We start from the raw sequence: 144179 nt of genomic DNA on the forward strand, positions 1-144179 counted from the left end.
ACACTTGCTGGCAGAGAAAAGCCAAACTCTACAAAAAGCTACAAAAGCTGTTTTGGAAGGCCACTCTGGAAAGCTACTGGGCTGGAGTTCTAAAAGCTTTTTATCCAAGACAAGCTCTCTAATGGTTTCTTAAATGTTTAAGGATAAAAATAGACTTCTGTAGATGGAGCACAAAAAGAACACAAACTTTGGAGGAGATGGAAGGTTAATTTATGGGTGATTTTATTTTCTTTTTCAAAATGACCAAGTTCTACCAATACATAGTTAAAATTGAAATGGATACACAAACTAGCATAACTTTTTTAAAACACACAGTATTGTGCTGGATTCTTGATATCAGCATTTTTTGTTCTGAAGTGGATAGGTCACAATATTAACAGACATCTTGGATGTACCACATTAAGTTGCAAATAATTCCATTGTAATAGGAGGTCACTTGTGTCATTTTCCCCTCCCTTTCATTCATCCATCCATGCCATTATTGGTATGTTTTCTGTACTGTACAGCACTTATATATTGTAGTTGACCATATGAAATTAAATCTTCATGTTCTCCATTTCGAATGAAGAATCACTGCCATGTTCAAAATAATAAAAAACACATGATTTGTCTAATTTCTTAATTTTCTTTTTAATTTAGGAAAAATCAAGTTGTCTCACCTCGAACCTTTCTTATGTTCTTATGAAGGACATTGACTGATATAAATAAAATGTCCTGATGTGAACCTATGGTTAACTTAAGAATCAAAACATTTAAATTGCCAGGACATCACACATACCTGTGTTTATTAGTGCCAAGCACATTCTCATGAAGGAATCAGTATTGTTTAAGATAGCAAAATTCCATTAATATATTTATGCCTAGGCATTTTGTTTTCTCTTGTTTGAACTACCTTATTTACATGAAAGTCAATACTGTCTGTTTTATTCTACAATTTGAAAGCTTGTCTGACATTGCAGCCCAAGTCCTTCCCTGTCCACATTGTCACCTGGAAGGATCGCTCTGACGGCCAGGGGCTGCGGGCTTTTTCTGGAACGTATCCCAGTATGAGTGATCCTCCTCAGTTAAAGGAATCGCTCCAGACACGAGCTCACTGAAGGTCAACACGGTCAACTTTGGGGGCACTGGAGTGGAAAATGCCGAGGAACAATCCTGAGAAAAAGACAACCAGTTTTGTTTGAACTCGGAACGCAGCGCAGCATGAACCATCACAAATACAGCACTACTGAATTTTCATATTTTTTCTATTCACATCATGAATGAGTGCATGCGGACAACGAGTACAATTAGTAATAGAAATGAGCAGGAACAGTAAGACATCCCTAAATGGAGTCGGATCTCCACAGGAAAAGTCACCATTGCAAATGGGTCTTTTGCTCAAGATTGGGTCTTCCTTGGATTAAAACTATGCTGAACCAAGATGATTCCTTTTAAATTAAAAAAATATATATATTGAATCTTAATTATATTGAACATAATTAGGTAAATGTAAAGGTATCTTACAACATTCGGTGTAGTCCCTGTTGTATCCGGTTTCCCCAGTGCAACTGCCACATGATGTTCAGTGTCTAACAAGCTCTCCTATTAAGAAAACATGTTCTTATTTTCCAGTTAAGGCCTGGCTCATTCAAGAGAAGAAAAAAACCCACAAACCACAAATCTGCCTCAGGCTAACTTTCCCTTGAGCTAAAAGCAGACAATGCATGAATCCCCTAAATTTCCTTTGTCCTTAATAGGGTGTTAACACACCAATGACCTCATGCTCGATTGCCTGTGCATTTTATTTTTCAATCATCCCCTATGTTTACTTCCTGTGTTGTGAAAAGGATTATGCTGGCCTATTTCCAAAGAACTTGTAGCTTCCTATTATCTATTTCTCTGTAATTTAAATCTGAAAGCACATTAAATGCACTTGGACTGTGAGACTTCCTTAGAAACAAGTTTTTATTTTATGCATACACTGCTTGATAAAACTACTGGATCTCACCAATTCCTTGGAGGAAACACTTTTTCAGAGGGTCGTGCTCATATATGATTATATGCTGATAAGTTAATTAAGATGAGTTAAGGGACTTAGTTCAGCTTAATAATTACAGACCATCACATTTAAAAAGGTGACATGTAACAGAAAAAAACTTATTTCTGAACTGAGCCCTTATCCTTGTTGATCCTGAATTTCATAATTAATGAAGATAATTTTCTTTGACGTATAACTGGTGTGAAAGCAATTCTTCGTACACAAAATAGTGCTGGCAGGTCATTTATCTACTGAAAATTAATGAAAGGAACTAATTTTAACTTATTTTAACACCATCCATTCCACATGATATATAAAACTTACAGTATGCTCCAGAAGGTTATCATGTTTGGAGAAGCTAACGTTAGAAAGACGTCATTTGTCAAATTTAAATGGACTTTTCCATTGCATAATTTTAACAAAATTCTTCAGACATTCAATTAGTAAACTGTGCTGTCTTAAATGCTACATGCAACAAACTGATTAAACACTATATTACAACACCAAAACCTTCTAATTGTGCAACATATTTCATTCTTTGAAAACAGTTCTGCTTAGAGAAATTCTTTCGGTTTGCGTATCTGTGTGGTCTACTGACATGCTCACGCCACGGGCCAAAGCTGCTATGAAATCTGAAGGACATGCTGTGGGTGCTGTCATTTATGAATGTGACTATAGGTTGCTCCTGTGTCCCCCCATTATTAATTCTGAACATTGTCAGCAAAATGACCATGTGATGTTGCGCAGTGTCATTGCAAATAATTTCCTCCAGGACTCAACCAGCAACCCCTGTGGCAATCCTTTCAAGAAGAGGTTTTACTTTACAGTATTGATACATATGCAACATTTGAGATCTATCATTCCTTTATTTATTCATTAATGTTTAATGGGCCTTCCGAATTCCTCAATTTGCTAGCATATAAGTTCTTAAATCTAAAGACAATTATTCAACTGCATAGCTACAGCTTAATTTGAAAAAGGTGAAAAAGAATTTCCTTTACGCAATCATAATAACTCTTAAAGATGCTCTTGGAGGGGAAAAAAAAAGACTTACAGCAGTATCAAATTCTTTGGAAATAGAAGATAAAACTGACGAATATATTGCAAGTATACAAAACAGAAGTTAAAATCTAGAATGGAAAGACTACAAAGAGAGAAATTCTTAACAACAGCAAATAAAACATCCCAATTGATAGTAGAACATGATAATCAGAGGGATATTGCAGTCAGTTCCTGACTTCATACAGTCTCTTTGAATAAAAAGAGTGCTTTCATTTAATCAGGGTGTCTGATATAACAACACCAGTGATGTTTAATTGAACAGACTTGACAGATAAATGTATTATTCTGATTTGTGTGTCACAAACAGGGGTGTGAGCTGAACGTCTCAGGGCAGCAGCATCTGTGGCCACTGCTGATTTTTGAACCAAGTATCAGATGTCATCTGGTGGGATTTTTCTTATTTCACTCTCACAACTGGGATAAGCATGTATAGTTCCTCTTCACCGGTCTCTGAGCCCTAGATGTCACACACTGCAACAGATCTGCCCACAGAAGTGGAGCAGGGCTCATGTCTGAAGAGTAGCGCATTTACACCTCAACAATAACAAGAGGTTGTTGAAATTTAGGGTAAGGAAGGTGTTTCATTGTGCCCGATTATCTTTGTTTCTGTAAACTACTGAAACATTCGGCTGTTGATAATGAGTTTGTGTTGAAAGTCTGGGGGAGTGGGGGGTGACAAAGGAAGATTTCAAACCATCAAACTGTGCCCATAAACACTCCCAACACCCTTCACTTAACACCTGCTTAATTTCACCCACTAATCTGATACTATTTCAATATCGCACTATTCAGTGCTGTTCCATATGATCCTTTCACTCACTGGAATGCATATGGTTCTTGAGTCTCCCCACCAATACTAACTAGACCTGACCAAATTCTGCAATTCCTCTCAGTATTCTTACCTGCTACACTTCAATGTGACTTTTCCAAAAACCTTGAATAAGTATCTCGAGGGTAATTAAAAATTAGCAGAGGTTTCTAACCTTTAAGTGTGCTGGATAAGAACATAAGGCAGAAGCCTGCAGATATTTTAATGTGCTTGCGTCTAGAGACTACCAGTCACACGCAGCACAATTTCACCTCCTCACCTCAAAAACCCAGGCGTCGTCTTCTTCTGAATCCAGGCACATTCTCGTCCCTTTATATACTTCACCCACCCTCAGCTGCAAAGGCGCCACGTGAAACTCCACTCTCTGCAGATTGAATCCCACTCCAGTCCCGATGGCTTTTATAAAACTCTCTTTTAAGGCCTGCAGAAAGGTGAACAGAAATCCTCAGCAGGTTTGTCCTGTTCTTTCCATTCCGCCCTACTTTGCATTTCAGACAGAGAAAAGACAGCATTTCATTACCCAACAGGTTGGGGGTGTATGGAACAAGCTACCCAGCTATGTTGGGGAAGCAGATACCCTGGCTTCTTTCAAGAAATGGATGGATCAGATCCTTGGAGAAAACAATAATCAGCTAATCAGACATCCTGCATCTGCTTCACTGACCCAGAATTGTCAACAAGTACATAAATGAACTGGGAAGAGCAATAGAATATGTGGAATAGGGAATTTGGCTGAGTAACTGTGAGCTTGCTGGGTATTTTTCTTTTTGTGTTCTCTTCACACCATTTTGACCTGAAACCTGAAACCACTTGTCCTAAACATGAATTGGGTCCCAATATCCAGCCCTGAGCTTAATTCTCTAATTAGACAGTGAATGCTAACACTAACCCTATCTGGGGTGTCAACCAAGCATTTCCACATTGTATATATGAACTTCTCTAGGCATCAGATTTTGACATGTTCCCCAAACCAAAAAGAATGATTGGGAAACAATCAAGGCCATTGATCAAAGCTCATGCAAGGGAATGAGATTCAGAAATGCTTGGTTACAACTGTAGATCCGACTGACTCAGTTTCGGGATACAAGTACTGCGTGGTGCACCTCGTCATCCAGGCCCCACAGAGTTTCAGAAAAAAAATTCAGATAAGAGCATGAAACCAAACCCGAATTGGGTCCCAATATCCAGAGCTGAGCTTAAACATTGTCTAGTTATAGTGTGAATACTAACCCTAACCCTACCTGGGATGTCAACTGAGCATTTCCGTATTCTAGATATGTACTTCTCTAGCACCTTAGTCAGGCAAAATAAGGAGCTTCTATCATGTCTACTTTCACATACAGTAAATGAATAGAGAAACTCTAATTTGTGCACTCAGTAATGAGTAAACTGTTTATAGGTTAATGAACATACCCAGTGTCTGTAAAACATATGAAGCTGATCCCACTCATTTCCTGCTGATTTAATCACCTTCCATTCATGTTCAGTGAACTGCCTGGTCATAATCCGGAAGAAATCAGCAATTGTACTGCTGCCTGCAACAGATGCAAAAAATGTAAAAATAAAAAATGTTCTGAACATAAGAGACGTAAAAATATTTAAAGTCAATTAAAATCATCTTTCTCAAGAAGTCGTTCCCCTTATTGAACTCATTAAAAAAGCAGGTTAATTTTTTTCAAATATTTACAGAACAATAGAGCAACAGCCCCACCTTGTGGTACTCTAGAGAACAATAGTTTTATTTCCTTGAATCACGTTTTGTTTTTAATTTGTTGAAACCGTTTCAAATACAGGCTTTCAGCTGTAGAGAACGTTATATAAAACAGAATTTGATAGCAGCTTCAAGCTTAAGAAAGAAACACATTTAGCATTTTCTAAAGGCTTTAAAACTTAACCAGGTTTTTCCACAGCTCCCTCCCTCATGTTGTACCACTTCAACAATCAATCAGATTGTCGACAGATTTAGAGATCGCTGTCTAGGGGTTACGTTGACTAAAAGCTAAATCAAAGCAAAGCAGCTTTGGCTAAATCTAAAAAGTTGACCCCAACTGCAACTTTGCAATGATCTGCTGGAGTTTTATATGAGTGGCGACAAACCTTATTATGCGCATGAGAAAATCCACATACCAGAAATCACGTGTACAAATTTCCAACGAAACAACGGTAAACACAAAATAAAGCATGACATCTGCATGGTCTGTTCTAAGCTCTCGTTTTGTCATTGGAACATAAAATTACAAATACTTACAGTAAAAGTACAGTATGGGTTTTTAGCATAGACATCTCAAAATCACACTTCAAAATAATACAAAGAACATACACAAAACAAACCAAGCCAGCACATATACAGTATAGTACTTCCACCACACACTATGAAAGACTATCGGGAAGCTTTTGAACAGCCTCTTAAAATTCTTGTAATGAACTGCAATTTTAATTCAGGACACTTTTAATCACAAAGTTGGTTTCTTGCATCAATGCCAGCAGCGCGTGACCGAATACAGGCTTCTAAACCCCTGTTATCTTCATAAGCATTATAGATGACATAGTTTCACCTGGCAGTGTGGTCTTCATGACATCAATGCCAACCTGAAGATCTGACTCAGCAGCAAGAACTGCATAATCTCCTTGATGCGAGATATTAAAGCTGTACTTCACACAGGAGCTGGGAGCTGGATTGGCCAAAAAAGGTTTTCCTTTGGCTGTTCTCTGTAGATTAATTTCATTCCACACAATCCCCATCTTCTCACTAATTAGTTTTCTAATCAGCAAGCGCCCAGCCTAGAAGAGATGTTCAGACAGCTACAGTCAGGTCTTGTGTAACTTCGTCTGCGTATCCAAGGGAAACAGGCATCTGACTTAATACATGATAAAAATATATTCTACAGTTCAGGTCATTCAGATCTTTGCCTTCACAATCCAACTCAAGAGCATTATTAAGCTGATTAACTGTACTTTAAGGGAGCAACACACACTGCCCAACTAATTTTTCCTGATTATTCAGTGTAGAAAACCTTAGACCACCCACCAGTGCTGCTCTGTCTAAACTGATTAAGCTCTGATTACCAAGTTAGCAGGTCTCATGGTGTGTGTGGAGCCCAAAGCATAAGAAACTCAGCTACTACCTGAGTAGCCAAGATTATTTGAGGTTAAATACTAATGCCATATCTTGATTGTGATCTCGCACCACAACAGGTGCATTAGGTAGAAGAGCATAACAAAATGTATCACGAGCACTGTGGGATAATTCTTGAGTAGCCCCCAACCAATTATTTGCATATAAATACTGTCAAGGGCTTGGACAAAGCTGCTTTTCACATTAATAGGAAATGACTGGAAAGACTTCTGGGTTCCAGTAAAATGAAAAAAAAAACAAAAAACAAAACTGAAATTTCCAACACTGCATGCAAGTGGAGGCCAAATCTTTTAGGTTCTAGATTTAAACCACTGAAATTCCCAGATGCCTACCACCCAAGAACAAAAGATACTAGCGACTAAAATTACACTCCAGGAGATACAGCAGCTTTAGGGGATATTAAATTGTACTAGTGGAATTGGCACAAAACCTCCTTTTGCATGAATCTTTCTGAGGTACTGTAGGTAAACATTACCAGCGCAGATTTGGCGTCTTTGGCAAAGACAAACTGCCCGATTCGCTCTTTCTCCTCCAGCTGCACACAGCGTGCAGCAAACAACCACTCGGAGCGGCTCGGGGACCACGAAGCGCACCGAAATGCCCACCGAACACTTTCCATAGCAGTTAAAGGGAATAAACGAGAGTGGAAATGAAAAGGTTTGACTGCGTTAAATGCTAACACGCCGATCTGGAGTACGCCACGACACACACATGCATTGTGCAAAGTAACAGCAATGGCTAACGATGAACGTCAGCCATCACTTCAATTCGTCTAAAAAGGGTAAATACACATTTCACACAAAATATTATATTCAATTACTACTTTGCACAAAGTACAACCGCAAACCTTACTACAGGTACAGTACGGTGTCAGCCACCTCTATTTCTGCGGCCTAATAATATCTTCCATTCCAAAGTGATATTTGTCTCTCGCAATCACAATATTATAACTACTGTATACAATTTAGGTTGAACCACGTAAAAACCAGCAGCAAACTACAACAAATCGCCATTTCTGTGTCCGGAAGCACTCCTTCACTGTACCGGTAAAGGCCGAACAGAAATGACGTTTAGTCGTCAAAGTACTGAGCGACATCCGCTGGGGCGAATGGCGAAGAAAGACAGACTGTTTACCTGCCTGCATGCAACCGGAGGTCCCTCCGCTGAAATCTTGACGGATGATGTGTGGATGAGGTTGTGTCTACATAACGTTCCGGTAAGTTATTAATTTGGCAAAGTAACGACAAGGGTTTATGCAGCCTATTTAATTTAGTTGTAGCATTGCAGTCCGCTGCATTTGGGCATTTCCCAGAGACGCAGTCAAAACAGAATTTGAAACTGGGATTACGGCACATGCCTATTCCATAAATTACCCTGCAATCAATTAGCAACCATATAAATTATTTCATATCACGTCGGTGCCCTTTTTTTTAAAAAAATGTGTTGGTTCACGTCAAATAACTGAACGATAAACGATACCAGTAATTATTATTGAAATCAAGGAACAATACAAACATCTTTTATCATATTAGAACTTCATTGTATGCCTCTGGACCTGCAAAATGACGAATTATCTATTTTTTCGTTTGAATACTGTTTCATTCCGTCGGTGCGAGCAGTTGCCCACTTAAAACACCATGTTCTACATTTTGATTGGGAAAAGTAATGTGCAATGCTGCAGGGATCAGTTGCAGCAATATTTCAGTGATTTCTTTATTGAATGAATGGTAGTCAAGGACACAACCTGAAAGCAAGCTCTCAGTGCTGCACAGTAAATTACAGAAAACTTTTTTTCCAAAACGACGATGAGCATGTCGTAGATTACTCCAAACTGTATCACCTGTAGGAGTCGAGAATCTCAGATCCTTAAGGTCGATCTTTCATTTTGTGATAGAGTAAAATAGTATTCTAAGGATATTCGTCATTGTTTATCAGATCTTTGCAGTACATATATCTACTTCTGATACAACCAAAATTATGAAAGACAAAGGGGTGGAATTACTGTTATATTTTCTTCTTGACTCATTAATTTAATGTTGAAGAAGTACGGGACAGTATTTATTTCACAGTGATAAAGAAAATAGGAAATGTAATCACCCTACCTTAAACTGCTGATAAATGCTTATTTTTCTTCACTTTGACCTGTTTAGCTGTCAGGGAAAGTGATTACTGAAATTGTAGGGATTATAAAAGGAGAGAAATTCTGTTATTGTTCTATTGCAAATGCTCTAGCTAGAGTCTAATCTGATCTTTAATCAGAAAGATGGACGTTCACTGTAATTACAGCTTGTTTGAGTGGTTATACAGAACATGTATATTTGTATAACATCTCTGTCTGATTCAATTGTTATGTTTCTTTTTTATTTAAGACACCTGGACTATCAGAAGCCGCAAGTGGAAAATTTTCTCTCCACTCCACTCCCAATTCTGTCATCTTCTGAGTCAGGCCTGTGCTCGTCGCACCAGACAATACTGGCCAGATAGCGCTTCCAAACGCCAAGCTGGATTTCCTTCAGATGAAGCAGCTGAAACGCAAAAGGAAGAGCAACTACAGCGTGAAGGAAACGCAGACCTTAATCAGGGAAATCCGAAAGCGCAAGGACATACTCTTCTCCAAGCAGCAGAACACAGCCATTAACGAGCTGAAGAGGAGGGCATGGGATGAGGTGGCGGATTGCGTGAATGCTCTGGGAGAGGGCGAGCTGAGGACTGCCGTGGAGGTCAAGAGGAGGTACCTGGACTGGAGAGCGCTGATGAAAAGGAAGCAGATCAGAGCGGAGCTGGCTGACATAAAAAACGAGTTCAACCCTTCCTCCCCGGACGTCGAGAACTCTCTGAGCGGCGACCCGAGTGTGGATCTGGGTGGTTTTCCCAAGGATTCCAGTTGCGATTGGCAAGACCTCTCTGACCTGGGAGAGCCCAGCAGCCACCCTTCTTCAGGAATCAAAATGGAAGATGATGACCCCAGCAATTATAGGGTATAGTGTGTTTTTTTGGGTTAGAATCGACGGGTTACTTTGTGTTTGTCACGCTTGGGGAATTCAGGTTACAGACGGCTAGCGACATGACCCAGGCTTGAACCCAAGATACCTGGATCACTGAGCTACGCCTTGCACTCTACTGAGTGCCTTTACTGGTTGAACTACTTGGGAGCCTGGGGTATAGTGGTTTTTGTGTTGTTGTAAGTGCATGATGAGATTAGCCATTTGAAAGAGATTAGAGTAGAAGGTAATCAGGGACACTGTGCTGTAGAAGATGTCATTATTTGGTGATGTTAAATGAAGGTCCTGATGGGTGTACAGTATAATGTCACCCAAGTGGGTCCTGGGGCAGTTTAGTGGTGGATGATGTGGATCCTTTCTTGTGCTTTGAGATCCTTTTCAATAAAAAGCAGTGTACAAATGCTACCAATTTTCTCTCATAGCAGTTACATGCAAAGATCTAAATACAAACAATCCCTAAGTGGTGATTGGGTATCTTTGACTTAAAGTTTTTGCAGTTTTAGAAACTTTGTTTTCCTACCATTGTGTCTTTCAGTTGTCTCTCTGAGAGACGACGTTCGCGTCGTTCGCGTTGTCGTTTACAAAGCTGTCCACTTGGAGCATCTGTAAGCTGCGTATCTCAACGGTTTCACGAGGACGTTTTTTGTTTTCGCAGCTGGAAGGGGAAGGTGAAGAGGGAGAGGAGGAGGAGGAGGATGAAGATGGTTTCCCCTCCCTCCTGCCAGACGTGGACAGGGAAGGCAGGGTGCCCGAGGTTTTTGCACACATCGACGAGTTTGGGATGCTGAGCGCCACCAAGGGCGCGACCCGGGAACTGGGGGTAGGGGTCGGCGCGGCAGGAGCCGCCGATGGCACCAACCTGCTCATCGCCCTGGAGAAGCAGCGCCTCGAGCTGGAGAGGCACCGCCTGAACGTGGAGTCCGAGCGGCTCCAGGTCGAGAAGGAGCGGCTGCAGATCGAGAAGGACAAGCTGCGGCGGGTCGACATCGAGCACGAGCGCCTGCAGATGGAGAAGGAGCGGCTGCAGATCGAGAGGGAGAGGCTCAGGCTCCTCATGTTCCAGGCCGAGAGGCCCGCCAAGGACTGTGAGCTCCCACCGACGGACAGGAAGCCGTGGCAGCCCGTGGACCTGGAGTCCGAGAGACTGAAGCTGGAGAAGGAGCGCCTGCAGCTGGAAAAAGAGCGACTGCAGTTCTTCAAGTTCGAATCGGGGAGGCTGCAAATCGAAAAGGAGCGTTTTCAGGTGGAGAAGGAGAGGCTGCAGTTGCAGAAAGACGGACAGCAGCTGTCTCTTCACCAGGCCCACTAGACGGATGCGATCTTAACTACGAAAAAATAAAGGTCCTGGTTTTTTGTATGTGTTTCGTTCAAGAAAACATTTTCTGGATTTTTACAGGCATATTTTTTCAAGTTGCACTGTGCAATGAGGCTTTTGTTTCCTAACTGCTGTGTTAAATACAGTAACACCCCTCTATACATTGTTTATCTGTTCATTTGCAGATTTACTGCTGTTATTTTATACCAACGATTCCACTGCCCGATACTTCAAAATGCAGTACGTCGTACCGATGATTGAATCATATAACATAACCTTACTGAACTACATGTCGAATTGAAACGTAGCGTTTTATCTTAATTTTACTACTCTAATGCACGTGTATGTGTATTTACTCAATTCAGAAGACTATATTCAGTAGTCTTGTCCCAGGGGGACAATTGTCATACTGTATTTATGAATGTACAATGTACAGTGCATATGCAGAAGTGTCAACAGTTACAGAGTGTAATGTGTTAAATATTTTATGTGAAACAGCAATGGAAACTTTCAATATGGGAGAAAAAATAATTTTGTGCATTTTTACTGTATTAAGGAAAAGACTAGTTAAACCATGATGCTTTTTATGGGAGAGTGTATACTGTATTTCTTAGTCCCAGTACTGACCATATACTTTAATCCTTGTGGTGAAAATCCTTTCAAGAATGCATCCCCAATGTATACTGGGGTATGACTGTATGAAAGAATTACACAGTGTCTAGTCCTTTATGGAACACTGTTTTAGCAACACTGTAATGTCAGATTGGTTCCCAAATAAATGCAACAGCATACATACAAAAAATGTTTTAATAGCTTGCAGTTCCCAAAACAGTCAGCGGAAGATGCATTTATGATGTGTCCATCGTTTATATCTACAAATAAAGATACATTTTATAGCTATTTGTGTAAATGTCCTGTATGCATCTGGGGGGTTATCATTTCAGAAGTTTAGTACTGTATGTGATATGTAGAAGAAACTCCTTTAAGTTTTTAAGAAGCACAATGTGGCAGTGAAAAGAATGCTTGAGGCTCAAGAGCATTTCTAAGTCCTTTTGTGAATACAGTTGTACAGCCTAAAGATTCATATTTTTATTCACCTTGTGGTATCCTGGAGCTACCATTTCTTCCTTTGTAGAGTCACAAAAACATTTAATGTTATAAGAGTACTGTGTGTATGTTCATTTGCCACTTCTTTTATCAAAAAGAGAATAAAAAATATACTGAGAACAAGCCAACTTGAGTGAGTCAAATGTTATCTGAGTTAAATAACCGTCCTCAAAGCCAGTGTTGTAGCCTTGAACTTTTACCAAATTAGATTATAAAAAACCTGCATTGATTTTCTTTAAAACATGTTTTTTGTAACATGATTAAAAAAAACAAAACAAGGAGTGAACTGTTGTTGATCAATTCGGATGGTTTTGTATGCTACTGTTTCATAATTTACATAATCACAAGAAGTATCGCTTATGCCAGCAACAATGGAAAAAAAGTAGGAAAATGTCAAACTTTTAATTAGTCTATGCACTGATATTTTTTGAACAGACATGACATGCAGCAATTAAAATTTGCAATGCACATTAACATTAACATGAAATTCACTAGTAGGGTGTGTGGCTACTGTTGAAAGCAATACAAGCCGTACAATGCATCATGTGCACAAGGTTGTAGATACTGTACTTGTGGGATTCTGTTCCATTAGTGTTAAGTCTTGACAATCATGTGCCTTTTTTCTGGTCTGCATTCATTAGATACCATGCTGTATGTCAACACATCTCATTTAAGAAATGTTCAAAGGATCAAATCGGATAAGCAGGGCATCTATGGTAAAAGACGTTCCCATCCTGCTACAAAGAAAATGGATGGAGGTGTGTATTGTTGTATTGGAGTGTGTTCATGTCAGGGGGCAGCAGGTGAAGGCCCAGGGCCTGATCAATGTAGCACCAGGCAATCAGATTGTCACCCATCACTACAGGTGAAGTCTGGAGCAAATTGACACTCCTGCCCATGTCATCATCCCTGGCCCCCTGTCATGTACTCTTGGGAAATAAGTTTGTGTAATACTACAGTACAGTCAAAAAATGCCCATGCAACTATGCTATTATGAGTATATTAGTACTGATTATTTTGTTGCATAATTTTGATTTATTTATTCATGACTGACCATTGTACAGTAGAGTTACACTTTGTGGCGTAAGCACAGAATCACCTTTAAGTGATTATGTAGTGAGAGAGTTGTCACAAATAATTAGATGTTTTTAACCCGTTGAATGTGAACCTTGGTGATAAGAAAAAAAAAGAAAGGGAAGAAAATGTCTTCATGCCATCAGTATGCTTCAGGCTGGACGGAGTTAGGACACTGGGGAGTTCAAGCACAGCAATTTCTAGCCTGGCAAGATGTTACAACAAAACATAACCTGACAATGACACACAATCAAGGAGACCAGGAATCACAGCCCCATACCAAGATCCAGGAATATCTTGCGTGTGGACACTGACTGTTCAACATTGATCAAGTCCTGCTTCACGTTCTTGTGTTCTTATCGTGACAAAACAATATTCCAGCAGAACAACAAGTGCCTGTGTAACAATTTTTTTCTTGCAAGATGAGAATGTGATAGTTATGCCACTTATACCAGACCTGAGCCCCCCTATTTATGAGCTGAACCAGGGTCAAATCTTACATGTGTACATGACACATGTGTACCCAGCCTATGTGAGAAGAATAGGACAGAAACCCATTAGATAATATCTGCAATCTGGTGCAGAACACGTGTCCATTTGTACAGCTTACATTGTGACCAATAGTGGAGACACACGATACTAGCCTGTGACATTCACAGCAGACTCCCTTTTTAACGTGTTTAATGACAAATGTGGGTCAGCAAAATGCTATGCCTCTTTAATATGTCAGTGCACTTGCTACAAAAATAGTTTTATTTTTCTGATTAATTTACTACATTTGTTATTGTTGTGGTTACAAGATTCTTTTGATGCTCAATATATATTCAAGCTATGAATATGTTTTAAACATCTTATTAGGTTTTTTCCTACCTGGTCTTCAATAAATTAATGAATGAAAATAAGTGCACTTAGCTGGTGCAGGCCATTAAAAAAACTGGATGACTACAGCATCAGGCAGAGAGAAAATGTCCAAGTTGTTTTTATTTATTTTAAAATGACACAAAATAATTATGTGCATGACGTTTTGAAACATTAATAAAATCATTGTCAAAAATAACAATGTTTTTTTTAAACTATTTTTCTAAATGAAGTGATGGAAATATGAATCATAATTTATAGAAGAAGACTCTGAGACCAGCTCATGGTAACCCCTTATTAGCTAAATTTTGATTTGAGCTCATCTCCACATTTCATTGCCTGTAAGTTTTCATTGCAGATATTGTTGTGCATCATTTTCTGAATAGCTCTGTAAGCATGCCTCCATTATTCATTTTAAGTACAGCTGTAGAAACAATTATTAAAATGTCACTGAACAATAAAATGTTGAGGCTGCAAATCGGTTGGCTATTTATTTCTCTAAAAGAACTACAGTATCTATCATGCTGATATGAATGTGTTTTGGTTCAATATATTTCTTGGGTAATATTCTAAGTGGTAGTGTTATGTGATTAGCTTTCAAAGTATTCAGGAACACAATTGAATTGGGAAGTTTGTCCAAGGTGGAATGGATTGGAACAAAAGCCTTAACACCTTGTAATTCAAGTTTTAATGCAGAACACAAAAAAATATTTCATTTCAAATTATTTCATTTTGCTATTTTAAAAGGTTTAGGTGCATACTCACGTGTCTTCTTTCTCTCAAAAAAAGAAACATTCCTAAATTTTAATCCCACTATCCCTTCAGTCTTAAACAAATTGTAAACTACAAGAGAGTTTGACCAGATTGAAAAAGAAAAATGGAGCAAAATAATTATGTGCAAGCTTGTTCATAATTGAAGGATGTTTCCTGTAAAATCACATGAGCTATTTAAATTTGTATCAGAACAGACAGATGTTAAAAAACACTGCAAGCCTTACCTTTTCCTGATTCTTCTTTTTTGTCTGCTGCCAATGTGATTCACAATATTTGTACCTTTATTATGCAGTAAGCTGTAAAACAAAGGTGGAAGTGAAGGTTCAATACTAGTCTAAATTCAATAGTTTGAAATAATTTTGAACAAGAAATATACCACAGCTAAAATAAGTAATATGTCTAACAAAACAAGTTTCATACTATTTTTTTCAGAACATGAGTTGCTTTTGACATGGCTATATTTACATTCAACTTAAAGGTAATTTGACTATTTTCAGTACATTCTATACTCTTTAATCTTCCATTTTGATTTTAATCACTGATCCTCCATTTTGATAACTCCAAACAATGGAAAACCTGCTATAATGCACCCATTCTAGTCCCAATCTCTAAAGTAGTACATATAGATAGGCAAGAGGCTTTTAGGATTGTATTCTGAACATGGCAGGAACATGGTCATAGTTAAATTATAACTATACATTAAAAAGCATTCACATCATACTCATTAAATCCTGTGATTTTTCAATTTCTCCTAGAATAATCTATAATTCAACAACAAAGAAAACAATACCTTCCTTCATATACAGTATGGCTTTATAGGTGTCACAAAGTAAAATGGGGATGCATTGTTAAAAAGTAATTTAAATTTTTTTTGTACATAATACGGTACCTTCAAGATATTAATTTAATTCTTAACTAAATCAAAGATGCTGTGTAAAATGCAGGTATTAAATCACAAATGTGTATTTACATATTAGGAGAACTGCTTTAAAAATGGTCAAATTTTAAAATACGCAGCTATTATTAAGAAACATAAACAACTGTATTTATACATCACAATACTAACATCTCACAGATAACAAAATACTAATTGCGAAGTTCAGAAAAACTGTAATGTCCCTTCATCTTTGTAAATATTCAGAAACACATCAACACAACACCTAGTGTACCACACGCAATAATGCATAAAGTATTGTCAGAATATTGAGCAAACAAATTGATTCATTTTCTAAAGATTTTAAAGCATGGTCCTTTAGTGTAAAACTAAAGAAGATGTTGAAAGTTTCCATTCTAAGAACCATAGAACATTGATAAGATGAGAAGAGGCCATTTAATTTTTAATAGCTAACTGGTCCAAGGTTCGGAAACAGACATTAAATTGTACTGTGTTACCAATCCTAGAAGCCAAATTCATGTACATTTTTACAACCAAGGTTTTGCTTTCCCGTATTAAGTTTGTTTCATCTCTGCAGCGCACATAGAAACTAATGGGAAAATGAAACTTCCTCAGATCGGCATACTTAGAAGCATTCTGTTTCTGCCTGGTGAATCTATGAAGTTGTCAAGAGACTACACTCAACCACAGGGACCTTTAGACGCAGTGGAAGACAAAAGCAAACCAATCACGTTCCTGATTAAGTCCTGAGAGCACTGATTGCAGTGTAATATGTTTAGTGCTCCTCAGTCCAGCAAATCTGTGTAGTGGAGGCACACGTTGGCACATTCTTAAAAAAATCAATTACACAGTTAACAACAGTTTACAGAACTGCGATAGATCAGCTAGGGATTTAAACAGCAAATCCAGAAACAACAAAAGAAATAACAGACACATTAACTCAGTTGCGTGTATTCTTAGTTCTTCTTCCAAATGAAGCAGTCAAAGAGACACAAAGACCATACAATGAGATTTTATAGTTTACTGAAAAAAAAAATCCAGTCAAAGCCAAAGTAAGATGCCAAGCAGGTTAGTTTACACAGACGTGTGTCAAAGTCACAGAGCTTGGTCTGGGTAATCTCAGATCTGGCCTTAGCCTTCATAATTACTGACGAAACAAAACACTCCTCCTGTCTGAGGGTTAGGGTTAGGACAGAAAATAAAACATTGGAACTCATTTGACACCAACACGATTTAAAGTTCTTTCAAATTCCAGGTGAAAGAAAAGAGAATATGGGGAAAGATGAGTACAGAGAGTGGCAGCTGATAACCCATTCAGATACACTGAAATTCTTACTAGACCACAATATAAACAGGGGAGAGTAATGTTTTCTACAGTATTCTAGTTTTAGGACGTCCCTTGTGCAGGTGTTAAAAAAATTTAAAAGAAAAATAAAAAGAAATACACAGTGTTGAAAGTTGTGGGCTAAAGCAGCAAGCTTCACTTCAGCCATGGCTGCAAAAACTACAACAGTGCCTACTTTTATTAAAAATTATTTCAATCTTAAACTCTAATACAGTTGCTTTAATGAAAAAATAAAACTTTCTTTTTTTTTAAATCAGCTTAAATGTTAATAGGCTTTAAAATAGAAACGTACAATCAACATATACAGTAGTTAGCAGACTACAGACAGCAAGAACTGTGACTATTGTAAGAATGGTTTAGTTTTATTCTTAATTGGTGGGTACAAAAACCACAACTTAGTAATACACAGAACTAGATAATTAATATCTGTAACATGTCCAGCTTGCAACCTGTGCTTGGCTGTGTGGTGAAGATGTGTGTTGTTTGCATTAACATTCAGTGTGGAGTGAGACAGATGTAAGCTGTGGAACATTAAATGTAACAGAGGAAATGACACGGCAAACATGATGGTGTCCATGTTCTTTTATATATAGATATATATAAAAAAAGATTCTCTCATATTTTTAATTACAGTGACCTCATCTTATATCCATTATTGCAATGAATTATTTCCTAAGATGGTTATAAAAGAGAAATGTGTTCACTACTGAGTTATTTACATCAGTTAAAAAGCAAGCATGTTTTACAGTATCTTCGCTCTTTTTAAAAGACAATGTAAATAATTTCTTTAGTTTTTTTTTTCACAGAATGTACATATTTATTTTTCCTCACATCACAGTATAGTGATTATTTCTTTATTATTAATATTAATATTATTTTAATCCCAGCACAACCGGGCATCAGTACCCATGTCAAGTTATGGATATTCGGTGAGTTGTAGGCTAATATGTTCATTGAACCTCTGCGTTGTTTTGTCAAGACTAAAGCCAGGTGTTTTAACAAGCATGTTCATTTTTTTTTTCCCCACACAGTTAATGGCAAAATGCTTATTAGCACAGTTTGTGTTTCGAGTACAGTTTTCTGGTCGTTGTTTTTTTCTTCCTTCCGCCAGTTAATGGTTTTGTCCTGATATAAGGTCTGAATCTTGGCGTCCTGAGCGGAGCTCATGCATTGAGTTCCCGAGAGTGTCATCTGTGGTGAAGTGCTTCTCCTGGCTGTAATACAGCGGTGAACCCAACGTCCATTTTTCTGCTGTTGTCGGTCTGTGCTGTGTTCCCATTAGCCACCCACATTGCATCGTTTTTCTTGCTCCTAATTTATATTTATACGTTCATTTATTGTTTTTTTTTTGTTCTGTGATAAGGCACTAGATTATTTTTGGTTTTCATTGATACTCCGAGGAAACCACAGCCAGTCCTGAACTTTGTCTTTGGGAGGGTCCTGTGTGAACAGCCTTGGGGCAGTCCGGGGTCAGCACTCGGCCATTTTCTCCCACGCTCCCCGTGATAGATAGCCTGGCCTTATTTCGCATGGCTTCAGTGAAGGTTAGCTAGGGTGGAAGGGAAGCCAGGGGTGGAGGGGGACAGGAGAGGACAGGGATGGGTGGGGGTAGAAAGAGCAAAAAAAAAAAAATCAAATTAGTTTTCATACGATCTCCTGGAAAGAAACACTTAACATAAATAAGAGAAGGCAGGCAACAACAAACACCAAAAACAAACAAAAAAAACATATATTTTAGACATCTGCATTCCTAAAGTTCATGCCATTCTGTTAAAACAAAAATAACGACACAAAACATGACATTTATTTGACAGGTGTTTCCTCAAGAAAGGTTATAATTTACCTAACCAGACCTGAGGCTTTCAAACTGTATTTATCAATATGCCCTAGAACTGATACATGTTATTGCCTTTTTACTGTTTGTGGGATATATTACGCTTACCTGAAGAGGTTCTGTAACTACAATATTAGTGGAGCTCAAATTTTACTGAATGTTTATTATGACAGTAGACATAGCATGCAATTCAGGCTGAAGACAGAAATTCTAATTCTTACGACAACCTCAGACTTAAACTTTTTATTTTTTACTACATTATTACATGTATCTCTCTGGTATTTACGAAGAAATCTTAGTATAAATTGAAGGAGCTGTTTGAAACGGATGACATCAGATGTATCTATTGATTTGATTATTTTTTGCTCTTTTATTTCTTTTCTCCAGAAATCAGTGAGCCCCTTTTTTTTAATGGAAATATAAAAACTATGCAATGCAGGTGCCTATTAGTAATAGTAAAGAGCATACACATCATCTGCAGCCAGACAACGGAACCAAAGTTGCATTCTGCAAGTCTCCTCCAGAGAGCTCTGGAGGAAAGCAATTTAAAACAAAAAAAATCTAAAACTTAAAAATAAGAAGCTTTTACCACTACTCACAAGGTCACAACACTATGCATTACGATAAATGCATCACCCCACTTACTATAGGAGACCCTAAATCCTACCCCTATATTTTAACACTCTCGGTTCCGTATACGTTGTAACCTTCTCTATAAGTGGCTAAATTCTGGGTACTCTGCGAAGGACTGGGACTAAAATTCTGTGCATTCGGTTCCACCTTCATTCTCTTGGCTTCTGCTCTGGACTTGTAACAGAACTCTATCAGAGCCACCAGCATGGCCAAGCCCAGACCTCCAACCAGAATGTAGAAGACGCCAGCCACGTTACTGAGGCTTAGAGCACTTGTCTTGTCCTATAGAAACAGGGATGCAACCAATTAGTAGTGCCGGCAATAGCAGAGTGAGAGCATGATAAAAACAAAGACCATGATATACAGCCTGTGCTAGTTTACAGTAAAACTGAGAAAAAGCTTATCATTTAACAATTGGCCCTGTCTGCTACCACGACTATAATACTTCAAAAATTATTTACAACCCTGAATGATGTAACCATCATTATAACTTCTGCTTAGTACAATACCTGCACTTTCTGTATTAACACTGATTACAGAGAGAGTAATATGATTACAATGTTTGTGGGCTTTGTTAAGACTGTCAGACAGTGTACTAGCCCTCTGTGTTTAGACAGTGAAATAACCACTCTTTACATCATTTTAAAAATGAATCTACCTATTGAATCAATGCTATAGAAGTTTAGTCAAGTATAATAATTTTACATATGCCCATTTACCAATGTACATTTACCCTACATAATAAAACATAAAAGCATGATTTATTCTACAAATAGGACACATTTTATATAAAATATTATGAGAAATGTATGAGATATTACAAACAATATTACAAGAAATTAACAATGCTACTAGCACAGTATATACTCCATATGTACCGTAGATAACTATTTCGAAACACTGCACTTAAAAAATACTTTAACTGTGTAACGTGTCTGCTTGGTGAGTCTGGCTTTTAAAGTAATTGTGCTGCTAGATTATGGCCTGTTTTACATACCTGAGGTGAAAAAATTGTGATGATAACAATGTAAGAGGTCTCAAATGTTATTTTCATGAGTGTAAGGAATTACAGTAAGTGAATGCATTAATTGTACTTTATACCTACTCTGTACATACGATTTATGTGTAAATGGTGCATGCCTTGTGATATCCCTGCTGTATATCTTAATCTCTCAAAACTGCACCTATGTATTCTCTTAACTGATTTGTGCATTACAACAGTAGGTCCCAAACTGCAGCGACTGACCTTACTTCCAGAGTCCTTGGGTCCACATTCCCCTTTATCGTACCACCATTTGTTTTTCAGCTTGTCTAAGACTCCTGATTCACTGAGTTTCAAAACGGCAAGGTTTACGGGAGTTCTTCACGTGGAAAATAACATAAATAACATTATATATGTTATTTTATGTTATTCAATTAAAACTACATAGAATAGTACTGCAAAGTGACAGAGCAGAGGCCCCACGGAGTACATGTCTGTATGCAGATGGGCCTAGGTTATATTTACAGACATATGAATGGGACCTGCTCCATCGCTTTAGGTAACGGGCACATACTGCTGTGGCCTATTTTGGAAGAAATGTAGGCAATTACTGTGAACCCAAAATTATTCGCAAAGCATTGAATGACAAACACATACAGTAACTGAAAAGTTAAATAAAGGTTTTAATGCTTAACTCATTTGATGAATACCCTCAGGAGTAGGCTATTTGAAAGCAAAACTGATTACATTTCACCCCCTACCTAAAATAAAGGTATTTATTCATCTTTTAAAACTCCAAAGTGCCGAGGAAAGTGGCAACAATTACGGCGAATACTTTTGCTTTGACAGTAATTGCTCTACTTTATGGTCTGAAAGTCTTGGGGTCTAACACCGTGAGACTGGTTCTTGTGTGGCGCCACAGCAGATGCACCAATTACTCTAGATACTGTTTACCCGCACTTGGTGACATTGAGGCTAACCTTGGAGTCACCTCCTCCGCTGCCACATTCTCCTTTGTCGTACCACCATTTGTTTTTCAATTTGTCCAACAGGCCTTGTTCATTCAGTTTTAATACTGCGAGGTTAACAGCATTTCTTGAAACGATAAAACATATTTGTCAGAAAATGAACAGCCATTAAGGATATAGAAAGGACATGGGTGGAAAGCTCTGTTAGTCTGCCTCACTCGAAATAAACCCCTCTTTTGTGCTGAAGTCTTGACATTTGGTTAACAGTTTACTTTTGTTTCTGCTCTCTAAACAAGACATCCAAGGTTCATCTGCAGTTGTCCAGCCCTTGTTTCAAGATGAAAACAATCAAATAATTAAATAATAAAAGTTGCATTATCTGCTTTTTTTGATCTTGGAAGTGTGCTTTAAATTGAATAGAAATTCACAACATGATCTGTACAGCTCTAATACTATGGACTTCTTACAGATAATTCGAAAATGTTAAACCTGATGATATTCTGGAATGCATCCAAGAGAAATGCACAGGAAGAGGATTATTACTTGTAGAGAAGTCAATTGAGGCAGTTTATGAGAAAGATATTTATCTAGAAAAAAACAATATATCAGGACTGGCAAACTGAAGAATAGTCACAGTATGTCAGGATTGCAAAGATGATACAGTAAATTGCTGAATAGTTTTATAATTATGAAAATGAAAAATTAATTATAATAAATTAATAAAATATAATAAATAAATAAATAATATTAAACACTCTGATCTATTTTAAGCATTACCTTTGTTATAAAATAGTTAAACTTTTACTGAAACTGAATTACTAGAGAGCCTCAGAAGATATAGCTGACTCAAATCTTTACGTTTAAAGCACAGGTAAGACACTAAAGCCAATGGCTAGAATATACTGTATAGTATTACAGAAAGTTTAAGACAAAATCAAAATATCAAAATCTATTATGCATTTCTGCAAATCTTATTTGGTTACCTTTACGCACACAGCTGGGGGTAAGAGGAAAAACAGCATAAAGTACTGCAGCTGAAAACTAGCCTTAATGAAACCTCTTAATAAAACACATTACTGTATATCAAGAAAGACTGTAGTGAATCGTACAGCTCTTCTTAATAAATACTCTTACATGCAGCAAAGTAACAACGTCCAAATTATACAGTAAATGTTAACATCACCAATTCAATTATTGAATATTGTTTCTTTTTTAGAAACAATATGTATAGTGTAATATTTCCCTCTAAAAAATAAAGCTTGTTTTCCAATGCCTTATCTGCATGAAAGAAATAGTGAGCCTGTTTTAGTATAAACCAATGTTCTACTCTCTTTGGGTGTTAAGCAGGAGCTGTATAAAAGTCATCTCCAGAAACACCAGGAGACAGATATCCTTCTTTAATACAAGGCCTTCGCCAACCTGTGTCAAGAAAGTATAAACACAATCAGTTAGCTCTGTGACATCATGACATCACTGGTTCTGAACAGAAAAATCAAAGTTAGATCCTTTCCTTTTATGATTTTCAACTACACTTTTAAAATAAAATGTACCCAACAAAAAATGGCTACCAACAATGTTTGCTTGACACACAGCCATAATCTTATTGTCCCTGTTACTCTTATTTCTTCTCAGAAGACATGGTACTGTATGTCTGCTTTTCAGTGTATTTTTGTACCTCTCTGTTAATTTGCTATATAATAATATTTTACTCTTTAACAGTGTGCAGTGATATTGAACACACAGGCCTCAATAATTACGGGCAGATAACACGCAATTAGAATTACCGCTTAGTCGGTAAATTACACACTCTGACAGTCACAAGAAAACAAAACCTTTGGATCCATCGGCTCCAGCCACAAGCTGATCAATGTATAGATGGCTTAACTGGAGGAGACCACAGACAAAGAAGGCTACTTATAATCTGATGGAATGACAGAATTAGTAAAAAAGAATTCACTTTAAGCATAAGATTACATACAAATATCCTTAATGCCCTTAATCTGATGCACATAGAATTGAAAAACATTAAGCTATTGATCTAAATAATAATAGTAGGAATACTCCAGTAAAACAAAAGTGCAGAATGTAGTACTCACAAAAACGGCTTAGTGCAATTAGATAAGCGTTTCTGACAGTACTACAGGCCAACTGCTATTGTGTTTTTTCTAATTTAATGAAAATTGCATACTGTATATGTATGTAAATATATAAACAGGGACACGGCATAATGGAATAGATGCCCAAGCCCAGAAAGATTACCTTTTTTTCTGAAACCACAGAAAGTGTTTTACTGTGTTCCATTAAGCAAATGGCAGCACCATAAAGTATTAACCTCATTTATAATGAGTGCTAAGCCAATATTAACTGGTGTTCTTACTAAACTCAAACATGTGTTTATTCATATCTAGTCTCTGTATATTTACATGAAGATGAAAAAAGAAAAATTAAATTAATTGCAATTCACCCTAAAATATATAGTGGTTTTCAGATACTCTTTATACAAAAGGAAATCATTGAGAATAATAATCAGAAAACATTCCACTGCAACGAATAAAAGGCGAAAATCTGCTCTGAGACATACTGTCACTCTGCACTTTTGAAATACTTGAGAACTTATAAGGATTCATCCATTTTTGCTTGAGATTCCAGTAAAGGTATACACAAGAAAAAGAAACACAAACCACAAGAAGACTATCTGTTTTTAAAAAACCTTTCAAATTTTGGTCCAAATCACTGCTCAGTACTTTCATACACTGGGTTCAAGAGAGGGTTATTTAGAGTGAATTGCAAGCCATGTCAAAATTAATTTTGCAACAACATCAAAAACAGAAAAAAAGGAACACCACCCTAAAGCTGAAAAAAAAAAACAACTTTCCAAATCACTAAATTTCAGCAGTGATGCCTGGCTATGTAACATAACAGCCCAGTATAACACCTAAGACTTAAGTCCTCAAAAATGATTTTCCTGTGATTAAGAGAAGTGATTGACAGGAGACTATAATTCCAGAAATTGAAGGCTTCAGGAAACTATTGTCCACTGTCACTTTTCTTCTAAAAGTAAAAAACCTTTTCATGGTTAAATTTGCAAGGCAGACCTTCATTGAATTATAATGCTGCTTGTCCTTTCAAAGAGTGAAGAAGAAATGTATAAATAGGAGGCTTTTCATGACTCACTATGTTACAGCCGATTAAAGACACAGAAGACCAAATTGCTAGAAATGATACAGGAAATGTCTTTAATCTCTATGGGACCTGTCAATTTCAGATCAAGAACTGTTCTTTTTACAAAGTACTGTATATTGATATCCCACTGATATGACTAACAGAAACCATTTTAATGCACTGAAAGGCACCATTGCTCCGTATTGAATCCTATAATCTTGACTGCCATATTTTTACTTTAAAAAACCAAGAAGCCTTTATATCTTATATTTACATTATGTGACACATTATCATTACGTTTCTGTAACATTCTGTCTCTAATCAAATTATTTCCCTAATCAAGTCAGATTGTAGGGCACCATAATTTAAAAATTCAATGCCGTTTAAGAATGCAATATTGCTTTAAATATCCCTCCATATGATTTGGTTAGATGTCTAACAAGCCTTTTTGTTGACTTTATTATAACATCCCTCTATCCACTGCTTCTTCCGATACAGGGTCACAGAGTAGCCAGAGCCCATCCTGGCAAACAACAGACAAGGCAGGATGCACTCTGGACAGGATGCCAGTCCGTCACAGAACACACACAGATGTTTTAAATATGAGTTTTACAATTTAGAGTCATTTTAAGGAAAGGCATGTATAATCTCTATTTTCTAACTTGATTGGCAAGTTAAGAGACTACATTATTTGGTTGTAACATCATCACTGTGCTAAAAACTCCAGTAGAAAATGTAGGAAACTCTAAAAATGCTACTCATGGGAGGTAAAGGGAAGCTAAAATTTGCCAGACAGAAGCCGAAATGACCGCAAGAAACAGAATGTTAGCCTTCAAAGCACTATTGTCCCCACTTTTATTCCTTCTTTCATCTATTTTAGATGAGATTTACTGCTTTTATTTCGGATTTCTATCCTCAACGAAAAAAAAAAACCTTTAGATACCACTCCTTGATGTCTGTAAATTGCAGAGGAAATAAGACCTAATTTGTCAGAAAACACATCTTCCAGTGTTACACTATGCTGTTTTTTTACAAGGCCATGAGATACTCAATGCAGAACGCAATTTTTGATGTTTATAATTCATTTTAGTGAAAAGATGGTTACCTGCTTTCTGTGAGTCTAAAAGAAGTAATAAACAAGGCACATACCATGTTTTAAAACTCACAACACAAAAGAGCAGTAAAAGGCACATCAGGGAAGGTGGAACACTATAACAACATGTGATATATTGTTATACTATTCCACCTACCTTAATTGAGAACCCTTGGGTGTAGCCACTCCATAGCCTTTGGAATCCAGGTTGCCTCCCACTTTCATGGTGTCACAGGGTTTCCTCTGTTCGATATATTCATTCATGGTCGATTCCAATAGGAAAGCAAACTTTCCCTTGGACTTCCGCACACGCGCAACTCCCTCTGCTGTGGTTTTGGTAAAAACTGACGGTTCTGCTGATTTCATGTAAGTCCACATCTTTTCATATACTGCTATTTTTGATCTCTGCAGGAAAAAAAAAGCATATGATTTTATCTTTATCCATGCCACAAAACCCGTCTTTGTGCTCAGCCCCAGCAAAACCTCATTTTAACACTACTGACCGTGTTGCTCCTATCAACATTACTATTTATTATTTTCTTTTGGCTATTTTTTTTTACATCAGGATCACTTCGTCTATATATTACATTGAATGAAAATAGGAGCCAGTCGAAATCTCAGGTGATCCTGAGCTGAAAAACCACTGCACAAAAATAAAACCCAGTAACTCTCCAGAACTCATTGCGAAATGAATTCAAAATTGGACTAAAGAGGACTAGATTGGAAAAACAGGGTATAGTTATTTAATCCTTGCAAAGTCCTTCTGCTTCGTAGCTTAGAGATATCACACACACATTGAAATGTGATGGCTTTCATAAATATAACTGGAGTAATTGAATTTCTTGGATAAGAGGCCTTTGGAATGTACTTTTCAGTATGGAAAATACATGTGATATATATTATGTATATGCAGCTGATGACCTTTTTTTAATAACTTTGAATTTGAAATGTATTTTTTAATCCTACTCTACATTAAAACTAGACATTGTTGGACAAGAAAGCTGTTCTACCCTCATTGTTAAGATAATAGTTTCTTTTACCAGAACTACTCAGCAAACAACGATGGCAGGACCAGAAGACTAGTTCCTAAACATAAAATATTACTTTTATACCACTTTCAGGTTTTAAAACTCACTGGGTTTTAACAAACTCCTGGCAGAACTGTATTAATTTCAGTGGAAGAAGCAGAAACATTAAATGCATAATAGCAGACAGGAAACTACTCAGAGCCAAAGATACCCTCCGCTGGTGGACTTTGCTGATATTTTCTGACACCCACAGTGGTTTCTACTGGGCAATGTGGAAGAGGTACGTGTTTACCAGTGCACAGGAACTGTACTTACTCTAAAAAACTCTTTAGTCGATCCAGAATCCAGCGTTCCGTACGCAATCTCAGTCTGCTTGGCAAGGTCCTCCGCACTCTCAATTGGAGAGACCATTCTCTCAACGGTAAGGAAGGCCGCAAGGTTAGCCGTATAAGAGGAAATAATAATCAATGTGAAGAACCACCACACACCTCCAACGATGCGACCTGAGAGAGACCTAAAAGTTAGGGGGGGGGGAGGGGGGGAGGGGGGAGGAAAAAAAAGAAAAGACTGAGTTCTTGCATCTGCTATGTGGAACGAAAAAGACGGAAAAAAAAACAAAGGAAACAGAATGAAAACGCAAACAATGAACCCACTCTTAAAGAGATAAAGGAGTAAAAGACTTCAGACCACGGAGAAAGAAGTAAAAAGGCTTTTCCCCACTGTGGATGTCAAAACTGGGTGCTTGTTTGTTTCCTCAATATGCTCAATAGTCACAAGAATAATTGATCTGTAAAGGCTTTTCTATGAAAAATGTTCATAATGACAAAAGAATATTGGTATAATTTCAACAAAAGCAGAATTTAATTAAAATGTCTGTGAATGGTGCATTTCCCAGATTCACATTGTATGTTCCCCTTCCACATCTGTGTGCTCATTTCACAGACTGATTGATTGTTTATCTTGGACTACCTCATAAAGGTTTACCTTAGCCTAAAAAAAGTGCTAATTGGGACTGTTAAACATACGCGTGCATGCATTTATTTGAAGCTGGAATTGCTTATTTGTGCGCTACCTTTAAATCAATGTTCTATTATACGAGTCTCAGATGGATGGGAAGCAATAAAAACTCAAATACCACAAGCTCTTTCTTGGAAAAGATGTGAGTCACCACTGAGACCGCTGAGTATTATTCTCTAAGACCTTACGAAAAAAAAAAAAATTACCTGTTGAGCATTAATAAGGCTCACAGCTTTTGAACTTGGCTTAGGTGGTCAGTTCCTTTGTATAAGATGAATAAGCACAGGCCAGGAACAACAGGATGAGCCCCATTTGTTTGGTGTCTTTTAATTTGGTTTCAGCAAAACACCTTCAGTTCTGAACAGGAACCAGATAATGCTCGCCCCCAAGTGAACAAATAAGAAACACAAAATCTGTGGTGTATACCCTTTGTTTTTAAAGAAGTTAACAACTTAACATTCACAAAAAGTGATTGGCAACTTTACATTCATTCACAAAAAACAATGTCTGGCAATATCATTGCACACATTACCCATATTTGTTTGTGCAGTAGGTAAACCATTGTGTAACTTAACACCTTTGTTGGTGATGTTAAGAACAGACCCTTTAAGTCAGGGGAACATGAAGATCCAGAAACTCTGTGACTATTCTCTTCAGTGATGATACAAAGAAAACAATAAGTCCTTTGATTTGAATCCATGAATAGGGCGACATTAATTTTATTTTAAAATGCTTGATATCTCTGAAGAAAGAGATGAGTGTGGTTCAGATCATGTGGAACACGTGACATACTGTATTCTCGTTCAGTAAAGGAACGTCTCTGTGACACAGCCTGAGAGACTGGCAGGCACATTAATTTACTTCTTTGCCAAAATCATATTTTAATGTATAAGGAAATAGCAACAGAAAGTAACTTAATTGTCTGTTAATCATTGTTAACTGAAAACAATGATTGAATGACAACTAATGTGAAACTCCTAACAAATCCTGTCCCATCTCTTTCTTCTTGCAGTGTAATATTTCACCTAATCAGGTGAATTCTAACATGCTGTAGAGTTATTCTATTGTACTCCAATTCAAATTGCCACAGTACATCACATAAACATGAACTTGGGGGAACATTGTGTTTCTTCAGACACTTTGGAGTGTCTTTTTAAAGTGTAATACTGAAATCTACTTTAAAACATGTTGAAGCAACAGTCCAAAAGATGATACGAACTCGATAACTAATATTTGTTAACACTGAATATCACAAACTTTAACTTAAAGCCACACTTTAACTAATATAATATACTTAAACAGGAAGAAACAAAAATATCCATGGCATAATCAAATGAATATACATGTAAATCCATACAGGGAAGATGAAGCCACTTGTCACTTGACTAAAGAAGAATTATAATGATCCACATGATTATTAAGCTAAATACTCTACATATATAATATGTATAAATATGTTATACTCTGAAGAGCAAGACTTATATACATATATACAGTATGTATTCTCCTTAAATGGATCATAATGACAGTTCTCTATTTTAGCTATAAAACTACTATTTTGAAACAAATGAGGGAGAATAGCCAGTGTAGTGGAAAGTGTTTCATTTCTTGTGGGAGAGGCAAATCAAAGAGGCTGTTAAAACCGAACAAGGAGTATGCTCCAGCTCACTGGACTGTGTCTGCAGAATCCAGATGGTTTAGGTTACTTTGTGAACAGGTTCATGGCTCCTTACACAAATACATTAGATTCATCTGTCCTAGAAGAAACCTGTCCTTATTAAAAGACAAATTTAAAGAGATATACATAATAAATTCCCATTAATGGTCACGATAGAAAGACATAATCTGAGTAACATAAAATTATCATACCTGCAGCAGTAAGCACGATTCTCCAGATCTCAGCTCAAAGCCTTTACAAAAAGATTTTATGCAGTAAATGTGTCCACCAGGTTTACCATTATTTTGAGGGTTCCTCAGCCTTTTCCGATTATGAATAGATGAACTAACACATCTATCACTGAAATCTTTCATTTCTCTGTGAAAATAGTCAATCAGTATTGTATGGACAAGCTGACATAAACAAAAAACTTTGTTGAAATTATTCAATATTGTGTAGGGATTTATTATGTTCTTTAAGGTCAGAGATTTCCATGTCACATTGACACCAAATAGGTGGCAAGGCAGATCTTTACAGTTAAGCATAAAAAAGTATGCTCATATTCATGATACTTGGGTATCTCTGAATATTGGGACATACTGTAAACCTGCTATCTTGAGCAACAGTCTGTCTATTTTAATATGACCTTAATAGAATATGGTTTACGTACACTCCATGAAGAGAAACACATACAATTAATTAAATATTTGTAACAGTTGGAATTTATTCAATAAAAACAGTTGATATATTTGGTCTCAATAATATTTATTCTGCCTTTGGGGTTTTTAATTGGCTTGCCTGATGGCAGAGAGCATACTGCCAAGGCACGGTCTTCACTCTTCTTGCTCCAGTATGTAAAGACTGCTCTTCAACTTTTATCTGAGCCAGTAAAATGTTTATTTGGTAATTATCTGTATTTGAAGCCATGACTTTCATACTTACAGCTCTCTGTAACCTTGGGAAAAGTCTGTTGAGTTCTGTTTTTTTTTTTAGCTGTCACTGAAACACACATACAGTACACTCCTACTGTATTGTGATTCCAGCATTTCTCACTGTTATGGCAAAGAACGTACTGTAGAATTCATAATTCCCCTGACCCCAAGCTAACTGTCTATCACCCCATAAATAAAAAAAACCCTGGACATTTCTCAGGCCTCTATCGCCTAAATAAGACCAGAAGATGGCTGTTTGCTGGGGCATCTATGTACTGCACCAAAGGTTTGGACACTTGACAGCCGTCATATTACACCAGAAAACATCAGCCATCATGGGTATTCTGCACTGCCTTGGAAAGCAAATAACATTTTAACTTCTAAACTAGTCATAGAGACCATATTACCAAAGAACATGTCATAAGCTGTCAACAGAAGCATTCTCCTGAAGAGAATGCTGACGTTTTTGTTTTTTTCATTTCTCTCTTTCAGAAAATTGCCATTTCTGAGAACTAGCTGAGCCTGGAAAACTTTAAGGACCATGCGTAACCTATGTATCTGCCTCTGCCCCTGAGTGGTGTTGCAATCAGCAAAGTCAGGTTCTACAGTATATCTGTCAGTTAGGAACAGTACATTATGTTCAGAATTCGGTGGCTCATGTGCCCATCTAAAACTAAACTGCACGACTCCCATCCAATTCAAATTGCATTGTCTTCCTGTGAAAGCTCACATACAGTATAAGACAATGGCTTAGCTCCAGTTTATCCTAATGATTAATTCCATGAGTATAATTCAGCGCTTATCTGTGATCTGCTGATTCAGACAAAGACAAAATTCCACCTAATGGACAACAGAGCCTTCTCTTTGGAAGAACAATGTCTGTGGATCCCATAGCACTGATCCATTAGAAACTTTGTGATTGCTGATAATTTTTAATACCCTCTGAAAGGCCTATCCTTTCAGTTCAGCTTTCAATGTATAATTCATTTTTAAGCTTGTGTGTCTCTTCTTTTACAGTTGTATAAGTTTCTTGAAAACGTTAAACAAAATATTCTAACTAAATTTCAGAAGGAAGGCTATTATTATTAACAACAACAAATAACAATAATGTGTTAAATGGGGCTCAGGTTTTCCATTTGATCTTGAAGTAATGAAATATACAATTACAAATCGGGGATACAGCTCAGTTCAAGTCCTCAAGATAATAAAAGCATTTTTTCTCTTTGCAGAAACATTTTAAAACAGTGCACTCTAAACTGAAAGCATACTGATAAACCCAGAGTCAGCTTGTTCATGGTATTGGGAGTGGGAGTGCTATGGACTATTACTATGCAAATTAATATTCTTTATTTAATCAGTGTGCAACTTGGCTGGAAGGGGCACACAAATAGGCAATATCCAATGGTTTGTTCTTGTTATATAATTTTAATGAACAGAGTTTACGCACTTCAGAGAGCTGAATAACAATAGAGAGTTCTGCCCTAGCAATACAAAAGACCAAAAAGTAGCATTTTGTTTGTTTAGGAGATTTTTAGTTTAATAGACAAAGTCTGGAGGATTTTGGCAATATTATTAACAATTTTTCTTCAGTTTATATTTCTTTCGTGCCAAATCTTCAGGGAGATGTCCTGTTTATGTGAAACAAACCAACTTGAAATTGACACAGTGGATACTGATTGATCTAATTCTATTAGTTCTAATTTTCCCAGTTGGATTATTTTAATGGGAAGGATGATTTAGAAAGACGCTGTCTGAATGACACAAAACCCTACAGATGGGTGGCCTTGAAACAAACCTCCTCATTTTGAAGTTATCCCTTTCCTTTTCCCACACCTTATGGGGAGAATAAACCCTAATGCAGAGGCAGGATGAAAGGGTGCAATTTACTGCAAAACCACTATTATTTTGCCACAGAGACCTTCTGCAGCTGTTTCAAATGTCACTGCATTCTTTCAGGCCACGAGAAATGATGATGTTAGTAGATTACAGCTTCCACTGTGAAAGTGGCCCAATGGCGAATTTAATCATGGTCACGGAAATTTCGAATGCCACAATGATAACAGTCTAATATATTGCTGTCAGTGGAAGTAAAGGTCTCTCATTTAAAAAAAAGTGAACTGCCTTCTTAAATACCTGGTATCAAATTCCTATCATTTGAAGTGGAAAGAGGTTTCCTCATTATATCAAAGTCTTTAAAGTTTGGTTTGAAATACAGGAAGGTTGTTTAGACTTGCTACGTGATGGCACAGAGGGACTGTGCTCTCTGGATTTGACCTGTAAAAGTGTTTCATCTTTCAGAAAGTGAAAGAATAACAGCAGTCTTACTCATTTCTGGCCTTGAAACACAAATTAACAAGCAGGTCAGACTTGATATCAAGTGCAAAGCCACAGGGCTTTGTCACTGAAAGCATGTCTTCAAATTGCGCTGTTTAAGAATTTAATACCTGGAAATCAATTTTGCCATGCATGTGGGTAAAACCATATTCAAGCGCTGATTCATACTGGGGTAATTTTAAACTTTCATTTTCATGTGATTAGTGGCTAAGGAACAATATTATCATCAATGCTCTGCTAGGAAACCAAATAATAAAAAGTCCCTTTTCCAGATCTGAAACAAAAATATTATATGAAATAATCTTGTTTTTTTTTTTATTAAGTCTGGGTAGAATATTTTGGACACTGTCTCTTTTGGACATCAGGGATAACGATATGGAATTAATGTCTGAAAGGGGTCATGCATTTTAAAAATGAAATATGTTAGCCAACAGATTCATAAAATCTGATTAAGCATTACTGGAATTGTTCCTTCTCTGTCTTGCATAGCCATGAATAATACAACAATTAGAATTGATTTCAAATTTGCATCTAATAAAAGAGAGCTTGTACTCTAGGTCTGAAGGGAGTCGAGGCCATCATTGATATTGAGGGGAAAACCACAATAAGGGAGTCAATATTATTGTAATTCAAGGTCACTTTGGCAATAGAACACACACTTCCACACACAGCATTTCTTCTGCATACTACAGTGCCAAGAGTTTACATGGCACCTGCTTTAGTACCACAAATCAACAAAGGCTATGTATTGTATTACATCTGTCTTGAATTTGCAGTTAGTAATAACATCTTTTACCAGTTGTCACCACAATGTTGTTGTCATACAGTCCAGTTCAACCAAATCTATAGCATCTACTGTATTACATTTTAAAGTCTAAACCCTTGCATCACTAAAGTATTGAAAAGTAAAGCTTTTGCAGAATATTTTAATGGAGCTGAAAGCATGCATTTTGAACATGTATTTGAGATCCAATGTATAGTATAAGGCAAGCAAATCATGTTCACTCAAAACAGAGATCTACACTGATGTGCAATAAACGTACTGTAGTTTGCATTGTTCTGATCTTTTCATTGTATTTTTGTTTCCTCATACAGAAACCTAATTCTATGACAATTTCTACTAAAAACGTTGCTGTTTTATTTTAAGATAAAAGTTAACCCTGTTAGATCAGTATTTTGTGGTACAAAGAACAGCTCTAAAGTGCTTACGAGATGTGTAGAGAGGAACTAATGATGATCATGAGGAGTAATTTGATTTCAATGGTAAATGTGACAAATTAGTTCCTACAACACTTGATGTTGGATTCTTACAGTGTATGTATATTTTACCCCAATATGTTGTGATCCTGTTTGTGAAGATTTTTATCAGGACATTTACGATTGCTAAATGGCAACCTTGGCTTTTTCTAACACTAAATTATATTAATAAATCAAAGTTGTTTAATAGTGAAAAAACTAGAGTGGAGGCTTTGAATAAATAGGTGATTATGAATTGGTTCATAACATACTGTATACATACTGTATTGTACTTCCTTATGGTGTCTTAGATGTCTAAAGCAGTGCATCTTCTTAGAAATATATATATATAATACTTATAATATACATAAGCAGCATTTCAGAAACCACCTTATTCAGTAGAAGCTGGAATATTGTGTGTTTAAGAGATGTAATAAGTTCTTGCCTTTCAGCATCTGTAACTCAGGGACTTAAGAACAACACTTAAAACAAAGTGGTACTCAGCCCATTACTCACCACATGTTTAAACCACTCAGCCCCTTTTGAGATGCCATTCGATACCGCAAAATTTAAGATTTAGTGCAAATTTTCAGAAAACTAAAAACTCATTATATTCTGTAAAAGGTAGAGAAAACCTATGATCTAAATTTAAAACAGTAAATCCATATTTGTCCCCCAATATTTCTTTTAGTGAAGAGAACCACTTCACCCCAGTTGGACAAAAGGCTTGTCATCAGTTTAACTAACATCTCCATTTGTCATCCTCTTCCCAATTCCTGGTTACCAAGGAGACATAATGATGTACAGTACTGTAGCAGATCCTGTACGCCCTAATGCTATTAATTACTTTACAAAGTGGTATCATTGCTGGAAGGTATCCTATCCCGTCGAGGGGTGCAGTAGCAAACCCCAGAACTAGACTATAAAGTAATTAACCTGCAGTTAACCAAAATATTTTCATTTCGCATCACAATGAACTCCTGCATTGCTTTACTCTCTCTAGGCAATCTACAAACAACACCACTGATTATGAGGGCTAGATCTACTACAGTAAATTACCCCAGAAATAAAATGTATTTTGTTCTGCAGGAAGAACTTAAACACTAATAAAATACCTGCTGTAACAATTGATCTGAAATATTGCAACTGTATTCTATGTAACTAATTAATCACTTTACTTATGGTGTGTTGTGAGAAAAAAATAATTCTGAAAAGTAAAGTTAATTATTAGGAAAGAAAACAAAGTCAGGAACATGTTGCTCCTTGTCCTGGATAGCATGGGGCACTCATGCCCAGAGACGGAAACACAGTCGCCACAAAGCCAATAATCTCCTGCTAATTAACGATCCTCGACAGAATAGAAATGATTCACTGATTTGAGTTTACGTAATGCAAGAGTAAAACCAATGACTCCTCCGAATTTCAATTTGAAAAATTTTAATATAGCCTTTTAAAACAGGACAGGCCTCTACAGTATGTTCCCACTTTCAGCACGCTGCTATCTGAACAAATTTGAACTCTGTAATTCAACTTCAATTTGAACTCTATAATTTGGAAATCACTTTTCAGTCCTGTTCCTGTCATCTAAAGAATTAAGAGTTCACACAGAATTCTGTTCCTATAGTGCTAATTATAAAAGGCACCAATGAGGAAACCTAACACTAGTGCAAATTGGCTGTGACTCAGTGAAACATATAAAGGCACATACTATAATGCTAGCAGGGTATGAACAGAACTGTAAAAAGCAATTAATTTCCCAAAGACCTCTGAATCCCTTCTGAATGAAAGAAACAAAGCCTCCGCATTGGAACGGAAACTAGAAAAGAGGTAGCCCTTAGCATGAAAACTGTCTCCTGCATTTTCAAAGACACACCAAGCAAGAAACTTCTGTTTCTAATAAGAGCAATCTGGCGCCCGGCAGCTGTCAAAATATCTCAATACTCACAGTCACTCAAATAATGTGCTGTAATCTCCCTCCTGAAATGAGCTGTAGATAACAGTAACATTGCTCAATCACAATGGCATTTTCCCAGCCATATTATACAGTACCTTACCCCTAAATCTAGAAATACAGTCACCACAAACGTTTTCTCTAAAAGCGAGTTATTGAACTCAGCTTTTCAAATGGAAAGGATTTTAATGTTAGAGGGGAAAACACAAACCAGCCAATCCAACAAAGTGCTGAAGGGTACTCAGGTTGCATATCACAAATGGAAAATAACCTCTGGTATTTCCATTACAGAATTAAGGTCTGGGCAATGTGCAGTTCTGGGCTAAGAAAATCAAGCCGTCACATTTCAGTACTCTACAGCATGTTTAAAACTCCTGCCTTGGGAGACATCGGTTATAAGCTGCTGAAAGAGTTTTGTTCAGGCTATCACGCTGATTCAAGGCACTGTAATGCTTTTTACAGAGTTAGTCCATAAAATTCAATGCAATGTTCAAGGCAAACAATTACATTAACTATTCATTAAAATCTATTAATTTTGGCAAAAAAGTCCTAAAAATAAAAAAATCACATTTTTCTTCTTTTCCCATTTCTTAGTTGTGTCATCATTTTCCCTTGGTCATTCACCTTGCTTTGTCAGAGATGTATCCCGCTTTGAATAGACTAAGTTGAACTCACCTTAATTATTTCTTTTATATGACCCAGAAAAAAGCTCACATTACGTCAAAGCTAAATAAATTATTTAAAGAGGGACAGAAAAATGAAAGAGTTTAATCTTTTTGTAGAAGAGAGTTGATTTAATCTGAGTCTCAATAAAATTAAAGCCCAGGAACAAAAACTGTCACACCAATGATATGATAGTCACAATGTTGGTACACGTGCAACTCAGAATGTCTTTAAGACATTGCAATATTGAGGCACCTTAATATCTAAAAGTAATAGAAAACAGAAACAAATATTATGAATCTTGTAAAGACTCATGCATCAGTAAATAATGGTACCTTATATTAAAAGGAGAAGAGTTACTGACAGATGGGAACCTACAGTGTATACTGAATATTGACAAGACCATACATGTACATAAAGGAGATACAGTTAATTATAGCTGCAGTAAACCCATGCTGTAGATAATGCAAATTTCTGTCGTATATATACTGAGAAATCACCAATACAAATCAACACAAAATATGCAAGCTGCTATCATAAAGCATGTCTTATTAATACTGCAAAAAATGCAGGACAGAAAAAACATTGAAAGAGATCATTTGATAGTGGCCTAGATAATGTTACTGTAAGTAAAGGCATGTCAAAGACAATTATATTTTATTAACAGAACAACAAAGCAGGTCAGATGTCAGACATTTTAATTGGAAGATTAAGGGTTAAATATTTGAGATAATAGCCAATTTCTCAGTAAATAGGACAGGATTTACAGAACCTACTTACAAAACTGAATTTGACATTAAACTTTATTTTTTACAGGTATGATCTGTGCACATAGAAATCCTAAATTCAAACTTCTACTTGGATTAAATCAAAATTATAGCTCCTCTATAGCCTTTGTGATGCTATAGACGTGATGTAATGGCACTATTATTTTGATTGCATTCTTGGTACCTTTAAGTCCTGGGTGGCTGATTTTTGCTTCTGAGTGCTTCTCGTTCTTTCTCATGAATGCCCATTTTATCTGGGTGGCTGGAAAATATATTCTCCTTTTCAAAGAATTCAGAAGTTAGACCTCTAACAGGACATGCATGTTACCAAAATGGTGAAAGCATGTTACAGAACGACGTCTAACATCGATTTGGTAGTAAGCAATGAAACCTAGCCATAATGACTGAAGGGTATGGCAGATTCTCGCACAACAGAATGCATTATTTATGTACCTGAGAAGTAGGACAGGTGTAAATGTATACAACAAGCTACTGCCTGTGGGATGATTGGGTGGCTCCTTTACTTAAGTCTCAACCCAAGCCACCTCAGCCCCAGAGAAACATCAGTTCAGAGAAGCAACAGACAAGACTGCACACAGTTTTATAGAAGACATTACAGAATGATGACATGAATTGAACAGAGAGACAAGATTTAAAGATTTTACATTGAAGCATCACAGATTTACACAAAGAAGCATGAAGAAGCAGAACAACATTGCTACAATTTGGACGTTCAACAGTGAAGTTCACAGACAGGATATGGATATCTCCGTAGCGCAAAAGAAATGGTAGTTATTGACACAGTGCAGACATAGTAGTTTTTACCGTTCATTACAAAACTATTGTTTCTTTAGTTATGAATCGCAAGGCACTCAAAGTCTTTCACCACTACAATGGAAGAGCCTGTCCATTTGCATACAACTTAGTCCTTTTCTTCAGAAACATCTGATCAATTTTATTCCACACCCTACTGGATACCCTGTAATGCTTTTTTTTACTAAGCTGCATTCTGAAGTCATTAATTATGAAAGCTAACTTCTTACAAATGTTCTAAAAATAAAGCTTGATTTTTCCACTTGGTGCATTAAAAATTTATATACACCAAAACCATTGACCGTAAAATGCAATATGCAGCAAAAACACGGTAGTCCTCCAAGCAGGATAGAAAATACAGCTTTAACTCATGCATTTTACAGTCTGGGCATGGTGTATATAAGTTACTATACACACGGTGAGAGACTTTTTAATCAAATCAGCAACAATTTGTTTAATAAACCTTACCATGACTGTTAAAGATTTAACAAGAGGTATGCTTTGAAATAAGAGGATGACTTAGTATTGTATAAATACAGTTGAGAGATCTCCGTTTTTTTTCTTATGGTAAGCTATTAGCGATATGATAAATGTTTGTAATGTCACAAGGACTGGCAAATCAACATTTGTTTCCTTTATTTGAACTACGATTTCTCCCATCTATTACTTTTGTTTCAGAGATAGATATCTGTACAAGCCACTTATTTTAAAGCTCTACCAAGAAAAAGATTCTTTCCTAGCTTTTTAGAACGCAAAGAAAAATGGTCGTAACATATATGCACCATGGCATCCGTGTTTTGACCATAAAATGCCAAGAGATAAAAGCTGTGTGACCCACCTTGGTGAGATATCGCATCCTTGCTGCATAAAAGCACCCAGGGAAAACCAGAGGCTGTTAAAAATACCGAACTCATTGGGAGGCTGATCGCTTGGCGGCCCTTCATTCCCATCTTCTGGTTCTTCAGTGTGCCATTCGTACGGGCTAAACCGGCTGACAAGGAACAGCACCACACTGACCCCAATGTAGGCAAAGACTATACACATCCAGATTTCATAGGCCAAGGGGTCCAAGAAGGAAAAGACTCCAGGTTTTGATTTCTGAGGTTTCTTGATCATGATGGAAATCCCCAAGCTCATGAAAGGTTTGGAAAAGTCAATAACCTCTTCTCGTACCAAGGTGATGGTGAGGGGTGCAACGGCGATCTCTGCTTTCTGTGGATGAAACAACAAAACCTTATTTATGCTTTTCCCGTTTTAAAGATAAAACTGAACGATCTGGTATCGCAGCCAATATTAATCTTATTTAATTCCTTAACTTGTTGGCAAGAGCTCTGTCTTGAGACAAGGTTAGCTGCATATTACCACAGAATCATCTTTAAACTAATTTTTAAAGTACACTGTATAGGAAATTGTAGCTTATTAAAATATATACCATACATGGTCCTCTGACAAAGGCATACAATTTCAAAATGAACGTGGTTTTATTACAAATATCTCTGCCTTCAGATTCCTGTCATGGCATCTTATTATCTTTTCAAAGTCCTAGCATACTTGGCCTTTGCATTTATTCAGAAAATTTATGGCAAAAAAATCTTTAATGCAAAGTTTAATATATGGTACAAATACGGAACTGAAAAAGATAAATGCTTATAGCTCAAGAAGGAAATTGGATAGAGCTGAAGTCTAAAAACATGTCCTACAATTTGAAGTTCCATGGAACAGACTGTGTTAGTGATTTACAAGCAAAGTTTCCTGGAAATCCTATAAATTAATCCCAGAAAGGAATTAACATTTAATCATAAATGGTTGTGACTTTCAAAATAACAAGTATACAAGATGGTTATACTGTAGAAAGTAGGTTACTCCTTTGGGGTTTTGCAGGGACATTCCTAAAGAGGCCACAAGGAATACATTTAGTATGTACAGTATGTGCCTATTTTCTTTTCATTAAGGCGGTCAAATTCTAATTTATGTGACCAGATCAACAGAAATGGACTGCATACTTAATATTTTAGTGTATGGCATTATAGCTTTGGCTGTAAAATGAAGGGGACAAATCCCCTCACTTATTAGGAATGAACCAGGGAGGCTGATGTGAGGGTGAAGATGGGCTGAAAGGAGGGGTGCATGAAAAGACATGAATACCAAGAATTTCTCCTTACCCCATATACCAGTTCTCCAACCATCCCATTCCATATTTTGGTTTCTGGGTCTCTGGCTCCATATTTCCCATCAGGCACAATAGATATCTTGTACTTGATGCCAATGTGCTTGGCAATCTCTGATGCTAGGTCCACGCAGTAGCCTTCATACTGATCATTCCCTTCAAACATCTCCCAGTTTTTTTTCAGCATGACGTAAGGGCCTTCCTAAAACAACAAATGACAAGGAGATAAAACTGACCAATGAACACCTTCCCATTTACAGAAGACACGAAAATGTGAATCAGTGCTGAAAATACACAACATACAATAAACTTGTACAGACATATTGCAGGTTGAGTGTCCCCATATTGTATAGAAAAAATAGTTCTAATATAATCAAGAAGGTTATTATCCTGTCTCAAAAGCTTCACTAGGAAGTTATGGCCAGTAATAAATCAATGTTTCTATCGATAATAAATTTGAAAAAAGATATTGTTTGAGGTAACAAGCTAAAGAAACATAAATTAACAATTGTGGAGTGATTTCCATTCTGCATCTTTTTTTTTTCCAAAAAAGTCACTCAAATTCAAAAACTTACAACAAATCATTTCAGCCTAAATCTGAAAGTGTCTGGAGTTTTAAAGCTAGAGGATAAATCAATTTACTTTTACTTAAAGTATATGTTATAAAAATGTGCAGTATAACAAAATGACTCCTATTTATTGAGGCTACAGTTAAGGATATTTTCTATGTGGGATCATACAAACAACACAACGTTGTTAGCTATTAGTGATAAAATCATAGTTTCCCAATGGAAAACTGCCATCAAAGCTTGCCATCTTGCTAGCTTTCCAAATTCTTAGCACAGTGTTCTTTAATGATTTGTCTCGAAGGAGTTCCATTCTCAATGCAGAGACCCATTGCCATTGGGTGAGCAGCTTTCTCCTGCCCTTTCCCAGTGTCACATTAATTAGTTAAAATGATTTGGTGTGAGAAAAATTAAACTGAACACTCAGGTCTTGATTGAGTGCAGAATATCTGAACACCAGCATGAATGTTTTATTTGCTTCGAGGCTCTTCAATTAATGTTCAATAAGCAGAGCTAAAAAATACATCATATTTCACATTTTGAGCTGAATAAAACAAAATCAATTATGAGTTACTTTAAAGATGACAAAGGCATTTCTCTGCTTGAATCTGTTTTAACCTCCTTAGAATCTAGTATCTTCAATGCTTTCATGATCAAATTATTATTTTGTTAAATCTGACTGCACTTTAATTTTTCCGACATAGCATATGTTAGACTGCTCAAATATTGTTCAGTTGTACAGTCTGACATTTCCTGATTTTTCAGAATGATCAATCTGTGTAACAACCTTCTTAAATATAATAGAAATATTTTATAAAAACATTTAAAAGTGCTCTCTGGTAAAATAATAATAGAGAAAGAGGGCAGTGACATATTGCTAATATTGGTACTTCTTTACACGCAAGAAGTACTTCACTATTTTATGATAAAGGTTTGCACCAATGTCCAGGACATGATCACTGATCATATCATACTGCCTGTAACATTAGACAATGTGTCACATTTCCCTCTTTCCACACAAACATTTTACACATTGAATAAAGTTAAAGCTGGGACAGGAGGTGATCATTTGGACACGTTTGCAAAGAAAAGCATTAAAATATGAATGATGTAAGAAAATAGAAATGTCTAGAAATCTCCGTATGTAAAATTACTCCTGACCATTAAAAAAAAGATCTTGGCACTCCTTGGAAAAGATCTTTGCAGGTTCTACAAAGGTTCACTTGTAGTCTTACATTTTGTAAATAATTACAGATGCTAAATAAAATAAATTAACAATCATCTGAAATAAGGAATGTGGATCTTAATTAACCAACAACTGCAGGTTATTTATCTTGGATAAGAGAGCACCTTAAATTGTTTTTCTTCAGATGCTTCAGACATTTACCATGGTCGATATGTAGGACAATTTAGTGAACTACTGTACTTGGACTAGCTTAACTATTTCTAAGTTGTGGCTATGGAGTATGAAATTCTAATGGGTTTTTTTTTTTACCATGGCATACAGGTGTCAGTGCTACCAAGGATTTTAGGATTTTTTACCGGTTACAAAGCTTTTATATCCCAGAGAAAAAAAAAAGAAGCTATTTCACAAAAAAAATAGAAAGGTCATCAGAATACTTCAAATTAAAGAGTGAAGTATTAAGTTGGTAAACTGTAATGTCAAAGCTGTAATACTTCAACGAAAACCATATCGTATACTAAATACAGTAATTATGGCATACTAAATTTACATTATTATACATAAGAGCTTATTTTTTGGTCCTGCCAATTGAATTTGTGAAATTAGTCAAATATTGTACATTTACATTTCTTCAAATATCATATTGATGAATTTGTGCTTAATACTGGGCACAAGCACTCCATGGTAGAATTCTATCAACGTCTTTGAAAGAGTGACAGTTCCTCAGATGGAGGTTAAGTGCTGGACATACTGCAAAGCACAAAAGTAACAGGATTTGCTGAAACAAATGGTTTACATTCGTAACATGAAACAAGGGTGCAAGCCAGAGATGTATGATCATAAATGGCACAGGATATTGTCTTATACATACAAAATTGTCCTTTTACATTCTGAAGTACGTTTCACCAGCACTTCTGATTGCCCCCTTCCTTTGCGTAAATGCAGCAGTCAAACATCACTGGACGCTATTACTTAACATTCAAAGAAGACTTTAAAATCATGTCATAAGCGCTTTTTAAAAAAACAATAAATTAAAATGAAATAAACACCACAACCGGTTCCATTTTCTGTACATATACAGATATGTTTTAATACAGTACATCTGCTTGTAAACACTGATTTTTAATATATAAGTGGCAAGAAAACCATAAAATGTTTGAGAAAACTGTGTGAGACAATTTCAATAGTTAAAGAATGGCAAAATGGAGACAGAATTCTAATCTGTAAATAGACACAATAGCAAGACAGGTATTGCAAGAGGTGTATATTTAGAGATTAAGGAAGTGTTCCGAGTAATATCAGGCTATATGTTTGTGAGCATATGTTTAGGTATGTATAATTATTCTTGATATTTGATTTATTGCTTATCTGTTGGTAAACAGAATGAAAAAAAGTTTCATTTTGCTGTACTGAATCTTCTGAAACAGCACTTTTTTGACTTTGCAGTTGAGATGATCAATGTTAATTACCAGGCATTGTTCCAGTTCCACCTAACACACAAATCCTGTACAGTAATTCTCGCTGAAGAATGTTATTTTGAGAATGTGTAAATAGTATGGCTCAACGTCCTCAGTATACAGAGTTATTGACCATAATAATTACTGCTGCATCCTAGGGCTTTGTCTTAATGATTAAAAAACCCAGAACAGACATTCCTCACAGCAATAAGGCAAGCTAATTACTCCAATTACACCATGAAATTTGAACAATCTATGCGTTAATACTTTATTTATAATTTAAAAATTATACTTTTTATTATTACTCGTGCATTTTCTAGACTTTAGCTATTCTACTTGTGACACAATTGCAAACATTTTGTCCTTTTCTGGAATTTTTATACATCTATCAGTGTCTTTTTTCCTGCAGATATGCATGTTAACAAAGCCTCTTGCAAAAGACTTGTGAAGCTTTCCTATATAAAAATAAATACTGTGGTATTTCCATGCAGAAAATCCAGAAATGGTGGACATGTGTAATCCTATGTACGTGCAAACTCCTTACTGTTTAACATACTGTATGTGTTCTGGCTCAAAGTTTTAAGCAACAAATTTAATTTAACGAAAAGAACAGACTTGGTGTTTCTGTATTATCAGTATAGGAATTGTTTCCCAAAAGGAACTGCATAAGATTTGAAAAACATATGGTATTTAGAGCAATTTGTTTAAGTTCATCTACATTCTCTTATGTAAGTTTTATTAAAAAATACAGCACAGAGGATACATGGCACAAAACAATTTTATTTCTTCACTGGCTTCATGACATGCTGAATATTTCTCAAGCATGAATGAAAAGGTATTTCATTTGTATGACATCTTGGCCGTCAATCAAATGCATTTTGCTATATTTGGATGAAGCTGCATTCACTAGCTTGTCCTTGGCAATGCAATACTATTGGTTGATATTTAACACAAGCTTACAGTATTTCAGGTATTTCTTCACAGTATGAACATGAAATAAAAGACAAGGTACAGAATAGCCTTACTTGGCTGTTCTACACAAAATAAACCTTCAAACTGAGGAGCTATAGCTGTAGAGCTAAAAGAATGACTTTGGGCAAAGTTGTACCGCATGTAACTGCTTTTGGATTGTATCTCATGGAGGACCACTATACTGTTAACCACCAATGAACTGTTCCCTGTACACAATTTATAGTACAGTCGGGTGATGTTATCTACATTACACCCATAACATTGCCAGAAAACAAACAAAATATTTTATGCTCACCAAAATAAGTGCTTAAAAAGGTCAACAACAAGTGATTCCACCTCATGAGAGTGGAAAGAGATGTAAGCACATACACATAACATCTTTAACTGACTTGAAATCATAAAGAGGCTTCAGCAATTACCTCATGCAGCATTGCATGGGCACTCAAAAATAGAACCAATGTCTGAATGTAAGTTCATGATAGCACTTCTAAGCTTACAAGTATAGTTTAGATAACCATACTGCTCTTTGTGATGGAAACACAATGGTGTAGCCTGTCTGGTAAACACGTGACTTCAAATGTAGAACCATTTCCATTCACCACAGGGCAGGGTACAAAGATTGAAAAATACGGCATGGTTCTGGGGAGACTGCATACTCAATGTCCAAGCAAATTATGTCTGAGGTTTTGTCCAGGAAACAACCAAACCAAAGGTGAATCCTGAAAAAATATTTTTGATTAAATTATAAGTGTGATGTGTCACCAGTCTTCATCACAGACATCAATCTTAGAAGGGCTTCTTGTAAAATGTCTCACTTTGTTTGTGGAAAAGAGATGGATTGTCCAGTTCGTCTTTAAAGCAGCAACAGTCCATACAAAATGAGGTGTATAATAACCATTATACTTGAAATACTTGAAAGCCTTTAGAAAGGAACTTTTCCAGCATCTTGGTTACTCTGTCCTTTTCTGGATCAATTTCTTAATATTGGATTCTTCATCAGAGGCTGAAAAGAGGAGGATGCTGCTGAAGTATAATTCTCGATTACCTTGTTATTTTTTTTTGTATAAAAAAGGAAATGGGACATTTTGAATTCCATGCACACATAAGAATCTCCATTAAGAAAAACTATTTTCAGTTAAAAAATAAAATGAAAAATACCATTTTAGAAATGCTTCACGATACAGAGTGAGCACAGCATTCTTCTTGTACCTTAGTAGCACAGATGTTCATATAAGGTAATATTGATAATCATATTTGCCAAGGTACATTTTTTGCAATGTTCAACAGATAACATGCTATGAACATTTGTGAACATTTGTGAGCATCTTGGAACGTCTACATGATAAGTTAAAACAGCCTTTGATTTATCCCATTTTAAGTATCCATCACCTAATTAAGATTCTCAGTTGCGAGTCTGGAAGCTACATTTTTACTGTAACAAGTCACAGATCAGAAACACCAATTGACCTTTTTCCTTCTGCATTGTTTTTTCTTTTGGGGCAAAAAAAATTAGGATGCCAAAATAAACTTAAACCCATTTATATACTAGGGTATACAAAGAAAACCAAATTCTAATTGTGTTTTAAAGATAGTAGAGACTGTGTAAGATCTTACCATTATTGTAGTCACAACAACGGTTCTGTTCTCCATGGCAGCAGTCTCATTGGGGAGCAAGATTTCATTCTGGATCAAAACCAGTTTGTCATTGTCATTCCAGTAACCAATCTGTAAATCACAACACAGTCACAGAGTTACTAAACTCTCAAGGCTGTTTTATTTTTATATTTTGGATATGAGAAGCAACTGTACCTTCCTTTTTATGTATGCTTCAGTGATAATACTGCGGAATGTCAATTCACTTTCAAACAGTATTCTACATAATATTCCCATGTACTTGGAAATAACCTTTTACATATACTGTACACAGCAATATCCCTTTTCTTACGTATACTGTAATACTGTACATACTGTACAACTAAAGTGCAGCTGAAGTTTTAAGGAAAAGAGCTAAACACATTTCTAGGAAACCATAAGAAAGTAGAAAAAAGTAACAGATAATACTAAACTAGTTCAGTCAATTTGATGCACAACAGATATACTTGGACTAGAAAAACATAATGTGTACAGTATACTACTTTGCCAACACAAAAGACAAAACTGAGGCAGTGATATCATCTTCTGAGGCATGATACACTAGAAAGGAAAGGATGCACAATAACTGAAAGCACATTTTTTTGTAGCAGCCAACAATTCATATGTTGGGGGAAAAAACCTCTGTCTTGAACTGGGTTCCTGCTAACAGCTCAGCATGAGAGCAAAACAGGCAGATTTTCCTAGCTGACTAATGTGGGCTTCCCTTCCTTGCCTGTACTACTCTACTTCCTGTGCAGCTTGTCCTTCCTATTTGGTTACTAGGGAGTGCACAGTACAGACTGACAACCAATATTAAACAGATGAAACTTACTGTATTAAATTTCATCTGTGCTTTAACAGTCATCAGCATTTTTACTTCCTATCAGACAACACTGGTTTGCATTGTATTCTATCATCTTATTAATTATACCACACTATTTTATAACATACAATGTTGCCAACAGTATAAGAATTATCAATACTTTTCTTGAGACTCATATTTAAGTGGGAAGGGAAAATACTTTATACTTTTATCACTGACTTAAAAAAACAATGAGAAAAGTGGATTAATTTATTTTGTGATTCATTTCCAGTTTTGAAATTGAAAGGTTTGTTTTTACAATATTCAACAGAGAAAAAGACCATAATAACATTTGGCGTTTAACATCTGTTGAATTCCTCTCCATTTCCTCTATTTAGCCAGTATAAATACTATTAATTTAAATGTGCAGCTGCTATTGTTATTTAAAGCAATATCTAAGCACAGATTTGAAACCACACTCAAGATCTAAAACTGCAGAAGCTAAAGAAATGCTCTTGGTAACCATGGAAACAATTTTCTGGATCAAAGAAAATCTGCAGTCTGCAGAAATTATGATTCGCAGCTTTGCAATGGAAAATGATTTGGAGAAACTTATTAGCTTCTTGGAAAACATCATTAAAAATTCACATGAAAGTAACGTTACTCATCCACGCTCAGTGTAAGCTTTATATAAAAAGCATTAAAAACAAGTTAGAATTCCATTTGAAATTATGTATTAAAATCAGAGTTTTTGTTGATGACTAATTGGACAAGCCTTCCTCGTAAGCCTAAATGACATTTTTTATAAGCCCCATAAAATCTTCTGCTTCCAAAAATGTATTAATTCCACATCTGTAATACAAAATAAATACAGTATGATTGTCTAAACAGAAAAGTGCATTGGAGCCAAGCTTTCTCATTCTAAGGACAAAAGCTAGAAAGTACACATAAAAGAAAGAACACAATGGGTCAAAAAGTTTTGTCCAAAATAATTATAAAGTAGAAATGACTAAGTGAAAAACTGTAAAAAATTGTTATGATCATACCCTTCGAGGTCCATTACTTTTCAACTCAAATACATCCATAGTGTAGTTAACTCTCCGTCCATAGTGGTCAAACTGAACATTTCCCGTTAAACCTTGGATACGAACCTTAAAAACAAAATCAGTATAAAACATTAGGGACACTATTTGCTGTACTTTCAAAGTTAATATGAATGTGTTTCTTCATCCCCTTCAGTACCAAAACTGGAAGTAAGATGATAAAAAGAAAATGACAACAACCAACATTAATTAAGCAATATATTACAGACAGGGTGATCAGGACCGAATGATAGCAGAAGGACAATTTGTAAGACACGGGCTTCTGCTGTTAATGATTGGTCGTAAGACATACAGGAGCACAGAATTCTATTTTGATTTTAAACTAAAACTTTAAAATTTCTAAAATATATGCGAGTTTCGATGGATTTAACCAACTTAATTTTTGAAGGAGAGCAGTGTACCTTTCCCTTGTAATCATACAGAAGTTAACACACATTAATTTTAAATTCCTAGCAGGGTGGTTAGACCTGTGCCCCAGGATCTCGCCTGTCAAATTACCATCAACAAGGGACTCACGAGAGAAAGATGACCTTGCACATAATCTAAATTGTCTGGGTTTGTGAACATTTTCATTTCTGCTGTTTTATCAGGGCAAAGGAGAAAGAAACGGTGACATCCGGTATTGCTACTTTATGTGTTCAAGTCTCAATGCAGACGGAAATAAAAAAAAAAAGAGAAAATACATACAACAAGTGTGAAACACGTTTTGCATACTGCCCGGGACTGCAGATTCACATTTCTCAAAGTTGCACACTGAATAATGCTGTGAAGAGCTGGAAAATGTAGTGAATCGGGCACTCTTACTAGCGGCAATGTCATCCCTTCAGGTGTTGCACTGGCGGCAAACCCTTCTGTTAAGACTCGGACATGGACCACCTACAGTACATATTGTATTCATTGAAAGGGTCTCCAGCCTATGATACTGTACATCAAACCTGAAAATGCTGGGACCTCCTACCTGCTTCAGTGTTCTCTCCATGTCAATCCCCTGATTCCAGGGAGCTGCCGGGTTTGCAAGACAATCTCCTGCATTCCCTCTCCTGGAGATGTCAATCTTCTGTCTCCGAAGGTTGCGAAATGCTTCTGCCATCACAAGCACTCCATCGTATGTCAAAGCAGATGTGTACTGGCAATAGAAAATTAAAGTCCTGGCTTTATACAATCAATCTAATAATACAGTGTATTAAATTACAGGGAAGATAGACTATGTGACATGATAAAGAGCTCATTTAAATTGAAGACGTTTTAAAGAAGGTGCCCCCAATCTTAGTCCCAGAAGGACAGTGTTTCTATAGGTCATCATCATGACCTGGCAGTTAATAAGCAATATCTGTCACAGAAGCCGAATCCCACTTCCGTGGAGTGTGTTGTTGAAGACCCTATGCGTGCCGGTATAATCCAGAAGTGTCTGGAGAAGCACATCAGGGAAGACACAGCAAGGTTAGATCGAGTCGACAGACAGGGGGTGGTGAAAGTGGTGATCCCACGCACAGAGAAAGGCCAAGGCGACAAATCCAATAAAGTCCAAAGGGGTTGTTAGAGCACAGTCCAATGTCCAATGCTGGGAGGTCCATCCGAGACGAAAACAATAAAAAACAGGAAACGGGGAACTAGGAAAACGGAAGGTTAAAACCATGATGGGGCAAGGTGCTCCGAGCCCCGGACTCAGAGGTCAGGACGCCACGATAAAGCCTATGCCCTCGGGCTACTCCTAAGTCCTAAAGGGATAGGTGGGCTTTTGGGTGTCTGTCTTCCAAAGCTGAGCCCAGAACTGCGGAGACGCCGGGCTTAAATAAGACAAAGGGGATGAGAGACAGGTGAAACTACTAGACTATGAACAATACAGTAAAAGGTAGGGGCGCCCTTTAGAGGAGGGATGACGACCATGACAATATCAGCTAATCTATGGCATAACTGGATCAATTTAACAGTTTTCCCCAGGGCTTTAGGTGCTACAACTTTACGGAAGCCTGGAAAGCTGGCACACAAATTTCCTCAAGGACCAGGAATGTTGACCCAAGCTTTACAGTCACAGAATTAACGGGGTTTTGGTACCAACTGCAGCATATACTGCATATGCTGCTTAGGGCTTAATGTTTATTTTGGGTTCATTATTTGTTGTCGAAATCAGTCCATAATGATCTGATTTGATTGTGTAATTGACATTTTAAAATTCAAGCAAGTTTCATCTCAGCAATAAGAAGAATGGAGTGCAGTAGTTTTAAAGGGAATTGTATAATAAGCAATCTGACATAAGAGAGAAAACTGATGAAGAGCCATTATTGAAATATAGGGTCACATTTACTTTGTTAAATGTTGTTTAATAAGCTATTGCTAATTCATCAAAGAAATCATTCAGAAGTTTATAGAAGGCTCATTCATCCCTTACTTTAGGTTTCTCAATGCATTGAGTTCTGACAAGTGTAGTAGGTCTACTTTTTGTGAAAAGCATAGGCTTTCTCTTTTAGTTCTGGCATATCTCTCCTATAACACAATCCCATAAAAGCACTGAAGGATCACAGAAGGACCACTTCAAGGAGATTAATGAGAAGAAAATCCTGATACCGATTTAGGGCCAAGGCATCTCATGTATTATTCCACTACATAAATTTAACAAATTACACGTGACATTTAAAATATCTCTGTATTAAATAATGACCACCCTGTGTGAACAGGCTAATCCTTGAGCATATTGCTACTGTATTTTAACACAAGGGTCCTGTCAGCCATTTCCCACCACTATCACACACAGAGCAATACTCAGGTAACATTTGTTGTGGGCTAATGAGACTTGTCTCACATTCCTGAGCACACGCATACAAAACACAGTAAGTGAATCTCTTGGGTATTGCCATTTTGAAATTTGATAAAGGTTGCTTGGGGTTTGTACATTCTCCTCATATGTATGTGCGTTTCCTTCGAATGCTCCGGTGTCCTCCCACAGTGTAAACACACGGCAGGTTAATTGGCTTGAGTGTGTACGTGTTTGTGTCTGTCTGTGCCTGTTTGTCTACGGCTTCCCCCGTGACCCTGTATTGTATTGGATAATGCGGTTAGAAAATGGATGGTAGGATGCTATTATCATCTCTTCCTCATTGAGTTCAGCAAAGGATAGACACATCAACAGGGTATCCGCAGCAAAGAAGAAAAACAAAATATAAAATAAGGTTGGTACATCATCTTAAGGCAAATTCAGAAAGAGTAATGCATTTACGTCTATAAAGAATGCATTCATGTAAAAAAACAATCATCGATAAAAATACAAATCCTACTATTTTACAAGATCCATGCAAGGTAAGGCTAGAAAAATTATATTTAAGACAACAACAACGGAGACAAACACCTAGATCCATAGTTCTAGGAAACCATTTGTTTTGTTACCCAGAGAAATTCGTATTGTTATCAATGTTTTGCTTAACTCTCTTTGATTCCTTGTAAGTTAAACAGACCCTGATGGTGACTTTCTGTCCTGATGCCATTCTGAAAGGCCTCCAACTAGCACCGAACAGATAACATGCATGCCAAACATTGTCTTCTGATTAAACTAATCAGTGGGATAAATATTTCCAAAGGATACTGTTTAATAACCCTTTGAAAAAAACACAATAACACTTGGCCTGCTGTCTGGCCATTTACTAAAAAAAGTTGGAAATGACAAAATAAGGCATGACTCATTTCCACTGTGTCTCTGAGATGTCTCTCTGACAAAGAAAATATTATGCGGTTAAAAATAAGCACCAGTATTCTATTTCAAATGGACCAACGTGGTATACTACATACTAAATATTTTCTCAAAAAAAAATATTAAAAAATAAAATTAGTAACCCACAGCAAGTATTGCTTAATATAACATCCATTAACAAAGACTGCTCATGACAGTTTTTGATTAAGAGTTTATTTTTAAAAATGTGTCTCCATTCCATAAGCTTTCTTGGTATTGCCATGAGTATTCTCATACTTGGAAGTAGCTCTCTCACCATTATTAATTTACATTTAGCTTCCTCTCTCGTATCCAATGACATGAAAAGTATATTAATTGAAAATAAACCTCTCTGCAATCCTTCAAGTTTCTTGTACGTACATGAGTACCAGATGGCAAACCTCTCTATGTTTGAAGAAGTTTCTGTGCCCAGAGGAGAAAAAATACAGTCTAATAATATATACTGTATATTTGCATGCAACAGTGCCATTTTATATGTGTGTGACACTTTTGTGCATGACTAAGCCATTAGTTTCATTTTCTTACAGAAATGTCAGGAATCCATGACAGGAGCCTCTCTGCTCAGTTTATGGTGAGTACAAGAAGCCAGTCTAGATGGTATGTGCACACCTGTTGATCCGTGCAAACTCATCAACACTAATAAAGCTTATAATTTCAAAGCTCTTTTCTCCTTCCTTAATGGCCTCCTCTCTGCACAAATTAGTCTGCTGGGATCTTTTAACCTTGGCTCGCCCTTCTGCAGTCAGAATTTGCAGAAGGGGCTACTATACAGCAAATTGTCATTCACTCTTAACGCCTGAAGCTGTTTTAGCACAGACTTGGTTAATCCCTGGGTTCTTCAGGTGCATCACAGTCCAAAAGGTTACCAACACATTATTCTGCACATGGCCAGGCTCTTATGAAAGTCTACCACAGGGGATGTTAGAGGTAATAACGTATTCTCTGACTCTGGAATATCAGTGACTTTGAACAGGAATGCAGAGTTTCTCAAAAGTGAAAACCAAAAAAGGGGGAAAAACAGTATGCTTAGTGGGCTGGTACGTCATCTAAAGGCAAATTTAGAAAGAGTAATACATTTACAGTACAGGAATAAAGAATACATTAATTGTAATAAAAAAACATCAATGAAAATACAAATCCTACTTTGAATTATGTTGTTTACATTAATTATATTTTATATATTTTTTAAAACTGATATATAAAACAATCAAAAATATGAACACATAATCTATATGAATGTTTGCATATGCACTGTACACATTTATATGATTGACAAGTATTAAGGCCTTTAAATAAATTTGTTATTTTCTGGTGACAGTTTTAATAAGCATCTCTGAAAATAAATTGGGTCACCCTGTCAGAATGATTACTGTAATGAGTGAAGGACACTGCGTTAAACTGGAACACAAACAAGGATGTCTGATTTCCTTTCCCATGGTGTGGGTACAGCAAGAACTGAATTCATTGCACTGAATAAAAGAAAGCAGTGATTCATGATCCTAATCTTTTGAGGGCACAAGAGGTTCTTAACCCACTGAACTCTCGAGCATCGTTGTACGATCAGCTTTAAGACATTTGACTAACCATAGAGAAGCCCTCCACACAATACCTCAGAAGAAAAAAAAAACAACTCTCATAATGAAAGCAAACAAATGGGAAAGAGGTGCTGTGCAAACATTTCCAATTTGGATTTTTCGGTGGTTGTCTCTCTTTGGATCTATACATTGTGTGAACCGGTATAACAAAAAAAAGCTGTCTGCAAGGAGGTTTGACAAGGGTCATTGACAGCAGTATAACTACCTCCTAACCTAATCCCATGAAAACAATATCTAAGCTAGATGGGGCCTGGCTAGTACCGAGATGGGAGACCTCTTAGGAAATCCATATTGTTGCTATATAGATGAAAGTCAGGCTTCTCAAGTGGTGTTCAAAACCCTGGCAGTCAGTGTGAATACCAACAAGACAGTAGTGGTTACTGAGGTATTTAGAAGCTTATTGCTTTCACCCTACCTTTGGGGGGCTCTCTGACCCTGGGTACTCTCTCTGGTCCAGCTTGTTCCAGCGCTGCATGAGTTTAATCACCATGGGGGTGTTAAAATCCACAAGCTGGAACCCTGTTACATTTGCCCCACCGTGCATGAACCTCTCCAGGGAGATATCCTTAAACCCCTGCAAGACAGAGTAGCCGCACTTCAACAAGCGAAGATATTGAGCTCCTGGGTCTCTACACCTCAGAACAGTCTGCCACGGCCAAGCCCTTATGAAAGTCAACCAGTCTTTTATCAACTTATGCAGACTTAATTTACTCTGCTGCACTACACTTTACTGTGCTTATAGCTTAGTACACCACAGTAATCCTTAACTGCAACATGACATAGTTATTAGATAGGCATAAATATGGGTTATGTTGCATGTTATTTAAATAGTTCATAATTTAGTTTAGTCTTTGAGCCAATGTTGTATTTCACACAGAACCTTTTCACAGCAAACACCTTGTCAAAATGCTTTATCATGTGGCACAAAGTGACATAGACAGGCATTGTAGTGGTTTTTAATAGAGAGACTAACACAACCGTAAATGGTCCACATTTTTTAATTCCTTTATAAACAATACTTAAACCCAATCCTAGCCACTTGATTAAACAATACATATAACAGTATTACAAAATCTGAAATGGTATTAACCAAAATAAAGACATGGAATATAAATATAAGCAGCGTGGTATGGCAATAATCTATTAAATTCACTGAATATATGGCAGACACAATGTCCAGATGTTGCTTTACACAGATAAGCTCATTATGACATGAAACGTGTTGTTGTTTCAATCACAGATCAACAATGTACAATCAACAGTGTCTCTTTAAACAATCAACAATCAACAATGTGTCTCTTTCAATTGCCTTACTAATATGAAGGAGTCTAATAATCATAGTTTGTTTCTCCAATAGTGTACGTGCGTTTTGAAAAGGAGTTTCATGCCATAATTCAATGAAATTAATCGGGCAAAACAAATTCTCTTTCCCTTAAGGGCCTGTGCCAGACTTTGTCAACAAAAGTAATGTAGCCCATCAAACTCTTATTTACTCACCTGGTCTTTAAACACCTGTGCTTGCAATCCAATCACATTGAGCACTAATTTCATTTCTACCACAGTAAGCCTTTCATTAAAAGAAGAGGTAAAATAAAACTTCCCTTACCAGGTTTGCCATGATGTAGTGGTAGCCTTTGACATGTTTTCCAACACTAACAATCTGAAAAAAGGGGAGAATTACTACCATGCTTTATCGCTTCTCACAGCTGTCAGTAAATAAATTAGAATAATACTTGCGAACAGGGGGGATGTGACTCTGTCAAGTTTTCTTACATCAAATTAATTGGAAGCTGTGCCTTACAATGAATTAATATACAGTAATCAAGTGCAAACAGGCAAACTTACCCATCCATTGCCTGAAAAAAATGACAGAAGCAAAACTTTTGACAGAGATTACTTTATGACCACTAGAGATAATAATTACTGTCATTAAAGGTACAAAACTGCAGAAGGAGATATTTTCTGCCTTGGTTCTCGTTGTTTTCTCATGCTTTCTGTGATCCTCATTTGATTTTTTTAACCAAATTGGTAATTATACAGTCTGATTGCCAAAGAACAAAAAATAAGTTCCACAAATGACTTACTTTCTGGCTCAACGTATGTGACTGGGGACAAAAAACACAACTATGTCATAGGGTTTTCACTGCCCAAAAGATCCGAAAGATTTCTTTTCATCTTTTTCATTTTATTTTTAGATGTGACAATTAGGTTTTCTTCTGATATCCTCCAATTAGAAACTGTCTGCTGGTAATGATATAGCCTGATGCTACAGCCCCTTTATTTGTCTGGTAGGGCTGAAGGCACAGACTTGAACTTGGAAACTTTTGCTCTCAAATCCAAAACATCAATGACAGATGGAAGACAGACAGAGCTTTCACGCCATGTCACAAGTGTCCGGCCAACAAACTGGTTGTTGCTGATGATGATACCCTGGCCAGCCAATTCTCCCCCAGCTGGCTAAGGGACACCACTTGGTGAGTTCCCACTGCAGAATCATAAGGCCAGATTATGAACCACAATTGCCGGCACAATAAGGTCCAAGCAAGGCTGTGAACCTTTACTGTCGGAATATTCTCTGGCATCCCCATTACTTAACACTGTGAAACACCAGCATACCAAACAAATGAAAATAAATGAAAGCAGTGAGGCAGGTGAATGAAAGATCCTTTTTTTCTGGACCTCTGCTGTTACCATTCTGACTGGAAATGTTTGATGCCTTGACCTGGTTGATTGGTTTCTTCCTTGGTGACACTCCACAGCTATGGTACAATAAATCCAGACAAAAAGGCAGATAACTTTAGACAGCGGGCACAAGTTTAGTCTGCTCTGATCTATTTTCTAATAAGGAGTTTAGTCAGAGCCATGCTGCTTAAACATGAAGGACTCCCCACTGCATGGGCTGTAGATATTAAGCATTTCTAGTTTAAGATGCTCCAGGCAGTGAAGTAGAGAGAGACTTGAGTCTGGCATTCAGCACACATCAGTGGATAAGGGAAAAAACCTTCAAAGTTAAAAAAGACCTTTGCGTTATTTTTTTTTGACTCCTGTTCGTTTCTGACAATGCAATGTGAGGACTTTAAGCTTAAGGATGAAATGATCTGAAATGCGTGCAGTCACATCATGGCACTTGACTCAAGATGTGTTTAAAAAGCTGAACTGGGATTTAGTAGAAGTGAAAACTCTTAAAGCATGGTTCTGAAGGTTTTTCAATGATCTCTCCCAGATGACTCAGACGTCAGCCCCAAAGTGCAATTTATTTTGAAGAAGCATCAAGATTTTTAGATTGAGTTCTTTTATCAAGTAGGTTGATGAAAGAATTAAACCTTCATTATACAGTATACAGTATATATCTCAGCAAAGACTATTTTTTTGTGTAGAATATGATAGTACAAGCTTTTTTGACCTCTACCAAAAAAAATTAAGTAATTGAAAAATAATTAGGTTACCTGTTCTAAAATGTTCTGAAGTCTCTCGGCTTCACAGTCGATCACAAATTTCTTTTCTTGCCTGCGATCAAGATCTTCTAAAAGCCGCCGGTAACTGGCATCATTAAAATTCTCCACACAGATGGCACTGACTTGCCAGCCATTTTGACCTGCCTTTTCCATAATTGCTTGAAGTATGGAGTATCCTGACAAAAAATAAATAAATAACACAAATTATGAGTACCCTTGTTATACCAAAATGTTGACATTATGTCTGTGTAGGGATACCAAATCATGCCCTTTTGTTAATTTCATAGTTTTCCCCATAACATGCTCTCATCTATCCATCTTTGTCATTGAGATCCTCCATTTATAATGACATTCAGATGAACAGTAAGTGAACCCTGTTTATTTCCTGACCTACTGAATAATAAAATATTAATTATTATTGTATACTATTGCTGTGATGGAGTATATGATAAAACCCAAAAGCTAATGTTGAGACAGCATAACCTTTCAGCTTTAATAAAAATAAATGTAAAGCCAAGTGTCCATTTATGTTAAGTTTGTTGCAGACAGGTGCTTTTTGCCCATGAGTGTTTCAGCTGAGCTCTTTAATATCTAGTTGCCTGAGGGGTGCTTGGAGCATGCATATTTTCACAATCCAGCCAGGAACTAAGCCACAGGACATAAAAGAGAATCACTCAAAAATCCAACATAGACAGGGCTGCAGAAAAGAAGTATAATCTTTTGTAAACTGCTATACATTCAAACACGTTGCCACTCTTAATCAAAAAGGAACTTTTTTGTGTGTCAGGTGAAAACAAAGGACTTAACTATAACTTGGATGATCTTATCAAAGTACACTGAAACCACTTTGTCAAAACTGACTTTATTTTATATCTACAGTCCACAACATATGCAAATAAAAGCACGAAGCCAGTGTTGCATTTTCTTTAAAATGCTTTTCTATGTTGTTTGGAAGGCTGATGTAACGGGCATCACAGAAGAGAACCACAATGCAGCACTTTGAAGCAAGATCAGCATTAATAAAGCTGTCAATGTTTATATCAAATATGTTTTTGTGTTTTTGAGATGAGAAAAACTTTTGATCCTAAACAATTTAAAGGTTCAAAATATATTTATAAATTATTGGCAATAAAGGTAAAGGTATGGAAAATAAAATATTATTTCTCAAAAGCTGTTTAGATTTGATTTAAACTTTAAAACAATATTAGAACCATGTTTTACTGTACATACCAGGCTAGTAGATGAAGCACCCTCCCAATGCAATATGCTTCCTGCTGTTGTTGGTTCTAGCAATCTAAAACTGACAGATGTTGAGAGTATTTCATACTTCTGTTCACACAGATTGTTCTGCCACTGCTGTAATTTATCATCACCTGTCTTTTGGTTCTTGCAAATCTGTCTCTCTTTCCATTACTATCTTACTGTATCTCTATCCATCTATAGATCAGCCTACATCATTCTATGTATATACCCTGTACACAAATACCCTCATGCTGTGCACACACTTGGTATGCTCCCAGTTGGTTGCAACAGAGAGCTGTCTCCAGCAGTCGACATGATTTGTCTGGTTCAAACTGTGGTTATGTACTTAATATTCTTGTTATAGATGCATTCACATTGATGTATCTCTAAAGTGATTGAGGGGAATTGAATTTATGTTTATCTTTTTGAGAGTCAAATAGAGGTGGAGGGAAAGGGCAGTCTAGAGAGATTTAATGAGTCTGAGCTTGCAGACTTTAAATGAACTGCTTTGTCAAGAATGCTTTCCGTTTTGGGTAAACCTAGATTGCCTTAACATCATTAAGACATTAACTATGTCTAGGTATATCTAATAGAAATATAGTCATCACTCATCAATATAGTCTGTATATACTGTAGGCCAATTGAGAATGATGATCAGTTTTCTCTTACTAATGTGATTAATTCAGCTGTTGATATTAAGTTATAATATCTAACTGATTAATGTTTAAGGTATTATGCCCAACAATGGAATGTCAAATATACAGCACATTTGAAAATTTCATATAGTACATCAGCTGCTACAGTATGCTCTTATCTTCCAGCATGAAATCCCCTACAGCACAAGAATGTTTCTTTTTTCTCAAATGGTGACAATCAGCAAGAAATTGTGTCCTTGTCCATTATTACGGTTGACCTCAAAGTATATTAGTGCATTCTTCTAATGACGACTCATGATGTTATATTAATAAAATACAAAATGTCTTTTGGAAGAAAATTAGATTAGGTGTTCTTATTATCACAGTCTCATTATTGTGCAAGACCTGTAGACGCACTTCATTTCTGGGTGAATGCCGCTCAAGGACTAACACAGCAAGCACAAATAGACTTTTCCCAAGATAAACACTTTTAACTGAAAAACAGACATGCTGATCATCATTTCTAGAACAATGTGCAACGTTTTAGTTGCTGACATTAACACCATTTATAAAATTAGAACCTCTGGCCATTAGCCATGCCAGTTCTTTCTCCACCTCATTTTCAAAGAATTATTTTATCCTCATTCAAATTCATTTGTTTTAGGGGGTGACAAACATTTCTTAATCCCATAGTCTTTACTCAGTGCTTGTGGTGTATTTCAGTGATTGTTGTCAAATATATTTAGGCATTTTAAACCATTTACATTTCTAGCCAAATATAACAGATGGCCCTCTAAACTGCACTTTATGATTGCCACGTACATTTGGCGAATGCTGTCCTCCATTCACATGGACTTGCATACGGGGATTTGTCTAATTTAAGAACACAAACGAATAATAAATGAAAAGTCGAAAAATATCAAATACTATCCTCCAGATCAAGTGTTCTTTTGATGATTAAAAAGCTAGGAATTCTAAAAACTGCAAAGGCATAGGAAATGTTAGTATTCTGGTCCATATTTCTCTCCTTTTTTGCCTTGGGAAGCATTGTGTTGGCACTGTCATTTTCTCTACAAAAAGAGGAATTTACAGTAGTTTTAGAATTTTAGTTTCTTTGCCCTACAGTACTTTGTTTTGGAAGCAATGAGAAACTTACCAAATATGACACTGAACTGTTCAGGAAGACAGACGTGTAGTTGTGACTTATTTACGCAGATTATTCCTCAGAATATCTTGTATTTCCCGCAACATCAAGAATTCTGACATGTAAAAAAGGTTTTGGTTGCAAACACAGTACTGTAAATAAAATAATTCTTCCTTCTTTTCCCTCTGAGTAAACTGCCCACTCCAGAATCAATTATTTAGAGTGGCAATCTGCCCAAAGTTTAAGGAAAATCAGGCAAAACAAATTATTCAGCTTTGGAAGCCACCTGGAATACAATGAAAAACTACAAGTTTATGTCAGTTCATGAGATTGTACACCACTGCTCCAATGTCTTTCTACAGTACATACCTATCTTGTACTTGTACTCATCTATAATCCGAATTGCCCTCCATATAATGCTTATTTCTGTAGGAATAAATTGTGTGTTTTTCTCACTTTCACAATGATCTGGATTTATCCAATGTTGCACATTAGATTTATGATAAACGTGCAAGGCAAATACTGTATGTTTTTTAAAAGTGATCTTCATAATATGACTTGAGGTTATCCAACAGGTCCTTCTGTATCCAGCCTGCAGCATTCCTGCCTCCAGGTAAATAAGGCTTTGTGTGGACTGTTCATTCAGGCTGACATCACAGACCTCCTGCAGCACTGCAATGACAGCCCAAAAGCTAAGAGGAGAAGTCATATGGCTGGAAAGGACTTCACACAGGATTAAATAAAGTGGGGAAATCACATTCTCTTTGGTTTTCTCTCTGAATGATGCTGATCACACTGTTGCTTTGCATTCTATACCTCAACTGAGAGACTAATCCCTCCCACCATATTATGATCTCTCCTAACGTCTTCCTGTACCCACAATGACTGTACTCCTACACCACTACACACACATGTAAGCCGAAATTGTACTGTCCCCTCGATAGCCCAGTAAAACTGTACTGGTCGTAATAATATTTAATATTAATTAACCATACTATTTTTAACCATACTATTTTTGCAGTGTTCCAAGAATTACCTTGCACTGTTCTTGTCCTGTTATATTTTCTCTGTTGCGGAATTTTGCACAGTTTTGATTACTTGATTACATGTTATTTATGTTATGTTATTACATGTTACTGTTATTGCTATTGTGTTACTGTCTATTGTCTTATCTTCTGTCCTATTTATATACTGCACCTGAGTGACTAATGAGAAACACTTTTCATTATACTATGCACCATTATACTATGTAAGTTTAATGACAATAAAGTTGAATGGAATTGAATTGAATTGAATGAGAAACACTTTTCATGATACTGTGTAAGTATAATGACAAATAAAGTTGAATTGAATTGAGACCGGCACTGTTTCGGCTTCTGTTTGAAGCCTGTCTCACTGCTCAGTATCAAAAACACGCTTAGCACTTCTTTATTTTTTTCTTATTCTCATATACTGTGTACTGTATATATTTTTCCCTAACTTCCATTCACTCTAAATGTTATGAAGTAATACTTCCTCCTTCTTCTACCGTATCCTCTTACTCTCCTCATAGTCTAGGGCTCAACAGAGAGACAGCTTGTGTTAGTGTGCATCACCTGTGGGCACCTTCTGCTACACAGGGTACACAGACATGAAAAAACCCTCTTCTCCTGCTGACTGTTTGGTGTATTGCTTACACAAGGGTGACTCTAGATCATGCCTGTTGTCTCCCAATCCACAGGCACATCTTCTCACAGCTCTGCTGCTCAAAAGGTCAAAAAAGGCAACCTGTCAGTGGATCTTAAAGCTTACCGAACACTAATGTTGCATGAATATACAGAGCCCTGCCTGGTGTGGCTCGATCAAGATCAAGGTTATTCTGGGCCATACTTTTCATGAACAGACACTCACGATTCTAACTGCAAAAAATACCAATTGCATTTTTGCTGAGAAATTAACAAATTACTCCACTAAATGCTAAGCAACTCTGATTAGTATGAATTTAATAGAAGATATTTAAAATCTTGTATTTAGCTAATGCTGTGCTTAATGCTCAGAGATATATATGTTGTCATCTTATATTCTTAGAATGCTGTTTTTATATATACAGTATATAGTACATTAATACAATGTGGTTTCCAGAACCAAAAAGCTTAATGAAAGTAAAGGTATTAAGTGCAAGTATTTAGGAACACATACGAAGAAGGCTCCATCACCAAAACATTGTTGTGTTTTCTTTCTTCTCTTTTCAGCATGGAATAAACCTATGACCTGTATTTAGGAATATGCCTTATATTTCTTTTCTAGGCAATATAAACCATTATATATACAGTATATGTTAAATAAACGGTGTATTATTTTGGAAGTTCTTCCCACAAATGTGACATATATACAAACTTAGTTTAGACAGACTAATATTCAAGATACAAGTGCTAAACTGAATGTTTATCATTCAGTGCTTTGTGTTATGTTTTGGGTTATGGTGGAATTATGATGAAAGATCCTGTTATAAATGATTGAAAATGTTGATTTCTTTACTCAGACATAAAATATGTAGACTAACTAATGGAAACTGAAAATAAATTGAATTGCAGCAAATGATACTTGAAGGACTGGAGGCCATCCCAATATCATATAATTCTGTCATTTTATATCTGGATGTCCAATAGGTGGCAATAGTGTTCCACAGGGGTTTGCTTACAAGTGAATTACATGGAGAGGAGAGCCTCATAAACTCAGAATTTCCCATACAAAGAACACCTAGCCTGTAGAATATGGCCATCCATCATCAGAGCTTTCTTCTGTAGATGTTTCACATTTCAGTGACTTTTAACATCTCCACAGTTTTTTCAGCCCTTCAGTGAGAACAGTTTTGGGAGATTCTGATATAAATATGAACAGATCGAATTTTCAAATATATTGCAGTATTTAATAAGAAACTTGAACGTAGAGAACTGTGAAATTCATACACACATATACAGTACACAAACCACAGAATCTTCTATAAACTCTTTCCCATCAGATTTCCGAGGTTCACTCAGTTACTGTTTTGTTGACTATGGTGGGTTGAACTGGTCAAGATGATTATTTTTGTATTTTCATAGATTTATGGTATCTTTAAACGAAAACAGTTTATATATACTGTATATAGGCAAGAGGCACTTTGGTAAAGCTCTCACAAAGTTTAAAAGAAACATACACAAACCCATTTGAATATTTTACCCTGCACTTATGCAGTAAGCTATTTATACCCTGAAGTGATGTTTCTAACACACAAATCAGTATAAAGAAATGGCATATTTGTGAGTTGCTGAATTATTGTATGCATGGCTACATAAAGTATTATTTAATGCACTGCATATGAATCAAAGGAAACTGTTAAATATTACTATAAATATTATAATAAATGACTATATACTGCATCAATATTGTAACAGAACGTTTATAAAAACAAATATGATACTAGATTAAATCTAAATATAAAAAAATATAACATGTATGAGAAAAGATTATAGTATAGACTGGATGAATGTAAATATTTTCACATTACATTTTCATGTTCTTAGGTCTTTATACAGGAATTTTTTTTTTAAGTGCTGCTTGCTTCAGTAAATAGATTTTAAGTGCCAGTAAAAAATGAAAAGCAGACAGTTAGTGGAAAAAATTCTGCAAGAAAATAAAGATTATATAACATTAAGGTGGGGGGTCAGACGATTATTTTTGGAGTGCACTGCAACACAATCATAAATGTTTTCAAACCAGAGATGCTCATTAGTTTCAAAACATCCGAGTCCATTGAGAAAAGCTCACAAGCTATTTTATCAATAATAAGGTTCATAAAACACCTTTATCTAATGGAAACGTGCTCTGCTTTTAGCAATCTCCCAATCTCCCCTTCTTAATTGTATATAACTCTAACACATTAACTTGCAACTGGATTCACTCCAATACCATTTAATAAAACCTGACAAGGCTAAATCCCACCACCTTCCTTCTCTAATTAATTTGCAGATAAAATACTGTTTCTAGCTCCTTTGCTCTTTCAGGCCGTTGCAAAGGCCCAGCTGTCTAGTGGAGCTTGGCTGGTGCATTCAAGCATACCGTAGATATTTCTACGAAGAGATTTTGAAATCTCTTGCTCATTGATTCCTTTTCAACCATGACAGGAAGCAGCACTTCCATCACGACACCGCCACAGTGACAGAATGAACTGGGTTGTATACTCACCCCGGTCTGTGTCATAGAGAAAGACAAAGCGGTTCCAGTCATAGTGGTCTAAGAGGCTGAGAAGGGCCCCTCTTAAAGAGGGCCGCAGTTGTAGTACAAACTGGCTCTCGCCTTCCGTGGGGAAGCTGGGTGTGATGAGCGAGATGTGAAGGGCGCTGCAGAATGAGGTCAGGGTGTGCACCGAGCGCTTGTCGTACAGGCCGAAGATCGCAAAAACTCCCCGGGAATATTGCGAACAAACTGTGGAAAGAGAAACGGGGGATTAAAAGGGGGTCTCTAGCCTCTGTATCAGGTTTTGTCTATTTTCAACAAAAGTGCATGCATTCTAAATAACCAGATGCTGTCCAAGGTGGTACAGCAGACCACTGTACATAAAGTGTGCACGCTACAGTCACAACACATTTTGATTTTCATTATTTGGAATTTTATAACTTGTTAAAAGAAGAGGTCCTACTGAAGGTCCCACGTGATCACACTAATCTCTCCGTCTGTGTTCTCAAAGAAGGTTTTCCGAACTCCAACATCAGAAAGACTACAGAAACTAAAATTCTCCTGCAGCTAGGATCATAGCTTTCCCCTTCTCTCAACGACAGACTACTTTTCGTCTAATTCTCTCTATTCATTGTAGGTTTCATTTCACACCTCTCTTCACCCATCCTGACTTCACACTACCTGACTGGCCTCTCTTTCTGTCCCCTGCTCCCGCCCCTCGCTTCTCCTCTCTCCCAGCTTTTGTTCTCTGCTACATTACCTTTGCTTACTGCCTTGTCTTTCTCACACCTGAAGAAGGCTCCACTGCCGAAATGTTGTGTTTTCTTTCTTCTCTTTTCAGCATGGAATAAACCTATTACTTGTTCCTTTTCAGCCTACGCATGCTGACGCAGCTACCCACCTGAACTAGTGAAGGGTTTACTCCTTTCCAGTTGTAAACAATATTTGAACAGTTATATTATTTAGTTGTGTTGTTCTATAGAGCAGGATAGCAAGAACAAAGTACTACCGAGTGCTTTTAACTTCACAAGTGCTATCACTTACACATAATACCTATGCTACACACCACATGCTGTGACGAGGAGAGCAGGCCTAACAGTGATTAAGACTCATTACAGGGAGCAGGAATGCAGCTGTAGATAACATGAAAATTATGAACACCTCAGAGTTTGCTTTTCTTATAACTGTGCAGTAAATCCCTGGTTGGAAGTACTGTAGCAGTTCTAATCCTTTGGGTGTGTGTATATAAATGAGTTACACAGGACCAACTTTGCTATACTTGGGGTCTGCCTATGTTGCGTGCAATGTATCAGTGCATTTGTCCATCACATACAGGAGATTACATCAATGTTTCTTACTCGGCCAACACTGATACATTAAATATCCTGTGTCCATAAATATACAGCAGAGACAAATAATGCAACTTTAAATATACTGTATGCAGAAGACATACATTACAACACAAATAATCTCTCAAGGTAAAATACAATTCCACAACATGTTCTAGTACATCAGAGAGCAGTCTGAGATGAGCATTCCAGGGACTAGCTCTTTAAATATCTTGGTATCTTTTAATAGATAATTGTCTCCTTTTAGAATACATGTCAAAAATTTTAATGAGCAGTTGCACTATTTATTCACATCCAACCTTAAGTCAGGCTTCTGTATAATGAGAGCTGCAGTGCAGTTTAGATTATTTGTAGCCACACAAAAAACATGCTTTACTGGCAGAGATTTTGCCTGAGAATCTTGCAAGCCTTTCAGCTTTCAGTTTTAACAACCTGACCCTCAATTATGCATAATATAGTACAGAAATAATTAAAAATAATTTAAATATAAGTAGAATTAAATTATTCCTTCAGAAAATACACTTTTATTTCCTGGAGCACATAAACATACAGTAAATAAATTAAAGCATATAACTCAGATATATTTTTGCAAATTATTTTGTTATTTATACTGAACTGCCTTTGGCAGAACTGAAACATTAATTAAGATTTTGCCTAGTAAATATTGTTTTATTAACTGTTTTTTATAAATTGTTTCTGTTAAAGTTTGGTCTCTTTTACAATTAATACCAGTGTCACTAGCAAATCAGCTTCTGTAGCAAATGGGAATGGAAATTTCAATGGAATGGTGTAAAAAGAATCCAGAAAACAGAACATTAACAGAGGCATTTCATCTCACAAATGTTCCAAAACATATTTCTATATACAGTATAATACAGCACCAGGAGCCAAGTTTCTTCAGTAATCTTAGGGCGAGAGGTAAATTGTCCATAGAAGACATTCAACCATGTGAAAAATTCCCTTGAGTGTATTAAAAATCCCTGTAGTATCCTTCCATCTGTATATCCTTTGTCCCACTGAAATGACACAGTGTCATTGTTTGGACGTAAGTTGATGTCGGATCAAATTTTTGGGGGTCCATATCTTAACTATCTACCTTTGACCACAATCATGGAACACACAGGTATACAGGTACAGGTACTGTATATGCACAGAAATCCAGGAAGGTACAGTACCTGAAACCTGTACCTGAAACACCTAAAGTACTGTATGTTAAATATTTCCCCAGCCTGCTTCAAGGTGAAAGTTGTGAGTGTACTGTATATCTAAAAAATACTCTCATTTTTTAAATGTTTTTTGCCAGTCAATGTTCTTGATTGACAAACGTTTACTTAACACACGGTATATTTTTGAGGAGCACGATCTGTGCACATGATAAATAAGTACATTTACTGTAGGTGAACAGTTTTGGAATAGGAAAAAAAAACCAAACCTTGCTTCCATAATTATTTGGAAACATGAATTTTGGTATAACTACTCTCATACTATCAAATATAGATATTATTTTATTCTGTACATATATTTTATTAGTTTGTGACTTTACTATTGTTTTTTGTCCAGTTTCCATGCTTCTTTGGTAAACTACGAAAACTTATCTAAATACCTGATGGAGAAAAGGCTATTTCAAGTTAAAAATGAACCTTTAAATCAATATGCTGTAATACTGTATACTGTACAAAGGAAGAAAAAATGATCCATTTACCTACTGATACAACAAAATACACAATTTAAAAGCAACAGTGTATTTTACTAATGTACAGGGCATACACTTGCTTATTACACACTGTACCCATTGGTACCTGCAGCTCACTGGGCATATTTGTAAAACTATTTACATTTAAATAGTGAGCAGATGGGTTTGTTGATTGTTTCAGTAGGGTTGTTCCTTGGGACAGCAAAATGCTGAGTTTGAGTCATGTGATTTCATTAACATGCCCAGTTATCAGTGTTTGGTATTTAAGTTTAGTTACAATTGCCAAAACAAGTTCATTAAGAATCTAAATAAATAGCCTTTGAAAAATACATGATTTTAATTAATGCAAGAGCAGTGAAAGATACAGCTATGCTCTGTACAAGTGGTGGAGATTGCCGTCAGTGGACTATCATGTGATCTGATTTATCTGTATCATTTTTTCAGAGTGTAGTGGACACAGCCAAATGACTGAACTTGCCATACTGTATGTGTGAAAAATATGTGGATTCATTCAGGGGATATCATGCTCACAGATGATGGATTAAATTGCCAAATAACATTAGACCTGGCAGCAGAGAGAAACGTGGAGTGTTTAATTCACCAGTGGATGTTGTCTTGCCCTTGCTAAACCTGATGGAAGATAACACACGGTATGCAGGCATTGTGATGGAAATTATGTTGATTATTGCATTGTTTAGACCAACTAGTAGAGCTAAAAAAAATGTGATTATATTTTGAAGAAACTCCTCTAGCTAGAAAGTGACAAAACTTGCTGCTTAGTGATACATTGATTATTCTTTTAGCCAAGAGTTTTGTTTTGTTCTTGCAGGGCAATGCCGAATGTTTTATTTTACAGCAGGGCAGAGTAAAATCACACAATACTAGAGTTACAATGGTAGAAAACAATCTGTGAGACCAACTCGCCTACACCTGCAACTGTCCACCCTTAGTCTGGAGGTTGCTGGTGCTCAGAAAGAACGATTGAACATCCTGCAGCAGTCTGTCCAGTGCTGGTCATGTCTATGTGTCACCACTGCCAGGATTCTGATCATATTCAAGGACATCACACCTGAGGCTACTTTGTAATATTTGACAATATTTGTCATGTTGCTCACTGGAAATGTCTTATAGAGCTGTACTTTTGTGTAGGTTTTCTGTGATAATATTTTATATACTGTATATAACAGAGTCCTGTATGTCATTTGTCCACCAGTGTAATGAAAGAAAATAATGCTACAGTATATAATGAACATGTATTACTGTTGGTATTGCACTATAAAGGCACTGTATGTTTTATGTTCAGCAAGACAGCCACCCATGTAACTCATTAAGCTGAAAACAAAGATCACAAGATAATGCATTCTGGTAAAATAAAAGTAGGAATGGCATGCCATACTGAGGAATGAATTTTCAGTCAAGTCCCTTCTTAATCCAAACTGACTCTGGTGGGGAGCAATCCCATGGATAGCTTAGGGGGCACAGGTTGAGAATTCAAAGCCCTTGGGCACAGTGCTGGAAATGAAACATGCTAAAATCTGCTTCCAAAATTTGACAATGTGCTGTGCTCTACTTTTATAAAAACAAGCAGGAGAAAAAGCTCCCCAAACCATTAAACTGGATTCATCTAAGATCTTTTCAGATACAATTTGCAAAGGACACAGCCTCCCGATGTTCTCTATTCAACAAAAGGAATCAAGAGAACCAAAAGAAAGTCACACCCAGAATTTTGTTGGCTTTATACAGTAAATACAAAGTACTTTATGTCATTTCATTTGAATGCTCTTTGAAATGAAAATACTGTATATTTTCACATGCTCTTTTCTTGAGAAAGGAAGAAAATGCAATTTAATATTTTTAGACACGTCTGACATGTCTAATTTAGAGTGAATGAAAGGAACAATGGCGATAACTCCCACTACTGCTGTAAGGTAATCCATTTTCAGGCCAGCTCAGAAATATTGTGAAAAGTAATTATTTCTTTATTTTAAGAATTCATCTATGGTTCTTTGGTATGGAAATTTATGGGGTATGTTACTGCATTTTGCTTTCACTTGATTGCCTGATTGTTTTCATGCATTTACAAGAGAGAACAATCACTTAAATCTACATTTGTTTGGAGTCTCACTTTTCTCTCAGAGAATAAAACCTTTTCAATTAGCCACATGGGACCATTTCTGGTGAATTATATAGAAAAGCACTGATCGTTCTGGCAACTACAGACAGGCTAGTTTTAGGATTTAAAAACAAGTTCCAGGAACACTGTTTTTTTTCCCCCAAGCAACCACTCTCAGCTCACAACAATTCGCTGTGAAACCTATTCTAGTTCAATTATGAAGAAAAATAAAGAAAATGTGCATTTTCATCATTTTTGTAATAGTGGAAAGTGTAACACAAGCAATACCACTTTAATATAACAACCAATATAACAAATACAATGAAAACCAAAAATGGCCAGCACATTTTTTTAAAAAACAGCAATATTTAAATTATTTACTTTCTTTAAAACCCATTACATGTTTTTGTCAGCTTTATGATTCAGTAAATACTGTATATACATAAAGGGGCTAAGACCTTACATTCTGATGGAGAAACAAATTATTGATAGCACAGTTCCTACTTAATGGACGAAAAGCAAAGAAACAAGATCTGGGTAAAGACAAAAGGAATGAAGCCCGAAACACTGGTAGCAGGTCTCATTTTAGCTACTTAGCTGCGCACATAAAAGGGAAAATGAGAGAAACCCAAAAATGGTCAAGCAAGAGTGGGTGTAGAAAACACGATTGCAGAAGGTAAACCAGCAACTGATTATTACTGAGTGTTTCAGTATGAAGAAATTGCATGAAACTGTTACACTGTTCAGTACAGATCAAAAACAGAATAATGAAGTGGTTTGAGCATTTATTCAAAGTGGCAAAAAGGACTGGAATTATTGCAACCATTTTCTTTAAAATTGGGATAGCTAGAGGAGCAGACAACCTGAAGAAAAGGCCTGTAGAACAGCTGGTGTTAAAGGGACAGTCTCTCCCATCTTCATCTTCAAACACTCAGGTGTCATTGTACTGTACAGCCTTGCTCATATACTGTAGGTACAGCACATGTTGCATATGAGGGTTGGGAGAATTAAAAAAATAAATTGGATGAGTTTAACTGTATTACTGACCTCATCCATGAGTCCTTGAAATCTGGTCTTGTATCTCTGGGCCTAAAGCCTGCAGCTACAATATCGCACATGTGATAACAAAAAAACTGATCTGGACCCCAAAATGTTTAATAAATACTACCTTATTTTCATTCTAAAATTTCTAATTTGGAGCTTACAATTACAGCTCAATTTTAAACTCTGATCCTTTCCATTTGGGGTTTAGACAATGGCATAATACTGAAACCACCCTTGTTAAATTAGTTAATGAGCTGCTGATTAGTTCTGACTTGTGGTTCTTGAATCAATCAAGGCACTTCATAAGATCACACAGAAAATATTTAGGGATTAGTGGTATTCTCATTCATTGGTTTGGCTTCTATTTAGTAAATCCTGATTGTCTTAAATCTTATGATGTCTCAGTTGCTCTGAGTGTTAGGGACCTCTTCCATTTAGCTTATATGCTGCTGATCCAGGGGATTCAGCAATGGTTTGTCAATATTCCAAACATCTGCAGAACACCCTTGGAAAATAATTGTATTTTGTAAAGAACATTTTTAATTTGACAACATCATGCCGGGAAGCACAGAATAGCTTCTTCATCCTTGAAAAGTCATTTTGAAATCGGGCACAAGAACAATATTGGGTTCCAGAGATCGCCATTCCTAAAGGAGTAACTGTCCTGCTGATGAAAAAAGCAGTTCTGTCAGCTTTCAACAAAGTTTCGTTTTGTGAGTCTAAGTAAAATACTGTACAGATGAAAAGAATGACTGTACACTAGGATGGTTCCTTAGATACTGCTAAATTTCCATATATATTGTATTGGGTGGGTTAAACTGTTCTCATGGCAGATGGCACTGTTAGGTAATAGTCCACATCAAACTGTTATGTGCCAAAAGGGTATTAAGGATACCTACAGTATATGGCTAATTCTATGGCCACTGAACATCCTAATCACCACTTAGTTCAATAAAGACTGAACTGTGAAGCAGAGGTGCTGCAGGCCATGTACACTTAACCTAAACCCATTTGAGTAGGAGGTACTGTACAAGTAGGCAGAGAACTGTGCAAAAGATATACAGTAAAGAAATCACAAGCTAAGAGGTGAATGACTGGTCCATGAGACCAGCTCAGTTTATCAGGGAACATTCGGCCATTTTCTCTTACTTTCTAACCCCAAAGCCGAAAGCAACACAGCTGTGAGTGGGTGTACTTTTTAGAGGTCAGACTTTGTTCAAAATCAGACTTCATTCAAAAAATAGGCCACCTCATTCAAACTCTTCACAGGCTCTGACAAAGTCAACCTGGTGGATTACTTCAAAACGAACACTGAAACATGAACCAATTGTGAAGTTTAATTTACGCAGACGGGCAATTAAACCATGAACAGGTTGCACTCTTTACCTAAAGGGTTACAAGAATATGGAACAAACTACCTATTCATGTTGTTAAAGCAGATACCCTGGCCTTTTTCCAGAAATGGCTTTGGATCAATTAGTACCAAATTAGTACCTACCAAAAGGGTTAGGATGGGCTGAATGACTTCTCATTTGTAATCTCTATGTTTTTGTTAACGACCTTCCCAGGCAACTGGGGTCTGAACTTAAAACAAGGACTTTGTCCTTAACCTCGGAAAAATGTATTTACTTTTTGAAGAATTCACGAGGAGAAAATCTCATTGTGGTATTTTGTTGCATTTATTTGGCACAGGCAGAAAGGTTCCCTATGGCTTAGTACCAATTTAGAGAGTAGTTTTCCTGTTGAACGGGGCCTTTGTCAAAGTACTGAACACACTCATAGTAAATATTTATAAATAGCAATCCAAGTGTTTCATGTATAGTTTGTTAGACCTGCAAGTAAATAGATACTTGTGGTTGACATTGCTACTTGTCTTTTATGTTGTCATTTGCTTGCCTGAAACCAAGCTGTGCTAGGAACAAAAAAGCTGCATGATCGCACTTGACTTTACTTTACTATAGACTGAAGCACTTTTACAGTATATCTGAAAACTTTGCTATTGAGGCTATCTGATGTCAGGACCTGATGTACAGTATCACTTAAATTTTCCTTATTTCTTATATTACCACCCCTTTTTCATTACAACCGGTGTCTAAACTTGGCTAATCCTGGATGAGCTGCTAATTAGTAACAAGCTATTTCATGAACACATACCTTTTTGTTCTTTTTTATTCAATACGGATGTCTGGTTGATCTGAATCTGTATTGTTAATATACTGTATATCCTTTTCCATTAGGAAAAGGTTACTTTCATGAATAAGTAATAGGTTTATTCCATGCTGAAAAAAAGAAGAAAGAACAACGTTTCGGCCGTGGAGCCTTCTTCAGGTGTGAGAGAGACAGGGCAGTAGGCAAAGGTAAACCGCTGTATCACCTGCAAGTACACATCCACCACCACACTCATTCAAGGCCCCTCAGGACAATTCCTGATCACCCAGACAGCATCTTGTACCTCCAGCAACCTTATTTAGTGTATTTCTTGCAGTAAATGCCCAGCCATCTACATTGGAGAAACAGGAAGGCGACTCGGAGACCGCTTCAGAGAACACGTCAGGGCTGTGAAGATTAAAGATCTCTCCAAGCCCATTGTTTCTCATTTCACCTCTGACGGCCACGACCACTGTAATCTCTCCGTCTGTGTTCTCAAAGACGGTTTTCCGAACTCATACATCAGAAAGACCACCGAAACTAAATTTATTCTGCAGCTAGGATCACACATTCTCCCTTCTCTTAACGACAGACTACTGTTCTTTTAAATTTTCTCCATTCATTGGAAGTTTCATTTCACACCTCTCTGCACCCATTCTGACTTCACACCTCTTGATTGGCCTCTCTTTCTGTCCCCTGCTCCCGCCTCTCACTCCTCCTCCCTCCCAACCTTTGTTCTCCCGCTACTTTACCTTTGCCTACTGCCCTGTCTCTCTCACACCTGAAGAAGCCTTCACGGCCGAAACGTTGTGTTCTCTTTCTTCTTTTTTTCAGCATGCAATAAACCTATTACTTGTTCCTTTGCAGCCTACGCATGCTGACGCAGCTACCCACCTGAACTACTTTCATGAATGCCCATCATGGAGGGAAGCCTTTAATCCCACAACATGAAGTGAAGGGCAGTAATCCAACACTGAAAGAAAGGACACAAGTCTGCTCTTTACTAACCCTTCCTAAGAATGTGCTGTCTCTAGGAGCTTTTGAGAATCCTAGCTCCTTTTTTGTTTGTTTTTCATTTGTGTTTCACTGGCATTTTTTTTCTGATTCTCCGCTTTAATTACACATGGTTTTGATGTTAACAATAATCTCATGCACACCTGTGTCACTTTCCCCCCACGTCTTCAGTGATGCATTCAAAGGAACAGGTCTACAATAGGTCTTTGTAAATCAGGCTCTGCCCGGCTCTAGCAGGCAGTGTTCACGTCAGAAACCACCCGTTTGTGATGGCACTCCAAAGACCTTTTTTCATTTACTTTGTCTAATGTTTAATGATGTTTTACACAATGGAATTACACAGATTAACTGGAATGCATAGTAATGGATTCAACGTAGCTAGGTTTACATCAAAATAAGAGCAGCAGCAGCAGAAGGTGGAATGGAAACAGGTGAATTCAATACATGTCATTTCTTTCATTTATCAGCTTATGACTTTGTGGCAGTTTGCAGTTCTCTGCATGCTGTGGATATATAAAACTATTGCAACTTGTCATAGTCATGATCAGCTCTTCTTCAAAAAAAATTGAAGAAAGTGTTTGGAGAAAATATTCATTATTAACTTATTAGGAAGGTCTTTCCACTGTCGCTAGAATAAGTCCTTCCATCTGCTCTACATCAATCAGGACACCAGGCAGATTTACTGAACTTCAGTCTAACTGATGCGCTCGGTTAATCCCTACTGGGACAATCTGACCAACATCAATAGTCAAATCACTCAGCCCCACTAAATTATTTGGCAGGAGGGAAAACATTACAGACCTCCAAAGAAGAATAACTTCAGGAGACCTCCAAAATGAAGAACACTCACTCATTTGGGATTAGACTGTATTTGCATTCAAATAAATGACACTTGATGTAAAGCTTTGCTTTTCTAGCATCAAAACGGATGAACATTTGAGTGCCAGCTTAAAAAAAGAATCTTGCAAAAATATTTTTAATTTATTAATGACTTTTTCAGGATGTGGGCTGGTAATTACTGTATGTATTTCATTAGACCTACTTTCCATAACAAATTTGTTTTTCAATTTGTACAGTTTTTAGACTATGCTAAAAACTAAAAATGGGAAAATATGGACATGGGGTTAACAATATTTGTGTGCCACCACTGCACAAGACCAACTTGATTAAATAAGAACAATATTAAAAAAACATGCCTGTAATGTAAAAAGTCCACGTACAATACGTCACCATGTGTCACACAGTATTATTCATTTCTTTTTATGTTATTATTTTCCTCACATGCAGTTCCCCAGAAAAAGCAGAATAAGAAGACTGGAAGACAGGAGTGGACAGTGTGGGTTATAGGTGGAGCCAAGGAGGATTAACTGTAAACTGAAAAAAAAAAGTCTGATTGATCCATAAACATTGCTAAACATTGATTTTGATTCTTTTCATTGTCCAAAATGTTCAGAATATCAGAATAAATATACTGTATCAGAATAGATATGCTATACCTGCCATTGCTGATTTTAAGGAAGAGCAGAAAATACTTTCCTCAAAAATAAATAATAGAAAATAACTTAAGAACTCTAAAACCAATCTTATAATTCTAATTGAAATGTTATTTGTAGCCACCATTTTCTAAAACAAACTGTATTATGAACCCCAAACAGTACTCACAAATATTTTTGAAAAATGAAGAATTTGGTCAGCTAGTGATTCTGTATTTCAATCAAACCCTTCCTTTCCACAGACATGCAAAACACTCAGTACTGGTTCTGTCAGTAATGTCATCACCTGTAATGTCATTTCCATTTCAAGCAGCAGGCTTGTGGATCACTGGTCAAACATTCTGCACAATACAAACTAAGTTTCAGGAAGTGCAAAACTGACCCAATTTTTCATATGATCAAGTCAAGGTGGTAAAAGTATTAAAATCATTATATGACTAATATATATGCTCATATAAGCAATAATGTTCTTATATGTCTGTGTACAGTACCTTGTTGGGTGTGTCCTGCCCAGGGAGAAGAGATGTCAACTAACAGTTTAGCTAACTCTGGTGCAGCCTAAGAGCTGTGCCCTACCCCTGTTTGATAAACTTTTTAAGAAACAGGCTCAGTAGTTGATATCTTTAAGTATCGAATGACAAAACAAAAAAAATAATAACATATTAATTAATAACAGTTAATTAACCAAAAAGGTATACTGATGGAAAAAAGAAACACAACTCCTGTCTATGTGGAACAGGCTGAAGAGTGACTCATCTGTGAAGAGGACCTGATGCCACTGCTAACGAGTCCATCGCAGCCTCTGTCTGGCCCAAGCCAGTCGGGTGTGATGTCTAGGAGGTGTGAGCAAGGGGCCCAGGAGTTTCTGCAGCAGCATGGGTGGCAGATCTGAAATGATTTTTCAGATGGACCAGTGTGATGTGTCGGTCCTGCTCTGGTGTGGTCACTCGAGGGAGACTGGATCTTGGACAGTTATCTGCCAGTCTTCTCTGAAGTCGGGACACAGTGGAGCGGCTTACTCCATAATGTCTGGGAATGCTGGCACAGACATGCCTGCCTGCAGCATGCCAGTGGCCCTCTCCCTTGCTTCTGGCGACATTCGAGGCATTATGGAATGCACAGAAAACTGACTAAGAGTGGCCTTTTTCTTGCAGTGACCTAAGTTTTAACTTAAGGCCTTTTTAAAGGTGACCTGATCAGGCATTGTTCCACCTGGACCTCGTTGGGTAAAAGTGCACCTAACAAGCTTTTGTGTGATTGGCAAGTTGCAATGCCTCACTGCACAAGCTGTATTGCTGGTCAGTGGGCTTAAAACAAATTGACAACTTTTTGTCAAAGTACATAGGCTATAACTATAGTATTCTCATTCCAGAAAATGTTGCATTTTTTTCCATCAATATATACACTACAGTATAAAAAGAATTAAATCACATTTTAAAATGTCAATATCAGCATCTCACACTGTGATGCAACATGTAAATCAGAATAATCTACAATTCTCTTGTGTCTGTTTTTACTCACAGGAACACAAAAAATGATTAGTGTTCAGAGAGAAGAGATGTTCTTTAGGATGATAGTGGAGGCTTGACTCTTGGGCTATAATTCTGTCTCCATGGAACCACTAGGAACACAAATGTATGGCTTTGTGCCATATACCAAGTTTCTCATTTCCATTACTTACACTAATACGATTATTATATGGGAAAAAAGGTATTTTAGCATGAAGCACATGATAGTGTATAGTAGGAGCTTCCTGAAAAGGTTTCAAAACACTAACCTTAATACTTTAATACTGTGCTTGTATTCAGTATGGCTCCACTGGGAAATTAAACAAGATGGTTACTCCCACAGCACTTTCCTCCAGTACTAAGTGAAACTACAAGGACATACATCAGTAGATGAGTGATTTTAAATAGGCTTCAGTAATGAAGACTCATCTGAAACAGTTCCCTCCTGAAATTCCCTCCTCAACCATGCAACCATATTTCCCTTTTCAAAATCATTTATGGTAAGAAAGATTCTCCATAAAAAGACATTGCATATTAAATTTTAAAAAATCAATATGATTTCTATATATATGTTCAACATGTTCATACTGCAGTAGAAAGCTCCGTATGATATTTTAATGGACATGTATTATCTACAATCAAGTAGTTAAAGTGCAAAGAGATAAAGTGCTTTGAAATAATTACAGACCAATTCACTGACAAAGACTGGGCTCAGGTGAAAGTCTAAGTCTGAATGCAGTTTTATTCTCCGTCATGGATGAGATTTCAGATCAGAGTACATGTCAGATTTGGAACAAACTGTAGTAGCAAGTGTGGACATTCTGTCAGGCTGCCTTTCTGAAAAGCAACATCTTCTCATTTGGAAAAAAAAGCATCCTTTTTTCCCTCTAAGCGAAAACACTGGTTCAAAGGCAGCTGCAGTAGCAGGACTGATCTGTCTCTGACTTAGATAGATCCCTGTGGTTTGCCACTTGATTGTGACTACTGTTTGGTGACAGCTGTCTTGTGGAAACCTAATGGGATCAAGGTATTGTTACTGTATATCTACTGTGGAAACAGACTATTTCTTAATAAATTATTTAACTTATTCCTAATGTGCAGAAGCTAAAAGCATTTTCATTTTGGTATACTGGTACAGATTGGACAATACTATTACTTCTATGTATTGAGTGAATAGCTGCTTTTGACTATCCAGTTACCAATAAACTTTACATTCATTCAATATTCACTGTTCAATACTAAGTGTCAAGCTTTTTCTTCTAAGTTTGAAGAAAATAAGATAAATGCTCATTGTTCTAAATAAAACACACAAACTGCTTAAAGCTTCTGTAATAATACTACAGTAATAATATACCACGTACAGTACATATGTTTTATAAACTTATTTTATCTTGGTTTGAAATAATCTTTTTTGACAATTTTCCTTTTATCTATTTATAGTGATAGAAGAATGGGGTCGTAAAAAAAATGCTTCAGTTGAATGACATAAATAACTGGGTATATCTGAGAAATAAGATCTAGAATTACCCAGTGGAAAATCTGCATGTATTTTGTCCATAAAAGAGAGTTAATGGAAAGAATATTGCAAGTACAAAATATAAACAATAACCATTAGTGCATTGTGTAGCACGAAGGATAATGTAGGCACTTGCATATTTTTATGCAGTGCTGTCCTTTGGCTGTGAAACAAAAATTTTACAAAGTACATTACTCCTCTAAGGACATAAAATTCTGAATTTCTTCAGGATTAAATCAACTACACGCTCCACATGAGCTTTTGGAATCCATTTTATTCATTTTGTTCTGAAACACTGAAGAACTGACCGATTGTTTCTTTTTTAATTTGGAATTCCTAATTGTCTTCTTATTATTTATCCACACAATTTGGAAAGATGAAAAAACCATACAGTAAGAATATAAACAAGAGGAAGCCATTCGATCCATCTGGCTCATTTATAATAGCTACTGTAGTTGTAAAAGGATCTCATCCAGCTTTTTCATGAAAGAACCTAGGGTATAAGCTTTAACAATATGGTTGGGCAGCTTGCTGAAGATTCAAGAATATCACACAATTAACTACAATGCATACTCGGGAGATAACTCTGTTATCATAACGGACTTTGGAGGGCATGACATTCATCCTCAAAGTACTACCATAGCCTCTGAGGACTAAGTCAGCTACTGCATGTCCCAAAATAAAGTTATTCTGCAACTAAAACTTTAGTGCTACTTAGTGCTAAAACTTTCATTTTGAAATACTGGTATCAAAACCACATGAAAAATGAGAAAAATCCCAGTAATTTAAAATTATTATAGTATTACTGCTACTATGTATTCACACATTAGAAACCTGAGTTATCCTGAATAAAAGCGTCTTGCCATTTGCAAATACAAGATTTTTTCGAACAGCATTCCAAGAGCTGCGATGACATTGTCTCCAAAATTCATTTTTGTTTACCCTCTTCAATGCTTTTCAAGGATAGCTATTGCTTGGTTTGCTCTGAGTACTGCATGCATTTCAGCACTCATTTTCTTTTCTGCTAAAATAAAAGCCTCCTCTGAGTCATAACCTTCATTCATTCTCCCCAAATTTGCAATTTATAACATTTCTCTTAAAATCATGAGCTTCGGCACACATGTTGCTCTCTTCCTACGCTCTCTCCTTACTTCATTATGTTTGAACCACACAGTGCTGCAGGGCACTTCCAGGAGGTCTGACCCAGACAATACCTTGTGGCTATTGCAAATGGCAAGAACACGCAAATAGCTGACGCAAGAACCCAAATATACTCTTTTTTTGTGATCCCAGCCTCCAGAAACTGCAGGAGTGCCTGCCTGGGTTTCCTTCCAAATAAAAACCTTCCTTAAAAAAATGAAACACTCACTACCAAAGGTAGCAAAACTGTGATTATCACACCTTTTATTTTGATACTTCTTTTCCCAAATTTTGGATGCAAGAAGCCCCTGGCCAGACTTACAGTATGTGCTTGTATGGGTGGTTGGCTTTAAGAGTAGCCTAGTGGAACGATAAACGTGCTAACATGAAAGCAAATGTTAAGCTTAACAGAGATCCCAAAGGCTTTCAGTGAGCCTTAGCTTGAGTGAATTTTCTTTTCAGTATGGGCTAAAAGAGATTTTCATTTAAAAACTAAATCAAGCACCAAAAGGTATAGTACCTCCTGTAACTACTTAATGAAAAAAAACATGACTCATTGAAAACCATTCCAAATGACAAGAAAATTAAATTGTTAAATTACTCTTTCAAAATAGAAACGATTATGTTCCAACACCTTGCTTGCTCTTCAGATCTTGTTTCCATTTAAGCCTGAAGGAACATTTTCTGAAGAACCACTCTGTTTCTGCTTCCTGAGGAAGCTGCCAATCAGTAAAAAAAACAGGGGGTAAGGGCATGTCTAGCTTACCACTGAAAAGGGTTAACACATATAGACAGACTTACAGTATATCTTCTTTTTTAAGAGCTGTTAGCGTATTAACTATCATATTTGTAACTGTGATGAAGAAATATACTAAATTGTTGTTATATCACAGAAAGCTCTAGCTTCACACCACACCAAATTAAGCTATGTGTGCCTATCTATATTTAACCCAGATATTAATCTGTGAATTACTCACTTTAAGTTTAAATGGCATATAACTTCATCTAATTTCCCTACACAAACTTTAGGAGACAGTCTTTTTAAATTCTCATTGGCCAAAGTACAAAATACATTTTGAGACCCTTTTTTTAATAAATGCATTCTTTGATTGTGTAGATTACGGCCTGGCGAGTCTGCATTTTCCTACAACCCTTCCATGGCCTAAGCTGGTATTGAAAACGGACGAATGAGTTAAAACTTTATGAACTTGGCATACTTTAACTATTCTTAATGGATACTGTACGTCTCTGAGATTAAATTCTAAAGCCAAATAACAATGACAAATGAAGTATCGCATCTGAAAAACTCTAAAAGCATTGGACTGCAACATCGAAAATACATTCTTCAGGGTGTTTTGAAAAACTCTCCATTAACTCCATTAATTCTCCATTCTAATTATTAGCAAAAAGCATAGTAATGTACAACCATCAAAATGTACTGTAGCTTATTTAACATACTGTAAGTAACAAACAAGTATGGCTTTTATTCAAAGCATGCAATTCTATTGTCAGATGTCAGGTAACTGAATCAAAATTTGAATGAAAGTATATAATGTGGAAAACACTGTCCAAACTGTCCATTTCGTTAACAGCACAATAGGTTTTGGAGATATATGAATTAATGTATTTCTTTAATGTCGGATTCGTTGCATTTTCTGGAAAGAAAGCAGCTTTTTAAATTTGAATTAACATATTATATATAACATATATAATTGATATTCTGCTGCAGTATTTGTTACAACAATATTTACGGAAAGGCAGGGATGTCCAGATTAGGAATCTTCTAATTAAGCAACTGTAATAAATAATCCCTTCCAAATACTATTCTTTAGAATTTAAAGAACATTCCACTCCAAATAAATAGAAGTGCCTAAAAATAACCTGATTTAAACTTATTTCCTGAAGTCATTACTTTTTTAATAGAGGATATTCTTTTCATGAAAACTTCAATCCTAGTCTACTAGATTCCGATTTCATCTGATAGGTTTTACCCTCCAGAAAATCTTTTTTTACTGACTTTACCATTCCACACCACCTTATTTATGCTAAATGTTCATGAGAGAATGTTAACAAGCATCATTAACCATAGCATTTATTTTACCTATCAGACGTATTTACCAGATAAACATCACAGGAAGAAGTGCTTACTTTTTATTATTTTTTATCTCTACTATTTTCCAGCTCAGCTGCCCTGAAGATACAACTTTGTCGCGGACGTGGCGGCCAGGGTACAGCAACAAACTAATCACCTCAGCACGCCCATAGCTTTAGAGAGAAATCAGATCTCTTCGAGTCACTGAATTTTGATGGATTTTCAGGAGAAAGCAAAGAAGTCTCGCTGAAAAATGGTTTTACCCAAGGGGTGTTGTTAAAGCAAGTACATAGCAGAAATGAAAACACAACATTTGGGGATTTGCACTGCAGTTTCACTGTAACAAGAAAGAGCATCTCTGAAGGACCTTGCATGCTATGCTTTTAAATTAATGGAAGTAGCTGCAGAGGGTAAAGGATATCTGCCAGGTAGCTATTATTCACCCAGCTTTGTTCAGTCCTTTTGAATTCCAGTTTAGTGTTTCACCTCTGCTGTTCAAAAGGTTTGGAGGTGACTTGGTCACTATGCTGTGAAATGAGTGTTGACTCATTCAAAGTCTGGAGACTTTGAACATTTTAATGTATTTTTCCAGCGCGCAGAAAGATAAGTCTTCAGTCGTAGCTCACAGGCACTCGCAAAAAGTAGATACAGTTTTATTGTATGTTGCTTTGAAAAGCACACATTTCTTGTCTTGGCTTTCTGTAATCCACCCCCTGGGCCCACATTTAATTTATAGCTCATAATTCATGAATGAAGATTGTTAAGCCTAATTTTTGCTGCTATTAAATTGAGATAGAATGTACAGTATGTGCAGAACACTGCAGACTTAAAACAAGGTTTTGCCAAATCCAGCTAATCTGAGTCAGTGTGTGTGATAACCCAGGTAAACAGGAACACAGAAAAAGCCTTTAAAGTGTTTATAAACTCATTTTTAAAACCTCGACATGTTATCATTCATTAATCATATCAAGCTCACAGAAGAGTTTCCTTCAGAATTATAAAGCAATATCCATATGAATGTTTCTTTTTCCCAGGGAAGAGGAGGCACACATTTCTTCAACTCTTGGGCCTTAAAAAACATCAGCAGCAGCATCACTTTCATTAAAGACTCAGCTTCTTCAGGAAAGATGGTACTGAATCATTAGCATTACTCATTGCCCTCCTAAGGAATGCATTCAGCTGGAGCTACACTTGGATGAGTCTCCTCACCGGCTTCGTCAGTTACAACTCCAGGAGACAGCCTCCTGCTCTTACGCTAGCAAGACCATTAGCCAGACTGTGGGAGGACTGGAGGTGTGAAGTGTGAAGAGAAAATGCTCAAGAGAATCTCTTGGTGCAGTAGGGCAAGCACTGAGACCTCAATCAATGTTACTTTGGCAGTCTGTACTTTGGCAGAAGATAAACCTGTTTTATATTGTACACAAGTTTTAAATTATTTATAAAAATAATTTGCTTTCGGAAGTTTTGGACAAAAATATTTTTTTTAGCTGGTTAGAAAGAATTGTATTATATAGAACATTTGAAACATGAGTATGAATATATGTACTCAACATATATTTTGCAGGCAACAGATTGATAATCAAATAACACCAAGCAAACAGATTGTGACCAGTGCCAGATCTAACTAATGACACAAAATGTACAATAAATGGACTATGATTACTATCATAAAGGTTATTCAAAAATAGTTACCAGAAACGTAAATGAGGGAGCAGAAAACATATAAAAGTCTAGAAAACACTATCTTTTATTCTCTAATTCTAATGCAACATTTTTCTATAATGCCCTCTTCTGTATTTAGGAAAATGGTATAATGCAGGTCAGGAAAAACTGTTCCGACTTAGTTATAAAAATGCCTCCTACCTGTTCAACTAGATAAACTACAGGAAATCAATTACATACAATGGAACAGAGCACGTTTCATCCTATTTAATCATCACGGTAAACAGCAACAGCTACAGTATGTGTGAAGGAACGTGATATGAATAAACCTTGACAGAGTAATAAAATTAGTCAACTATGCTCAAATTCTTTAATGCAATAACCATTTCATTAAAAGACAAATGAAAATCCAATGGAACAAGCCTTTCAATACAGTACTATAAGTGAAGCATTATACAGTAAATTAAACGTTTTATAGCACATATTAAAAACACAGTACATACTGTACAAATGAATCATCATGCATTGTTTTGGACCACTGCTTCATATTGACTTTAAATGAAATCAATATTGAAAGGCCATCCAAAAAGGAATAGTTTCTGGGGAAAAAAAAAAAACAATTCTCAGTAGAGGTAAACATGGGCTTGAATTCAATTGTGGACTAATGAGAATTTAATGTAGGCACTAAATAGTCCACAGACAGTACTGTATAGCACTTCTTGCCTACAGAAGAAGCTCACAAGTATTGTCTCTGTTCAATACATAAACAAAGCAAGCAAAGCAAATGACTGTGGTACAAAGCAAACAAAGCAAATGATTGTGGTACTTGTGGCAAAACAGTTTTGAAAGATCCACAAAAGACAGAAGAGGCGCAGCATTTATTAAAATATGGTATACCACAACATCTTATAGGAAAAGTTCTCACAACAAGCAATAGAATAAGACCAGACCTTTATGGTCCATATGGACCAAGAAATAGTCTTACAGTATAGGAATGGCAAAAAAAATAACCAGCTTTGCCTTTTTACCTATAACTGACAAGGATGTTCAAACAAACACCTGAAAAATGACAGCCGACCAAGAGTAAAACTTAGAAATAGGAGTGTTTATCTCATTTAGAATAAAAAGTGAAATAAATAGTCCAAAAGAAGGCGGCCAAGCTATCCAGTGTGGTACAATGAGGAAAACATCACAGTAATAAACTGATTGTATCAAGTATTATCTTCTTTCACCCAGGAGACCTCTTGTCATGATATAAAAAGGGGTTATTAAAATCTGTTGTACACAGTGATCCAGTGATGTAATACATGGTTCACTGTTTTTATTTCTTCCCCAAGGGCCTCAGGAAACTCCAGTTTATTACTACAGTAAGTCCACCGTGTGACTGACAGGAACGAAATGTGTCTGCCCCTCTCCAGAGCAGGGGAGAAGGCTAGCTTTGGAATTTTAACTGTCAGACCCAGGCTAACAGACCACATCCCCAGAGTAAAACCTTTACATCTGATCTCTAGTCTCAAACTTACTTCTAACATGACCACTGCTTCAGGAACTTAGGCCAGTTACTGTACATACCCAACTATAGCTCAGATTTTTTTGTAGTCCACATAGAAAGTTGTTTAAAACAGAATGAATTTTCACAGCTGTAAGGTAAAATGGTACAGATTATTTTACGTTTAAGATAGTCCAAATCTTACAATGCTTACTAAAGTACAAAAAGTCCTGCTTTTTAAAAAATTGACCAGTATGCAACAAAAATAACTCTCTATGGCTCACAAATTTCCACAACGTGACTCTTTCTAGCAACAACCCTTGGCTAGACTAAAACAACAAGTCTTTCTTAGTCCTCTTCAAAGTACTGGTGGTGATGACTTGAAGGTTAATAGAAAATATTATTTCATCTCTGACTCTTGCACTGGTTACTTAAGTGTTTGGCATACTACGGAAAATGGTCAATAGTCAACACACCACCATTTCTTTAATCATTCTGTAGTTCTTGGTAATGTTCTGGTTGCTCTCCATTTGAAAGATTTTGCACATTTTAAAGCAGATATTGGTGGGTATACAGTACACTCCTCAGTTTTGTTACAGGACAAAGTTTCTTTAAACGTCCATCATAACGTTCCCACAGCACTTGGTATTAAGTTCTCAGTTATAAATAAACCTACTATTTGTTTCTATTTCTGTTCTCTGGTTCTTGCTTCAGTATTGATTCTAAAGAAATTTGATAGGTTGATTTTGTTAATAAGTTTTAGGATTTAGAACTTGAATCAGGTCACCTTGTAACCTTCTCTGTTTAAGACTAAGAACGTGTATCTCTTTTAATCAGTAATGGCTATCCTTTTCAGCACAAAAATCTATCTTGTTGTTCTTATCTTTGCTTATTACAGATTATTTTTGTGTAATGTGGTTACCACAATTATTTAATTTTAGGACTTAGTATTTACTAAACTGTTTTAATTGGTAAGTTTCAAAAAGGAGTGTCTATACACATCTTATTAATGGATGGAGTTACTGTACATCAATATCCATTTCTTTCATGAGGAATTCCCACTTGTGAGTTCACACCCTACGACAAAGAACATTTTAAGGGCGGATAAGAAACTAAACTACCTGAAAAGTTCATCCTACCAATGATACATTATGTTTCATTACTATTGGATCCCATTTGAGATAAATGCAATTCAAAATATTTTTTAGCCTCCATCTAAAAGTGGAAAAGAACTATTTTTCAAAATATGAAGAACCTAGAGAACTGTATCAGTCGCAGACAATTTCCTTTGTATCCATATTTAGAAAGGTTGCACTATGTAATGTATATGGCTTTGCTTTGCCTGTCTATGCGGTAAGTTTCACATTATTTATAAAGCTCATTTATCTGATATGGGAAGTTCAGTGTAATTTGTATTCACACAAATGTAAAAATATAAATTGTATTCATCTTTCTAACACAGACGTAATAAATATTTTAATTTTCATATGGATCAAAAAACTGATCGGGTTCAATAAGGAATAGAAAAATATTAAATATAATGTATATAATGTGAAGTCTTATTTCCTATCAAAGTAACCAAAATAACACTGATAATTACTACATTAATGTTATAAGTGTAATCTCTAAATTAATCCGATCAAAAACATAGCTGAGGGCACAGTCCTGATCTCACATGACAAAAGCCAAGATTCCTTGCTGTTCAGGTTCATGTACAGAATTTGAACCTCGGAACAATTCAGCTAAACTACTGTATTAAACTGTTTTCAGACAGGTGTTTCTACATAACTGTTATAATGAAGAAATGCTGGCCTGATTTCAAACTGCCCACATCCTGTGTGGACGACTTCACTTTCTGTAAGTTGTGCTATATCTCAGCTGGCCTACCTTCAAATCACCATGGGAACACTTGGGGCCAACTTTGTATTCGACTCACTTTCAAAAGAAATGGCATTCTGCACAAGACTGAATCAGAGCTAATGCGAAGGGACAAATCATCTTGGAACATAAGAACTCAGACTTTGCGAAAATGAGGAGGTAATTTGTCCCATTTAGCTCATTTGGATGCCATTAGCTAATTGCTTTGAGGATCTCATGTGTCTGCTTCTTAAAATCAGCTGGTTAACTTGTTTCAGAGTCCCACAACCCTTTGTAAGAAACGCTGCCTGTTTTTCTTAATATTAAATACTTGTTTCCACTTGTGTCTCGTGGTTTGACTTTGACTCTTAAGGGTTTTGAATACCTGAAATGCCTTGTGGCCTTCTCTGTATAGGGCAAAAATATTCAGATCTTTGGGCAGTTGGGTTCCTGGGGGGACAGTGTGTCTGCAGGTTTTCTACGTCTCTTTAAAGCACCAGCACCTGAAAAGACTTAAGGGGCTTCGGTTTCATGAAGCCACTAATACACTGATTTAAGTCATTTATGTGTTGAGTTGGAATGAAAAACCACAGACACAGCAGCCCTTCCCTCCAAGATCTAGACTACCTCTCCCTGTACCAATTTAGGACACTCCCTTTACTGTACGTCTGAGAATGTACCCCGTCACTCCTTTGGATTGATTCTCCAGATGTTATATCTATTTTGTAATGTGGGGACTAAAACTGCGGAAAATATTTTAAAAGAGGTCTTACTAATGCATTGTGCAATTTTAACATCGCCTCTCTCTTAAAATTCTATACTTTTAACTCTATACCCTAACATTCTGCCTAGAGGAGGAAAATGATCTGTCGACATACAGTATTACCTACTGTACAGGTTTTTTCATATACAGCAAGTAAGAAGGAACTGCTCCAATAAATTCAAGCACTCAAAAGACACTGTACTGTACGTGTATATCTGCCATGCTATATGAGCCAGGCAATTGGACTAATCCATCCTTCCATTTCTCACCCAAAAAACAGCTAAATTCACTAACTTTTATGCAAAAAATAAACTTGTTCAGCCTCTCACAAAATATGAAACAAAAGTATCCACAGTTTTGAGCTACTGTATTGAGCTGCAGAATTTAGGCAAAATATATAATAAGAATAATGTAATAAGTAAATCACAAGGTATTCAGTAGGAATTTCTCCCTTTCTCTAGGTAGTAATTTTATTATCTTGCTTCCCGGAGACATACTGTATACATCTAACAATAACCTACTGTATTTAAAACTGGAAACAATTTGCTTACTTTCATGCACACATATTTACAATTAAAAGCAACAATCGAAAGAGTAGTGTTGCTTGTGAAATTGTTCAGACTTTAAGATGTCTCATTAATAATTTCCATAAACATCTATTCCATAAAGATCTAAAGAAAGTCACTGGTAGCCTATTTATGTATCTGCTCTAGCTTCAAAGATTATAAAAATATCTAATTAGCAATCGGATCAGCACAGAATAAAAGTGAAATGATCGACTTCTCTAAAACAGCATTAGAAGAAATATTTACAGACAGACTTTCTGTACCATACTTGTAGAAGACCCTCACATCCTGGTTCAACACATCAATCAGGCCAGCAGAAGCCATTGGAAGACAGATCCCTCCCACTGGAGACAGCTATGGAGCTTTGTTAGGAGAAGGACCTTTTAAAGAATTATAAGCATCAGAGACAATGCAGGATGAAAGTGGAGCATAGTTCTTGTCCTTATCTTTTTCAACCTGTTCAAACCTGCATCCAGTAATGCCTGCGCTAGCATCCTTTCCAATGCTATTAAAACCCTGCTTCATTTCTAGCCTTCCAACTCTTTTTTATCTTGACTGAACTCACCATAACATGGCTTCCGTCTAAGTCATAAGACAGTCAAACCGGAAGATGCTCCCTCACTGTATTACGCCACCTGAAAATCCAGTTAGAAAAGCACCATGACTTGTCTAACTGGACAAGCAAAATGAATCCTCTGTAAAAGCAGCCAACAAAATAACACACTCATACCCTCACACACAGAGATCTACTGCACCTCAGGCAACTAGGCTACATTTTCAAATGCCTGCCATAGACATGACCCAATTTCCTTATGAACACCAAGGTAAATACCCATTTCTCGCTTGTGGCTGATGACTAACTAAAACAATTCTCTTTGGTAGTCTGTCATTTATCAACCACATCACCTTGGAAACAGCCAATACGCACAAAACAATTTAGAATTACAATCTGCTAGCCCAAAGCACAACCGACAGTTAAATTATGTTGTGATAGTTTATTTCTCCATTTACCTCGCCATTATAATTGTGCTTCCTGAAATAAGCATCCTGATAGGCTATCAAATCTCAAAAGCATCTAAACCCCCATGAAAATAGACAATCTAACACTCTGCAATCCAAACTATTTCCCCCGTTATATTGCTGAAGATGGCAGAGCGAGAAGATGGAAATTTCAGTAGTTCAACAGAAAATGTAAATGGTGCCTTGAAGAACATTCATGTGACAAAGAAGAAATGAAATATCACAAATATCTGAGAGGAACATGACTCATACAGCACTGCTAAAATGCACATGTTACAATACATGCACTCTATTTTAGCCCTTGGTCTCATAGATAGCCAAACAAAGGGCAGCCAAAGTCAAGCTTTCTGAGTAATGTGTGACGTAGGAAGAATAACTGAGGGATGAATAATCAGATTCATTGTTTTATTTAATATCTGCTCTTAACTTTAGTGCTGTTTGAACATTGTTTTTAAAAATTAGTATTTAATCTCTAAGAATCAAGTAACCTGCGGAAACATTATTAAAGTAAAATGCTTCAAGAAAAAATGACTATACTGTAGTTAATATAGCTATAACACACAATTGATTTTATCGTATAATGTTAAGATACCTTAAGACTGTACACTATTTCTAGCTCACCATTTTGAGCTACATCTAAAGTACAGGGAATGTCAGACCAATAAAGGAGAGCACGTGGGTGAAATGTGTACTAGGATCAATCTACGGTATTATCTTCAAAAAGTTTATGATCTTTAGCATTGTAAGAAATTATTTTTTTATGCACATAAAATGCTGAATACATACAGTAACTGTAGAACGGTCCTCAAATGTGAATATTTTTTAAATCCACTATTTTTGTTTAAAATACATTGTTGTTAACTGTTTTTAGTTCTCACACTACGTAATGGTTTAAAATGGCTACTACAACTTAAAAAAAACTGAAAGTGTGTTTAGAACAGTCGACTTCTGCCAGTGCTAAGTATCCAAAGCAAAAGCAATTGATAATGTCTTGTAGTTAATGGGCCATTTTTTAGTTTAATCATCAGAAGAGACATTAAATGTTTTCTCAGATGTAACCTAATAAAAAAAAGGATAAATAGTGCATTTTATGCATCTATAATCAAATAAAGTCTCCAATTTGGTTTCAACTAACCATGTTTTTGTACTCTCTAAATAAATTAAATGTTATTTTTAATGTTTACTGCATTTCTGAGTAAGAAGCATAAATATTTAAAAAGTATAATCCATACAGTATGTGCACCGTACTGAGTTAATTTTTATTTTTTGTTGTTTATTGACCATTTAGAAAGTTTGATTCACCATGAATAACTATCCAGATAGCGTTGAATATGAGTTACTGTATATAAAGATATGTACCAAAGTTTAACCAGAGTATTAACCTTATAGTGTAAAATTCAACACAGCTGCGGAAAACTGCAGCTATTGTGTATAAACCGCCATGCACTACTGCTTTCAGAGAAAGCATTTAATTCCACATTGATGTTTTCATGTATTTCCAACAATAAGGTGCTACGGTAAATTAGTGACCATGGAAAGTAGTTATTTCTATCACAATGGCACAGATAATCCAGTACTGTCTGGACACTGTTAGCTCTTACTTCTCGAATTAGATCAAAATCTGCAGCCTTTTTCTAAGGAACAGGCTGCCAGATCTCCGGATAACCACTAGAGTCGAAAACACTTAGCCAGAAACCATCAGCTGGTATGTATGCTTCATTACCCAACCTGCAGATATCCCTTAAGAGACAGTGCAGAGCTTCTTCGGTGATGTTCAGACCACTCTGGAATCTTGCAGGGAAATTTCATGAAGGCGGTGTTCAACCTTTTTTAATTTGAAGCTCTTATTTTTCAGGAAAAGTCTTTGTCTATGCGTATTGCTTGTGTTCAAATGATTAAAGTTTATATAGGTCTTACATTATATGCTACAGTTGTTCGCAACTTTCATCATTTTAAATTGACTTTCTTTTATTGCTCAGATTCAAGCTTCATGTTAGTAATGTGAAGTTAAAGTAAAAGATTGTAAGATGCCAAAGTCAAAGATGTTCTAATTTGGTAACACAGGCCATATTTTTAACAACTAGTTAAAAGTGCAAATTGTCAGTTCTTTTTATTTCATTTCTTAATGACATACTTCTCTTACTAGAATGATTAGTACGCTAGCATACTCGCTCTTAACACATCATAGATAGTTAATGTATACATGGTTTGTCAGAACATCATCCTGACTTTATTCTTTGAAAAGCAGCTGTTTAAAATTGCCTTCTTTGTTATGTTTCACTGGGAGTGACTGATTTTATTTAACATAAATGGTGCTTAAAAAGAAGCTATGGAGAGTTTTCACTCATGCAGATATATCTCACATACAGTATAGCAGGCCCTTTTGAGAGTTCAACATAGAATCAATAGTTTTATACCTGTATTTCTTTGAACGCTTCATCTAAATCAGTGGTACCCAACAGGTGGCTTGCAGGCCGTATCTGTCCTGCTGAGGTCTGATTCATGGCCCATAATGGCTAAATTAATCCTAGATGTCAGAATTCAAGTGCTCTTTGTTTTTCACCTTACAGAATGAAAGAAAGTAAAAACACCTACAGTATAGGTACTGCCAGGAATACACATAAAAGACTACCTTCATATATATTACAAAAAAACACCTTGTGGTTGCACTACAGATGGATGATTGAAGTAGGTGGGAGGAACAAATTTTACCAGAATCTGACAATGCAAATGGTGTTAGACTGTTAAAATGCGAACATCCAAAAAGCACTTTAACTCAAAAGGGTAATTTAAATGACAGATTTCTTTTACCTCTCCAGTCCCCAAAGGGAAAAAAATGAATATTTTCATTACTTTTACCACCCTTCTACTGCTCCATTGTGTTACAGCAAACAGCGTCACAACAGGAAAATGTCACAGCAGAATTGTTTTGCACTGTGTGCCAAAAAAAAAAAACATCCATGGAAACAGCGCTTCATAAGGATTGTGAAACCTAACATGAAGTGCTTGTTAATGATAAGATAGGCAGAAAACCAACCATATATCTTGTAAAACAAATGCCTTTGTCTAAAATTAATGAATATATGTACTAAATAATCTAGTAAATTCAATAAAACACTATTGTAATCACATCAGAGAATAACACCCCCGCCAGAGGCTTCTTAGCAACTCAATTTCAGGGGACTGGGACTTAGTTACTAGTGAGTTACCAAAACATACTTATGGTATTCATTGTAAAACTCACTCTGAAACCTCAAATTAAATTCTATTTTATATTTGCAACAGTAATAATGCATTAGCAAATCATGTCTATAAGTCTCCAAGACAGTGCCAGGACATGATTCTGTATTGAGTGGAACAGGAGGTCTTAAAAAGACAGACATTATTCTATAATAGCTTAACACGGTGACTCAAAAGATAATGCTGAACACTGACAACTGGAAAGTACTTGCACCTTTGAAATGCAAAGCATAACCTGAAAGTTAAAAAAGCTATAGAACCTGAACACTTCAATCAGGTTCGTCAGGTGCAACCATCCATAAACCAGAAGTACACCAGAATTTCTAGGCAGGTCATAAGTGTGACTAGAAAAGAAGGCAAAATATTCAAGCAATTCTATTTGCCTGAAAAGGAAGTGATGGACATTACACATTTTCATGTCCTTCTGCAGTTTTAGCTAATCTGTGAGTCCAAATCAGTAAAAGTATCTCTTAAGGCATGTGAAGGACTGCTAGCTGGGATCTCAGGGTGCTAATGAGAAATAATAGCATCTTATGAGACAAAACGAGTTACAGTAATTGCATTGAAAGATGTTTATAATGAAATGCAAATGGAATGTTTTGCAGCTATCCAAGTTTGTATCCTCAATAAAACAAGAGAACAACATATTTGTTTTAGGTACTGTAGTTATTTTTAGGCATTTTGTTTAGGCAACACATTGAAGACTGGGGTTTACTAATAAAAAGCAGCACTAATAGATTAATTCAAGAATGCAGACACTCGTGTGATTTCTTATATCTGCATTGTAATATTGTTCTAACACCTGGTGAGTATTGACTCATCTTAACAGGAGCCATTACAATAAGTATCAAGAAAGCACTGGTTATTTAAAAGACATGCTGTACGTGCAATATTTACACAATATCTAGCTGGCTAGAGACAAATATGTTGTAATAGTATAACATTTCTTTATGGCCACTACAGTATGTTATAAGTACAGTAACACTACTAGGCTTTAACAAGACCTTATTACAAGTATTCATAATTTCTAGATATACAGTACCATATGTACAGTACAGTATATAGCTCACAAAACATCAATACAATATGAAGAAACAACATTTAAAAAATAAACTGCACTTGAGAATTGGAAGGTATAGTAAATACTTTGTCTATTCAGAGCTGAGACAGAGCTGAACAAATTTCTCATATCAGCCATGTTGTTAACACAAAGTACACTGCTGTTTTATACCATGCTGCTGAATTGGTGCAGACATGCAGCACAAGCAGATGAATCAAGCAATTCCACTATGAGGAATGAAAGGCAAAGCTGAGCAGTGGCCACACTGGACAAAAGCTCTTTTTTAACTGAATATTTACAGCTAAGAACGGTCCCAGCGGATTTCTGAGAGATTATTTATGGTCCGAGATACGAGCCAGGACTGTAAAAGGTCAGAGTCTACATGATTTTTACAAATGCACAGAATCAGTGGCCATAATTATTAACTGAGGCTTTGGTTTAAAATTAAATTTACAAGGCTATAATGATGACAAACTCGCTTTGAAGAGGGAAACCATAAAAGAGGTTTTGCTACAGAAATAACCCTTGTTTTTTCAATTGTATTACATTTTTAAAATAATCCTCTTTGCACTACTTGCAGTACCTCCGTGTTTTATTACATTCAGCTATAAAAATTATCATTCATTTCAGTGAGAGTATGTTATTCCTTTTTGCATTTCACAATTATTTTTTGTGAAGGAAAGCAGCTAATTTTAGCTTATACAGTACAGCACAATCCTGGACATTTGACATTTGACTAGAAAACCAGGTCTATCTACTGTATATACAGTATATTATTAAGAGAGAAGTGTTATACACTACTGACAGTGCCGTGAAAACTAACAAATAGAAGCATAGACACAAAACACCACTACAAACCTGAAAACCTCTACCCTGCAGAAAATAAAATGGAACCTGAATGGAAAAAGATAAAATAAATGTCTTACTGTTTCAAAAATTATTAAAATTAAGTGAAATGAGATAGTTTAAAATAAGAATAATTTGTCTTTAAGCTTTTTATTTATCAATTTGAAAACACTGAATTTTGCAAAACAATACCAAAACATGATTAGAGAAGAAGATTCAATTAAAGCCTGATTCCATTCTATGATTTAGACTATAAATATACACACCAAAACTGTGCATGGAAAAAAAAACAAATTCTATTAGTTAATTCGTGCTGTATACGCTCACCAGTTTAATCACAGCTAGTTAATCACTTTATTCGTTAAATTTACCCTCATGAACTTAGTTTTGTAATATATAGATTAGGACAAAAGACAATAATTAATTTAATTATATCCTTTTATAATTACAATAACACAATATATTAGTGAATTTATTTTAATGTGCAATGTTGTTTTCACTTGTACAGGGAAATTAAACAGAATTCTCACCAAATGGATAATGCAAATATTACATATTAAATATGAAAGATGCCACTGATGAGTACAAAATGGAAGGAATTTAACACCTAGCTGGAAATGTATTTGCTCCCATGTTTGATCTGAAATTTGTTCAAAGATTTTTTTGTTTCCTTTAAGGCCATAAATATAAACTGAATGATGGTTTTTATTATTAAATCAATGTTCGCACATTTCCAGAAGAAGACAAAAGATTTCTTCAATTCTAGACAAAGATGGAATAAAAACATTCGACGTTTCTGTATGCACTGCTTCAGAAGCTCCCTTGAATGAAAACACATTATACTTTTCAACTTGAGATTAATACGTAAAACAAAAAATAAAACAATTACACAAAACTGAACTGTTTCTAGAGAGCAAGGACTTCAAGTTAGTTCTTCAGTTGTACAAAGGCTTTCCCTATCTCCTTTCCCTATCCTAATGTGTCTTGGAACAGTATCATTTATGTCAGCAAATTCAGCACCATGGACAAGGCATTGTGCTTTCAATTTAAAAAAAACGCAGACACACTACAATATGCAAAACTCACTTTTTACTGTATGCAAACTGTGGCTCAAGCTACTGTATTAGAATAAAGCAAATCAAAGGAATAGCATGTTATTCAAATATAAACTCCTTGTTTCAGAACTGTTGACAAGAAAATACTCTGGGAGACTTGCAGGACAGAACCTTAAAATGAAACTTTCTAATCACATCATGCTTATGACAAAGTCAACACAACATAGTTGAAGAGCTATCAGTCACAGATCCTGTTGCATGTGCTAGGTTTGTATTTTTTCTGTACTCTGCAGTTTGTGCTTTTTACTAACTAAGGTTATCTGTATGTCCTTGCATAAAAAAGCTACACCACCTGCAGGGGCAGTGAATACTTGGCATGGTTAGGAATTGACAAAACACTATCATTACATGTGTACTAAATGGATGACAAACGTCATCTTGTACATCAGTTGTTTCAGTGTTGCCCTTTCATAAGCTTATAGCATTTGTCACACACCACTGTTTGGCAGCACAAATATTTGTCTCACATTTTGAAGGGCAGACACAGTATATTCTGCAAATCATATTTTATTTGTATATATTTTACCTGTATTCTGACACGAACCCTAATGCTTAGATTTAACAACAGGCATAGTAATTGAATTTTCATCTGTTAAAGTAATCCAAAACACTTAGAAAAGCAAATACGGTCTATAAGGCTAGAACATGTGTTTTTCTCTCCATCCGTGATGAGAATGCTACAGATTCCTGGTAGAGTACACAGCAACCTCGACCATTTCTCAGAAGCACAGGCCATGAGGCGAGATGGCAGTCTAATGCAGGGCACACATATACACAAGCACACAGGGGCAATTTATACCCAACAACTGACCAATCTAGCACATCTGTAGAGATAAAAGGTAATCAGTGCATACGATGCAAACCTATAGTACATGAACATGGGAACAATGTGGAAACCAAAGTGCAAATTCTGTACTGAAAAAGCCCCCAATCCAGCATCGAACCAAGGGCCCAGAAACACTAATCGCCATTCTACTTTCCCATCCATGTTTTTAGATTTTTTTGTAAGGTAATCTGAAATCATAAGGGAAATGGATAATTGTTGCATGGCCTCAAATTAAACATTTGTATTTTAAATGTTTTCACATAATCTGAAAGAACTTCCAGTACATGAGCAAACAAGCTCTTGTTCTTGTTATGTGTTTAGGAAACTCCTAACCACAGTAACTTACAATAGACTTATTATGTCCTATAGACATACTGTATAACTGTATGTTCCAGTTAGTCTACTCAACTCGTGAGAAGAGCCAAAATATGTTGCAGACTGTTTTTAAAATGACAAAAACAATAGCATACACTACATCTGCAATGAGGGGCACACTGATACTCAAGTTCTTCTTTAACTCAGAATCATATTTGGAAGGTTCAGCTGGTGCATTAAACTCTCCTTCAATTAGTTATTTTATTGTTTACTATCTGTAGTCCCTCAGGATTCTAAATGCCTTTTAGACTCCACTGTGTTCAGTTCTACAAAGCCAAGTTTAACTTGAACCAACAGTTCATTACCAACAAGTAATAGCTTCACATCACCTTCTCTCAAAACACCTGTACAAACTGCTACCCTTTGACTACCAATTCTCTTGGCTGCAGTAATGCTGTAATCCTTTATTAGTACGAATGATATTCGGTGTCTCTGGCTTTTCATTAACTTCAGAAGCTCAATATACAGAAGCAGTCTTAAATGCATGACACTGTCTGCCAAGTGAAACTGTTAAACAGTTAAGCTGAGCCTCAGAAAATGCCTTGCTGTATGCACAGTGTTTCAATCTTCAATTTATCTCTGGAAAAATCTCACAATGCTAGTGGGGGGGGGGGGGGGTTGGGAGAGATGCAGAAACTAGCCAATTTCAGTTCAATGAATAAAGTAATGGAGAGCTGAAATTGAAAAGATACATTTCACTTTCTGAATATTCTGCAACCGAAAGAAAACTCATTTCCTAATCTGCTTTGTAGTACTCACATAGCCAACCTCACTGTGCCCAATTTCTGTGTTATAATGTTACAATCATTTCACAGAACCGTTCCAGGTTAAAAGGTGCTACATGCTATGGAAAGCACTGCACAGTAAACTATAACAAATGATTTATCACTGCACACACTCAGAGTCATGCAGTCCTGAGTTGCTTATGCTACGCATTAAAAGGCTCTTTTTTTGTCACTCATGTAGTTGATGCAGAGAGGCGGAGAGCTATAAGCATAAAAAATAAACCTTGTTTTATGACAGCTAAAAAAAGGTTAATTAATTTACTCATACAAATGGGGGTCTTATCCGATGATTTTTTTCCCTCCTTTTCCACAGGGAAGGCATAGCTGGAATGAAACCAAGTTGCACCGGTGGCCAGGGGAAGGCAAGAGCGTGGTCTGAATGAAGTGCTGGCTCGGACAGACTGCACTGCCTGCCAGCTTGTCTACATGAACACTGGGCATGTATTCGGCAAAGGCAGTTCTATTTAATTGGCCTAGATAGCCAAATCAGTTTAAAAGAATGGGCTTTCATACAAGACTGTGAATGGAACCTCGCTGTTATATACTGGTAAACTGAATTTATTTGAAGTGGTCTGAAAGGACTGTGCTGTTCTATTGCGGAAAAGAGTGTAAAGAGAAATTGCATGCTCAGATTATGTTTGTATTTGTAAGCCCCCCAAAAGCTATTTTGATCATTTACTTATACATCTTCTCGTATATATAATTTATCTGTAATATGATAACAAATTATCAGTGTAGATGTTAGAATTGGCCTATCTGTATATCTGCCACTGTTTCTGTGGTGTTAATTGTTTTAAACAACTGGTGCAGCTGTGGAAACTGGGTTTGTCCTGATGCAGTCCATCCAAAATCAATCTATAATGCACTCCCTGGTGATACCAACAACAACAAACACAGATGCTGTATGTGCAAAATGATTTCCCACATCCAAACTAAAAACCTTTCAGTAAAATATATACAGTATATTCAACTGAGTGTTAAAAGCAGTAGCTATTCACCTCCATCACAAATGTGAAGAATTACTGGAAATGATATTTTATTTAGTTGCTGACCTTAACAAGTGCCCAGAAAATGGGGTCATTTTTAAATGCAAATTATAATCTCTAGATCTTGTTTCTTAATTGATAATGGGTACATGAAAAAAAAAAATCTGGAACATTTACTTCCAACCCCTATTGAGCAGAAAGATACAATGCTGACCCATGGCAGGGCTGCAATAACAGAATGACCTGATCTGACTCAATAGTGTTTGCTCTTCAATTGTACGACATGTGATCTGATACAGGACAGGCTGTGTGTTTCTTGAAATTAGAAGAGGGAAATAAAAGTGTACTGGAACATTTGCAGTACATTACGAGGGGTAAGTTCCAATAAAAAAAAAACTTAAGTTACATCACGTTTACCTTCATGATACATTATGTACATACAGTAACAACATACTAAACATGGAGCTGTTCTCTGTCATTGGGTACTATTCCAATTCTAACCATAACCTCTGCAGCAGAAAAAAAATCTGGCGTTGAGACTTACTGGTCACGTCTTATATGTTTAAAGTTGACCTCCCATGAATATTCATTTTAGTCCAGCACCTCCAGGAGCTATGAACCATGCAGTGGCACGTGTACTGTATGTAAATGTAGTGAGTAAAAGGATGTGACACCGATGCTCATTCTAGATCTATACCTGGCAGATAGATATAGTACTTTACTTTTCAGGTTGGTGGTGTATATCACATTTTTTTTGTTCTTTAATTAGGGTGGAAATTTGCACACATCCATGCTATGGGAGCTCCTGTCAGTACATCAGATTCAATCACATGGCTGCTGGTGTCCTCCAGCTATCAGACAATTGATTTTCGTGGATTCTGCTCTGATTTAGCTTAAGGGACATGCAATATGTTCATTCATTTGTCACTTACTTTGCTTGTGCTTCATTAGGGAGTGTGTCTGCTTTTTTCCATAACACTCCAAGAGCAGAATACTCAAATGCTACTATAAATCAGAGAAGCACAAAAGAAAATGCCTCTTCCATAGCAAATTAATTCTACAGTAAGTGTGAAAAGCGCTTACCATACCGCTTGTTTCGCAAATGTACCATGTGCTTTTAAAGCAAATGGCTTTAAACATAAACGCCCTGACTGCAGGAGGAATCCTGAACATTACATCACCTCAAGCAATAATACCATTTGGCTTAATCTGGTATCAACAGCTAGCAAACGCCAGAATTAGGTAAAGGAATTAAATATCTTTGCATCATTTTACAGCAGAGTATTCAAATGCTGTCATGAAGCACAGAATCATCGCTCTCTTTCCACATCTTATGTCTTGATTCACAAAAGACATTAGCAGAAAACTGTCACTGAAGATAGTATGGGAAATAAATGGCTGTGCTGGTGTTAATGACCCACTGCTACTCTGCATCATTCATGCAGGGATTACATATAACGCATGTCAATAACAACAAAACAGTTTAATTATTTAATATAAGTTAATGAAATATAAACCAAGAGCTAAATAATTGTAATGCTGAGATACATGTCTATGCATAGAATATACAGAAAAATATTTAGATAAAAAAACAAAAATGCTTCATATCTACAGGGCATCAGCACCGTGTTTCAAATTGTACTCCTAAATCAAAGCTCTAACAATGAAAATAATATGTTTAACTGTCTGTTCTTAAAACCTGTTATACAGTTATTTGATTATCTTGATATTCGTTGGTATTCACATCCTACAAAGGAATCCTCAAGGTCACGGTATCCCGAAATGTTTGAAATGTCTCTGAAAAATCCTTTCTGCTCTTAATTTTCTATTGATTTTCACACCAGACAATTCTGAGCAATTGCTATGCAACTTATTTATTGCCTCTGGAAGAAGAGCCATTGGAACAAACAAATGAGTTCATGGATCAGCTAACCACTGCAGTATTTCTTCTAATGAGGAATGAAACACCTCAGATAAATTAATGATAAGCAGATACAGTTACAGTAACATCAATGGCAAGTACAAAGTAAGGTTAAGCTGTAGTACAAATAGGTCTGCACACTACTGTAGCTTTGGAAGCATTTAAAATAAACCTTTGCATGATGTGAACTCCTGTCATATTGAAATATGAAACATGCAGAAGACTGCTGACCTTAGAGAGGTGCATTGATGAAGTGATGGAAGCAGACAAAACCACAAGCACAAGAGGAGGGCAGTCGTATCGTGGCGTCATTAAACTAGAGTTACATCAAGACTGCCTTAAGCACATTAAATTTCATTCTGTCACTCAGCCTACTATTTTTACTTCAAATGCCAAAACAGAAAACAATGGGCAATTGCTTCAATGGGAATGAATGAATTAACAAGTATCGCTTAGAAACCTGGCCAGGAACGCACAGTGGTTTGTGACAGATGGCTATAACACACATAATCTTTTGTTTTTATCAAGCAATACGAATACGCATGTACTGTACAGTACAGTTGGAAGGTAGGAAAATCCAGTCAATGCATCAACCCAGTGTGACTAAATGACACAACCAGAAGCCAATACTGGTTAAGACTGACCCTTAGAGTACCTTATGAAGCAGCAACTTCAGAAGGATAAAAGCCGGCTAACCTTACAGCCATAGTTCTTGACCTGTCTGCTCCAACTCAACACCACAGTCAGCAGTTTGATGGACATGTCTGGATAGTGATCCCACACTGTACCCTTCTTTTTTTAATTCTACTAATTAAATTACTGAAATTAGTCACCAGATTTACTTACAGGCATTAGTTACAGCAAAGCTGTTAGCTGTTTCAATGTTGTCCACATGAGGAACCAGATTAAAAGGCGCTTCAGTTGCGTTGGGGCTGGTGTTGTGTAAAAAGATTGCTAAGCGAAATGCGGTGTATTCCTGATCTGTGTTTCTGATGAAGAGACCTCCTGTAAAGAAACATAAACACGTAACGAACAATGGGACTGATTTTCTACACCTTTATTGTTCATGAAGATATATTTCTATATGCATTATCTGTATAAAAGCTTAATTCCTGATATTAGCTATCTAACACAATACTCTCATATATTGGATTAAACAGAATTCACAATCTGCACCAAAGCCAATTCTTAAAAACTCAGATAGGTTATACTGTATATGATCTTCAGACCAACGTTTCGTGTCCACTTGTTTTTCTTCACTTTGCATATGTGTTACAACTGAAAAAAAAAATGTTTTCCAATAATTTGTGCATTGCGGTAAATCGCAAATAATATTTCATATCAAGTAAACGATTTGTATAAATACAGCAAACAGCATTTGGCATATCAAGTTTATCAGCAACATGAAAGGCAGAGTCAGCTACTAGCATCTTATTAGCAAACGTCTTCAGTACTTCACAATAAATGATGCAGTACTGGAATAAATTAAACCACCTCCCGTTAAGAAGAAAAAATGAGGGGGGAAACAGAGTACAAAAAATATGTAAATTAAAGCAGTAGATAGAAGCGACCGTGTGTAATGGGAAACTTTTAACAGAGCCAGTCAATTATCAGATAGTATCGTAAACGAAGAGCATCCCATCACAGGCTGAGGCTGTGATTGCTGCAGTGCTGCTTTGTAACAAGAAAGAACAAAGCACACTGAAACATTTATGAGTGTAGGACACCAATAAAAAATAAACAAAATGGGAGATGAAAGTGCATCGTACATCAATGTTCAACGGAGCATTAACTTTCACTCAAGAATAATTAGCACCTGCCAATTGCATTTTTATTTTTGGGGTGAACACGACATAAAATGATTAGAACAAGATTTTTTTAGAAAATGCAGCACCCACTCTATCTCTATTTTCAATATTTACCCCCCAATCTTTTTTCCCCCCTCCAGTTACGAAGCATTTCACATAACGTGAGGTACGGCTGCCGTTTTGTATTATTGCCATTATTACTTACCAATTTGAACACTGCTCGGGAATGCTCCCATTGTTAGCCCCCAAAAGCTGGAAAATAGCAAGAGAAGCTGTCTGCAAGTAATCCTCATCTTGTTTAGTTAAAAACTGTTGAGAGACATTGAGGATGATGACACACGGAAGAAGAAAAAAGAAAACCGAGTTTTAGCAATCCATTCTGGGTGTTTTTCCCGCAGTGTCCACAGCCTTACAAGAGGGTCTGTCCGGCAATAAATGTTGCACATGCAAGATGGGGGAGACTCGCTGGTAGTGGTGGGGAGCGTCTAGTGGCTGCATGGAAAGATGAGACATGCGCTTTCTCTCGACCCTCTCTCTCTTCCAGACTCTATCTCTCTCTTGCCTTTTCTTCCGAACCTCCCTTCTAAGACTCCAGCAGTCATCTGTAGCCTTCGCTCAGTGCTGTTAAACAGCACCCACGGTGCTTAGCGCACGCAAAAAGAATCTTCTCTTTGCTGCGACAATGACGAGTAACGTCAAGCGCTGATGTGGTAGTGACAGCTGTACTGTTCGATGTTACTTAAATTCGCTTGGTTGCACTCTGATGGAATTATCAATCTAATAGAGTGCTCCATCCAATTTCGTACATCTTAAAAACAACCATGTACAGCCTGAGGTCTCTAGGACTCGAATCAAACACATCCGAAAGTACCGTACGGCAACTACACTAACGCATGCGAAACGCTCCAGTTCCTTTACAACAGAAGCAAAGCTAGCTGGTAAAAAAGCCTGAAGATGCTGTAGTGCTGAATATATTAAATAAAAAAAGCTCATGAAATATAATCTTGCTTTGCTGTCTCATGAACCCGAACCGCAGTTATTGTCCTCTAAGGAGATCCTGCAATTGTTTATCATTTATATACAGCATATAACAGACATTCAGGCAATTTAAATGGCATTAATTTTAATACAAGGTTTATCGTCTTTAATGAGTTGTGACACCCGATAACCAAAAGTCATGCATGATGTTTTCTTTAAGTAGACACTGAACAACTCCCATAACCTATACAGTACGGTTTCATGTACTGTATAACACAATTGAAAAGTATGATTATGCAATTAATCACAAGGAACGTGGTATATTTGTTATCAGAGGTATGGTATCAGCATAATTCCCCACATCTCTACACATGGAAATCTCACACATGTACTGTAGCAAGCTACAGTAATATAGCTCCAAAGCACATGAGCACCATAATCTTTGGGAACCCACCTGACACAATGGTCTTGCATCATTTGTGCTCTTTTTCACTCGTTTAGAGATTTTCATTTTTTTAAACTGATAAATATGCGGAATAATGATCTGTGGGTGGAGAAAAAGCTGTAGTCCAACCACTGTCCAAGGTCCTAAACATCTAGACCAACAACTGTCAGCTGAAATACATGTGAGCACTAGGTTCAGAACGTCTAGATAACAGTTTAAACTGGTCAAGCACCAGATATTACATACATCCTCTGGTAGTGGTATACATGTTCTCAGATATTCATATTAGATTTGGACTTGAAGAATCTGATTCTTTCTTTAGCAGTCCACACATTCCAATCGACTATAGGTATTAGAAACAATACGCACTATTTTTGGTACTGGTCTCTGGAAAAAGACTTTAAATCTCTGAATTTGATACTTGAAAAATATATTTTTGTGGGAACAAAAAATTGCATAAGTTTAACTTCTCTTTGCACTCACCAACCATAAAGTCTAGAACTCTATTTATGAACTGGTCTCAAGAAATGCACAAACTTTTATGTTTAATTTATTTTGTATAGGAAAGCTCTGTGCAAGTGGGGGCATGAACAAAAACATGGGTCAAATGGAAGAAAAATCCAGGGCTAAATAATTAGATCATATACTGTAAGATTTAATACAGATAGAAAATGTATTGGCATTTTGTAAACAGGAAGGAAGACATCATTGGCAATTTTGAACGCTACCTGTTTAGAGAACAGTGAAGAAAGATTATTAGGTTGATAATAAAATAACTAAGATAACTGCAGTTGTTTACAAGATTAAACAAGGTATGATACACCTCAAAGATTAATATATAGTTAAGGCATTACAGTACAGTATATACTGTACTGCAACCATTAAAAGTGGAATGCAGGCCAATGCAGAATTCAGATTTCGAAATGTGTAGCAGAGACAAAAGGCATTCTGTGATTATGTCGGTACTAGAAGATACAGATATAGTAGTGTAACCTAATCACATTGGCAAGGTTATAGGCTTCTGCACCTTTGAATTATTTAGACTGCTTAGTCTGTGTCAGCTGTCATTTTCCCTTTACAATATTTCTCATAACCTCAAGACATAAATTATCCTCACTGATACACAACAGATGTCTCAAAGTTGATTCCAGCAGTGCCCTAGACACAGTCGCCCCCTACAACAAATACCATCAGTAAAAAAAAATAATTTGGGATAAATGTTTCTCTATTTGGAGATATTAGCCTTCATTTACCCAGTAATTAGAAGTAAGCTTATTTGAAGCTATGCTGAGCAATCACAAGAAAGAGTATTTTGTCTCATTTGGTATATTTACTGTATCTCATAATACAGTTTGTTTTTTAGGTTTAATCAGTAAAAAAAAAGCTTTTTAAAGCTACATGGAATTACTCATGTCAATGATGCCATATAGATTGTCTTTCCATATGATTAGTCCAAGGTTGATAGTTGTGTTATTACTTTCATCTGTCTTGTCATCCTTTAAATTTAGGTACCTTATCTCATATCTCTGTTTTCATTTGGGATCCTCTGCTATCACAAGGGATTCCTTGAGCTTTGACATTCAATGGATATTTTTTATAAAATGTGTCTCATATCCCTGAGCTAACTACAGTAAATCCCATCTGGTCCCAGATATTTGTTAGATTTGAGACCTCCTAATCTCTTTACTGCACATAATTTTCTTATCTGCATTAGTTCTGTCAATTCAATATGCAGGGGATGGACAAAGTAATGAAACACCTAATGAAAAAGGACTCATATTTTAAAATAACGGAGTCACAATTAAAACAGATGATACATGTTTTTCATAATATTGTTTCATATTATCCATGTTTCTGCTGTAAAATGCTTTTTTAAAATCAAGACGTTAACATGAGTTTCTAGAGATCTAAACAGGTTTTAAAAGAGGTTAAATTGCTGATGCCTGATTTGCTAGTGCATCAGTCACTGAAATGGCAAAATTATTTAATGTGTCAAGGGGAAGTCAAATAAAAAGAAAACAGCATCAGGAAAGAGAAACTGCGGGCGCATGTTGAAGATTACTGACAGGGGTACTGTCGGTAATGGACACTTAACAAGATAGCTGGTAAAAACCACACAAAAACATCCTCAAAAATTCCCACACAAATGAATTGACACCTCTGTGACCCAGTCTCAACAAAAATTGTATGTCGTGAGCTTCACAAAACTGATATTTATGGTAGGGCTGCCATTCGGAAACTACTTGTATCCAAGGCCAATTGGCAGTAACACATAACTTGGTGTAATGAGCACAAAACCTGGAGTCCTGTGCAGTGGAAGAAAGTAATATTGTCTAATGAGTCATCTTTTACTCCTTTTCCTCCATCTGGACAGGTTTATGTTTGGAGGAAGCCAAATGAAACGTCTTGCACTGCCTTTTTCACAACTACATCATGGTGGTTCTGTTACGGCATGGTTAACCATCTCATGGGAGTCATTGGGTCTGTTTATTACTCTACATGGCAAAATTACGTCCAAGGAAAACAAAGCCATTTAGGTGACTAGGTGCACCCTACAGGACATTGTTTTTTCAAGATATTCCCATATTCCAAGATGATAAACCCCCTATAACCAGATGCTCTAGAGATTCCAGAGAGGTTTCACGAATTTAAACACCTTCCAATAGTCCATATATGAATCATATACTGTATGAACATCATTGAATCTTTATGAGAAGTCCTGGATGGCAGAATGCAAAACAGATTTCCACCTCCTTCATCTTTCTAAGAACCGGAGGCTGTCCATCTTGAAGACTAGTCCAGCATTCCCGTACATAAAGTTCAAAGCTTGTACAACAGTATTCCAAGAAGGACTGAAGCTGTTCTGAATGTGAAGAGCAGCCCAACTCTATTAAGAAATATTTGTTCCATTATTTTGTTCACCTCCTCTATATCGGGCATCAAAAGAAATTAATCATTTGTAGCTTCAACAAATGCACAAAGTCATGAAACTACAGTGCTTTGTTGTTGTACAGTAGCTGGATTTAATGGATTTAATTTTTGAACAGGCATGAAAGGGAAACTATGATTTCTGATCAACAGGAAGTTCACTGTGAATGTTACAGGATAGTGACATGTGTGGACACCTTTGGAAGCAAATCAGGCTTCTATAGTGCATGTTTTGCACTTGATTGCAATGCTGTCTTGTGTCTTCTGTTCCTTTCTTCTTACAGTATATAACCAGGTTAGCCTCATGCTATTTCATTGGTCTATGAGCCCTAGATGCCAGACATCATCCCAGTTCATCTCATAAATGTAATCATAGACGATTTTTAGAAGGCCTGACATTCAACAGATTAAATCACCTCATTACCTGTGCCCAATCAACTTTCTCACTAATAAGGTGTTATACCCTTGTGCTTATGAAACACTGAAAGTCACTCGACTGCATCACAGTCAATGACGAATGATCAATTAATCCAAATCCAAACCACATTTTTAATGAAATTACAAGTTAGTTAAAATAATATACAGTATAAAGTTTCCCATACAGAAGTGGTGGTGTAACTTGCAAAAAGTTAAGCAGAATTTGTACAGACATGCAATGCTGGGTAGGACTTCATTAAGAAGTACACACTAAATGGCTTTGCACATAATATTGCTTTTCATGTACAGTGACAATTCACATTTAGTGAACAAAAAATCTACCTTCTACTACATGTTAAACCACTAAAATTTAAATGCCCCTTATTGAAAATTTACAAGGTAGTCTGCCTTTTGTCTGTGGACCTTATTCTTTATTTATGTCGCTCTTCAGAAAGCAGGGATAAAAAACAGATCCACAGTTTGTGATACTGCACATCAAAATAGAAGCAATGGTTGTTGTATAACTGAAATCCCTTAGGAACACAAACATGTAGGTTGCAGAGATCTCATTATTCAGTCATTTTCAAAGTTTCCATTAAAAAAAAAGATTTATTTCTTATAATGTATTAGAAGAGGTCTGATTTTTCTCTATACCAACAGACGGTATGTCCATGAGTGTGGGTTCTTGAGGAATTTGAGCATTTATATTTAAAATCTAGTACTATTAAATTTGTACAAGAACAGTTTCACTTACATTTGTTTTTTTTTCCATTCATGCTACAAAGTGGTAACACTCTATTCCTCCCCCTAAGACAATATTATTAGCTCAAGACTGTGTATGTTTTAAAATATTGTACTGGTCATTCACAGAGGGAAAAACTACAGGTACTTACTGGAACGGCACATTACAGTAATAAAGTGCTATGCCTTAATGATGATCACTGCATATTAAAGAAGAAGAGATGCTCTTCAGGTCTACTTTTGTCTTGTTGTGCTGAAAAAATTGAACTAGTATGTTTTTTTCTGGTTTGGTTTGGTTACAAGAAAGTAATGGATCCCAGGAATTCATCTAGTTCGTTCTTGAAAGAAGCCAGGATATCAGACTCATCTGCAGTACAGCTAGGTAGCTTGTTTCAGATGTCCACAACTTTTCATGTTTAAAAAATGAAGTGCTAAAATGAAGTCTGGACAGAAATGATCATTATTAGGAACCATATATATTTTCACCACAAAACAGAAATAGAAAAATGAACTGGTATGAATCACAGAAGCATACTGTATGGCACCATCAGACAGAGTACCATGAGAGTCTGATCTAGAGGTAAACAAAGAGGGTGGGTACAGATCACCCATAAACTGGGCACCAAAATGCCTAACAGTATACAGTACAAAGAAGAAATATCATTTTACAACAGACTCAATTTTAGAGACTTATTGTGAAAGGGTCATCAAAGACGTATTCTTTAGTTACAAGTATTGTATGGGCAATATTATGAAACTGATCATCTTTCTATCCACCTATTGCTAAATGCTTACGAAACTAAAGCATAACACAAAAGTAATTGTGTATCAGTAACACTAAGACTTATTTGTGGAGGCAACTGCTATCACTGAAAGCAACGTAAAAGAAAAATCTCTTATAAGCATTGACAACACTTGGCAGGTTTCTCCCAGAATGTAATCCCAAACTTTAAAGCTATGTTCCAGTAGGAAAGAAATACAGGGCAATTCTGCAAGAATGTGAACTGCACATTTCCGCCAGGCTTAGCTCTTTGCTTCTCTGTCCAGCTTTCGATAACATTCTAAAGTTGTTTCATCTGTTATGATGAAGCCTTTGTCTTGCATCATGCCCAGTAACAGAGGAATAATGATTTTGGAATTGAAAGGTGAGGGATGACAAAACTGGGCTGCAAGATTTGATAAATCCTTATCTTAGAAGACAACAAACTTCACTGCATCAGTCAAGTTGATTTGTACAGCACCAACGTTACCATTAGAAATTAAATTTGCTGCCAGATTTCACTACAATAGTTCCCTGACACAACATCACATTAAATCAGAATTGATAAAATTATCATGTCAGCCAGTGTAGCTTCATTCATGCGAAAATTAAATAAAACAACATAAACCTTTCTTATTGACAGCTCGACAACTCCTACATTGTTGGCCATCAGTTAAGTAGATGGTGTTTTCCATGTGGGTAAAAGCCATTATCCATCACCAGAATTAAGCTTTATACAGATTGCCAGGAGGTATTGGGGGTCACAAATTGTATTTTATTACATATATACTTAATACAATTTGACAAAAACAAATATTTGTAGATTTACTGTATACTGTATATACTGTAGTGCAACAACAGTAGAGGAAAGTTACTTGTTATCAGAATGAAAATATTTAGATCTGATTTTTTTACAATTATAGGTACCTATATTTAATTTTAATTCATTAATCCTGAAAAACAGATTCTATAGTATTATAGGAAAAAATATTCTCTTGAGGGCTAATGACTATCCAAAACTCACTCAGGGGAGGGCAAGAATTCCTAAAATGTGGAATAGCTGCAAGGCTGCCAAACAAACATACAACATCTGTGAATTCAGATGTTTCTAAATGATATGTTAATGCTGGAGATGACGGAGCGAGAGGGCCAGGAAGGAGGTCAGGCGAATTATAGAAATATCCCAGTCATGAATTTCTCACTGAATGTCCTTCATTTTAGTACACCATGAGATATAAAGGACACAACTCATTCACTAAGTTTTTTAAATCTTAGGATTAGAAACCATTTTTGCCATCACAGATTTAAAAAAACACAACCTTTTTTTTTAGAATTTCTCAAAAACAGTTTCAAATCCTTGGTTATTTAAATGGTGACACATTAGTGTGTTTAAGATGCAGCTAAAACCATATCCCCCCTCAACGCAGTGGTGATCTTCTTCATAATTGACAACACTTCAATATTGCAACTTATCAGTCTGTATGTTAGACTGGTGTTATCAACTGGAGGGCTAATCAAAGCTATTATTTGCGAAAAGATTACTTCAGAAAAGCTATTTCCCCTGAGAAAAAAAAATATTGGGGTAAAATCCTTAGGGTACCACTCAAGCACATGTGATAAAGTGAAAACTCTCATTATGAATGCTACATTAGCAATGCCTATGTCCTCAGCAGCATCACTTGAAGCTATAGAATGGTTCCCAGAAGAGTGAATCATGTGAGGCACTGACCAGCATGCAATCAGCCCCTGGGAATTTCAAACTAAATGAAAGTCTTGTGAATTATGTCTTCTTGGCAGCATCTTCTGAGCTTAACAGTAGCGTTCTTGTGAGAGTTGAATATTTTGAGCAGTATTATCATATATTGCCATCGAAAGGTACAGAAATAAAAGAGTAACTTACTTATTGATTAACGGAGTTTGGGCTCATCCCCCTCCAAAAAATTCAGGAACCTGTTTGCAAACAATGTTCTTCAAAAATGTGCAGTCATTTAAACAAATAATAGTAAGTCACTGTGGTTTGCTACTTCAAATTTCACACACTTGAAAAAGGTTGGAAATAAAATTTGCATAATATAGTATTTTGTTGTTATGACATGTTTTATGCAAACTCCAGCTCTGTATTCTGTGTTCAAAAGCCGACAATCAAAGGCTTTGACAAAGTCAACCCAGAGCAGCTCTTCAGTATCAGCAGTGAAACAAAACTAGAAGTTGCAAGTGGAAACTAAGTAGCAAAACCTTACTACCCAACGGACTAGATGAATCAAACCTTGAAACCTTTTTTCTACTGTATGTTCTTGTGTTGTAGTCAAACAGAATGGTTCGTATGGAGGCAATGCAGTCATATTATAAAGTTTGTGCATAACAAGATGATATCTAAAGAGAGGTATAAACAGCAGTGACCAAACAACTGTGAAAACAAATAAAATATCTTCATATAGAAGTTGTTTAATGACATCTTAATGATTATTTGCACACTAAACCTAAATATTATTATTTCATACATACGTCAATTATCCATCCATACACTTTCTAACTGCTTTACTCAATACAGAGTTGTGGGGGAGCCGGAGCCTATCCCAGCAAGCAACAGGCGCAATGAAGGAAACACCCTGGATGGGAACAACGTTCTGACAATAGCCACGCAGAGAGCACTCCAGGAAGTAATCCCATGGCCCCAGAGCCAGCACTGGTAACCATTGTGCCGTGGTGCTTTCCACATCATGATCATTTAAATTGTTTCTATTAGTATTAAAATTTGAATATTATATAAAAATAGTGGATAGCCAATGCATGGTACTCTCCAGAGAGATTTACTGTAGTAAATCAATTAATAGAACACCTGTGTAGTCTGGAGAAACATTAATTACAGTATATACAGATTTCAGGTAAAGAATATGTTTTTTTGAATCCATTTGAAATGTAACATACTTTCACTGCTATTTTTTTTTCAAATGATAAATTCAAAAGTTTCCTTCTTGAAAATGCACCTTCTTGATAACACCATATTGTAATCCACTTAATAGAAAAAGAGGTGGCTCATTAAAACGTGATTGTTGTTACATTTATTTTGCAAGGCTATTTCATGCTACATCTCTGGGTCAGTGTTTTCAAAACTATTCCTATGAATGTTTGTCCTTCTATGAGGAAAACATGGTTTGAAATAGAATAAATGGCAACTAACCTCCCCCACTCCAACACACACAGTCATGTTTTCTGAACTGAAAACTAAGCCATTACAGCCAGTCTATTTTTGCTTTTCACAGCCTAAAGCAATACCCATTCAAGCTTCATTTCATACATTTTGGTGGTTCCTATTGGCTGTTCTCTAATTTCCTGTTGTAATTTGTCAGTAAGCGTGAGGTTGTGCTAATCATAGGCTATTGCAGGCATACAAATGAGAAAACTGGAATATCAGAGAGGCCTCGGTCAGCATGCTGATGGACAATATCACAATGAGTACTATGAGAATTTTGTAATTCCTAGTAATATTTTAAGTTTCAGCCAATTATCCACAGGTAATTTAGAAATGATAAAAGGCCAATTTATTTGTTAAATATTTAGTCATGTGATTCATTTAAATTTTCAGGGAAAACTTTGCAATTCCTCCATGCTTTCCTCTGACATTTGTATAGCTCAGCATTTCAACTTCAAAATAGTATATTAATTAACTCATATGCATTATCTTCAGACTGTAGTAAATGTTAAATGGAAATCAAATGTGTGTTTTGTGACATCTGAGTTGTCCAATGAGAAATACTAGGTTTTTCATGAGCAGCTGTAGGTCTCTTTAGGCTGTCCAGCACTGCCCACAATGTGAGCTTTATACACTACTGACCTTTTCACTCACCTATGTCTTTATATCCTCAGGGACTGTTCATGCTCCATACAAACCCTCTTGAGTTTGGCAAGGACGGTGCATGAATTAGACTAGGTCATCTTACACAGAGTCCTGCAGTCCAGGAAAAGAAAACAGTTCTCATGGTAAATTGACACTATTCACAAGAGTATGGCTAGATACATTTTAACACGCGCTGTCCTGGAAAGTTAAAGATGTGAAAATGTAAATACAGTACAGTATGTCCTTTATTTTTGTTTTTTCTTCGCGTATGAAACAAAAAAATATTTACACATGAAAAAAACACATACACATACAGTACAGTAAGATAAACCGAAGTATAACCTTTTTTCTAAAAGCATAAACCTAACAAAACAGACCAAAAAATCATAAGCAATTCTGATGAAGAAACAGAATTACAGGATATTAAAATGTTATTATTCACAGCACAGAGAACAATCTTTTTTTAAAGAGTTTAGCTTAAGGTAATGCCAAAATCTAATCACATTAACATCAGATTATCCTGAAACAATGTCCTCCAGCTGAAATACTGTATTTTGCAATGTCATTCTTTCTGACTACCCAACAGTAACACATCATCATACAACTTACTGTACTGTATGACAAATCATTCTCCTACAATGAGCACACTCAGCATGACAGTGTCCATGTGTTCCTATTCTCTGCCCCTTCCTAAATGACTATTTAGAAGAATGTGTAGCATCACGTGTTTCTATAATAGACATATACTGTACAGTATAGATTAAAAATATCATTATGTTTTTTAAAATGGTTTTTAGCTCTGTTAAATGTGGTAAGCAGATGTTAATACATGAATGATCACCATGTTTCATAATCAGTCTGTATCAGGGAAATTCTAAAGTTAAACTACAGTATCAAACTAATCAAACAGTATTGATTAGATTATATTACGGAGATTTGAATGGTTTTAAGAAACCTGTCTACTGATGAACGATCTTATTTTTAGAAATCTCTTCTTAAAATGGATATCTACCTTAAGTGCATTGTGTGCTAAAATGATATGCTTTTAGTAAAGAATTACTATGTTGACATTAAAAATATATAATCAGTCATAATAAAGAACAACACTAAAAGCCTGCATTATACATTCTGAGCAGTGATTTAATATGCAGTGATACATAGCTGCTAAAGTTCAAATGAATTTGATGCAGTTGCTAAGCATTAATATACATGCAGGAAAAGGGCTGGTTTGCTTTTTTGCTAATTTGCAGTGACATTCAGAAGGAAAATGGATCAAAAGCATGGTCCTAAAGGACCCTTATCTGCCATCTCATGTCTAAAACTAAATTCTCGCAGGTCTCCTGGGGGCATCTTTAATTTACTGTCTAATATTCAAGGCAGTAGCTGCTCTTTGAGGTCTCTCCTCATGAACTTTTTTGTAAGAAAGATAATTGTGCTCGGTGGAAAGGTATTCACTGTACCTAGTCTGGAAGGAAAGGTGGCAGCCTGTCCAATATATAACATACATAACTCCACAGTTACTTAAAATTAGTGTAAATTCCACAATGAACACAATAACCCCAGGCTCCACACACCCGCCTGTGCGCTTGTAAATGGAAAGAGAATAAACATAATGAATGAGACTGAAAGTGCCTTCCAGGTGGTGTGTACTATATAAACAAGATCTAACCTTTCAAGTTTTCTGCTGCAAAACAAACATGCAACACAGGAAAATCTTGCGTGAATACTTTTCCCGTAAGAAACTCATGACCTAATCATGACTGAGTGACTAACAGATAACCATGTAGGCAGCCAGATAGACACATACCTGTACTGTATCTGTGTTTTTCAATAACTAGCATAATAATATTTTAGTGGTAGCACTGTAGTTAGCAGAACCGCGGAGCAATGGTGTCATTGCTAATATTGCTTGAAAAGAATTTGTTTAAAACCGGAAATAATGTCAACAACAATGTTTCATATCCTTCATGGGCATATGAAATGTTTCACAAACTAAAATAAAATAAAATGTTCATAAAGATGGCCTTTAACACCTAAATAAACAATTCAGCAATTAACAAGAATGAAATAAGCAGAGGTGCAAAATAACACAGAAATAATCTGTTAACTTTTTCCTGTATTTTTTTTTCCTTTCAATTTACTATAATTCCACCACTTTTCACACTGAATGCAAAGCCTGACAAATCTGCAAAATCTGCAAAAACGGCAGTCTTGCAATAACTGTTTCAAGCTGAGTGGGCCCATCTTAGTGTTTTCATACTATATTGTCGTCAGAACAACATAAGAATACTAGAAACTGTGGGGTTAGATCAAATGCAGGGTTAGATAATACAAGAACAGCCTATACTACTTTTAGGCCACTGACAACATACAGTAGCAAAGGCCAGCTTCATACAAAGGCAGGACAGTTATTCGAAGATGATGGGCCAAGAACCTCAACAGGGCAAGTGGTTTGACAAAAGTATGGACAATAGAGATGGGATTCTGAAACATGAACATAAAACTCATCCCTTCCAGGTTCAAAATAATATCCTCACTCGCCTTTAAAGAACTGCATGTTTAGTTGTGCACTTTAGAATCCAGGTTTCCCCAGTAAAAGTCCTTCCATCACCTTAGTAAAGTAAAAAATTATCCTCATTTGTTTATAAAAGGAAGATGAATGATATCCGTTTCAGTCAAGAATGAATTATTGGACTATATAAACTGTCACAGCATAGCCAAGATATCCAGCTGTCCCCCACCCCAGACAAAAGAAAAGAGTGATCGCAGTGAGGAGCTACAGATGAAAACAAACACTTTCTGTTGATATCCTTTCCAGGGCGGAAAGAGTTGTGGCTTTTCAGCGAGTGCCAGTACGTACAGCTGTGACGGAAGAGTATGCCTGCTACCCAAGACTCTTCTCATCTCTTTGTGGTTCTATCAGAGGGGAGTGTGTTCTAGGTACTGGCTACTCTCCCTTTCGCGAGAAGAAATCTGAACAGCAAGTGTTGTACTCCTGCTTTTGCATGCTAATACCACTCAGTCAAGACAAGGAAACCCAGGATTCCTATTTGGTGTAACTGACTTGAGGTTGTTACAGATGGCTTTCCTATGGAGCAAGGAGATCATCTGCTTTCCTGTTCTCAGCTATAAGGTGTCTGGACACTTCATATTTCACTAGGCCTGTAGCTTGTGTGCCGTGGATTTGAAGCTATAGGGGCAAATCGGACGCACAGTATAATTAATATTACTAATGCCTCAAACATCACCTGTAGTATTATTGGCCCTATTTTGTCAATTAAGTAATTCTTGAAGTGGTTAAGCATGCAATTTGTAATAGTTCTACAGGATGTGTTAGAAATCATTACATAGCAGTGTCTCATTGGGGTATTGTAGTAAAGCTGGTGATGCACTTATACTGTAGATTCAAATTACAAAAATGTGTTTGTATTTAGGTAACAATATTGGATAATATTCCTAGTTTTCCAGACATTTTCAATATTGGCTCAATGGGCATTTTTTTAATAGATTTTGCTCATTTACTTTTTTTGAGCTTTACATCCTTAATGTCTGATATATGTTTGCAATGTACTTCAGGCTCCACTGACAGGAAAGGAGCAGACCAAATTGAAACAAACAGTAATATTTCACTGGTGTTATTTTATCCAAAATAGAAGCATCAATAACCTTAGGGCTGTTTTTTGCTATAGTGCCATAAATACAAATTCTGACAAGTTTTATGAAATAAGTTGTTTATTATTATTATTCAATGTTTTTGATTCCAAGGCTAATTCATTTCTATGACTTTGTAAATGCCAATGTTTTCCAAATAACACAAGAGACAAGTGATCACTGTCACAGCAGGCAGCTTTTAAAACAATTTAGTCACTGTCCTTAAAAGCTCTTCTCTCTAAAGTGACAGGATGGATAAAACAGCAGTCTGATACTTGGGCAAGCTTCCTGTGCCACATTTGTCAGACTTTTACTTTCAGCATTTTTCTTTTTGCTTCCCTTCCATTTCTGTATTTTAGAAAATAATGCAGACTGCAAATCAAAATACTATCAATTTTTGCCTAAGAAAAGTCCAATACACTTGTAGAAATAGATTCTAAAAGTCTCCCCCCCCCCCCAAAAGGGGCAATTGTTTTCCAGTTCTTATGTTGTCAATATGTGCATCTATGTTGTCACTTTTGAAAAAAATCATATATCAAATGTGCCGTTTGATTATTTAGAAAATAATGCACAGCATATCTCATTTCATCCCTCTGGGATCTCCTGATGTCCATGCTGTTAACTTCAAGGTCCTTAAAGGGAGTGTTGTTAAAATGTACGTAATGGGATCGTATGGGTTCTGGATTTGTACGGAATTAAAAGCAAACAAAGTTAATATTCTAAAGACACAGTACACTCCAGTCAACCAAGAACTACAGTAAATACATTTAATTTTTTTCCACAGTATACGTGCTTACAGCAAGCTTTTTGAAAAAACGATAGTTCTTTCATTTAAAATGAAACTGTTAAAATGAAACTTACAGCTTTGTTAATAATTTTTGTTTCTGTTACACTTTCTAAGATTTCTAAGCTTTCTGCATTCGTTATTGGGTAATTTCTTGAATAATATTGTATACTGGACATCAAGTGGTATTCTTTGTGAGCTTTACAGAAAAACAACAACTTTTCTAGCAAGCTGATACCGAACAATACAAAAATAAAGCTTTGCAAATTTTAAGATTCCCTGAGCTCCCACTGTCCCTGTGTTGTGTCATTCAATCCACATTAAAATGCATGATACAAAAAAAAACCCTGAGGTTGAATTATTATTAGGTTTTTTGCATGTTGCACAGAACCTGAAGAACATAGGTATTCATTAGACACCACACTATTAATCTGTGCTCAGGCTAGTTCATCCATCAAGTTTCCTCTTTTTCTTTAAGATGAATATGAAATCAGTAGAGTAATACCTGGTGGTGTCAGGCTGAGTTAAAATCAGCAGAGAGTTGCCACTATTTTCCTTAGGGGCCAAGGGATTAACAGTGCTAAACAAGCACATGATGTGAGCAACTGGAAGAACACACAATCGGATGCCTTTCTCTTTTTTTTTTACTGTAGCTTAATAGCTTCCTCATTCTGGAAGACCCAATGCTGTTAGTTGGGAGGGTATCCAGTGGTAAAAAAATTGTGGATCACAGAGTGAAGGACGCCTGTGTATTTGAGCATTCATAGTGTGCAGGTGTGTGTGTTTTGGTGAAAAGAGTGAGCTCGCCTGAAACTTCTACACCTCCTTCCATAAACACTTGGGAGTAAAATGATAATAAGAGGTCGACATGAAGGTGCTAGGAGCTAATTATAGTGAAACTAAATTGATTTTTGAAAACCTTGCTTTATATAACTTTAACCCCTGATAGGGTCAGGACACAAAGCCGCAAAATGATTAATTTGGATTGCTAATGAACAACGGGGCATTTTCGAAAGGAAGTGCTTTTCTTCGTCATCTAGAAACTATTGAAGGAGTTTGTCCTTATGGAAAAAAAACAGTGCTGCTGCTTCAGTCTTGATGACTGCAGCACAAGTGTAAAAGACAGGTTTGTCACTCAAGGCCATGGGGCTTGGAAGAGGGGGTGGAGGTACAGACAGAATGTGCTCTGAATTATTCAGAAGGAAATGACAGCTCGACTGCAGAAAATGCACATTATTTTAACACCTTGTTAGATACTTTATATAGTTAAGTAATATTTGTAACTACCCAAATCGGGAGAGTGTAGAAATGACTTACAGCCTTATCTGTAGAGGTTTTCAGAATTAAGAGCAGAACAGCTGTAAAGAAATAGTGTCATTTTTTTATTGACATAAACTCTCCATGATATTAGACAGGGCACTTCTTTGCAATTAATGTTGGAGCTGAGACTCGGACCCAACTGAAGACATATCAGTTACCATGGTGAGCTAATTACAAACATTTTATTAAATCACAGCATATAGTATGTACTGTAGTTTATGTAGGGGGTATTATGGAAACGTCTTTAAGTACATATAATAACAGGAAACCATCATATTTAGTCAGATAATTAAAAATGAGATAATACAATAGGAAGGGCATTCCATAGTGACAATCTCTCCGATTTTTTTATTATTATTGAGACAGAATAATTATTTTGTCTCTCTTTTCATGTCCTAAATAGTGACAGAATGATGCAGATCAACTATCCTTTATGTACACAATTTGACATTTCCTTGGGAAATCATTTCACTTCCAGGACACCTACCATCTCAGGATGTTTTTTTGGGGTTAGGTGACTCACACCAAGAACTATATTTTTAGATGGAATCAGCCCTTGAGTGGTGCAGCATGCATCCAGCAGTGAAAGAAACAGTCCGTCTTTGTCTCTACACATTTCCTAGTTTGGTGCTCACATCAAGCTGGGTTAGAGTCAGTAGTTTTTCCTCATGTGTGTAAGTGTAACTGGGATGTGTTCCCTGAGAGTGTGCTTTTGAAAGATGTTTTGTGCCTGACAAACATTTTGAACAAATGTTTACTTCAGTACATCGAAATTCAACCGCACTGGGCTTTGTAAGTACAAGATGCAAATAAAACAAAAATAATTATTTTAAGTCATAATAAGGATATTTTATTTGGTATATTGGACTAGCTCAAATCAGCCACACCCATTCTACTTGGTTCATGTACTGTACCTTAATGAAACTTTATAATACCTGTAGTATAACACAGTTAACATATTACACCACAGAAAGGCATTGTGAAGTTAAGTTATAAACACAGTAAAGTATGGAAAGTTGTAATAAAGCATAATGCAACCTTTGGAAAACCATGGCTTGAAAAAACTGCACTGTCAAGATTTACCGTAACGCATTTCTATTTCGGGCCTCTTCCAAATCAAAGCAAAAAGTACTGTAGATACTCTGAAATACAAGACAATGTGACACACTCTTTTACTTATGCCTCCTTCACTTTGGGCTGAAAAAGGAAATGTTAATGTATTGCATTAATATTCCATTAAACTGAGATAGAGTTTTTCAAAAACATTCACGCATCACCATTCCACCAGCATGCAAAGATTTGTATTTTCCTGCTAATAGATTTTTTATCTTGCTTGATTTGTCTGTTTCTCTTTAAAACGTCTCTCCAGTTACGGTCTCGGGCTACAATCCCTTTCTTACTTGTTTGCTTTTATGGAACTTCTGTACATACAGTATACTGCTGTGCAAAAGCTTTAGACAGTACGTATGTGTTACAATACTTATATGCATGTTATAGACAGTGTATATATTAATTTAGTACTGCACTAGTGTTTGCTACTTTTATGATATTTTGATTGTTATTAATACAGCTTAGCTTGGGTAAGAAAGAATCAAATTTGTCATTTATCAGTCTTTAATTCTCATTAATCACAATCTTTAAAAATCTGATTTATGTGAATTACAAGTAAACTATACATGAGCAGTCAACGAAGTATCATAGTAGCTAATCCATCACATTTACTAATCAATCTAGTTACCTCATTGTCAGGTATGCTTCCTCATTTGCATAATTTGTCTCTCTGCACATTCATAAAGATAAAAAGGCTATTTTTGTACTACTGTACAAAACTGTATTACAGATCTAAGTGGATTAAGTCATCTTCAAACAAAATGGCTAAAATCGCAGTAAGCCATAGACACAGAGTCATTTTTGAAGGACATAAAGAAGAAAAACATTGCATGAAAGGATTCTAACAGGTGTTGAATTATTTTGTTCAGCAAGATAGTTTTTGATACATTTCTAACTACTGTGCACTGTAGTAAGTACTGTTTTTAGTTTATGATTTTTATAGTTTCATTCTTTTTAATGAAGCGTATAAGAAGCATGTTTGCCTTTAGTTAATACATTACCTGTGGAGTTAATCATTTCTAAGCAACATTTTCCACTAGGTTATCAGCAGTACATTGTTTGAGTATTATAAATTACAAAGCAAAACTATACATGAATTTGCCTTATATATTGAAGTATTGCCTATTCTCATATATAACATTTTCATTAATGGACATTTTAGTGTTAGTACTGTAAATATTTTTAAAAACTGATACAATAAATACTTCAAGGATCACATTGTTTTTTAACAACGTAATGAAAGTCTGTAATTCAAAAGACGCAATATAATTGAAAACTTTCTTGCGATGTAGCATGACTGCCACATCATGCTTACAGCAAAAGCAAACCAAAGCTTCATCAAATTATCAGCATGAAAACACAATCATCCATACCAGTTAACTCATATGAGAACTGCCCAACAAGGCAGTGAAGAAAACGCAAAGCCGGCTTTAGCAGGTGTCAGCAGGATGAAGCTTTGCATGAAAATTCTAATAAAAAAAATAGAAATGGCAGACCAGCTGGAAGAAACGTTTATTGAACAGAAACATCTGGTGCTCACTGACTTCCATACCACCCCAATGAGCTGCCCTTCAATCCCTACTGTAAATAAAGAGCAGAGAACAACGCAACATAACCAATACAGTAGACGTGTTCCTTTCTCTCCTTTGAGCATATACTTTACTTAAAATCCCAAATAGGGAAACAGAAGCACCTTGTCGCACAACATGCCAGTTTGTCTCTCTCTGTGTTTGTTATCACTGAAGCTGGTAAAGGCTAGCTTCATCTTCATCTTACAGCTGCATGTGCACATTTCTTTAAAAAAAAAACACTACAACGAAGCATACCGCAACAAAACCCCTACCTCAGGGACAGATTCAATCAAAGTGATAGCACTGCAGCATCTGTTATGGCCATTAAAAGTTAGAATACAGAGGAAAGGAGGAAACAAACAAGCTCCTGAAAATGTTAATAGAGAGATCAATATTCAGGATCATTATTTTTTTAATTTTGGTCTCAGTATTCTCTTTGCATTGCATGTTTTAGAAAAAAAAAGGGTACCGTGAATAGTAATACAAAAGAAATAAGCATTTCTTTTCATCTTCTTTTAATCTTAATCCATTAGCCTGCATTTAACCCTCTAAAATGGTAGAAACTATCAGTATGAAAACAGCTCATGCATTCTCAGGCAAAAAAACTGCTGTAGAGAGACAGAGAAAAGCACTAGAGTCTTGAATGTGTGCTTTTTGTACATTGCCCTTGATGGATTCATCACACAGAGCTAGGCTGTTATGAGCTGAAAGATATCACCTTTAATTGAAAGATCTAATCTTGGAAATGTAATATCATAAAACATTTTAAAAAATCATGTGAAGACGATCTGAATTCTTTCAGATGCATTCAAAAAGACAACCATAGTCAAACTGTTAGTCTGAGCTTTGTAGAGTGTTCAGACTCAGCTCAGGAAAGAAGCCTGATAAGGATTCCAGGTCACTGAGCATGGAAGCTGACTGTACCTCTGAGAATCATAATTCTTCACACAGAAGATCTGTGAAGTAGTCATTCTTGATTTTACTTGATGTTTATGGTTTTGAACTAGAAAAAAAATGTTGATTTAATGCAGATTTCTCTTTTGATTTTCAAAAATGTATTCACATCAATACAGTATATGGTTTTCTTCGCTGTGAAATTGTTCCTGCATGAGTCTATTTAATCAATCTCTGAACAACAAAGGGTATTATGGTAATTTATGTGTTACTTTCATGCTAGATACACACAATTAAATAATTAGTTCAAAGCATGTTAATTACAAAGGAGAAAATCTTTTAATATCCGAGAATATATTTTGCCCTCCACAAAGCAGTGCATTTTTTAAATGTTTAACTGTCGTCAATAGGAATTTGAGGTTTATAAATATTTACAACAAAAGATATTTTTTGGGCCTTCTGCATAGCTCAGGTTGAGACATGCAGTTTGTGGTACCATTACATCTGACCTAAGGACTGATGGGAGAGCACACTGGGTTCAGTGATGAGGATAGGACATGGTGTCTGGGACAAAGAAAGTAAAACAGTAGTGCCCAGATGGTTGTATGAGGAATTCGTACCTGCTGTATTTTAAACAGCGTATTGGCTGTGCAGTTTGCTTTTTGCCTTTTTCATTACAGCCATGGAGTGCATGTCACAGGGCTGTCTATGTTGTGGATCGATGTCCAATCTGTCTGGGCACTGCTTGTACCAGAGCTTGCACTGCACTTCCAAATAATGCTGGCCTTATGTTCATTTTGCTACCATATTGCAGGTACATTATTTGTACTGTAAATTAAATCTCTCTGGATAAGGCTGTGTGCTAATGACATAATTATGATAATATTGCAAACGATTATAAAGTGCTGGTGCAGTTTCAGTCATGTTGAGTGCCCAATTGCAGAATATAAAGGGTGTAAGGGTGACACCAGCTTGGTTTGCAAGCAAATTAATAGAATTTAAATAATAAAACAGCCCACCAGGTAGGGAATAATGACAGTGGTCACTTGGCGTCTTTGTTTCTGGCACAGTGTTTAGTAAAAGAACAAGCAACAACTTTACATAAACATCCATTTCTAAAAGTGCAAAACATACATCCAAAAAACCATGTAAAGTCAGCATTAAGAAGGTACTGTAAAGTCATTCTTATAAAATAAGAGGCCTTATACAGGACAAAACTTGTCTCTAAACTGAGGCTAAACCAGAGGGAACCTGTATCCCCATGCCACATAAAATACCACAAAAAGAGGTTGCTTTTGCCTAGTGGATCACAAAAAAGAAATCAACACCTCCACAAATAAAAGACCACACTCCCTCTCGCTAACATCTCAATGAACTGGCAATATTGTCTTTCAAGGAAAAGGCCCAGAGCTCTGCAAGTCTGGCCAGTAAAAGTTGGCACCAGGTCGTATGGTGAAGCTGATTTTGTTGTCAAGAGTCAAGACAGAGGATTGTTATGGTCAAATCTCTGTTACCAAGAGCTCGAGTCTGAACGGACTATTCCTTTTACCCCCCTTACTATATGAAGACATCTTTTACATACAATAAGTCAATGCCAATTCATACGGCACCTCTCTCTCCAAGAAGGGCATTTCGTGTACAGTATATGTCCTTCTGCTGTACCACCACCACAGAGCTCCAGCTTTTGAACTGAGTGGTGACTGGATTGATCAGTGGCCATTCAGTAATCCAGCCACGTATCCTTAAGAAGAAAACATAGCTTGCCTTGTAATTAAAAGTAGGTGACACAGTACACTATTTCATAATGTATTACGATTTGATGAAGTACCAATTAAAGTGTATTTAATTTCATCCAGTTTAATTAAATTGTATCCAATTTTATTAAATACTTCTTTCAAATACCAATGCTTTATTGTTTCACAAGGAAAATACTGCATGAAAATAAATATACATGGTTTTCTCATATCATTTTTTGATTAAGTCAGATATGAAGTTTAGGAATCTTTGGCGCAAGCTGAAGATTTTAGAATCTGGGTGACAGTTTCAACATACATTCAAGATCTGTTATACAGTATATATGTATTATGCAACGTGCTAGGTAGATGAGATCTCATAAACTTGAGCGATATCACTGCATCCAACCAAGTTTGCTCAATAATTTATAGACACACATACAGCTCCATTTGTATTCAATGGATATCTATTCATATTCCTTGATTGATTATAAAACATTATGCTCATTCACCAACAAAGTAGGAAGCATATTAATTCTGTTTAGTCTGTATTTAGTACTAAAGCAAAAATAGAAATATTATTTCAGATAAGTATGTCCTGTCTGTGTTTTGGTTGTAAAGAGCTAGAGAACACTTTTTTATTTCTATGTATCCTCTGCTAACATCATAATGTCTATGTAGTGCATCATGAAACAACAGATTTGTACATGTATTTTTACTTATTGAACTAGTTTATCTGTTAACTAATTATCATGTTTACAGACAACTAATTTTCTGTGTAGTAACTGATGAAAGACCTTGTTAAAATGTTAACTAGGTTTAAAGGAAATTGGAAAAAATGTCTACACAGAGTTTTTGGGAACACTGCAGAGTTAGCATATTTTAAAGAATTTGTTTAGGTTTCAAAATTAATAATTAAATCAAGTTTTAATAGGACATAGTGGGACACCTCAGCCAAGCCTGCTGTGTCTGCTTAATCAGATGCTGCTGCAGCCTTCAGAAGTTGAATTTGCTAGCTCAGATAGACAGCTGATTAAAGCACATCTAAGGGGACAAACCTCCCATATGCACATACTGTACCAAGGGATAATGCATGCAAAAGCTTTTCAATCCAAAGGCAGAGAAAACTTTTGCTAATTTACATTGTAATATTAGAATGGCCAAAGTGATATCAAACTAGTGCAGATCTATAAAGTTTTAAGGTCACAACTTGGAAATCCTGTTCCACTAATCCACTAATAAGATTTTTTTAACGGTAAATGGTTTTACAATTTAGAGGGATTCTATAATGGCATTCCTACAATATGATGGGTACTGACAAATCTGCAGTAAAGTAACCAACATTGTCAAGCTTAACTTCAAATTGTATTGAACCTTACTCTTAAACATTTGCATTTTCAACACTACACTAAGCTGGGAAGCTACAGTATTACTTTCTTTCAGTGCTACTGTACTATCAAGTTAATTTTCAGGTAGGAGATCTGATCTTTGAACTGAAAATGGTGTCAGATCCTATAGGTTGTTCTTTTGGACAATTGTCACAGATCTAGAACAGATGTCAATAAAAGGCTACTCTAATGTGACTTAATCACATAAAGTAATTAGCTGCAGTGCCGAGCACCAAGAATCAGGAATTCCTATTCAGGGAAGTAAACCTAAAGACACAAACCTACTGTATATACTGTAGGACCATCCATTGTCATATAGTTTAAGCAAGGGATATGAAACTCCAGTCTTAAAAGGAAGAGTTCAGCCAATTTTTCAATTAATTGATTAAAATCTATATAAAAACAGGTTACCTGACTAAACAGTTTGTTGAATTTGGTAATTAAAATTATAAGTGAATTGAGACCTAGTGAGCCTTGTGGTCCTCAAGGACTGGGGATGCCCATGATTGGTTTCAGATTTAGTGGAAACCAGTTTTCTATTGAACGTAATGGCTTTTTGTTCATTAATTGGATTTCTGTCTTATTTAGTCTCATTATTTTACTGCATGTCCAGTTCCAAAACTTGCACCTCTTTAACAAACTTACGCTATTATCTCAGGTGAGTGTGGATTGCAACGCAAGCAAAATGTTCAGAATAGACTGTGCACAAACAAGAAAAATCAGGAGGCTCACTGCAGTGACTCCACAAATTACACTGCAATGACACACCTCCTGAGATTGCTAAAATGAAATGCGGTTGTACAGTATCTTCAGAGCTTACAATGATGTTTAAATTTGTACCCCAAATACTCTTAATCCTATGGTATTATTTTTCTAGACATTTCTGTATAATTTTCTGTAGCAAAATAAAAATAGACTGAGTAAAAACATCATAAAATTGTTTTTTTAAGTCAAATTTCCCAGAATTCACATACTAAAAAGTTATTTTGTATTTTTAGCACTAAATTGAAATCTATTGTCAACTTTCAATTTAAAACATTATGAAGAGGACTTTAGTTGAAAGCATCCCTCAAAACTTTTATTGGCATGGATTGTATTCACTTTTATTGATTTGAAAATGATTTCTGCTGAAAGAAAATAGACACAATAGTGGGACTATAAGCATGATGAAGATTTTTAAATTTCCATGTTATGCTTACTGAAAATAAAAACTTTTGTGAAAAAGTGCTTGCCCCTATCTGACACTTCACCTATGCCCACACACAAATTCCCTTAGACTTTCTTATCACGATCACATCATTGAGTATGATGGGAAGAACAATATTGCTAAAAAGTACTGAACATACAGTATTTGTAGTTTGTCCTATTGTTGTAATTAGTGCATCCTTCATGTTTCTGCTTAAACATTACAAACTTACTTCCTGTCACTTACTGTTCTTTTGTCTTTATAAGAATCAGTGTAAAACAAATCTAAGCAGAACTAGAAGCAGTTCAAATCGTAATGAGCCCCAAGAGGAGCAAGACAGCTGTCTGTGTCTGTCTGTTACTTTATATGTATAGGTAAAAGTGAAATTTGAAGTCTGTTTAGATCATTGGTTACAAACCCTCACTGCAGCCTGAATCCTGCTTGCACCTCTTATCAAAAATCATCGAAGTAATTTGTGTTTTCAATGATTTACTTTCTAAAAAAATCTGGCATGTCTCACTTGAGGTCTTAGTTCAATCTACTTGCAATCTCCTGACTTGAAAATACTGCCCAGCTTCCCTGATAAAGGAAAGATCTTTCCTATTCAGTCCATGACAGCATTTTATGTACTACAGTACCTGCTTTTTAATTCTATGACAAATAATTAATTCTGTAACATAATTGAGGCATAGGTTGTAACACTAAATGGACTAGACAGTCCAGTATTTAGAAAGCCCAGGAGCATAGAATGTAGGTTAACAAGTGTAGCAGAAATATATTGGGCTACAAGGATGAGACAATCAAAAGAAGTCCACAAAAAACATATAGTAGTGTACAACTGCTCCTGAGAGCTGTGACGCAAACACATCTGAAAGCATGGGTTTCCCTGCACCAAATAAGAGATATTGTCGTTCAAGGTCAAAATCATTTCAAAGGTCATTGACTCATGTAATACAGGGTAACTGGCTTTCAAAACATAAGCATTTGTGAGAAATGGTAACATATATAAGGTCTAATTTCTAAGAATTTGAGCTGAATATTTATAGACAAATATATTCCCTGATAGCTGCTGTCTAGACTATAACAGATTTACAGGTTTTAGGGGCATGCTGTTTGGATTGATTGCTACAGAAATTGTTACACATCACTAGCACAGCACAGAGTCATTATGTAGCCTAAATGAAATACTGCTCCTTGCACTAGACAGAGAGATGTACTGGACACTCAAAACCGTGTTTTGTGCCTTTGACTACATTTTACACAGAGGCATTTTCTATTCTTTATTTTTTTTTCCAATAGATGTTATTTGCTTTCTTTCTAGTCTCTGTAAATTAACTGGACATCAAATAAGACCTTTCTCTGATCCCCAAGGACTCTGACACGCACTATAGCTGAACACTGCACTTCCTAGTAACCTTCACAACTGAAAATGACATCATCAGCATGCAGAGCCAGGATTCAGCAAAATACGAGCAGAATGCATCTTGACTTCGATTTCTGCATTATCGCTTTTTAAGACAAGAAGACCTCTAGTACTTTAGTTTCCCTGGACAAAATGAGAATCTACTAAATGCTCAAAATGCAGCATAAGGCCGTATGTTAAAAAAATTATTAAGATCAGCACCTCACATTGGCTCTGTATGCATTTACAGTATGTGGGCAAATTAAAAAGAGTACAAGAATGTTATTTATAGAATACATTTTTATGCAATAACAAATTTTAACAACACTGTACAAATTCCATCCTAATTAAAATTTTACTTTGACTTCAGATTCAATGGACAGATTTGCATTCCTGTGAAGTATTTCTTAGCATTTCTGAGCATTAACTATTCTTTGTTTTTTCAAAGTTGTTTTACTGGTGATTATGCAAAAGCCTGTTTATGTATGTATAGTATTATGATTTTTTTGTGAGCTCCTACTGTAATATCTTTCCACCTGAGAACCATAGGCCTTGGTGCTTTTATGCAATATATCATCATTTATTCAGAACCAGAGAGGATCTAAAGCAATACATACTAAATACAAACACATACTGTACAAGTACTGCTGTATAGCTTGTGTTTTAAAGATATATTAAGTTGCATGATCTGCATTTGCTTAAGTTTTTGATGTCAGATGACAGAAATTGATGGTGTAGTTATGTTGCAGACATTAAATTTAATACAGTGTACCTACTTAAGGAATTTCTTGCATCTTACAGTATATTTTCTGCAATCTAAGACACATGGCAATGCATTTAGCCTTATTTCTGAAAATCAATTTGCAGTTGCTATAAACTACATGTAGTAAGGAACCTGCTCAGGTAGATTTCAATTTTAATTTACAACTATTGGCTGGCACTGACACTGAGTTAGTGCCACACTACTTACTAAGTACATTAAATTGCATTACATGATGCTAACATATAAACATCAACCCCTTGCAAACTGTCCACCCTCATGGCACAAATGATCGTTGTGTTTCATTTCAGTTCATCCTTACTTTTAGGTTTATTGCTAAAATTTAAGTAGTCTGATTAAGATTTGTTAATGGGACAGGAGAAACTTTTTTACTTAACTGATTCTAAACAAGTTAGACTCCATCCTGTAATGGAAACACCCCCCCACCACCACCACCACACCAGACAAAAGCAGAGTGTGGTGTAATAAACCACAGTGAAGTCATGATGAAACAGAGAGATACAATGAAGTGTGACCACAGCACACTAATGGAAAACAAAGGGAAAATCATCACGGCAACAATTCATAAGGAATTTATAATCCAAAACTGCAACTGCAAATGCAAAACCGCCAGATTTAACACACGACATGGAAAACTCTTGATAAATTTGCCAGACCACCTAGATCGAAGCATCTATTCATGCAAAGATAGTTCTAGTTCTCCACAGGAAATGAACACCGATGGAAGACAAACCCACATTTGGTGAGCTAAATACTTTTAACTCAAATGGTCAGCCAATATAGTATAGACATGTATACTGTATTTTGACAATACCAATGCAGTGCCCACGGAATGAAAAAAAAAACATTTTGAGTTCTATAAATATTAATGAAATCTGGGAGGCTAACCATAGAAACTGTAATGTGCTAGTCATGTTGTTTAACTCTGCTGGTAATTCATGCATTTTTAATCAAAGCAATTCAAACAAGTAGTTAAAATGTTGCTTCTATTTTTTACACTAAACTCAGGGTTGCTTAGTAACTGTAGCATTATGAATGCATTTTTTACATAGTGTGAAAAATACTTCGAAAAAAGAGTAAAAAAATATTTCATCTTCTGTTTTGTTGGGCCCCCTTTCATTTTTCATATAATTTTAAATAGAAGTATTTCTAAAGTGCTTACTGGAAGCTCCCATATGTTTGATTATAAACACATTTTACACATTAAGGGAAAAGCAACATCTTATTAGCATAAATTATTAAAAATAAGAAGGATCAGCCTATCCAAAGTGTTAGAAATAATCTGAACATAAAATAGCAATATCAGTTTATCAGCAATATCAATTTAGCTGTGACATGTTCTTTACTGCCAAATGACAGAAAAAAAAATTGTCCCAATGATAAGAGCAGTGTCTTAAATTCCACTACTTAAATGTGATTATCTTGTTTATGATTTCATTTCATAGATGGATATCTATATATGGAGATAGTTTTCAGTGCTTCGCTATGATTATGAAATTTCAGCTCTGCTTCTACTTTGTGAAATGGTCAGAACAAATTTATATCTAGTTCATACATCTAGTTCTTCATAGTTTTCCATAAGCAGAGTTACTTACCACCTCTTGCCTGATCTTGGTCATTCTCAGAAGGTAAGCAAAGGTTGAGCTATTTCCAGTGGACCACAACTTCCAATCCAATGCCTTTATATGGTGTTCTGAAACACTGATGTGGGAGGTGCTGACCTTTGGATGAGACATTAGTCCAAGGTCCTACAGTAACTACATGGTCATTAAAGATCCCAAGACACTGCTTGTAACAGTAGGGGTATTACCCCAATGGCCTGGCCAAATTCCAAACTGGCCTTGTGCACTTTTTCGTTCTCCACCTGACCTGCTGTGAAGGGGTGCTGCTGGTGTATAATGGCCCTACTGCATCACCCAGTGGGATGAAGTGAGTCCCTTCCTACAGTATAAGTGTAAAGTTTTTTGAGATCCTTTAGGGATGAGACGTTCTACAGTATATCAAATACAAGAATATGATAGTGGAAGTGATAATTTATTACATTATCATCATCATCACCTCAACTATAGTAATTCGATTGAAACACCATCATCTGCCAAGTATATAATTGAAACCACTACTGAGCTCAGATGTACAGATGTGCTATGGGTAAAATATAATAACCTATGTTGGCCTTAAGAGTATCCTTATGAGGTCATTTTTCATAATCACCATCTACTGTATGACTGAGCCTTGGTTATGATTTTGCTCTCCTGTCTAGATCACTCAAGGCTATGTCATACTTTTTGATTTTTCCTATTTCCCAGTGTGGTTCGGACTTTCTTGCTTGGCCTTTCTGTTTCGTAAATGAGCTCTCTTTGCTTGACTTCCTGCACAACTGTGTAGCACAGCGGTTATGACTACAAATCCCACAAGAGACACACTGAAACTGAGCTCTCTTAAATCCATAAGCCATAAGTCAAAAAGGTTTCACATATAAATGTCTCTGGGATTTACTCCAATCTAGTGACGCATTTTTGTTCTACTTAAATCTGTTAATGGAAATAAACTGTATGCCAAAGATTCTTTGATTTGAATCAAATAAATGAACAGGAAACATTAAATTTAAGAGTATAAAAGAGTAATGTGCTGGTTTCTACCCTTTTCTGAATTGATTTTTGTTTCACTCTTCCTTTATTTTGTCCAATAATATTTAGAGATACTACAGTATGAAAATGTCCTTTAGACAATGTTCCTTTTCTATCACACATATTTCAACGTGTACATATTACATGCAAATCCCGACTCAACTATGAATAGAGCTTGATGTCAACTGAATACAGCTCCTTGTCAAATTCACAATGTTATAGAGCAGGTAACTATTATCTTTAATTACTTCTTATACTGTTAGTTGACTCTCAAAAATGTGATAATGGCAAATACATATTAAATGTTAATCAACAAACAACATACTTTTTCATTAAAAACATAATCTTGTCACTTACAGTATAACTCCTTTAAATCTTCTTTCAGTATTTTTCACTGCTTGTTGTGTACTGTGATAGCTCTTAAAGGCTACTTCAAAGAGAATTCCAACTAATTCCACCTGTATTTTACCTTGTCAGATATCACTTAAAATGGAATGGAATCTGTTAAAGACTTGACAATTACAATAAAGTTACAATAAAGGCTTTTATGCCTTTTTCATCTCTTACCATCTATGCATTGCTCTCAATATAGCACAAAGGCAAAGGGAAAAGTGTTTTGACAGTAATAATTATATAATCATTGCTTTCTTCCAGTAAATGTGATTGGTAACTGCCCCCATTTGTGTTTGTTTGATGCTATTGTGTGAATTGAATGTCACTGCTATAAAATAAATAGCTTACTACAAGTTATCATAATGTTAAACAAATCACCACACGTACTCAATCAGTTTAGATCAAAATGATAAAAAATGAGCTGTCAAGTAGTTCTGTGATCATCAGAATGTGCTTTTCATGATAGTTGGCACTGAAATTGCATGGACTTGAAAATGAAGAAAAAGGCAAGATGCCATTCTGCATTTAACAGGTCTCTCACTAGTTTACCTGCTATCCGACGATGGGTAAAATACGTAAATAAGACTACGTACTGCAGAGATTGCCAGAATACTGTATAATGTGAGACATTCTTCCCAGGTATTTTTTAACAATATCAGTCATACTTTCTAGCACCACAAAAATCTTAAAAATACAAGGCAGCATTGAGAAGAAAAAACAGACATCATCCATGTCTTTTTGTATATGTACAAAAAATGTAAAAGCTTTCTCTTGCTGCATTGGATACAATCTCACACATTGGCCTGATACTCTCCATAAAATACATTTGCAAATTTGTTGTATTTCTCACTTCGCCTGTTCAGACACATTAGATCCTGCTTCTTCAATTAAATATACTTCACACTCTAAGTCATGTATCTGGTGGATACAAATAGTTTATAAAAAATACTGCAATAACGCCTTTAGAGTATAATTATGTGAAATTATGAGAACTACATAAATGCAACTGTTGACACCTACTCTAGCCAGCTTTGTTCTTCAGATGTAGATAATTATATTCTATAATTAATTTTCTTTGGAAAAGGACACTGCCTTCGATGAGTCTTTCAGCAACAAAAAGTCTATTTGGTTTGAGGAGACATTCAAAATGAATTGAATGAAGGAAAATGGAAAATAAGAATGACTCCATACCCGTTATGCTTTTAATTCAGTAAGAAAATGCTAAATCATTTATTAACAATCACTTGCTTCCAAAACAAATGTTATAGCTCAGGAACGACTCGATATCATCTTGATTTTAGTCAAGAACTTTGGTTCCAAAATGAGGTGGATCTATTCCATGTTTATTGGTGAAGTTTCTGGGTTTTCTGCATCCTTCTAGAAACATGCTGGGTAGGTTAACTGGTGTCTAAACTGTGCGTGAGCCACCTGGATGAACTGGCAACCTGCACAGATTACAGTACAACTTCACTCAATATACAGTTCTTCCAGGAATGGCTCTGGGGCTGCAGCCAGGAAAAAGAAGCTTTCCTTTAATGGATGGATGTTTGATGACTGCTCAGATCTGTCTGCTCTTATGAATTGTCAGCTCCTGACAGAACCACAGAGCCTTATACCTTGGTTTTCAAGTTGAAAATTCGTTATCTCTCCCTTGCACAATTCAGAACCCTCTTTATCTGGATCATTAGCTCGAAAAGGATTGTTCCTCTGCAGCCCAAATGTTGTTGTTCTTTTTGTTCTCAGCCGAGAACAAGATAAAAGCTTAACATTTTCACAACTGAGGAGATCTCAAGAAATTAAAGGCAAGGGCACGTGCACTGTACTATTGCGCAGGGTTGGATTTCAGTCACTTCATATTTATTCCTAGTTTGACTTTTTAAAAAGATTCAGACCACACAGAAAAAAATATTCTACTTCTTGTACTCACCCTTTCATCACCCCCCAACATGAAATTTAAGTTGGTCTCTGACTAGGGCAGGTTTAAGATCCAACATTTATCTCATGTGAAGCCAAGCAGAATCCTTAAAATGTCACAAGGTAAAGGAGTTGCATAACCCTAGTTTAGTCTCTGGTGTGCTGCTGCATCATTTGCATTGCAGTGGCACAAGTAAATCCAGGGCATCGAGAACCTGAGTGGTACAATACTGAAGCGTGTGCCTCTCCACAATTCTCTGTAGGTCAGCAGCCTGTTTAGATCAGTGTCAGGTCCACTGATGGAATGGAGTCTGGAACAGGGCTGTAGAATAAAAGAATGTGTCGTGGGAAAGTGAATAAAATGAAATAAGAATGTTTCACCTTTTTTTGCTGTTAGTGTTGGGAAGGCCCTACTCTTTACATTGCAAGCCTAAACATTCTGTTCCTTTCCTCTTGAAATTACAGAGTTAATTTTACTTACAACTTAATAGATGATGGTACTATTAAAAACATACATTTACCTTATTGGGTTTAAACTCTACAGATCAGAGATCTGATCTGTATTAATGTTTATTTCCAAGGTTTTGTCATATCAGTTCCATAGATCTATTTACAGTATTTTACTTAAAATAAATGCTTTGTTTTCCCATATGATTCAATACAAATGCTCAAAATTAACCCTCCAATCCAATATGGTGAACAACACTACAGTCCAAGTTTTCTTCCTCTTTCTTGAGAGACTTTTCAAGTTTATTAAAAAAACAATTCAAACAGTAAATAAAGTAAATATGGGAACTGCCGTCACAGAATAGGGTGAATTCAGCAATACATAGGTTTTGAGGTTTCACATAAGATAAATATTTGTAGGACAAAATACCAGAAGGTAAATTCTATTCACAGTGGCAATTTTATCAATGGAATCAAATTGAAGTGCTTTTTACTAATACATTTGTATCAATTAGCCACTTTTACCTCTATTTAATCAAATTTGCCTCAATTAATCAACTTCCTGGTCCATATACACTAAAATAAGTTACCGTAAAAATGAATGTTATTATGCCTCTTTTGTTCATTTTATCCATATTCATTTAACCTTACAGAACATCAGTGGAGTAACCAACAATGCTCTCAGTGCAATTCAAAATACTGTAAGTCCTATCTGCCTCCGATAAATTATCTTCCTAAACAAACCCAGCACAGTTCATTTTTCCTTTTACAGGCAATTGTAGTATGTGCAATACAAATAAATGCCATTGATAACCCATCATGGGAGTTTTAGCAAGAAAAATCACACAAAATGATAGAGCACCCTAGAAAGAGACAGACAAAACAAACAACTAAATATACTGTAGCTGTATGTCACTCAGCAATCAACCTTCTGTCCTAGTTGTGAAATTCTGTGTTAATTAGTTTTACAGAGTGCAGTGTAATCCATTTGGAAATAGCATGGAGTGGGAAATAAAGACTTAAGTACTTTTGAATTGAAGGTATTTCTCCTAGATTTTTCCCCAACTTTAATTTTGCTCTTTCCATGCTTGAATGGATAAGCTGTTGGGGCAGGATTAAGGGTAGTTGTGTATTGCCAGAGTATCATCCCTGAGCTAGTATCACCATATTCCAGGCATCTTTATTTTGTTTGGTTGTTGAAGGCTGTGGATATTGTTGCAGTTTGAAGGCCTTTAATTAAGGTTATCAACTGCCATGAAATGTACACGTGGCTGGTTACAAAAGAACAGAACACATTTCTTATTATACAGTGGGAAATGCACTTTAACAAGTCTGGATGTATGTAAAAAATCTGTTGTGAAGATGTTGGCAAAATACGGAAACTCATTAGCCAAAAATAATTTAAAAAAAAGAAGTTTGCCTCACCCACAAAACAATATTGGGGAAAAGATAATCACCAAATCAGAGAGCCTCTTCTGTAATTCATATGACAATTGGGTGACTCACACACTGAAAATATTATCGTGCTGTAGGTCAAAAACAAATCATTAAGAACAAAAAATGGAACAATGTAATTGGTACAGCAGAAGTGCCTAAGTGTTTGAAACCCATAGAATTAATAATGTTTTCCGGCCATGGTTGTGGTATCACAGCACAGGCTGCACTAATTCAAAACGTTTCAGCCTTGAAAATTGCATTTCAGGGCTTAACCCTTTGGGGAGAGAGTAAATTAAATTAACATATTGGGTTCTCTAGAGAGTAAACCTATTTATATCAAAGAAAAAATCTTTTCCACATCTTATTAAATAGAGTGGATTAAAACTGATATTTAATATTTGAAATCCCTTTACCCAAGTATGTTATATTCTTGTATACAATTGTAATTTCTGTGTTATAATATTCCTGGATTATAATGTGACATGCACTTAGTTGATAATGTACTGGGAGTTGTTAAAAGAAAAAAAATCATAAATGAGAACATGACAACAAGCTTGTCTATTTCAGATTGATTACATCCTGAAATATCTCCTTTCTTTATTAAACCTGTCAATACTACTGTAGATTTTATAGTCTCTAATGCAGGACTCCATTTGATAATTGACCTGGTACAATTCTGGTGCTCAACATTAGAACACAGGAGAATTTTTATTTGCCATAAATTAAATTACACTTAAACAATATAAAAAGGACAACAAAATTTGCTCTGCAACAAAGAGAGGAGCCCAAGTAAAGGAAAAGGAGAACCATTTTTTCCCCATCTCCATTATATCAGCAGTTAAACATCCTGATTCTAAGACCTTGATTAGCCATGCATCATTCCAGTTAGATTGATTCTGAATGTCAGCCAAATTAATAGAAAGCCCACAGCTAATACTCAAATTGACTTCTTCACAGATACAATGCCTTTAGTCAGCTATTAAAAATGTAAATAAATAAAGACTTGAACATGAAACCTGTTCTTTATGTATGAGCCTGAAATTTCAAATGCCTGCAAGGAATAATAAAAAATATTCCATGTAATAATTTGATTTAAACATAGTACTGTATATAAAATCCCCAGGTTTTATTTTCGTACTATTTTGTATCCAGAGGTTATTTTGATGTGGTCAGGCTAATGTCTTTTTATCAAGGTTTAAATTCAGATTTTACACAGCAGTGATGTAATTTAGAAATGCAAAAGAAGAAGTACAGGTTCATTCCATGCTGAAAGGTAAAGAATCAGGAAAAAAAAATACATTTCAACTGTGGAGCTTTCTTCAGGTGTAAGGAAGGGAGGGAACATAGCAAAAAAAGAGAGAGCAGGTGGAAAATGGGCGTAAAGCAGTGAGAATGAGTTTCCAAACAGAGGGGGAACAGTAGGAGAGGTTCCAAAAGCCAAAATCAGGAAATGAATGGAGAGGATTTAGAAGGATACGAGTCTGTCGATGAGAGAAGGGGGAAGGTGAGATCTAAGTTTAAGGATAATTGAAGTTTTAGATCCCTTTCTGCAACAGGAGTTCCAAAACCCCTGTGCGAGGATGAAAAAGGAGAGATCAGAAAGATCTTGGCCTTTAGAGGTGAAATGGAGAACTATCCGTTTGGAGAGATCTTTGAGCCTCACTGTTTTTACATGTTCCCTGAAACAGTCTGCCAGTCTTCTTCCCGTCTCACCAATGTACTGTAAATGGCCGGGTAGTTTCTGCATATTTTAAGCTGCATGACATGAATCGTCCATTGAATGTGCACTGTGTTGGGTGTACATTTTCAGGTGATGCAGCAGATTCTGTCTCAGGGGGAAAGTGCCTGGTGTGGATACTTTGTTGTGGATGGGTCATGGTGCGGACAATTAGGCCGTGCAAATGAGGTGGTTGGCGACATGAGATAATGGGAGGTGGTCAGGGATGATGGGTCTAGTGGAAGGGTCATCGTGCAAGATGGGAAAGTTGTTATTGATGGGAAGTGAAAGTGTGTTAGGGTGGTAGGGAATCACCAGTGAAATGCAATTGTGAGACTGGGAATTACTTTCCCCCTCTACCTTGCACCTAAATGCGGCTATTCAGACAAAACGCAGTGTTTCTTACCTTATCTTTACCTTCCAGCATGGAATGAACCTCTTCCTGTTCCTTTGCAATAAAAAAGTGATTACATTAAGTTCGCTTCCCATCACAGTGGAATTTTTTTTCACCTTTCCGCAAGGGGAACTGCAGGTTATTGTTGCTACTGGGCTTTTCTATGAGAGAGTTATATCTCATCAGCAAATGAACAATAATTAAGAGTAAAATGTTAGTTATGCCAGTGCCCTTGTGGATAGAATACATGTGTTACATTGAACCAGGCTGTCTACATTATGATGATTATGGCTACTGCACCACTTTTATTTGACAGATGCATTTGTCTGTGCAGACATAGAGCATTATAGGGTTCCTTGTTCTAAACAACAAGAAAAATCATGTAAAACAAGATAATAAATTGCTGCAGTTCCCAGGGAAAGCAAATATTGCAGTGAACTGCAGCTTTTGCAAGACACAAATACTGTAAAACATTAACAGATAACATGTGAACAATTATTAAGTACAAGTATTATAATTGTGAATGAATTACTACCATTCAAGACAATGTAAAAACCAGCATCACTAATGAATATCGATACCGTAACGCACTAAATCAGAGTCTGAAAAAGACAATGGAATGGAATAAAGGAAATTTAAAGACCGCGCTGAGTGGACCAGTGTTTGCAAGCACATTGTGTTTTAGAACAGGGAGCTACTGAATTACTTTGTCATTCAAAGCTCACTAGCTATAAGCAGGGATATTCCTAAGTGAATGTGAAATGATAAGCAGGTCTTAGTGTCAATGCTGCATTGCATAAAGTATGCCTTGACATACTGTATTCTTGTCTTAGAGTTTGAGGGATGTTTCGAAAGCACTGGGGGCACATACTGTACGCTTCACAGCTGGGGGATTCTCCAGCACTATCAGACATTCCTGCAAGAGCTCTCTTGTGATTTTACACTGCCATGTAAGAGCTGAATGGGATGTTGCTTCAGGAAAGCAAAGCTCTAGTGATACATAACAAGGGCTGCTGCTGCAGTAGAGAAAACATGTGACCATTCAGCTCTCTTAAAGAGCTGTGGAGCTCAGTAGACACTAACGAATTCAATGGCCCAGACCTCAGGATTGATACTAGGATTGTTCTATTATCCTATGAACTAGGAAACCGCATATGCTTTCAAAATTATGCATTCCAGGAATATTGAACAAATGGAAAATAAAATTACAATTATTTTGGTATCCAAAATGGACTTTTAAATATCAAAACTCTTTACGCGGTCACTCCTGCCTTGTTCCAAAACAAGTCATCGTTTTCTGAACAAATGAATTATGTAGTGCGACACAAATATTAAAAATTCAGATCAAGTATTTCAATAATTCTGAACCCCTAATGAAATTTCAGCATTCAGAAAATTTACTGTTTGATGCTAAATGTAAAAATAGTACTGTACGCATGTATTTTATTGCTTGAAGGTGGAGCCACTCAACCATACATTCAACATGCAGGAGACTATGCATGCATGTAATCATCAGATATACATACAGTATAAAGTATATGGACAGGGACAAAAAAAAAAAAACTTTCAGGAATTGTGAAATTCATCTTCTGTCATATGCCACCAGTGGAAAGAAGATGATGGATCCAGCATTCCGAAAAATGAAACACTTGACAATATGTTCTCTTTAATTGAAAAATCATGTAGAAAAATGGACCATTTGTGTAAAAACGTTCCATGACTGTCTCCTACTAAATGTGGAGCAATTCAATAATGAGTCCTTTGGATGGATTTTGATTTCACTACAAGTGACACATAACACTAATGCAGGCTGGCTACAAAGAGTTCTTTGCTGTAGACTGCAGAACACATACTGTACATAGCTTTAGCAGTAATGATTATGTGCTAAATGCAAGTTTAAAACCAGGGTAAAAGTCTTAGAGTCTTTGTAGAGAGCAGCTGGTTTCACTGTCAATGGGTCTGACACAATTGTCAACAGGGGACAACCTATAGGTTAGAGGAGACAAAGAATTAGCTGCAGGCAACTTCTCTGCTATGCTGTGTGTCTTACTGTAATAATAAGCACTGTGAAAGTAGTCCCTAAAACAGTGTCAAAGTTATAAGGCCTATAGAAGTGCCATAGACATCATGTCATAGCATACAGGGGGCAGCAGCTGCATTTGGCTGACAGTGAGTGAAAGCACTTTGGAAAAACTAAGTTCAGCTAGGCACTAGAAATACTGTATTCCAGTCTTTATATTAGAACTGTATAGGTTCAAGCATTTTCATTTTCAGAACCTAATAATTAACATTTAAGGTATTTAAATACTGTAGATCAGTTGCTTTTATGAATATTCACTTGAAGTGGGTAACCATTTTTATGAAGGTTATAACAGTAAATTGCCAAATCTCATTTTGATAGTATATATCAGTCATCATGGATAAATATAAGTTCAATCAAAATAATCAGTCATGAAATATGTATTGACTGAAATAAATCTTGGAGTTTCTTTCTGGGAAATCCTAATATTTAGAAAAGGACTTACTATTTGAATGGTTCGTGTTAACATTCATTTGATATTGTGTGAATTAACATCAGATAATTTGTTCAGATAACAGATAAAATCAACAACTCAAATCTCATGGGTGTTAATATGGTTAGTTAAGGCTTTTACATTTATTCATCATTCAACACAAAGAAAATGATAATTCATTTGTAAAAAGCTACTTTCAAAACAAAATCTTTTCCCTGCGGTTTCTTGAAATATGGTGGCTAAACATTTACTGAAAGGCTTTACTCAGACTAAAAATTGAATTGTAAGGGAGAGTAAATATGAAAATTGACTTGTAGCTTAATGTCACAGGGGTTTCCAATGCATGTATTATAACTTGATTGTGTAAGTTTCTAATATACAGTATCTAGCATATACTGTATACAGTACAATGTCTATACATCTGTACTCTATATTCTACATATACTTTAATTTTATCTATATAAAAAAGGCTTTGCTTTCCAGTAGGATTGTGATCAACCTAAAAGGGTGTCCATTCCTGTATACATACTGTAGTATAGTGTATAGTATACAGTATATATCCAGTATGATGGAAAGAACACAGCCAGATTCTGTACTCCCTTTCCTGTCTGGTTTCTCATTAACTGAACTGCAGATCAAGTGCTCCACACACCTATTCCACCATACAGTATATAAAACATACCATACACACGGGTATACACATAGTTAAAGTTTAAAACAAATTAGACAACCACCCGCCTTATTAAATCCAGTTGATTTAGTGCTCCACAGATTATTTTTTAATTGCATTTTTATGTCCCAAATTCCTCTCCTAACAGTGTACTGTAGGAGTCCTAGTACAAATGTTAGAGTCTAATCTTGTTTTTTTAAATTAAACTGTATTTCAGCACACTCTTGAAAACAGGTGTTGTCATTTATACGAGATGGTTTAATTCCTTTCAGTTTTTTTCATTTAATAAGGAGGTTTTCGCTTTTATAACCTAAGCTCTTGTAAAGCATTGCTAAGATTAATCATTATGTTTTGTAGGGTTTTTTCCAAGAAATTAAAGAATTTATTTTTATTTATTCAATTTTAACTTTTTATAATGAAGGATTATATGTTACAAGTGCATATGGTACAGAATATTACCTAATGTTTATGAATTTGCTAATCACTATATTGATGTAGTATCAGTATTGTACAGTATGCAGTATTGTACCATAAATGAGCAGAAGTGTTATTGTTTTCCTACATAGTTTACACATCTGCTAATGTTTTTAAGCATGCTACCTGAATAATTTTCTAGACATGTTATTGTCTTCATATTAAGGTATTGTTCTGTATTAATGTGACGTGTGGGTGGTTTAAAGAACATTTTAGACTTCTATAACTTATTAGACATTAGAACATGAAAAGTAATAGGAATTTAAGTTCTATGAGACAAATTTTCACCTTGTAAGCAGTTTTCAAGAAATGAATCAAACTTATAATGAGGAATTACAGTAGCTCAGTCAAAATCCAATTCCAACTTATTGCGATGCTCTTCATGAGGAATGAGCCAGGGAGCTACTACAAGGGTGAAACGGAGGTGAAGAGTGGATGCAGGAAAGAAGCAGGGGAGATTTATATTTAGGAAAGGGAAAATGGGAACAGTTACAAATTCAACCTCCTCCTTGAATTTGTTTACAAACTCCATATTGCGCAAATCCAAAGCAATACTGAAATGTTTTCTTTTAAGAAAAGAAGGTTCAACAATCATACACTAATAAAAATGAGTGTTGCTTTTTTCAACATAGTAATTTGACAAAAACTATTTTCTACTCATTCTGTATCTAGATACGTTTAAGATTGCAACTGTATCTTCACAGACTGAGGATATTTTTTATTACACAAACTATATCTAAAAGTATTTTGTTCATGAGATCACTTTTATTGATTACATTTGACATTAAATTGAAAAACCTATTTTTATGTAGTAATTTGATCTTTGCAAATAAAATGCTGAGCACTGCACAGCAGTAAATGTTTAATTTCAAACAAATGATAGTTTGTCATAGCTAGCTGTACTTTAAAAGCAATTAAATTATCACAAAAGCATTATTTTATTAGCGCAAGGTTTTATCTGCAAAAAAGGGAAATTCACATCTTTTAGGAATAATGGAGACTAATAATTCCTAAAAAGGTGACAGATAATTTAACCAGGTTGCTCCATAAGACAAACCACACAGGATGAGTTGATCTGTCAATTTCATATGCTGTGATCAAGCATTTCTGATGCTTAACTTTTAGAAAGGTGTATAGTAAGACAGGAAAACAATGCTGAAGACACATATTTCAAGTGCATTGCATTATTTATTTTTTTCTGTTTTTCCACAAGGGAATGCTTATAAGCAATTAATTTAAGTGGTGTTTAATGAATTGGAGCATGTTATAATAAGTGTAGCTAAGCACAATTAAAACCTTGATTTATAGCTTTGCTTTGTGTATGGCTAGATATTGGATGTATTGGCATACAGTATATATATATATTAATTTGGAGTACACTGTCTTGGTTTCCTAGGATGCATGGCTTAATACTGATAAAGGGAGCTGTTAGGAATAATACCTTTACAGGCTTTCTGATTCTATGCTGACAAGTTAGTCACAAAATCCTAACAGATTCGTAAAGCCTTCCAATAGAGTCAACATATCATTTTATTGACCAATAGACAGAAATGCACAGTAATATGCCTCTGGTGTGCTTAAACCAATACATGTAATCCCAGCTGGTCACATGTGAGAAACATAGAAGTATATTTTTGTAAATGTAACATGATTTACCATATCTTGTTTCCCCTAACAAAACTGGTTTATTCTGGAAAAATAATTTCTCAAACTGTTTTTTTTTCCCTAGAATTAAATTCATGAAATGAATAAAAAAAACAGTCCTGCAACATGCTCAGTGTAGCCTTAAAACAGACTAAAACCTCAGCAGTCAATCCCCTCTACCATAGGAAATCAGGGGATTAATTGTCAAGAGGGAGGAAACGTTTGGAACACAAAGGTTAGAAGTGATGACCTGTGGCTGACCAGTAGGGGTCATTGCAGGATTTTGAGACAATAGACAAATTAAGGGAAACAGAAAAGCCCACTTAGCAGTAGCAGTGCAACTCTATATACAGTAGCACTAGTAACTCTTTCCTGTCACTTTTCCTGTCCTGTTGCCAACACTACTTTCATAGTGTAAACATTTTTGGATGTCTTTTTCCAAATGAACAACCTCAGGTGTACAAATGCTTTTAGAAGTACATCCACAAATTCAAAAAATGAGAAGCCAGAAGCTGCTGAGTATACAGTAAGCGCTCTCGTAAATAAATCAAGATGACAAAATTCTATTTTACCTTCATGAACTTGACAGCTTGCAGCTTTAGCAGTTGCAATTCAGAATTGGGTTCCCTCTACTTTACCTCCTTGAGGGTGAAAAATACAGTAAATCAGTAAATCTTTTTGAATAACATTGCATGTCCACCAGGAATCCTGAGTGGCCTATGGACAAGAGCCATTGAAAGAGAATTTCTTTCAGGATCTCCACAGGATACAAACAATGTGGAGTTTATGAGAACAGTGCAGGTAAACAGGAGACACCAGAACATACAGTACCTGGAATGTCATCACAGAAATAACCTTCACATTTAATTGAACGTGTTTGATCTGGTACTTTCCCACAGATTTTAAAGCAGAAAAGGGAAACAATTGCTTGAATTGCTAGTTTCTATACACATACAGACTAAAGTAAGTTAGAGGAATTAACTGCAGTCTCCTGCTTGGATAAACGTTATTTAGGAACTTAAACAAACCTTGGAGCACACTGTTCTCTCAGTTTTTCCAAACACCTGCATATACAGTTTAGCACATACTGTACAGTGTACTTCTAATATCAGCAATTACAAAAAAACAAATTCATTTTTTTTGTATTTTGCATTATTTTCACAAACATTTACTAATATATTGCATACTGTTAATTGTTCCTCATATTTGTTTCTGCAAAATTCAGGCAGTTTAATCTTCACTCTACTGCACCCATCTGACTTCAAAGGGAGGATTATGCTGCCTAGCTGGGTTTTTGGACTGAAGAGATTTTGTTTTATTTATTGTAAACTGCAGATTTTAACTCGCAAGGAAGAAATAAGCTGATGATCGGCTTCTGGAATTTCTATTTACAATTTAATTTCTTACCAACAACTACACAGGCCAAATGTCCTCAAAGCTCATTTTGTGAAGGTGAAGTTTCATTATCATTGGTGAATTAATTTTCATTCCATCACTTAACAGTGTGGGAACTGAACTTTGGATTTAAAAAGTTGATTAGCTACTGTATTAGCATATTGGCTTTAAGCAAAAGCATGGTTTTCAGACCGAATGGCATTTTGCCATATACTGTGCATCTCTGCTTCCCATTGTGCAATAGATCACTAATTTAATTCAGGTTAATTAAATTGTCCAGAAACAAGTATTAGTATTTCTTTAGAAATCAGAATCATAAACACCATTACAATAGGTGTTGAGTACATGAATTCACTTTAATATTAACCAAATATGATTTCTCATACTCCTTAATGTCAGACTGAATTTATTGTTCGCATAAACAGAATTGCTTACATTCTTATATACATCAGCAATAAATACTAGACAATATTTAATTTACTATAGTGTAAACACATGGTAAGAATATTCTGATTGTTGCCTTCTGTTAGAAAATGTACAATATGTGATGCCTACAGAATCCCAATGCAATTAAAAACCTATATCAAGAACAAGCTAAACTGGAAAATAGGTTTCCTGCATTTTATTGTATGTCTTCCAGTGAAACTGTTGTCCGCGATATCGAATCTTGCAGATGAATAGAAGATAATAAAAAAATCAATTAAAGATATTGAAAAAACTAGACTTTTTAAAAATCGTCTCCCACCCACTACTCCTAATGATCTGATTTTGCTTCCAAAGCACCTCAGCCCCAAGAGAACTTGAGTAGGAGGAAATCGTCTCTTGATCACAAAATAATTAGAG

The 144179-nt window shown here is 36.1% G+C and overlaps 3 protein-coding genes across 12 annotated transcripts; 1 reads left to right on the forward strand and 2 right to left on the reverse strand.

Moving 5' to 3' along the window:
* Nucleotides 1-205: 205 nt before the first annotated feature.
* On the reverse strand, nt 206-8056 carry aasdhppt (aminoadipate-semialdehyde dehydrogenase-phosphopantetheinyl transferase). The gene is made up of 6 exons (XM_088639195.1): nt 7520-8056; nt 6464-6689; nt 5322-5443; nt 4168-4329; nt 1504-1581; nt 206-1152 (listed from the first exon to the last, which is right to left on the reverse strand). The coding sequence occupies exons 1-6, from the start codon at nt 7661-7663 to the stop codon at nt 985-987; spliced, it is 900 nt and encodes a 299-aa protein (XP_088495321.1). The 5' UTR covers nt 7664-8056; the 3' UTR covers nt 206-984.
* Nucleotides 8057-8109: 53 nt separating this feature from the next.
* Nucleotides 8110-12591, forward strand: msantd4 (Myb/SANT-like DNA-binding domain containing 4 with coiled-coils). The gene is made up of 3 exons (XM_088639194.1): nt 8110-8260; nt 9414-10022; nt 10702-12591. The coding sequence occupies exons 2-3, from the start codon at nt 9561-9563 to the stop codon at nt 11353-11355; spliced, it is 1116 nt and encodes a 371-aa protein (XP_088495320.1). The 5' UTR covers nt 8110-8260; nt 9414-9560; the 3' UTR covers nt 11356-12591.
* A 4484-nt stretch (nt 12592-17075) lies between these two features.
* On the reverse strand, nt 17076-102632 carry LOC148658161 (glutamate receptor 4). 10 transcript variants are annotated; one of them, XM_088639206.1, is made up of 17 exons: nt 101990-102632; nt 100823-100981; nt 64365-64604; nt 57129-57313; nt 55289-55342; nt 54098-54256; nt 49325-49492; nt 48310-48414; nt 46444-46554; nt 40647-40853; nt 39323-39696; nt 27430-27628; nt 26244-26491; nt 21818-21958; nt 21128-21242; nt 19916-20163; nt 18844-18963 (listed from the first exon to the last, which is right to left on the reverse strand). In XM_088639206.1, exons 1-16 carry the CDS (start codon nt 102075-102077, stop codon nt 19918-19920), a joined length of 2799 nt encoding a protein of 932 aa, XP_088495332.1. In that variant the 5' UTR covers nt 102078-102632; the 3' UTR covers nt 18844-18963; nt 19916-19917. The 10 variants fall into 10 exon arrangements, 9 of the variants coding, with proteins under 9 accessions (XP_088495324.1, XP_088495323.1, XP_088495330.1 ...); XM_088639198.1 differs by lacking the exon at nt 21818-21958 and having other exon boundaries at nt 17076-18963; nt 20029-20163; nt 101990-102628; XM_088639197.1 differs by lacking the exon at nt 21128-21242 and having other exon boundaries at nt 17076-18963; nt 20029-20163; nt 21844-21958; nt 101990-102627.
* Nucleotides 102633-144179: the final 41547 nt, after the last annotated feature.

This window comes from Lepisosteus platostomus, chromosome 7 (assembly GCF_059453375.1).
Source record: "Lepisosteus platostomus isolate fLepPlt1 chromosome 7, fLepPlt1.hap1, whole genome shotgun sequence".
NCBI classification, from domain to species: domain Eukaryota; kingdom Metazoa; phylum Chordata; class Actinopteri; order Semionotiformes; family Lepisosteidae; genus Lepisosteus; species Lepisosteus platostomus.

Bases quoted from the DNA above. Each gene is read 5' to 3' on its own strand.
- aasdhppt (XM_088639195.1), bottom strand. From the start codon at position 7,663: ATGGAAAGTGTTCGGTGGGCATTTCGGTGCGCTTCGTGGTCCCCGAGC. The intron at 4,330-5,321 runs GTATGTTCATTA...ACCTTTCTGCAG, and splicing joins ATATGTTTTACAGACACTGG to GCCTTAAAAGAGAGTTTTAT. The intron at 1,582-4,167 runs GTGAGGAGGTGA...TTTTCTTAATAG, and splicing joins ACGACGCCTGGGTTTTTGAG to GAGAGCTTGTTAGACACTGA.
- msantd4 (XM_088639194.1), top strand. From the start codon at position 9,561: ATGAAGCAGCTGAAACGCAAAAGGAAGAGCAACTACAGCGTGAAGGAA. The intron at 10,023-10,701 runs GTATAGTGTGTT...TTGTTTTCGCAG, and splicing joins ATGACCCCAGCAATTATAGG to CTGGAAGGGGAAGGTGAAGA.
- LOC148658161 (XM_088639206.1), bottom strand. From the start codon at position 102,077: ATGAGGATTACTTGCAGACAGCTTCTCTTGCTATTTTCCAGCTTTTGG. The intron at 27,629-39,322 runs GTGGGTCACACA...CCTAACTTTTAG, and splicing joins GGATGCGATATCTCACCAAG to GTCTCTCTCAGGTCGCATCG. The intron at 26,492-27,429 runs GTAAGTACAGTT...TTTTTCCTGCAG, and splicing joins CGACTAAAGAGTTTTTTAGA to AGATCAAAAATAGCAGTATA.